Source organism: Xenopus laevis, chromosome 2L, assembly GCF_017654675.1.
Source record: "Xenopus laevis strain J_2021 chromosome 2L, Xenopus_laevis_v10.1, whole genome shotgun sequence".
Lineage (NCBI taxonomy): Eukaryota > Metazoa > Chordata > Amphibia > Anura > Pipidae > Xenopus > Xenopus laevis.
This window is the reverse complement of record NC_054373.1, coordinates 60,439,430-60,567,467: the sequence shown is the minus strand read 5'-3', so window position 1 is coordinate 60,567,467 and position 128,038 is coordinate 60,439,430. Positions and strand designations below refer to the sequence as shown.

Below are 128,038 nucleotides of genomic sequence, written 5' to 3'. Positions count from 1 at the left end.
AATTAGAAAAAAAAGTTGTCTGTCCAAATATTTATGGACCTAACTGTATGTAGAGGAGACCCTTGGTTGCCACAACCCCTCCAACATTGTTTGGCACCAGATATTTTTATATCTCTTTGCAATTTTCAAATGTTGGGAGGTATGGAAGTGTACCATCTTTTCTTCACCTGAGAAATGTCAACAGTGTCACCAGTTCCATGGCTATGGAAAACAATAGGAGGGAGAGAGGGCAACCATGTCTTGTGCCCATGAATAGCCTGAAGGGCAAGTAAGTATTTTGGTTTGTATGTATTATGGCTTCTAGTGCTTGCAGTCATTTCATAAAATATTTTATTTAGAAGAGATGCATAAAAAAATATTATTCACTGAAGTTCAGAACAGACGCACTTCAGAGGACGAGAGAGAGTCACACAAACAGTAACACAGGAACAGGAAACTATTTTTCAAGAAACAACCAGAACCAATCAGTAATCACATACATCTCACACAGGAAATGGTAATCTAACATGTAGCAGAAGAATTCTGGGAACTGTAGCATTCTACATGTAAATTTACATAACTAAGAATTATGTAACAAAGACTCAACAGGCCATTCAAATCAGTAAAAGAAAGGAATTGTGCATAAATGTATTGTTGAGCATTTTTTATGCAATTATGTGTTTTACTAACTTACTTGCAGTGATTCAGAGCCTATTCTATGGAAGGGAATTTTCAATTGCTTTGTCGTATATTTGAAAATACATCATGTTTCATCGTACTAAGGAGAATGCAGGTCCCTGCTTTGACTACAATGAGAGTAAGGCTGCCACCTGGCCATTATTTTACTAGCCTCGTCAGTAAAATATTGTTTGATGGCAATGTCTTTAACAGGTAAAAAAAGGTAAAAATATAGAAAGGCCAGAAAATGTGGAAACACTAAATGAGAAGCATCATTTACATCAAGGTCTGTAAACTCATAGTGACTGGCTACTCAGAACAACTCTATTTATGTGATTTCAGAGACAGCTATTTCACAAACTCTTGAAGATCAATAGATATTTAAAGTAACCACAACATTGTGACCCTCCCTTTGTCCACAGGGGGTAATTCATTACCTTTTGAGATTACTGCCTACTTTGTTTAAGCACAGAAAAGCATCCCAATTTGACTTTATTTAAGGTGAACATCTAATTATTATAATCATACAAAACTAAGGGGCAAGACAGGGCTGTCCGATCCTGTCCTAGGCACCAGATCTCAACCTGCCTCCCGCATAACCGCAAGACTGAGAATTAAATTAGGCCTTGGCATTTCAGGTACACAGAAGCCCACTCAGCCCACATAGAGGCCCAAACAGCCCCACCAGCCCACTAAATACTGACTTTCTATGGGACCTTATAGCAGCCCCTCTGGCATTTGCCAGAACCCACAGATTGCCAGTCCGGGCCTGCGCAATACAGTCTGTTAAATGCACCAATCATGAACAGAACAGTACCCCCCCTCAGGTCAGCTTCCACAGCATTGGACTGGGGCATTGGGGGCCCACCATCAGAATGACTCCCAACCCTATCACCATATTCACCTAAACCTTTTTTCCCTACCTCCTCCCTCTCATTTTTAAAGGAACAGTAACACCAAAAAAAGAAAGTGTTTTAAAAGAATGACAATATAATGTACTGTTGCCCTGCATGGGGAAAACAGGTGTGTTTGCTATAGAAACGCTACTATAGTTTATACAAACAAGCTACTGTGTAGCCATGAGGGCAGCCATTCAAGCAACAGGATACACAGTAGATAACAGATAAGTTCTGGAGAATCCCATTGTATACTACAGATTCTTTTTTATCTGTTGTATATCCTGTGCCTTTTCTCCTTTTTCAGCTTTATATGGATTCCCCCATGGCTACGCAGCAGCTTGTTTATATATACTACAGTAGTGTTTCTGAACCAAAGAAACCAGTTGTACCTGTGCAGCGCAATCTGTACCTTATATTTCCATTACTTTAATGCGCTTTCAATTTTTGGTGTTACAGTCCCTTTAACAAAATATGGCTTGATTGAATTTTTGTGTCTTGTACCTGATTGCTGAATATGTTGTTTATTTTTGCTTTACTGTTCACTAAATCGTACGTTTTTATTTAACACAAAATGAAATATTGAACTGGGGAATTATTAATTTCATTAATACTCTTCTGACTGTCAGGAAGGTGTTTGAAAGTACTGACATCAATGCAGATGCCTGTGTCACTTTGGCAAAACATGTTGACTGCCAGCATTTCAATACCATTTTGCTCTGTGAAGTGAAGCAGCACTGTGTACTAACAACCCTATGAAAAATGAATCCCCGCTGCAAGTTGCAAATGGGGAATTATGGATTCAGACCATTTTTTTTCTGCACTGAAATGAATAGTTTTAATGCAATAATGATAGATATTAGACAGAGTTTTTTGGCTTTACTTCTCAGCTGGGATTAAAATTTGTGCTTGTTACAGATATTCTAAAGGTGGCCATATAGGTGGCAGAGGTGGTACATGATGACCCAGAGGTGCTGGCATAGAGGACAACAAAGAGGCATCCACCAACATAGGAAAGACTTTTCCGTTTGTATCCTCCTGTCAGTGTGCACATGGACAAGTTTTGGTGCAAAAACATAAAAATGAAAATTTTAGTCCCAATATCCACCCATGTGTGCACTGACAAACAAAAGTTATTCCTGTCAGTGTTGCTGCAACACAGGGCTGATGGGGGGGGGGGGTTAGGTGTACCATTACCATTTTTATGCATTTTGTTGTTTTGTAAATTTCCTATGTAAACATATTCAGTTCAATAGATAATGCAATCATGCCTGGTAAACACTTGACCTATGGAGAGTAAATAGGATTTATCCCATCTCATTGCACAGTGGGGGGTGAATAGTTACATCTTTCTTTCTAACCAAAGAGTTAATATTATATGAGGTAATGCCTGGTAGTGGGGGAGGTTAAGGGAATTTTCATATCTGCCAGATATTTTTTTAATTCATTTGCCCCCAAATATGCCCACTTACTGTATATAAAACAGACCATTCCACAGAAGTATTTAAATATTCCAGCGAGAAGAATGCATTTTCAAACGGCTGCTATCAGTACTCTTCCATGATTAAGATAAAAATTGTGTTTAATAAACATAGCACTCTAAGGGCTAGTCCACACGGGGAGATAGCGACGCGTTTGCGGTCGCGGCGACAAAGCGCCGCGACAGTCGCCGCGACCGGCGCAGGCGACAGTTTTGTATGGGCGCCTATGTAAAAACGCCTGTGCTAACCACACGAGGCGATGCGCTTTTCAACAGTCGCCTGAAAAAGCCTGGCGAGGCATTTTCAGGCGACTGTTGAAAAGCGCATCGCCTCGTGTGGTTAGCACAGGCGTTTTTACATAGGCGCCCATACAAAACTGTCGCCTGCGCCGGTCGCGGCGACTGTCGCGGCGCTTTGTCGCCGCGACCGCAAACGCGTCGCTATCTCCCCGTGTGGAATAGCCCTAATACTCATGCCCGTTTGATATATAACTGGTAATACAAGATCTTCTTTAAGAACATGTTAAAAGTCAATGTTTTTCATACTTCTGGGTGGAAATTTTCTTTTCTCTTCTTTAGAGTTCAAAATATGGTTAGGATCCCCTTTATTTTAAATCTATTTTAACATTTTATTTTTCAAAATGGTACGCAATTACAAAACATTCAATATTTTCAGCATGTTAGCGTTTATGAGGAGAGGTATGTTAGTATGGGGGAACAAGAATCCCCTTTATTTGTCACATTACATGACAAATATAGCCAGGATATATTAAAATGGTGTCATAAATAGGGTTGCCAACCATTCTGGAAAAATATACCAGCCTTCCTATATATTTATCTTTTTTCCCTATTAATAACATTGGGATCAACCATATTTTTTACCGGCCAGGCCTACCTGTAAAAAGGCTGTGGAGCCCTTGAGGGCTGAGACACAAGTGGAGATGTGGGGAGATTAGTCACCTAGCGACAAATTGCCTCTTCTTTGGGCGACTAATCTCCCCCCAATGCCTTCCTGAATCTAAATCGTCGACGGGATTGCACTCGGAGCGCTTTGTTTTTGAAGTCGTCCGAAGTTGCCTCACGAGGAAACTTTGGAAAACGAATTGCCATCACGCTGGTGATTTAGATTCTAGCCGGCGGGAAGGCAGTTTGGGGAGATTAATCGCCCGAAGAAGAGGCAATTTGTCGCCGGGTGACTGAATCTCCTTGAATCTGCACGTGTGTCTCTGCCCTAAGCTGCCCGGGGCCATCAAATCTATAGGCGGTCCAGTTGGATAACCATTTTCTAAATGGCTGATTTTTCCTACCTGGAATGAATTTTAAAAACTTGTAAAAAATAATATATAGTTGTTTTCCAACTTTAGCAAGTAAAAAACAGATAACAGAGATAAACAGGCTGAGGATTTAAAGCTGTTTTGTCTTAACAGTATGCTAACAAAACCGGGAATCTACTGACTAGTGTATTTGCTGAACAAGTCTTACAAACAAGACCCGATAAAACCAGGTGTACTATCTGGAACAACAATAGCCTAGCCACAATTCATTTCAGCTTGTTTTTCTCACTTGCAAAAGTCTGTAGTCCTTTATATCAAGGCAAAAACTACAATTCCCGTGAGTGTTTTCGGGGAGGGCGAGGCCTTCTTACGATAAGCTGAAAAGTAATGGTGACGTCACTGCTGCGAATCTATATTAGGAAGGTAACAAGAGGCGTGTCGTGTCCAGGGGTTATTCATAGCGTCACCGGCATGATCGGCTGAGGAGAGGGCAGCCGTGATCTCTGACCTCCTCGTACATTACAGACAAACAGTTTAACTTTTATTTGACCAGACCACAGTTTCATCCTGGAAGCAGTCTGCTCTGTGCCCCCTATCAGGGTGGCCGATAATGTTGCTTCTAGAATCCTGGAGGAGGGTTACAGCGGTTGCCAGTCGTGTTCTACCAGCAGGAGGTTGAAGGTAAGCGGCTCATACATAATGTTGGAAGAGTTGCTGCTGCTGCTGTCCATTCAGTGGGGGCTGGGGCTGTGGGTTTAATTTTCGGTGAATCGCAATTATTGTTGCTATTGCATCATTGTACCTTTCCGTATAGGTTCGTCAAATGCAGTATTTTGCCTTTAAGTTTCCTTAGTTGTGTTCCATAGAGCCTATCATAAGATCCGTGTCTGTCGGGGATGCTGGGAGTCACATGATCAGGCTTAGGGGTCCCACACGTATATCGAGACATGTCTGGGCATCTTTAGCCCATCGTTGTTAGTTGTCACCGCACAATTGATTGCATATTCACTTCTTATTACCCTGTCCTTCACACGGACTGTTTAGCTGCACCCGACTTTCCTATGCACACGGCGTTTTCTTTAGGGACACCGCTTTTATTACAAGTGTCTGTTTTTCACTCTCCTGCCCCTTGTTTACTTTTGCCTGTGGTGGGACATGTCTGAACAGTCCGATTTCGTCGTCATGATCTCGCCCTCCCCTTCCAGCTTCCATTGATGGCTAAAGAAGTGACAAAAAAAAACAAAAACGATGCAAATTAAATTTAAGTGAATACACAATTCCCCAGACAAACCCATTCATTCGTTAGAGTTCAGGCATGGGATTCATTATCTGGAATGCTTGGTTGCCGGGGTTTTGTGGATAAGAGATCTTTCTATAAATTGGAGCACTAAAACGTTTGCACTTTGTCTTTCAAGGGACTGTAACTTTTAGTATGTTATAAAATGGCTAATCTTTTATTTTAATTAACTGTTATGACCATACAGTATATTTGATGTTTTCCAAGTCAGTAAATGGGTTTTATAATGTAGTTGGTAAGTATAATGTATTTAAATAGATTTCCAGGAGAAAATTTGTCTGTTAAGCTGGCCATAGGCGCAAAGATCCGATCGTACGAATCAACGTACGATCGGACTTTCCCATCTCCCGACCCTCCACTAACCATTCAGATCAAAGTCTTACGTCCGATCAAATAAAGTAGTAAAATAACAGATCAGCCAATGTTCTGCACCTGAAAGCAATTGTACGATAGTGATGTCTGACAAAGCTAGTGACAGTTTCCCGCTGAAAATCGTACGATCGGCAATACATGCAGAGATATTATCGGCAGGCGACAGAAATTTTGTAACCTGTCCGATCGACCAGACGACTGATCTCCACCGGACGAAAGATGTCGGGACTCTCCACACACGGTCCGAAAATCATACGAATCCACGATTCGTACGATCGGATCATTGCGTCTATGGTCAGCTTTAGGGCAGGGGCTCACAAAGCTACTGGCAGCGTCGTAACTAGACCTTTAAGGGCCCTGGTACGTAAATTTACAACTGGTCCCCTCTACGTGACACTGCCCCCCCCATGCATTGGACTGGAACACAGTCTCCCATAGACTTCATTATAATCAAATAATTCAACTTTTTAAAAATGATTTCCTTTTTCTGTGTAATAATAAAACAGTACTTTGTACTTGGTCCAAGCTATGATATAATTAATTCTTATTGGAAGCAAAACCAGCCTATTGGGTTTATTTAATGTTTATGTGATTTCCTAGTAGACTTAAGGTATGAAGATCCAATTTACAGAAAGATCCATTATCTGGAAACCCCCAGGCACTGAGCATTCTGGATAATAGGTCCCATACCTGTACTCAAATGATGTAAGCACAGGCGTCTGAAATAAATTTTTCACTGTGTTAATGACAAGGGTTAATCAGTGCAGCATTAAAGGGGTCTTACACAATTACATTAACTTTAATATGATGTAGAGAGGGGTTTTCTGAGAAACTTTGCAGTTGTTTTTTTTAATATTTTTTATTTGTTGTTTGAGTTATTTAGCTTTTTATTCAGCAACTCTCCAGTTTGCAATTTCAGAAGTCTGGTTGTTAGTGACCAATTTACCATAGCAACTTATGAATTGATTTGAATGAAAGATTGGAAAATTAATTGCCTGCTTGTTCCTGCTGAATTGTGCTTAGTACAGGGAATACCTATGCTGCCATAGTTTTATGGTAAATCTCTGTACAGACTATGAGCAATTTAGGGGACTGTTCCTGCTGAATTGTGCATAGTACAGGGGAATACCTATGCTGCCATAGTTTTATGGTAAATCTCTGTACAGACTATGAGCAAGTTAGGGGACTGTTCCTGCTGAATTGTGCTTAGTACAGGGGAATACCTATGCTGCCATAGTTTTATGGTAAATCTCTGTACAGACTATGAGCAACTTAGGGGACTGTTCCTGCTGAATTGTGCTTAGTACAGGGGAATACCTATGCTGCCATAGTTTTATGGTATATCTCTGTACAGACTATGAGCAAACTTAGGGGGCTGTTCACATTTGACATTAGCCTGAAAATGGCCGTTTTGGTCAGACAGTTTATCCAAATTTCACCAAACCATCTTGGCATGACATATTTTTGATATTAATTTTTGATCCTGGTGGATTGAGGGTTGGCAATCATGATGGAAAATTTCTATTTGTTGCCACAGCTCCTTTTTCCTTACTGCTACTCAAATTCTGGAGATTGGCTTGAGTGAACAGAACAGTTGATAAGTGTGCATGAACCTGATTCCAAAAAAAACTCTTCTAATTCAAGGAACCCTCTCCCTCCTGTCACCTAATATCAACCATTTGCAACAGTGGTCCAAGGTTACATCAGCCAAACAACTTTTGTTATGCCACATTACTTAGTTTCATATAACCCATAACCTCCCAACCTACATTTTTAAAAACACAAATTCCCTGATGGGTGCAAATATTTTACATATGTTGCATCTACTTTGTGTTGGCAGTTTGCTTCTTTAGGGCTAGTCCACACGGGGAGATAGCCACGCGTTTGCGGTCGCGGCGACAAAGCGCCGCGCCAGTCGCCGCGACCGGCGCAGGCGACAGTTTTGTATGGGCGCCTATGTAAAAACGCCTGTGCTAACCACACGAGGCGATGCGCTTTTCAACAGTCGCCTGAAAAAGCCTGGCGAGGCATTTTCAGGCGACTGTTGAAAAGCGCATCGCCTCGTGTGGTTAGCACAGGCGTTTTTACATAGGCGCCCATACAAAACTGTCGCCTGCGCCGGTCGCGGCGACTGGCGCGGCGCTTTGTCGCCGCGACCGCAAACGCGTGGCTATCTCCCCGTGTGGAATAGCCCTTAGACAAGTTATCACTCTTGATAATGTGACACTGTATGGAAATGTATTTTAGTGAACGCCCCTCAGTATAGTCTTATTTTGGTTTGGATAGATGCTGTGATTTGTGCTGTGCATCTGTCTCTGGTACTCTTGCATTCCAATTATTGGGTGTTCCTTTTGCCTGGAGCGTTAAAGGGATCCTGTCATCGGAAAACATGTTTTTTTCAAAACGCATCAGTTAATAGTGCTAATCCAGTAGAATTCTGGACTGAAATCCATTTCTCAAAAGAGCAAGCAGATTTTTCTATATTCAATTTTGAAATCTGACATGGAACTAGACATTTTGTCAATTTCCCAGCTGCCCCAGGTCATGTGACTTGTGCCTGCACTTTAGGAGAGAAATGCTTTCTGGCAGGCTGCTGTTTTTCCTTCTCAATGAAACTGAATGTGTCTCAGTGGAACATGGGTTTTACTATTGAGTGCTGTTCTTAGATCTACCAGGCAGCTGTTATCTTGTGTTAGGGAGCGGTTATCTGGTTACCTTCCCATTGTTCTTTTGTTTGGCTGCTGGGGTGGAGGGAGGGGGGTGATATCACTCCAACTTGCAGTACAGCAGTAAAGAGTGATTGAAGTTTATCAGAGCACAAGTCACATGACTTGAGGCAGCTGGGAAATTGACAATATGTCTAGCCCCATGTCAGATTTCAAAATTGAATATAAAAAAATCTGTTTGCTGTTTTGAGAAATGGATTTCAGTGCAGAATTCTGCTGGAGCAGCACTATTAACTGATTCATTTTGAAAAAAATGTTTTTTTCCCATGACAGTATCCCTTTAATGTGAACACTGTTGACTGATGTAACTCTGTGTAAAATTTCAACTGCACAGCACCCACGGAGGGTTGTGAACTCTGTCTTCATTTTGTTTGTGTTCATATCAGTGATTGCTGTTTCCTCCTTGTTTTAATTGTGTCAGGAACAAGGAGAGGAGATGCGGCATCGAAGTTCCAGAGGACCCAGTGCTTATATCCCTGTATCACAGGTAGGATTTCTGCTGTTACACTTACTACAGAGAAATTTACTTAAACTCAGAAGAAGTGAACAAATACAACAAATTGGGAGCTCTTTGAAGAATTCTTACTATAAAATATACAATTCTAAAATGAAAGAACCTGCAACATCAAAAAGCAAAACAATCACACACACACAGTGCATCCGACCCCTTATATTTTCTTCTCTATGACTTCAACTACTACTCTACAACAAACTGAGTTTCACTCCTTCCTCATTTCTATGCTCTCCCGGGTATCTGTGACATTACACCTGTCTGCCAATTCTACATGAAACACCTATACTCCGTTTCTCTGCAAGTTAATTGTCTATAACCTGAATAACTGATACCACCACTTATGTGATGTTTACGGGGTTGTTCACCTTCCAACCACTTTTTTCAGTTCAATTGTTTTCAGATTGTTCACCAGAAACAGACATTTTCTAATTACTTTCCATTTTTTATTTTTTACTGGTTTTTCAAAGTCCAAGTTTAAAGTTTAATTTTCCTGTCTCTGGCGTTAGTCTGGCAGCTCAATAATTTAGGTGCAGAATCTAAACTGTTACAATTTTGCAACATTAAACATTTTTCAGCAGCATACTGGAGTATTAACAACTATTGTATCAATTCTAACAGCTCCATGTAATAAAGCCCAGAGATTCTGCTTAGCAGGAATAAAGATAAGAAATGTATCAATGTAAATATGTATAAACAGTTTAGAGTCAGCGACCCCCAGAACTGCTTAAGAAGGTGAAAACTTAGACTTTACAGAACAGTCACACATAGAAAATATAAAATAACTGGAAAAAGTCTTTATTTCTGATAAACTATCTGAAACCAATTGAACTAATAAAGTGGTGTAAGATGAACAACCGCTAGTTACAAAAAAAATTGTATTTGTTGATCTAGAACCAACAAATTCTTTCTTGGAAACAATTTGCCCTATCTATATGAGAAATATTTTCACTCTATAGGGCTGTGGAGAGCCATCTTAAAGGAATACTGTCATGGGCAAACATGTTTTTTTTCAAAACACATCAGTTAATAGTGCTGCTCCAGAAGAATTCTGCACTGTAATCCATTTTTCAAAAGAGCAAACCGATTTTTCATATTTTAATTTTGAAATATGACATGGGGCTATACATATTGTCAGTTTCCCAGCTGCCCCCAGTCATGTGACTTGTGCTCTGATAAACTTTACTCACTCTTTACTGCTGTACTGCAAGCTGGAGTGATATCATCCCCCTCCCTTCCCCCCCAGCAGCCTACGGGTTAGGTCACTGGGCGTTTTGGGGAGATTTAGTCGCCTGGCGACTAATTGCCTCGTCTTTGGCTGGCTAAAATGAAAAGCACACGCGTGATTCGTTTTCCGAAGTGGAAACTTCGGAAAACGAATCGCTGCGTGTGCTTAGTGCTGGCGTTTTTTCATTTTAGCCAGTGCAAGAGTGAGGGAAGGCGTTCGGGGAGATTAGTCGTCAGACGACTAAATCTCCCAGAAACGCCCAGTGTGACCTTATCCTAACAAAAGAACAATGGGAAGGTAACCAGATAGCAGCTCCCTAACACAAGATAACAACTTCCTGGTAGATCTAAAAACCACACTAAATAGTAAAAGCCAAGTCCCACTGAGGCTGATTCAGTTACATTAAGTAGGAGAAATAACAGCCTGCCAGAAAGTAGTTCCATCCAGGCTTAATTCACATGACTGGGGCAGCTGGGAAACCGACAATATGTCTAGCCCCACGTCAGATTTCAAAATTGAATATAAAAAAAAAATCTGTTTGCTCTTTTGAGAATTGGATTTCAGTGCAGAAGTCTGCTGGAGTAGCACTATTAACTGAGGTGTTTTGACAGTATCCCTTTAACTTTTTTTATCTTTTTGTGTACGTATTAAATAAATTGTATTCTACAGAGCTAACTTGTGCCTCCCCCACCTTTTCAGGTTGAATAGCTGCCCCCATGGCTACACAGCAGCTTATTTATATAAACTAGTAGGGTTTTTGGGATTGAGATTTTCCGGACTTTCCGTAACTTGGATCTCTATACCTTGTCTACTAAAAAATAATTTTTACATTAATTAACCCCAGTAGGATTGTTTTACCTTCATTAAGGATTAATTATATATTAGTTGGCATCACATACAAGTTACTGTTTTATTATTACTGAGAAAAAAGAAAATCGTGTTTAAAAATGTCGGCTATGTGATTAAAATGGAATCTACAGGAGACAGCCTTTCCGTAATAGCTTTGTAGCTTTCTGGATAACTAGTTTCTGGACAGATTCCATACCTGTATTAAGAATTGTTAAACTGAAAATGTACTGCTTGGTTGGCATTACAAAAAGAAACTTGGTATATGCAGTTGCAAATCCAGTGCTTCCGTGTCATAGGTAACATTTTTAATTTTTTTACAGCTAACTGGTCCTTATGTTGGTGACAATATTGCAGCAGTTATGGGCCTACATCCTGATTATCTGCATGTTTTTTGGAAGACACAGCATCAGCTGCTGCGTATGGACGGAGCTCTTTCCCTTCCGGAGAGACACTATGTGGCAATAATGGTAGATGATCTTTCTGAACTATTGATTATATAATGCAAGATCACCCTTACTTTTTTTCCAGTCATAGTTTCCCACCATATTTTGTGGTATTGTACCTTTTGACCCTGAGGAAGTGCCGAGGCTATAGGCACGAAACACGTAGGTTTTAGAGTTTGCACACCCACTGTAACTAAGTTGCCACACTGTGTGATTGAATAAAGCCGAATTTGCTACTTAATACAACGTCTCTTGTGTGGATCGGTCAGCACTGACAGTGAGTACTGATTTTTGCTTACCTTTCGTCTATATTTGTCTCCAATTTATATTCCAGGCCTCTGCTCGACATCAGTGCACCTATCTTGTGTCTCTTCACTCGTCCTGCTTTCTGCAGGTTGGAGGGGATCTCCGTTGGCTGGAAGGATTTGATGCTGCCCCTCTGAAACTGCGCAAGCTTAATGACCTCAACAAGATCCTTGCTCACAGGCCGTGGTTGATAACCAAAGAACACATTGAGGTGAAAAGTGAACTAGAACTAGGGAGGGAAGTAAGACAATTAATGGGCATAAACATCTGGAGGGTAAAGTTCTTTAAAACATGAAGACAGGGTCGAACATAAAATCCAGCTAAATACAATGTATATATTTATTTGATAATGTTGTAAATTATGTAGTAGAATAATGTGCTTACAGAATTTTGGTTCAGTGGTATTGAGAAATGATCCCTTTTATTTTGTGAACAAGCACAGCAGGACTGGTGAATACTACCCTTAGCATTTGCACAGGGTAGGACGTTTCTGTTAAGACAGCCATAACCATTAGAGATATACATCATCTTGTAGCCAGTGTAAGACGGTGGAAATTTGTAAAATATATAGTCTTCAAGTGGGAGCCAGTGACAGGTCTGTTGGTAGTCCCTAAATTATGTTTCTATGTAGATTTACATGCAGAAATACAATGATTTAATGAAAGCAGTTGTGTTAATCTCCTGTGCCAAAATACTTACAATATGCTCTTCTGCGTTTACCTTTGCAGATTCTTCTGAGCTCACAGGGGGGCCACTCTTGGTCTCTTGCAGAACTAATCCATGCTCTGCTGCTGCTTACTCATTTTCATGCACTTTCTTCTTTTATCTTGGGCTGTGGAATTTACCTTCCAGAGGATAATAATGCTGTTCCGCGCCCTCCCTCTCCAGACATCCCTCTTAGCGAGGTGAGTCAAAAAAAAAGTAACAGAAGTTCTCAAATCTGAATTTCCTAAGCAGGCAGAAGTGGGCATGCAGCAATGATAATGTGCTAGCCGTGATATTCTTAGAAGCCATGGCAGGAGGTAATTTTTAGTCTGTGAGCCCCCTTAACATGACATTATCCCATTAATGGAAAACTATAATTTTTTTTAAAAGGACCCCCTTCCTAATCATATCATGTGCTCAACTATCAGCAGCTCCATATCTGCCACTTACCTGGCCTAATAAAACATTGCAGCACTGTGTGGTTAGTGAACGCCATGTCTTTAGCACATCTGTATCTCTTTCCCATATATCCCTATCCTTAATATGACACATGGCAGTTTCAAAATGTTTTGCACTGCTCTCAGTCCAGCTATATGAGAGGTTCAGCTGTTGGAGGGGCTTGATGCAGTTGGGGAAACGTATAGTGTTCTTTTGTTGAGGGCCACTTTATAAAAAGAGAGTTTTGCTTGTTCTTTAAAATGTGGGACCCCTATATTTGCATTGATTGGCCAATGAATTTCATCAAAATTAATACAGTCGACATGGGACTGATTAGAGTGCTACACTATTGTGTGACAATACAATATAAGCACATGGGAGGTCTAAGCACATTTATTTATTGACTGCTTTCAGATCTGTCTCACACATGCAGTTAAACTATAGAATATTGTCTTGTCACACAGTACACTAATGCTCCTGTGATTACTTGGGTTAGTATAATTACAATATTTTCGAATAAATAACATTTTTTGGGTTAGATTTCATTTAAGAATCTGCGGTCTCTGCTGTCACTTAAAATGTATACTATGGTATGTATAAGCATAGACATATGGTCTTTCCCATTATATTTCTTTATATAATGTATTTGGAGCCATATATTGGTATAGACTTGTACAATAATTCAGCCATATTTAGCAAGGTGGTGATGTTCTGAAAAAAAAGAAACAATAAATCCTAGGCAAATGTTCCCCCAAATAAATGCATCTAAATTAAAGAGCTTTGTATAGTACCAAGAACGTTTGGCATCAATCCCTAGCCCAGGTATGTTGTACTGAGAGCTGTTGTCTCTTTCAGCCTCTGTAGTCCTCTGGTTTGGGGGTTCTGTGAACCATATCAGAATTCTAGTTTTTTGCTGCATTGCTATTTGTAGGCTAAAGCCCACAACCTTTATCTAGTTACAAGCACAGGGTCTAGTCACCCTTTTCATTGTTTGCAAGTTGTTTTTTTCCAATCAAGAATCAGTTAAGCATTTATGTACTACATTTAATTACTATAATCAATTTTAGAATATTCTTTCTCTGTTTTAGGGGGGATCATGGAGACCCATTCTGGGTCCCAACACCTTTTATATTAAAGGGATAATGTCATGGGAAATATGTTTTTCTTTTCAAAATGCATCAGTTAATAGTACTATTCCAGCAGAATTCTGCACTGAAATCCATTTCTCAAAAGAACAAACAGAATTTTTTTTTTTATATTTAATTTTGAAATCTGACACGGGGCTAGACATATTGTCAGTTTTCCAGCTGCCCCAAGTCATGTGACTTGTGCTCTGATAAACTTCAGTCACTCTTTACTGCTGTACTGCAAGTTGTAGCGATATCACCCCCCAGCAGCTCAACAACGGAACAATGGGAAGGTAACCAGATAGCAGCACCCTAACATAAGATAGCAGCTGCCTGGTAGATATTAGAACAGCACTCAATAGGTCCCACTGCAACACATTCGGTTACATTGAGTAGGAGAAACAGCCTGCCAGAAAGCAGTTCCATCCTAAAGTGCTGACTCTTTCTGAAAGCACATGGCCAGGCAAAATGAGATGGCTGCCTACACACCAATATTGCATCTTTAAAATACACTTGCTGGTTAAGGAATTAAATTATATATGGTAGAGTGAATTATTTGCAGTTTTAACAGTGTAATTTAAAAATACAAACTACATCATAAAAATCTTGACAGAATCCCTTTAAGTATCCTTGTATTAACAGAAAACTGCCACTACTTACTATTTAGGAACAAAGGAGATCATTCTTTTGTTAGAAAACAGTGACCAGATTAAATTTGTGTAGTTTCCTTATTGTCAATATTCATTACACGTATAAAGTTGTCACCTGCCCGGTATTTTACCGTCCTGGCCGGTAAAAATGATGGTTGATCCCAATGTTATTAATAGGGAAAAAATATAAATATATAGGAAGCCCCTATTTTTTTCCAGAAAAGGTGGCAACTCTAGTATAAAGGGAAGGTTAGTTAAATGTGAAAATCTTGTTTTACTGGGTCATTCTTGTATGTAACCTTAGATATGCAAATATATGTGTGACCTTGTGTATGTATATTTCTGAATAAAGGGCAGCAGCACATTGCAAGAGGCAGAGCGAGTCCTTGCTGAGATAAAGAAACTGGATGAGGAAGGAGAAGAGACCAGCCAAGAAGAAATGGAAACCAGGTTCGAGAGGGAGAAGAGAGAATGTGCAATGGTTCCAACCAATGGTTAGCGTTAAGCTGTACTTTTGAATATGCAGTTTACAACGGTTACTGTGATTACATGTTTTAACTTTAGTATGTTTCCATTTTCTGTATGGCAGGTGATAACAGTAAGCCAGTGTGCTTTCCTGGCATCCTGCGCTTTTTGGAAGACCCAGATTTTGGCTACATAGATTTTACTCGTCGGGGTGAACAGGCTCCGCCTACATTTCGTGCCCATGTAAGCATTATTGTAATAATAGGCTTCACTTGTTATGCTCAAAAACAGATCTTAAGCCTTCTGATCATCACCAGCAGATTCACAGCCTAACAGTAATATGTGTTCATGTGGCTGCACACTAGCTTATTTTCTTCTTCAGTTTGTCAGTCTAAGGGCCATGGCACATCAGGAGATTAGTCTCCCGTGATAAATCTTTTCTGCGGGCAACTAATCTCTTTGCAAAATCTATCCCACCGGTGATAAAGTTAATCGCTAGTAGTAAAACTTATGGTTTTTTTTTTACAAAGTGCCTTGTGAGGATACTTTGGAAAACAAAGCTCTGCATATTCTTTACCACCAGCTGTCTCCCCCAAGAGGAGCGTTATAGTAAGCAGATGACAAAATTGACTTTTGATGTACTAATTCCTGTGATTTTCAGTCTTGATCAGAAATAATGTGACAATCTTTGCCCCCGCAATATGATGCATGTAAGAAGTTTAGAGTTTAACAAATTGCCTACCCACATATGTATGGCCATTCGGCCATGTGTTTAGGCTTTTTTTTAGCCGTGAGCAACATTCAGATGTAAAGACAGTTGCTGTGTGGTACAACATAAGTGCTGTAATTAACCATCTGGTTGCCTGTATATGAACAGGCAGCTTCCCCATGACTCTGCTTGGCAGAGCTTTTGGAACCGCTGCGTCAGCCAAGATGTATGCTCACGGGGCAGATTTCTGCACCGAAATGTATTCCAGCACATGATACTGCACTCATGCTAACGCAGTAGTTGGTGGCTCCAGATGCAGACAACGAAGAAGGCTAATGTGATTGTAGGAGCTGATTCTCTGCCAAAGCTTTTTTCGATGGGCTGGAATCAGCCCCATGTGACATTACCTTTTCTAAAAGGCATTACACCTATATTAAAGCCACTCAAGCTTGAAGCTGCTAACCAATTGTATCACTTAATCACTTAACAATTATTATTACTTTTCTTTATTCCTTTAAAAATATGGTTTTCCCCTGTCTTCCCTGCCTTCTTTTATTAGGATTACACATGGGAAGATCATGGTTACTCGCTTCTACAGAGATTAAATCCAGAAGTTGGACAGCTGCTGGATGACAAGTTCCAAGTGGCCTTCAATCTAACTTACCACACTTGTGCGACTCATTGTGGTGTGGACACGTTCAAATTAAGACGTGCAATATGGAACTATATACAGTGCATTTATGGAATAAGGTAAATTGTGGTTTCAAAATAAGCTTTATATATCCTTGAAAGGCTGGCACATTATGGAATTAATCATGTCTACTGACTTCTTTCTTTCTAGGTACGATGACTATGATTATGGAGAGGTGAACCAGTTGCTTGAGAGGAGTCTGAAAGTTTATATGAAGACTGTCACATGTCACCCAGAGAGGGTGACCCGACAGCTGTATAATGACTTTTGGAGACAGTTTAAACACTCAGAAAAGGTAACATTGAAAACATTGACTTTAAGTCTTATATGCTCATTACTGTGTGGTTAATCCATTATGAATATTTCCACATATTTGCTCCTTTCTAGTGAAGGAACCTGTAAAGTAATAGTGAAACTGGTTACAATAATAACATAAGCCCTTATTATTTGGTTGGCAGAATGTTTTGCCTTTTCTCAGACATTAGGGTGGGGATCTCAGGAATGCTCTTTTATAGTTACTACCATTGGGAGGAAAGAGATTAGCAAACCAGGTTCCTTCACCACACCTGCCACAGTCCTGCTTAAGTTTTAGTAGTGACCTCAGAAGACAAGATCAGAACTATGGTAGGCCTGCTCCTGGATTTTAAATAATCCTAATTCTGATTGGTTCAATTTTGGGTGGTTCAACCAGACTCCTAGAGATTAAGGATACACTTAATTTGTTTAACACACCAAAGGCCGTAGATCGCGCCCTGCCAGACCACCGATCCAAGTTAAAAGACAAAATCTTTATTGGCACATTTCAAAATATATAAATGCATGATGCATTCATTTGTTTTGTACATTGTTTCAGGAATTACGCCACTACACAAGATAAATAAGTGGTGCTCGATTTATTGTTGTCATCTGGTTTTTTTGTTAATTTTTCGACTCGCACTTGCTCCTTTAGTGTAGAACTAAACTAAATAAGAGACCATACTTTGGATCTGCTTTTAGAATCCACCAGTATTTCCGTAAAACTAAGCCCAATAAATCAGGTAACCTTTACTACTCTAGTGCTCTTATCCATGTTGTCACTGTGGCTATTTCAATATAATCGTTCTTGGCCATAGTGTTGCTTAATAGCAATTTTGTACTTATTTATTCCTTTTAGGGTATGTATTTCATTGCAAACATTTTAGTCTTGACACTTTTGTAAGGATTGAGTATACATTCTTTTAGTGTGTATAGGAGGGCGATGGTCTCTCCAGCATTAAACTTTCATTTATTGTGAAGGTCAGGGTGTGCTGACAAGTTTTGTTTGGGTTCATGAATAACTTTACCTCACAAAAACAACAGTGACAGCTTCCACTCTGTAAATAAAATTTAGTTCTTACTTTGCAGAAAAACACATTCCTATCAATAAAAGGAATCATGTCAGCATTACCAATGACTAGGGCAGTCTTTTTAATTTACCCTACAACAGTTTTAGCCAATTCTTTATGATAGCCGACCACTGCCCATAAGCTTGAATACCATTGGGGTATTTTCTATTTATGAAAATTTGGATTTGGGAGAAAATAAATTTTATATTTTTGTCCTTGATTACAGTTGCAAAACATAGGGGCAGATTTATTAAAGGGGTGGTTCACCTTTCAGATAACTTTTAGTATGATGTAGAGAGTGATATTCTGAGACAATTTGCATTTGGGTTTCATTTTTTATTATTTAAGGTTTTTGAGTTATGTCTTTTTATTCAGCAGCTCTTCAATTTGCATTTTAAGCAATTTGTTATCTTAGCAAGTACCCTAGTAATGATGCACTGATTTGAATAAGCAACTGGAATATGTATAGGAGAGGCCTGAATAGAAAGATGAGTAATAAAAAGTAACAATAATGATTAATGTGTAGTTTTACAGAGCATTTGCTTTTTGGAAGGTGTCGGCGACGCCCATTTGAAAGCTGCAAAGAGTTAGAAGAAAAAGACAAATAACTATAAAGAACTATAAAGAATAAATAATGAAAACTAATTGAAAAGTTGCTTAAAATTGGCTATTCTATATCATAGTAAAAGTTGCCTTAAAGATGAACCACCCCTTTAAATGTTGAAGTGAAAATTCAAATTTTTCAATTTTATTTTTTTGGTAAAAAAAAAACTTAATTCAAATTGTGAATTATCCAAACTCGATTCGAGTTTTAATTCAAATTCAAGATTTATCATACTCTGGCCCTTTAAGAACTCATATTCGACTATTCACCACTTTAAACCTGCCGAATTGCTGCATACGTCAATGGGAGAGGTCCAGGGATCATTTTGGTGATGTTTGCAGCCTTTCTGACATTTGAGTTTTTTTACTTCAATTCGAGTTTTTCTAATTTTAGTTTTCAGGTAGATTCAATTCGTCCGAGCTGAGAATTAGATTTTATTAATAAATTTCGATTGGTTGAATTTCGAGTTTATGGGATTATTGTATATAATGTAATTTTTCCTACCGCACACCTGTAGTTCACCAGTACTGCAATGGTGGTGCGTTCTTCCGTTGACCCGGCTGGGTCCCCTAGCAACGTACACATATAGAAACGGATCCGCATACACTTGAATTTATGCAGTCGGGGAGTATCCCCTTTTATTTAACCACCAGACATTCAACGTTTCGGGGGGGGGGAGACACCGTCCCTTCATCTTAGACTGAGAATGTAGAGATTGGAAACTTGAAGAGAGTCTCCTGTGCATCGCTGACAGTTAAGACATTTTTGCCATGATGAAACAATATGGATAACAGTTAAACTTTTTTTTTTTTTAAATACCTAGTGGTAATTGTTTCTTCCTTAAAGGAGAAGGAAAGTCATCCTGCACTTGCGGGTGCCAAATGTTAGGTACCCCCAAGTGATTGTATTGACTTACCTGACACCCCGAGCTGGTGCTCCTATCAGCAGAAAAGTGCACCGGCCTGGGGCTATACCAGGGAGTGATCCTCTTCCGGCTTCTTCTTGCTTCAAATTTCCCAGGGCAAACGCATGCGCAGTTGAACAAAATAGCCGACTTTTTAGTTAAAGTTTGGCTTTTCATTCTGCTGCACATGCGCAGCCGCATGAAGAAAGAGGACTGAAGCACTCTGTGGTGTCACTGGTATAACCCCAGGCCGGTGCAGTTTTCTGCTGATAGGAGCACTGGCCCGGGGTGTCAAATAAGTCAATACAATCACTTGGGGTTGCCTAAAATTTGGCACCCCCAAGTGCAGGATGACTTTCCTTCTCCTTTAAATAATAAATCACAAATCACATTGACATACAAATGTGAAGCACCCTGTACATAATAATCTATAGCAATTAGTGATGTGCGGGCTAGGATTTCCCCGACCCTCCCTCCACCTGCGCCCGTTCGAGTCTTATTTCTGGGTTCCTTTTATAGACCTGCGCTGTCCCGCTGATAATGTCACAAAAGGGGCGGCGCGCGCAGACGCAGCCTCCACCCGCGAAGAAGAGTGCGAGGTCGGCCGGAACCTGCCCGACCTGGGGGTATCGGCCCAGCCCGCACATCACTAATAGCAATGTTGATTTTATAGGAGAATAAGGAGAATGTAAACTTTTCTTGCAAATTTTGTGTATCACCCTTTCTAAAAACTGACGTAGCTGCAAAATGTGATTTAACAATATTTATTTTCCTGTATTCTCCCTCAGGTTCACTTGAACTTTCTTCTGCTAGAAGCTCGACTGCAGGCTGCTTTGTTGTACAGTCTCAGAGCCATCACACGCTACATGACGTGAGCTTCTAAGTGTGATATTGCCGGATTTATTAAGCAAAGCAATTGGTAAATGGCCTTAAGGACCAGAACTATCCAATAATTGCTGTCTCCAAGCATATTTGCACTAACTTGGCTAAGCAGTCTTCACTTATGAGAAGAGAGCTTCTAAATCTGCTTTAAGTGGAAGGGTTTCCTCCTTGTTCCTGAAGAATGGAGGTCCCTAATTTTCTCCAGGTCTAAATGTAGCAAGCTTTGTCATTTTGCAGGAAACTCCTTACACTCCCTTGTGTTCACTAAGGAACTGTGGCTACGATTGCACTGCTACACCTTTTGGAATGTTGTGCACTGTTTACATTTGGTATGATATGTTAGACATACATGTTTGTATGTATCTGCTGTACATATACGTGACACTCACCAGTGCATACTTCTACACTACTTTATGCAGCATTGAAGATGCAATAATTACTTTAAACTGCTACACTGATGCATAATCTGCACTAACTCCCCCAGCATGGTCCAGTCCTTTTCATTTAGTCTCTTAATAAGAAATGGTGTTTACACGGTGCTGCCTTAAATAATGGCACCATTTTATTCTAGAATCTTAATCCCTTTCACTTATAAAGTGGTATGTACACACACACACACACACACACACATATTTATATATTACAGGAATTATTTCCACCTTGAGGCTTTTCAGCTACTAGAAGATTTGGGAATGCTAGAGGGCCACAAGTTGGACTCTGCAATATTTAAACAGCAAAACTTTGTACACCCCCTCCCCAGTAGTCTACCTCTTTCAAGGCACCTTTTTAACAGTGAGTTTTAGACTGTGAAGTACATTTTCTCAGGTTACTGATCTTGTTGAATGTTTATCTTGCAGGATTAGCAAAAGGGGGCTGTGCAACCCTTTTAACTTATTTTTTGATTGTTTTCTTTCACAAATTTTGATGAAACATTTTTTTTGGTAGTTTGTTAAACCGTGTGAAATAAAGATTTTGGTTATACATTTGGTGAACTGGTTTGATATTAAAACATTTCAACTTATTGACATTGAACAGGTATGGGTTCTGTTGCTATCTAGAATACTTTAAAGGAGTGCCCCTAACTTGATAGTCACCCCTGCATGCAGGTCCTCTCTTGCCGAGTTCACAGGCACCATCTTCGTCCGATCGCTCTTCTTCCTGTATTTGGTGGCGCATGCGCAGTAGGAGGCATTTGCCGGTTGGATCTACTACCGAAAGTCACAAAGTTTCCGAAAAAAGAAATCAGAAACTTTGTGAAATTCGGGCGCATGCACAGTAGATCCAACCGGCAAATGCCTCCTACGGCGCATGCTCCGCCAAACGCCGATCAGTACAGGAAGAAGAGCGCTCGGACGAAGATGGCACCCGTGAACTCTGCAAGAGAGGACCTGCACAGAGGGGTGACTAACAAGTTAGGGGCATTTGCCGAGGGCTTTGCGCCGAAAGGGTTTCCTTCTCCTTTAAAGGAGTAAGCTTTATCAGAAAGGTCTATATAAATACACCAGTAAACCCTCAAAGTAATGCTACGTTGCATCCCTAAAAGAAACACACAATTTATTTCCTTCTATTGTGTACACATGGGCTTCTGTATCAGACTTCCTGTTTTCAACTTAAACCTCCAGGGCTAAGGCTTAAGCATGCTCAGTTTGCTCCTTCCTCACTCCTCCCCTCCCCGCTGTAAACTGAGCCCAGAGCTATGAGTAAGCAGAGAGACTCAGACAGGCAAGTGATGTCACACCAAGCTAATATGGCAGCTGCTATCCTAAACAAACAGAGAGCGCTTCTAGAGCTGTTTACTCAAGCATTCTACAGAATAAATATAGTGATATATTTTGCACAATTGTGACTAATCAATTGGCAATAAACTGCTTTGGTAGCTTTCCTTCTCCTTTAAAACTAGCAGGCATTTGTTTGGCCTTCAGTGTCTTCAGTATCTAGTCTGGTCAGAGGTTCCATAAATGTCTTTATATGACATAATTTCAACACTATACGGCCCATAAATAAGCAGTATGACAAATAATCAGTCCACTTTATTTATAAAGGTTTAACAGCACAGTTAAAAGAAAAATTCATTCAGCTGCTATTATAAGCTTACAGGACATTATAGCAACTAAATAATGACTTAATAAAAATGCTGTACAAGATATTTTAATATCAAAGATAAGTGTCAATTGGGTATATTATCCTTCTAATTATATATACATATATATATATATATATATATATATATATATATATATATATATATATATATATATATATATATATATATATATATATATATATATATATATACATATAGACATATAGACCAGCAACACCAGGATTTTTGTGTATCAAATCAAAATGTATTTATTTATTGCATGAATAGCCAATTCATGCAATAAATGAGTACATTTTGATTTGATAGACAAAAATCCTGGTGTTGCTGGTCTTCTTGAAGTATATATTAGATCTATACCTATATATATATATATAGATAGATAGATAGATAGATATAGATATATTTATTATCCTTTTAATCTACCATGCTGGCTATCTAGAATAAAGAATATTGTAACCAGTGGTGTATCTACAAGGGGAGAAAACCACGAAGAAGCCGGCATGTTGACTTACAACATTGAATACATACATACATTTTTCTACCTCCAATAAACTCACAACTCGAATGATTGCTTATTTATAAAAAAAAAACCCTCCCTCCTCTTCTATTAATGCGCACTTGTATGCATGTGGACAACGGACGGGGAGGCGAGGGTAGCCGACCGGGGTACTTATGGCACCTTGTAAGCTTGGCCCGGCCCTGATACATATTTGGGAAATATGTTTTGTGTTCACTTTCCTCTTTGAACAATATCCATGTCAGCCATTGAGCAGAATAGTCTCTAACCTGCTTTTCTGTTTGAGCGGAACTTTCTTCAAAGCACTGCAGCTCTTCTACTTTTAGCAACCAGTCTTTCAGCACTTGTTGCTATTTGCAGCACTCTTCTTCTTTTAGCAACCTGTCTCTCTTCATGAGGTAGACGGGTCTAATACAACCTTTGGTGGTTGCAACTTTTGCCTAGTGGATGTGTTAGAGCTCACTCTCAAAATTACCGGCACTTGTGGAAGGAGTCGGTCTGTTATTTTGTTGGCTTTTGTTTGTGCTAGTGTTGGTTATATGAGTTAGCCCTAGGATAAGGGAGTCCCTCTAACATACCTCCCAACATTTTAGAAGTAAAAAGGACAAAAAAAATTTTTCCGCATGTAGCGCAGCAATTTTTTGACCACATCCCTTTCTGTGGCCACACCCCCTAATTACCATGTTTGTTTTACAAAATTTGGCAGGTTATTAAAGTTTGAAAATATTTCTCCTTATCTAAACTGTGTTTTTGTCTCAAAATTGTTACAAAGTATCTTATTTGCACCTGTTAGCTATTCTGGGCTCTCTGCTAAAAGCCAATTAAGTGAGAAACTTTGTTTCTTTTTCTGGCTGTTCAGTGCAGAGAAAAGAAGAACTTTCCACTACAAATGAGGGACTGCGGGTTGAGCTGTCAAAAGAGGGACTGCCCCCCGAAAAAGGGACAGTTGGGAGGTATGCTCTAACGACATATTAGCCCTCGTTGTCAATCAAAATCTGACCCAGACCTCTGCATGAAGAGTGAAAGGTTGCTGCGAATGAGATACTTACATAAAGATTACATACTTTTTAATTGAGTATATTTAGGCAGTTTCTTATTTCTGTGAGATGAGCTTATATTAATTTATCATTTTTGTGATCACCTTAAGGTTTGGGAACACTGAGTTATGAAAATTCTGTCTGTCCTATGGGGTCATGTGGAAGAAGAGAACATAGGATGGTCAGAAAGGTCTCTTTCTCTAGCAATATAAGAACATAATTGAATTGTAGATTCCCAATAAGCTTGAATAAGAGGACATATCCAGAAGACGTAGCTGGGTACCTTTGCCTCCATTGTATCTCCAATGCTGAGAGCTATAATTAGGAAGCATTCTATGTAATCTATCTGGGGTACAGTACCTTGTAATTTATTCTTGTATTCTACAACGGTGTTAGATTCCCATCGAAGGGACATTTAGTTCCCTTGTCCAAATGAAGGGTAACTCTTTGGTCTCATAGCGGCCTATAGATAAGTGACATGGTGTGTCTGGCAGTGGAATCAGAGCATAATTCACCAAAGTCACCAAACATGGAAGTGTAAAAGTAATTAAGCTGTGTATACTGTGTTAGGGCTGTCTGAAACTGTGGTTATTGTTCTTGCTTTCTGTTGGAGACCATAGTAAATCATTGTTCATATTGTTCTTGCTTTCTGTTGGAGACCATAGTAAATCATTGCTGTCCAACTGGTGGCCCATGGCCCTCCATTAAAGTCTGGCTGCAGTGACTGCTTACCTTTGTGTAAGCTTTACTCTTCCTGTAAGACCTTGAAGTGCTCACACCTCATATGCAGACTGTAAGTGCCTACATTGTTCACCTGCTCACACCGTTGAAAGACTGTAAGAACAGCACTGCCACTGTGTCATTGTATGTAGTACAGTACATACTGTTCATCTTAGAGTGGCCATAGATGCAAAGATTGGGACCGTTTGGGTTGTCTTGACATTTTTCGCACTATGGTGATCAGTCGTTTAGTCAATTGGACAAATAAGATTTCTGACCGCTAACGATAATATCTCTGCATGTACTGCCTATCAGATTAGATCAGTGGGTGATTGTCTTTACCTATTGTTGGACATAACTGTCAATAAATGTCCAGAACATTGTCTGATTTGTTCTTTTTACTTCTTTATTTAATTTGAATGGTTAGTTGTAGGTTGGTCTATACTCTGCCTGCCCTATGCTCCATGTGTGCCAGACTCTGCCTGCCCTATGCTCCTTGTGTGTGCCATACTCTGCCGGCTCTATGCTCCCTGGATGTGCCCTACTCTGCCTGCCATACTCTGCTTGTGTGTGACATACTCTGCCGGCCCTATGCTCCCTGTGTGTGCCAGACTCTGCCGGCCCTATGCTCCCTGTGTGTGCCAGACTCTGCCTGCCCTATGCTCCCTGTGTGTGCGCCATACTCTGCCTGCCCTATGCTCCATGTGTGCCAGACTCTGCCTGCCCTATACTCCCTGTGTGTGCCATACTCTGTCTGACCTATGCTCCTTGTGTGTGCCATACTCTGCCGGCTCTATGCTCCCTGGGTGTGCCCTACTCTGCCTGCCATACTGTGCTTGTGTGTGCCATACTCTGCTTTCCCTGTGCTCCCTGTGTGTGCCATACTCTGCCTGCCCTATGCTCCTTGTGTGTGCCATACTCTGCTTGCCCTATGTTCCATTTGTGTGCCATGCTGTACCTGTGGAACATAAGCCTGGTAGGGGTTTGTTAGCATTTGGAAATTGTTGTTAAGGACCCCTAAGGTGTTTAATTATGCCCTGGGGCGCTGTGCTATCCAAAGGGGAGGAGAAGGCATATGGATTTAAGGGTATATTTTAATATAATGTACATTTTTCACATGAGTGATGGGTGATATTCCTGCAGTGAGCACCAACCATTTGGTTTTTTGGTGTGCTACCACCATTAAAGATGGATGGATGCGGTCTTAAAAATTCTTGTGGTAACATGATTGTGGTTTTAAGTGGGTGTGGTTTAAAAAGGGCCATGGTCAACACTGGCTTCCATTAACGGCCCTCCACCACAGAGACCAGAAACCACTGATCTAAATGGTGATACCAGTCTAGTATTTAGTTAGTAAAGCTTCATTATAATATTTATGACAATCTGGCCATTGACCATTGCTAATTTTCCCAAAATGTAAAAAGGTATTATTCAGATTGGGTAGGGAAATGATGGGGTTTGTTATGAAGAATGGGTTCATCTGTATAATCCACCACTTTCTAATCCGTAAAAACTCCTTTCTCTGGTTTATTACACATGGGCAGCAGAAGGGGCTACAGCACCAATATAAACAAGTTAGGGGAGAGAGGGAATCCATGGCGGGTGCCGTTGTGAATTTCAGTGGGCTTGGAGAGAATATTGTTTACCTTGACTTTGGCCATCGGAGAATTGTATAAGGCCTTAACCCATTTAACTATTTTTGGGCCTAATCTTTAGGTTGTGTCAATCAAATAGCCTTTAGTGATAAAGGACTCAAATTATCCTGCTATGGTATCATTACGGATTCCCGTGTCCCAGACTTAGTCTTAATTAAGAAATTTGCAACTCAAAAGTTGAAACATTTATGGTAATGCTCATTTACACGTACAATTAAATTCTCCAGTCTGTGAGGAGAGAAACACGGGTGGTAAAAGCACCTCCCATTTAAATGAAATGATAGACCCCAACCATATGTAAGCTCTCTTGAGCAAGCCCCCGAGGGGGGAAATGCACAGTGTATCTGCCTCAGTAAGATGTCATTGTATGTTTAAAGGAGAACTAAAACGTAACTAAAGAAGTAGGCTAGAAATGTTCTACATTATGTTTTAGGCTTCTATACCAGCCCAAGGCAACCACACCCCTTAAGCAGTAAAGATCTGTGTCTCTAAAGATGCCCCAGTAGCTCCCCATCTTCTTTACTGCTGATTCACTGCTCATGCTCTGTGCTGCTGTCACTTACAGGCAGATTAGTAATTAATACAGATAATTACTACATAGCAACACAGACACCAGTGCAACTAGCATCGGAATTTAATAATCAACTTTGTAGCATCAGTGTAAATTACAGGCCAACCTCATTTTCTGCTTGATAATTTATGACGACCCCTAAGCTTAGCTTCTCAACAGCTGCTCAGAGCCCACTGAGCATGTGAGTGTCGCAGACACTTTCCAAGATGGTGATCCCCTGTGACAAGGTTGAAGCCCTGGATCATTGCTGCTATTGAGAAACTGAAATTTTAGGCTGCAATAAGGTCATTATATAAAATATGTCATTTTTAGCCATATTGATTTTTAGGGTTTAGTTCTCCTTTAAACTGTTTTGTCTTGCGTTTGACCCCCTCTGTAAAGCCCTGTGGCAGCCAATTGCAGTATATAAATTAGGGATGCACCAAATCCACTATTTGGGATTAGGCCGAATACCAAATCCTCATTTGCATATGCAAATTAGGGACGAGAAAGGGAAAAATTGAAAAAAACATTTTTTACTTCCTTGTTTTGTGACAAAAAGTTATGTGATTTCCCTTCCAGCACCTAATTTGCATATGCAAATTCAAATTTGGTTCGGCCAGGCATGAGGATTCGGCCAAATCCGAATCCTGCTGAAAAAGACTAAATGCTGGCAGAATCCCGAACCAAATCCTGGATTCGGTGCATCCCTAATAAAAATATAGCATGGTGTAGAATACAACAAAAGGTGCAAAGTTTGCTATGGGTTAATCACCACTAATAACAACCAATCCTTAAATTAATTCACTGGTCACCTTTTAAAAACTAAATATCTTGGTTGCTATGGGTCTTGCATCTTGGCAAACTTTGTGGCTTTTATTACAGCACCAGTGCGGCCAGGAAAGATGAATCTCAGTAACACGCTGCATAAACACTTGACACTAAGGGTGCTGGAAATAGAGGAATTACCCACATTAGGGTAGGACTACACGGACGTTTTCGGCGTGATCTGACTTGCTGCGACAAAACGCCCCCGACAAATCACATGCGATAGAAATAGGGTAAGAGATAGAAATGTCGGGTGAAGTCACAGCATTGATCCGATGCGACACGACTGTCAGATGCAGACGCAGCGTCTGCATCCGACAGTCGTGTCGCATCGGATCAATGTTGCTTACCTCTTCCCTTATTTCCGTCGAATGCAATTTGTCGCAGTGCGTCGAATCGCGCCGAAAATGTCCGTGTAGTCCTACACTAAAGGTAAACCCCTGCAAATGCTTCTGATTAGCAACTACTTGTCCGTTTTTAGAGGGACAGTCCCTCTTTTGACAACTCAACGAGTCCCTCGTTTGTACTGGAAAGTCACGATTTTCTCTGCACTGAACAGCCAGAAAAACAGGGGTGCTTCGCCAATGAGGCGACTTGAGACTGTCGCCTCAGGCGGCATCACCCCACTAGGTACCAGTGACGGCAAAAATTACGCTCCTGGTACTTTAAGAGCCGAATTTCCGGTTTTCAAACTGGAAATTCGGCTCTTCTAGCTCAGAGAGCGCAGATAGGCTCTCTGCGCTAGCGTACTGGCCCTCTCTGCTGCCCTGGTGGACCCCCCGGACCCCCTCAGGCTAGGGTTGCCACCTTTTATAAAAAAATGTACTGGCTGCTGGGGGACGGGGCCTCAAAGGGGCGGGGCGAGACGTCAAAAGGGGCAGGGCCACGCCACGGACATCATGGACGCTAGAAGAGGCAAAAGAAAAGGTAAATTGCAGGGGATTGGGGGCAGGCCGAGGACTCCTTTTGATCGTATTACAAATTTACCGGCAGTTACATTGCCGGTAAATTTATAATACCGGCCCCGGCCTTGGCAGGTATTTTAACGGCTAGGCCGGTAAAATACCGGCCGGTTGGCAACCCTACCACAGGCGCAAAAAGATAAGCGCATGGGGAGGGGGGGCGGCAGCAACTGCTGCTGCCTTGGGCGGTGGAGGGGCCAGGATCACCCCTGCAGAAAAAGAAACAAATTTTGAGATAAGCCAATTAGAACTTGTAAATATAAGATAACAGGTCCCTTGGGAAAAGTTAGACTCACAGCTTAACGAGCAATTCACCTTCATTAGTAAAACTGTAATAACTGGAAAAAAACTACAGAAATATGTTCATAACCTGCCAAATTTTGTAAAATGAACATGGTAATTAAGGAGTGTGGCCACGAAAATGGGCGTGGTCAAAATGGTTGTCCCTCTATTTATTTCCAAATGTTTGGAGGTATGAGATAGGTAACTCTAAAACATTTTTCTTGACCTTTCATTTAGCATTGTCTGTACCCCTGAATTTATTTATGTGCCTTTTATTTAGAAACTCATTTCTTGACCCTCCCCGTGCGAACGAGAATGATGCGTCACTGTCCCGTCTTGACTGCGTCAGGAGCCCCGCCTCCATACAAATCTTCGTCAGACGCACGCAGCTACGTAAATGGTCCTGGTGGACTTGATGCATCAAGGCAGCATGATTGGGAAGCTATTGAGTGTGGAATATCGACCGGGTCTTGTCTTATTAGCTGCACTGCGAGTCATGCTCTAAATGAAGTGATTGAGCTTAACGCATCCCTGTTCATTTGTTTTGCTAAATTTTGTCAGGCACTTCATCTTTGTAAGTGTGTATAGATGTCTTATGTGTTGTAGTGTGTGTTACCCTCGTACTGCAAACGAATTGTAAGAACATAACCATACCTAGGATTGCCAACATTTCTATAGAAAAAATCCGGTCTTACAGTCTATTTTACTACCTTATCAATAACACTGGAACAGAGTAATATTTTACTGACCTGGTGGCAACCCTGAGTAGATCTGAAAGTGGAGTGACACTCTCAGGCTGCAAGTGCTCTCTGGCTGTAAACCATACCTGGGAAAGTGACCTTAAAGGGATACTGTCTTGGGAATTTTTTTTTCAAAACAAATCAGTTAACCTGCACTGAAATTTATTTCTCAAAAGAATACAGATTTTTTATATTTAATTTTGAGACATATTGTCAGATTCCCAGCTGCCCCCAGTCATATGACTTGTGCTCTGATAAACTTGTCACTCTTTACTGCAAATTGGAGTGATAACACCCCTCCCCCCCCCTCAGCAGCCTAACAACAGGACAATTGAAAGGTAACCAGATTACCAGGCCACAAAGGCCCGGGCCTAGGACTGGCAAATTTCTAGGGGCAGCATGCCACCCAGCCACATTGGGAACGCAGCGTTCCACATCGCTGAGATACACGTGCTTACATTGGGGGGGCATGCAATTGGTGGCCATTAGGACCGTGAGGTCTCGAGGCGCCCAAATGCAAATCCGGCCCTGCAGATTACAGCTCCCTAACACAAAATAACAGCTGCCTAATAGATCTAAGTACAGCACTCAATATTAAAACTCAGGTCCCACTACGACACATTCAGTTAAACTGAGTAGGAGAAACAACAGCCTGCCAGAAAGCAGTTCCATCCTAAAGTGCTGGCTCTTTTTGAAAGCAAATGACTGGGCAAAATTACCAGAGATGGCTGCCTACTCACCAATTTTGAATGAAATTTTATATTGTGAAGTAAATTATTTGCAGTGTAATTTAGAAATAAAAACGACATCATAAAAATCATGATAGAATCCCTTTAAGCATTGCAGTGAACGGGTAATTTAAGTTTTTATTCAAGCCAATGCTGAATCTTTTTGTATTGCCATGCTCATGTTCTACTCTACACATCTCTCTCTTTCTCTCTCTCTCTATATATATACAGTGTGTGTAAAAGTTGGCACACTCAGGTTTTGTATAATATGCAAAAATTTGATTTTATTAAACATATTGGCAGAGCTGCGGAGTCAGGAACAATTTTGGTTATCTGGAGTCTGAGTCGCCAAAAATATATATATTATACAATATATATATTATAATACAAACACTGAAAATAATCAAATCAGATTTAAGAGCTTCTATGAAGGAGGATATGGCAGACTCAAATCTATTTCTAAGAACAATACTTTAGTTAATTTTGTATTTAGCGGCTATTCTACAGCTATATGCCAGGTTCAATTAATATATAAGTTATTATAGGTTTTCCAATATGTAGTTTAACGTTTTGGTTTAGAATTATCAAAGGATGCGGTTTGTATTTTGAAGCTTTGGCAGTGATAAAATGCCTTGTATGTTGTGTACTTAACTTCTTTCAATCAACATGGAAATTACATTCGGAACAGTAACCCCAAAAAGTGAAAGTGTTTAAAAGTAATTAACATACAATATACCAGCATGCACTGGTAAAAGCTGTGTGTCGGCCTCAGAAAGACGACTATAGTTTATATAAACAAGCTGCTGTGTAACCATGGGCACAGGTTAAAGTGGCCATACACTATAAGATCCGCTCGTTTGGCGATTTTGCCAAACAAGCAGATCTTAACTCAATATGTCCACCAAAGGCAGGGCGATATCCGGTAGATTACAACAAAGGAAATGGGTGTGGACAGGTCGTGGACCGCATCAACTAGCCGATGTGCTCCTCAAGCTCAGAAAAAATTAAACCTGCCCAATCAATATTTGGATTGTTTTTAGCCTGATATTGATTGGGGGGATCTGTTGGAAGCCCCCACACACGGGCAGATAAAGTGCCAAAATCTTTAAGCTTTATCTTCCTGTGTATGGCCACCTTAACATAGCACATAAGAAATAAGCCCTGTCCAATAAAAAGGTCTTTTATCTGTTATGTGCTTTGTAACCTGTGTGCTTTCTTATTTGATACTTACAGTTTTTGGTGTTACTGTTCCTTTAAAAACAGAGAAGTCAAAGGATCTATGTACCGACTCCACAGCCCTGCATTTCTGTACTAAACCAGGACCTTTGTATTATTCCTGACAAAGGTTTAGGATTGAAACGTCGCATAAAATCTCATTTTGCATATTATACAAACCTTGAGTGTGCCAGTTTTTACATTTTGCCTTACATATTTATCACTTGGCCCCCAGGTTACAAACTCGGTTTGTGGATTGCACCTATATAACTGTCTAAATGTCAGGAAGTGTATCTGGGTAAATATATTACTTTGAATGTGACCTTTATAAGAACTTGAATATACAGAGGGTAGAAAATTAAGTACATGTTAAACTTGTAACCCTTCCAAAGTCAAGTCAGAGTCCAGAAAGCTCAGAATTATCTCCCACAGTACAATTTAGATTGTAAGCTCTATGGGACAGGAACCTCCTTCTCTCATTAACACATGACACTTAAGCTTTGTATACTTATGCATATTTATTGTATTTATTATGTTACTTGTCCTCCCGGTTTGGGATTCGGCCATATTCGTGTGTTCTATATTTTGGTTCATTTGTGTCTATTTCTGTTTTATAACCAGCATTTTGCAATGGAGGCTCCTCCAGTCACCACAATGCCTGTATCTGGAGGAACTATTAACATGATGGAGTACTTGCTGCAAGGTAACAAGGGTGTAATAAACTGTATGGGTCTTCCGTCTTGGTTTATCATTCTATTCCTTTGAGCCCCCTCGTAAAGCCAGTCCTGCAGTTCTCAATCACTGTTTTAAGCTGTGTACATGTGTTCTCTCTATTATGTGAAGCACTTGGCACAGGTTATTCATCATTTGCATCATTCTCCACCCCATTGTATCTTGCTAATATAAGGTCTCAATTAGTGATGCCTTTTCTTTGACCCGTGTCTGAAGGGGAACTATCATGAAAATGTAATATAAGCTTCATCATACTCAAGAAAGTTTCTGAATATAATCAATTAAAAATTCTGATTTATTTCTGAAATAATTAAGTTATTCTTCTTACTCCCTCTCATTATTTTTCTCTCTTCATGCAGGAGTTGGAGACTGATTTGTAAAGGTCGTTAGATCCAATATATCGTATAGGGGGGCTCCTTTTTCCTAGAAGATCATTAGAAATCCTGTCTCTCTAAATACAGGATTTGTGCCAAAGTCCGTTATTTTGTTCGATTTGATTGTACTGGGATTACTTGAGTGAGCTTGAATACATCTGCTAGAAAAGGGAGCCCCCCCAAATGATATATTGGATCTAACTGCCGATGAAAATCTGACACCCAAAACTCCTGCATGAAGACAGAATGAAGAGAAACTGATGCTGAGAGCGGGATAGTGAAGATAAACTTGATTATTTCAGAAACGGTAGAGAATTTTTAATTGCTTATCTTTAAAAAGTTTCTTATTTCAGTGTGATTAAGCTTGTATTTGAATGTTTGTGATAGTTCCCCTTTAACCACCCTCTTCCAGCTCAACATGCCATCATTGTTTATATACCCCTTCCTTACTGCCTAGTGCATAGATTAGAATCAGACTCGGGGCATCTGTACTGCAAGGCACCAGTAGTAAACACTAAAGCTGGCGATACACACACTAGACTAGGGCTAAACCATACACAGTCCAAGAATCTGCTCCCCCACTGCTCCTCTGTTGCTGCTCTGCCTGCAGCTGAAAACATTACCTCTGCTTGGGTGCAGGCAGAGGTGGTGGATTTTAACACCGAAATGCGATATTTTGCATTTTACGCTGAAATTCTCCACGTTTGCCTGCAATTGAGAGGAGGTAATGTTTCATTCGGATTGATCCATGTATATGATGTACACACCCAGCAATTTTAACAACACCAGAAAAGGCTCTCTATTCCTACTGTTGAATAATTTCTAGCTACCTGAAATTTCAAAAGTATACACTCAATGTAAATAGAACGGGTGGCAAAATGTTTTGTGGAAGGGTTTTATTCATCCACTTACAAATAAGTTTAATAGCAGAGAAACCAGTTTGCTTGAGGTAGAGGTGTATGCATTTCTTTTTATAGTTCCTGTGCCCCAGGGTAAAAATAGCTTTACAAGAAAAAGGCACATAATAAATCAAGTACATAGGTACAGTGAATACATGGACGTATTACCTTACAAATGATTTCTAGCATTTTATAGAGAGGCAACAAAACTTTGCTATCTGCAGAAAGCTAGTAGATTGATGCATAAAAATGTGTTTTTTAGGGCAAAGCAGATTTTTATATGCAGTCAAGCAGCACCTGTTCTGTTTCACCAATTAAAGGGGCAAGTTAGTAAAAGTATGTAAAAAAAAAAAACAAACAAGGAAATAATAATGAACACAATGTGGGAACCAATTATTTATTTATTTTAACTTACTCTCTGTGCCACGCTGCCATCTTGGTGGAATTTCCCGTGGCTTTATAGCGTCTTACATGCGCACTATAGAAAAATATTTTATTTTTACTAAACTGCACACGTTTTAAGCTCAAACCTAAAAAAAAACAAAACACAGGATCACGTTGGCAGATACTACTTGTGCGAGCTGCTTACTGAGTAAGATCCCCGTACCAGTAAAAGTTTTACTGGTATGTAGGCCGGGTGGTCACCAACTTTTTCCCAGTCATCCTTTGTGGCAGGTCAGGCTTGGCATATGCACAGTACTGTATTCTGTGAAATTTTAGGAATTTAATGGCAAATATGAAACATTAATATTCTCCAACATTTTGTCAATATTTCTTTCTGAAAACAAGGGTGCTAATATAGTAGTAACAGTAGGATCAAATTTATAATACCATCTGCTCTTTTGGGAGGGTTTTCCACTAGATTTTGGAACATTGTTGGTTGGATTTGCTGGGCACAGGTTTAGGGCCAATTTATCCCAGAGGTGTTTTGTTCAGGCCAATTAATGTCTTAACCTTCTGGCAACATAAAGTTTAGCTGTTAAAAAAATGTCTAATGTTTAAAAACTAAAATAAAGGTTTTTTTTACCTAAATAAAATGTTTTTAAAAATGAGCAGAGATCCATTCTTAGTTTGTAGTCTGAAATGAGTGATGGGCTTGTTTTAACTTTTCACCTCAGGAAGCTGTCATCATTATTGATGAGCTAATAAGCAGTGACTAGGCCAGCCCAGTCCCACTCGCATACCTCTGCTTTATTCACATAGCTGTAACTTATTTTAATGAGTTTTACCTCTTCACTACATCACCACCCCGTAGATTTTGCCTCCTCCAAAAGAATTTGCACTTGAAATTCCAGCAGCAACTCCTAACACTGAGCACTTGTTTATACTCTGACATCAAAAGCTCTGAAGGTTAGCAGACAATTACATTAGGTATAAACAAGCAATGTCATCTCGTGAGAGGGTGTTGCTGGAATTAAATGTGTAAATAAGTTCAGTGATGAAGAAAGCTGTATTTGTATTGTGTCCAGATGCTCATCTGACACTGCCCATTTAAATAAAAAGTGGTAGTTGATCCTTCCTGCTCACAAGTTTTAATTAGCAACGTTTCGGGCCCTTCTGACCCGGGAACAAAGGGAATGAAACGTTGCCTTCGGGCACTTTAAGTAAAGACTCACTTTTTTCAAATAACCAGAGTGCTGCTGTCTTTGTTGAAATTGTGTCTAATTGCCCTTGCAGGGGGTACAGCACGCACCTGGGGCTGCAGAAAGCCATTTCCTACTCTTGAAGCAGACATGAATTGAATCGATTATACATTCAGCAGGTACCATTCACCTGGTATCCACCAAACCCAGACTTCTCTGTCAGACTGTGAAATGCAACTTGTCATTCCAGAGAAGCTTCCACTTCTCTAGTAGAATTGAATCCTACACAATATAGCCAACGATTGGTATTGCACAGCATGATGTTAAGCTTGCATCCAGCTGCTTTTCCCTGGAAATCTACTGTTTAAGAGCTTCTCAAAAACCGTTTTGTGCTGATCTGGAGACCAGTTTGGAAATCCTAAAAGTGTGTTCAAAATGAGGACGTTAGATTTGGGTTTTATTATGGGGGAGTTACTTTTGTTTACTTTTTACAATTGTTCATTTGTTTTTCTTTTTTTTTTTTTATATATATCTGTCTAGCATTTGGCCAGATCCCCAAATCTCATATAAAATGTCACCCTGCTGTAGTCGCAGCAAAAAAGCATTAAACAACATGTTTTAATTACTTGATTAATTTATCTCCAAGATTTACCACACTTATCAGTAACTGTCTAGTTATCAAATATTAAAGTCTTTAATTTTGTTTTTTTTTTCAGGTAGTATTCTAGACCAGGGTCTAGAGAGCCTCCTCCATCGTTTGCGTGGTTTATGTGACAATATGGAGCCTGAGAATTTTTCAGATCATGAGAGTGTTTACCTTCTCAAGGGTCAGCAGGCCAGCCCCTTTGTGCTTCGAGCACGTCGCCCTTTGGATCGGCCAGGTGCACCATGGCACCTTAGGTACCTGGGTCAGCCTGAGGCTGGAGACCGAAGCCGCCACACGTTGGTGCGTAATTGTGTTGACATTGCCACCTCGGATGTTCTTCCTGAATTTCTGCAGGAGATGGGCTTCCGCGTGGACCATGAGTTTGTAGCACGGGGCCACTTGTTCAGGAAAGGAGTTATAAAGGTGGCCGTGTACAAGGTGTGTCGGGTACTGGTGGCAGGCTCTGCAGAGGGTGCTGAACCCTTGTCACTTTCATATCTTGTAGAGCTAAGTGCAGTGGCACCAGCTGGTCAAGACAATATAGCTGATGAAGTCAGGTTGTTTGCAGAACAGCTCAGGCCACTTGTGCAGCTGGAGAAAATAGACCCAAAACGGCTGATGTGAAGGGGACATTTCAAATGCATTTACAATCCTATATTGTTTCTGGTAAAAAAAATTTACACTGCCATACTTCCTTGTTTTTCTCTGATCTTAAAGGGATACTGAATTCGGGATTTGGCCAGGATTCAGCCTTTTTCAGCAGGATTCGGCCGAATCCTTCTGCCTGGTGAAACCGAATCCTAATTTGTATATGCAAATTAGGGGCGGGGAGGGAAATTATGTGTTTGTTTTTTTCACAAAACAAGGAAGTAAAATGTTTTTTCCCCTTCCCACCACTAATTTGCTTATGCAAATTAGGATTCGGTATTCTGCCAAATCTTTCGCAAAGGATTCGGGAGTTCGGCAGAATCCAAAATAGTGTATTCGGTGCATCCCTGTCCCTTTCACCCCCAGCAGCCTATTAACTGAACAATGGGAAGGTAACCAGTTTGCAGCTCCCTAACACAAGATAACAGCTGCCTGGTAGATATTAAGGTGGCCATAGACATCACCAAACGAGCGGATCTCTCCCTGATATGCCCACATTGAAGTTGGCGATACCGGGTTTATCCGATCGTGGGTCCTAGGGCCCAACAATTGGATCACAATGCATCCGAAACGGCCAGTCGGATCGCGGGCCGCTTCAACGTATTTTCTACCCTGCCCGATCGGCATCTGGCCGACTTTCACCCAGATATCGATTGGGAAATCCCGTCAGGGGGCTCTACACAGGCCGATAAGCTGCCGAAGAATACAGAGTCCAAATCCTAATTTGCATATGCAAATTAGGGGTGGGAAGGGAAAATCATTTTTTACTTCCTTGTTTTATAACAAAAAGTCACGCAATCTCCCTCCCCGGCTGAATCCTGCTGAAAAAGGCAGAATCCCAAACCAAATCCTACTTTTATGGGCCCGTGTAGGGGGCTTTAAGAACAACACTCAATAGTACAATCCAGGTCCCACTGCGACACATTAGGTTACAGTAGGAGAAAAAACAGCCTGCCTGAAAGCAGTTCCATCCTAAAGTGCTTGGCTCTTTCTGAAAGCACATGACCAGGCAAAATTACCTGAGATGGCTGCCTACACACCAATATTACAACTAAAAAGAATACACTTGCTGGTTCAGGTATGAAATTTTATATTGTAGAGTTGTTTGCAGTGTAAACAGTGTAATTATGAAAAATAAAAACATCATAAAAATCTCGACAGAATCCCTTTAAAGAGACAAATGTCAAGTTCTGCTGGTTTCATTGTGACATGGTTATTTATCAAGTTGTGTTTTTCCTGAAGAAATAGTTTTTCAAGGGTAGCTTCAGTAAAAACTTGAGTTTTTCGCAACAAAAAAAAATTTAGAATTTTTCGAAATTGATTATTCCCCGAAGCTGCAAAAAGCTCAAATCCAAAAATACTCCAGCTAAAACCTGTCAAGGTCATGTAGAAGTCCGTGGCAGTGTTTTTAGCTGTTTTGATTTTCAAGTTTTTTTTCCGTGCTTTGCACTCGAAATTTAGATAATTTCAAACTATTTCACTTTTTTTTACTGATAACTCGATCAATTAGAATATTTTAGGTCCCCCCCCCGATTGCATCAATTCTAGTTTTTTTTACATTCTGTTTTTTTCATAAATAAGCAAACATTCAAGTTGTGAGTATATTCGAGGTAGAAAAAAACCTCACAACTCGACTTGTTTTTAGCTGAAAAAATCCTTTCTTGGAATTGTGTTCTGTGATATTTTATTTTAAATTCATCCACCTCTGGAGTGCAGTAACGTAACTAGAGGGGGGCGGGCCCTGGCGCGGGACGTGCAGCCGGGCCCCCTTCCATACGCCCGAAGTCAGTGGCGCGCAAGCTGCCGGGGGGCCCTGAGGGGGTGCGGGCCCTGGCCCAATCGCACCCCCTGCTCCCCCGGTAGTTACGCCACTGGGACATCACTTCTGGTCCATGGTAACGTCACTTAAGGTTTTGTGGGTCTCTGGATCGGGAGTTAACTAAACCCATTGCGGGTTGATTTGGGCATTGGGTCTGAGCAGGGGACTGAGCAGGGGACGGTTTGGGTTGCAGGCCAGCGGGCACGGGTCTGTCCGACCAGCAATTTTCCATTCTGTATAACTGGATTGGTGCATGTACAGCCACTCCAGTATTACTTTGGCCTTAGTTTGGCATCATTGTCCCACTGAAAAGAAAGAATCTCTTAAAATCATGTGACTCTTCTTCACAAAACAAAAAAAATAAAAATAAAGCCACTCTTTTGCCCTCCCTGATTTGCATATGCCATGGTGCAGAAAGTAACAAGAAACCAAACAACCATCCTAACTGCTTTGGGTTACTGCACTGGTTAATATTTCTATTTTGTATTGGTATCTGGAGGGCCAAATGCACATCCTGTTTATGGGTCAAGTGTATCTTTCACATTTGCTGATTTACTACATTTAAACAACTTTATAATAAACTGTGATTTTAACTAATGTACAAAAAGGATTTTATTATATAGTGTAGCACTTGCCCCAGACCTAAAGCATGAGGAGGTGATTTGTACAAAAACTCCACAGTAGACACACTTGGATCCTATGAAACAGGTGAGTGTATATATGTAAAAGGTTACATGTGGGATCTGTGCGTCTGCTCTGTTTTCTGGTACAAATTTTCACTAACACCCGTATAAATTATCATCTTCAACAAGATCGCATTTTTCAACAGCTTCCAATGTACCTCTGTGGAAATGTATACATTTTATCCCACCTGAACACTATTCTTATCTACCCCATTTTATAATATTATTTGTTGTACATTACTGCTTGTTTCTATATTTTACCTATATAATAACTTGCCTAAACAATCAGCTGACAGGTGATAAATGTCCTTATTCTCCACCTCAACTGATATTTGTCACACACATTAATGGGGTTATTTATCAAAGGTTGAATTTTAGAGTTTTATGTACCTCAAATAAACGCACAACTTGAATGGTTTCTAATTTAAAAAAAAAAACTTGAATGGGAAAAACTCGAATTAGCAAGTTTGGGGTTAACAACCCAAAAATTCAAACTGATCGAGTTTTTCGGTGGGCTAAAACATGAATTGTTCAAGTTGATCGAGTTTTTCGGTGGGAAAAACACGAATCACTTGGATTGATTGCGTTTTCAGGGGAAAACCCTCCAAAAACACTCAGACATCATGATGGCTATTAACATCTTCAAATGGTTTAAGGGAACACTGACGCCAACAAGACCTCGACGGTTTTACATGTGTATTTTTGAATTCGAGCTATTTACAGGCTTGGGATGTAATAGATCTCTTAACCTGAAACTGTGAGTTTTTATCACAAAAATCAACTCAAAAACTCAAATTGTCCTGGAAAACACAGCTCGATCCTTAAATCTGCCCTAAGACTGCTGTAGGGGCATTTACCCTATTTATTACCACTAGTACACCATCAACATTTTGTCTGTAGATTTTTTTTGCCATGATTATGTTAAAGGCTTAACAAATTCTAGAAACATAGAATCCTATCCTTTTATGGATAGGTATACATTACAATAATGTAGTCGAGAAGACTGCAAAACAACTCCTTTCAGCCCTGGCCCATAATGGAAATCTTGTAAGTCAGTACAAGATGGAGACCTACACAACTACCTTTAACTCTGTAGCACCTGTATTTTTGAGAATTTTGTTTTTTCTAAGTTACCATTGCCTTCAGATTTTGCATATTTCACAGGGCATTTTCAAAAGTAATAATTTAAATAACTGTCAGTTTAAGACATTTTTGCAGTTCTATTTTTACCTAGATGAGTATTTTTATAGTCCTCAGATACCAAAGGTCAAATGTGCATTCTGCAGTGAGATACTGCTGGCTAATCAACAACTTGAAGAGTCTTATGATGTGGATTCCTCCCATGGTGCTTATAGATCCAGATGTTATTTGAGTAACACTATTGATGCTCCATATAAAGCATAAACAAGCTTTAAAATCCGAGTGGAGAACAACGTTTAGAAGAACTACTCAAAACAGGTCACTGTTACACATCTTCTGTTATAACCAGTTATGATAGAACCAGTAACATTATTGTATTACGAACTGGAATACAAATTAGATTTGAAATGGCATGTGGGGTCCTTGCAGGTACATAATTAGATTCCCAGTATACAACCCCCACCCTTCCCCCTTTCTTTCATAGGCAAAGAGTGTTTTAGCACAAGCTCTATTCATTGCACCCATGTTGTCTAAGGGGTCAAACTGCCCCTTTAATTTAGATTTGAAGCAATAAACTACTATACAACATATTCATGTACAATAAAATTTACCTATAGGGGATGCTGATCATTTTTTACTGATAGGCCTGCTTTTGAGCTATTTGAATTTCCTGTCTGATAGAATTTCTAACACCAACATACTACCACAGAATAAATATGGGGCGGAAGACCAAGGAGCTATCAAAACAAGGTTAGGATAAAGTTTTCGATAAGCACTAATCAGGGATACATTATATAAGAAAGAAAATATTTTTTTGTAATAAGGCAGTACTGTGTGTTGGCTCATGGGCAGGCACACAGCTGATTTCAGTGAAGAAATGCCAGAGTTTGCATTCTTGTGAAGGAAATGTAAATTACAAATAAAGTTGTATACATTGCCCACAAAATGGAGAGATACTTACAGGAAGCGTTGCTCTATACGTTTCCCCCTGTTTCTGTAATCCAAGATCGTAGTAAATTTTTTTGCAAGGTGCATATAATAGAAAATCCGACCCTCTCGCTATCCAAATAGGCTCTAATAGGGCTCACACATGCGCAGTTGAAATTTTGTAAGCCCTGCGCATGCGTACCATATCCTTTACTTTCCCCATGCAAGAGGAGGACTAAATTTAGCGCATGCGCACTTCACACAGGGAGACACAGGACATGACGCGCACTCGGCCAACATGGCGGCCGCAAAGTTTGTAAAGGGCTAAAACTTCAACGGCACGCGTCAGTGCGGGAGACCGAATTGGGCAGCGAAAGTAATGCGGTTCAGGAGAGGCTCACCCAAGCAACAATTAAAGATAGGTATAAAAAATTACCTTTCCTTCTCCTATAAATCAGTCGCGTGTGCCTGCACCCAAGCCAACACAATTAAGTTTAATTGTTTTTATTGTTTTCATATAAATTTAAGAATTTTAAACAAAGATCAAAGAACAAAGCTATACAATAATGCACACCTATACAACTTGTTGTGGCTAAATGCACAGAAAGAAAAATAAAATATAGTTTTTAATTGGTGATGCCACCTAAACAATTTACTAGATTACAAACAAGTAAATTAAACCAAAACTAACAACCTACGCTCAGTGAATTTATGTAAGGTTCTTTTTTTTTAACAGATTTTCTTTATTGCATTTTAAACATCCAGTTACAAAGAAAAAGAAAGAGAAAGAGTCAAGAGAGATAGAGCCTCGGGGCAAACCGAGGAAAAGGAAGAGTAAAGAGGGGAAGGGTCACCCGCGTTCGGCTCAGAGTGTTACTAAAGTGGGCATGTCGAACTAGGCATCCCACCACGAGTAAAAGTGCAGAAGTCAGTTTCAGTCCGTATATATCGATAGGCCTCGGTCACATTTCACATGTTGCCTTTAGTAGAGAAAAGTTAGACGACCTTCAAACATTCTGGCCCACCCCCAACCAGGCATGCCATATCTTCCCAAATTTTCCTGGGCAGCCTCTTGCCATATATGTCAACTTTTGACTGGGAAGAACACCGTCGATTAGTTTTTTCCAGAAATTCAAAGTCGGAGGTGCCGTTGCCTTCCAAGTCATCAGGATGGCTTTTTTGGCGAAGTGCAGTAGCTGCAAAAGGCAGATCCGTTCGCTGGTGCTCAGAGCGAGACCTTCAGTTACACCCAGTAAGCAAAGTTCAGGTGAACATACATTGGGGAGTCCAAGCTTACTCTCCGCAAACTGCATTATTTCCGCCCAGAATCTCTGTATTTCAGGACAGTCCCAAAAAACATGACTATAAGTACCTTGAGCACCATTACATTTAGGGCATACATCAGGACAGCCAGGATAAATCTGGGCCAGTCTGTGAGGCGTCAGGTAGACACGATTAAGAAACTTTGTGTGTATGTACCTATCTCTACTAGAAATGTTAGTCTCAGGAATTTGACATAAAATTTCCTTCCAGTCACCTACATTTAATTGGGGAAACTCAGGCTGCCATTTCCGGTAGAAATGTTGGAGCGGATCAAAGTCATCCCGCAGGAGAAGGGCATAGAACCAACTAAGTGACCTTACCAGTTCAGGGCGTCTCAAATATTTTTCTAAAGTAGTCTCCACTACCTCTGGGGCTCTCTCTGGAAACTGCGCTGATAAGGCATGACGTAATTGCAAATATCCAAAGAGCATGTGATTTTGTAAGTCAAAGTCTTCCTTCAACTTTGCAAATTGTTTTATCTCCCCAGAACCAACCACATCCCCCAAAAACTTAATTCCTGCCGCTGCCCAGGTGGCAGCATCGGGCAAATGCCTTAATTGCATCAAAGCGTCATTCCCCCACAAAGGGGACCACTTGGACCACTGAAGTCTCTTACGGCAAGGAGACACCACCACTCTCTGGAAAATTGTACATACCGTTTTCATACCTGGTGTAAGAACATATATCGAGGCTATACCCCTATGTAACTGATTGGCTAAAGCCTCGAATGAGGAGAGTATTCCTGCCTCAAGAACCACCGCCTGGTTGTTCGGATTGGGGTTCAGCCACCACCAGGCATATACCAGCTGGCTTGCATAAAAGTACAGCAGGAAATTAGGAAGGGCCAATCCCCCTCTGTTAGCTGGAGCCTGGAGAGTCTGCCACCCAATCCTCGGACGTTCTCCCGCCCAAACAAAGCCACGTACTATGGCGTCTAAGTGCCTAAACCAGTTCCTGGGGGGTATAATTGGAGAGTTATGAAAGGCATAAAGAAATTTTGGTAGAAAAACCATTTTCAATATATTGATGCGTCCGGGTAAGGATAAAGGTAGATTTGCCCAATTATGCACCTTAAGTTTGAGAGATCCAATGAGAGGGGCCAAGTTAAGATCCCACATATTTTTTCGTATCTTTGTGTATTAATATCCCAAGGTATCTGAAACTATCCACCCATTGTAATAGGGGGCCATGTAGAACATCCCGCTGGGCTCCAGCATCAATGGGGAAAACAAGAGATTTCCCCCAATTAACCCGGAGACCAGAAAAATCTCCAAAGCCAGCTATCTCACTCAGGAGCTTGGACAATGAGTCCCTCGGGTCCGCCAGATAGATCAGCATGTCATCCGCGTAAAGTGAAAGTTTTTCTTCCCACCTCTGCATCTGTAGCCCTTTAATTTGAGGGTTTGTTCTAATGTTAATGGCTAGGGGTTCGATCGCGAGGGCAAAGAGAAGGGGGGACAATGGGCACCCCTGTCTCGTCCCTCTAGCCAAGGGGATCTCACCAGATAGACCCGAGTTCACCCGTATCCTAGCCCTGGGGGAATCATATAAGGCCTTAACCCACGCTATAAAGTTATTACCTATAGCAAACCGAGAAAGGATCTGCCATAGGTATGGCCACTCTATAGTGTCGAAGGCTTTCTCGGCGTCTAAGGATACCACGATTCTCTCTCCCGCATTCCGATGATGGGCCGAAATATTAGTGTACAGGCGTCTAATATTGATATCCGTACCCTTATTTGGCATAAAGCCTGTTTGATCTGGGTGGACCAGATTGTCTATCACCAGTTTCAGGCGGTTTGCAAGTATTTTGGCCAGGATTTTAACATCAGAATTTAGGAGAGAAATCGGTCGATAGGACCCGCAGTGTTCAGGGGGTTTGCCTTCTTTTAAAATCAACACAATAGTTGCTAGTTTAGAGGTGGCTGGAAGGGGGGCACCCTGAATAATATCATTGAATAGAGAGGCCAATCGTGGGGCAATAACCTCACCATGTACCTTGTACCATTCTATAGGCAGGCCATCCGGGCCGGGTGACTTGCCATTCGGAAAGGCGGCTATAGCCTCCAGAACTTCCTCTGTGGTTATGACTCGGTTTAGTAACTCTGTATCATCTCTGGAAAGTTTAGGGAAGGAAATGCCATCCAGATACCGGTTCAGGGCATCCTGAGAAAAGTTAACTTTGGAGCTATATAAGTCAGAGTAGTAGGAAAAAAATTCCTTCAATATCTGGTCAGGGCTTTGGTGCACTGTACCGTCAGCTGTAATGATCCTAGGGATTGCCGTTATCTGTGTCGGTTCTCTGGATAGCATTGCCAACAGCTTGCCACACTTATCCCCCTTGTCATACCAACTAGCTACTCGATACACCTCCCTCTGTGAATATTTTTCCATATATGCTAGATTGACATTTCTTTGGGCAGATAACAGCGCTTCACCCGAAGCATTAGTCGGATCAACCGCGTGTGTTTCCTCTACCTCCTCCAAGACCTTGCGGACTTCTAACAACCCTGAATCCGCCTTACGTCTAGCCTCTTTGATTAGTGAAATGTATGTGCCCCGAGTATAGGCCTTGGCTGCATCCCATACAGTTGGGGCTGGCGCTGTGCCTGAATTAATCTCCCAGTACATTTTGAATTGCTGAGTAAACTCCTGCTTGACAAACTCATGTTGAATCCACTTGGGGGGTAGTTTCCACTGCCTCTCTCCCGGTTGGGGTGTAAGACCCAGTTCCATTTGCAAAGGAGCATGGTCCGAGCAAATGCGTGTGGTATAACTAATTGAATCTACAAACGGTAGAAGTGTGGGGGAGGCAAACGCTAAGTCAATACGCGAGAGGGAAGCAGTGGAGACTGTAAAACATGAAAATTGTTGCTTGTCAGGGTGGGACCACCTCCAAACATCCGTTAAATTGGAAGCCCGGAGCCAGTCCCCCAGAGCAGAAGAGTCACCCCTGCTAGGTTTAAGGCGGTCAATTCCCGGAACAGGTACCGCATTAAAGTCCCCCATCCAAATTGTGGGGTAATCCCCTAAGGTAGCCACCTTTCCCAGAATAGTCTGCAGGAGGGCAATGTCCCCCGGGGGTGGGGAGTAGACGTTCACTAATATAAATGGGGTCGATGCTAAGCTTAATTTAAGAATTACATATCTGCCATACCTGTCGGAGACACAAGACTCAATTGTAGGTAGAAGTGTTTTCCTAAAAAGGATTGCCACCCCCCTCGAATATGTAGAGTATTCAGCATGAAAGGTGGGATTCAACCAGTGTCTCCTGAGAGCCCTTACCCTTTGCCCTATTAAATGAGTCTCCTGCAGGAGTACAATGTCCGCTCCAAGTTTTTTAAGGTGATCCAGTACCAAGGATCTTTTTATTCTATCATTGAGACCTCTTACGTTCCAAGAGATTAACCTAATCTTAGTACCTGCCATGATGCATGTAGTGGTTGGACAGCGTTAGGTATCATTGGACCGCTCACAGACTGACCCCAGATCCACTGAGTAGCCGCGTGGAGAACCCATCCGGAAGAGATAGTCAGAAGCAGAAAGTAGAAGAAAAGAACAGTTAAGTACAGCATTTTAAATCCCCACAAAACTCCCCCACCCGGTATCACCACCCAAACCTGGAGATACATTAATCCCTTAACTATGAACTTCCCTTGTCTTTGGGGTATACGGTATTCCGGTATTCACCAAACCAAAGAATCCTCCGTTAGACCAAAATATCAGAAACAGAAAAAAAAAAAAAAAACATATATATGTCCTCCAAAACTTAGTAGTTCTTGAAAACGAAAGAATAACAGCAATGAAAGACAAACTACGGGCATGCCCGCTGCTAAGGTCTCAGAGCTCCTTCCCTTCCCAGTGACTGATGCATTTCACACGATAGCCAGGTAAATATATATGCAAAGTGAGATGGACATGAACCGAAAAATGCCCCAGTTACTGGTAGCCCTGTAGCGATGACACCACAACAACCCCAGTCCCCAGGGTTGTCACAAACTTTCCATTATAAAGACTTGTTGCCGAGCTGGATGCTCCCGGTCCCTCATCCGTGAAGAAGCAAAAGGGGATCATGCTGGGGAGGAAGGTGGACTGGCCTGCTCCGGGCGTGGGTTCCGTCTTTGCCTCGAGGGACGTGTTTCCAACCAGTGGAGGGCCCCTTCCGGACGCTCGAAGAACTGTGGCCTATCACCATCAATTATGCGTAGTTTGGCGGGGTAAATCATGTTGTATTTGATTCCCAAATCTCGTAGCTGCCTCTTGACTCCTAAAAAGGAGCTGCGTTGTCTCTGCAGCGCGGCCGAGTAGTCAGGGTATAATGAAACACGTGCGCCCTTGTACAGCAGATCACCTTTTAGTCTTGCTGCCCTTAATGCTGCGTCCCTGTCCCGGTAATTTAACAGCTTTATCAGGAATGGACGCGGAGGGGCCCCAGGAGGCAGGGGCCTAGTGGGGACACGATGTGCCCGTTCAGCAACAAATTGCGATGAGAAAGTCTCTGGCCCCAATAGCTCTTTCAGCCATTGCTCTGCAAAGGTTTCAGGGTTGGCTCCCTCACTTCTCTCTGGCAGCCCCACTACTCTTACATTTGATCTCCTCTGTCTGTTCTCCATATCCTCCAATTTATCAGCAGCCATCTTCAGCTGCTTTTGTAACTGCGTAATGTCCCCATTAACAGGAGCTGTGCGGTCCTCCAGTGCACTGACTCTCTCCTCAAGCGCACCAGTGCGCTCCCTGATGGCCTGCATATCCTGTTTAAGGAGCAAGATCTCCACCTTAACCTCATCTATCTTGGATGTAAGGGTGGCGGTGATGGAGGATTGGCAAGCCGCAATTGCAGCCATGATATCTTGAGCGGAAGGCGCAGCCTCCTCTGGAGGGCCTGCAAAAACCTTGGGAGAGGAGGCCTGCTTAGGCGGAGTATTGGGGCTGCGGGCGCCATTTTGATCCATGCTGCGAGCAAACTGCCCCAGCTTTACAGCCGTGTCAGCACGTACCTTTTGCGCTCCTCTGCGCATATTCTGCTGCGGAAGGTAAGAGCAGTTAGTAGACACCGCTTGAGGGCAATTTCCTGCACGAGAAGGAGCAATTATATGGGCTGAACAGGATTTTTTGCGCGGAGCTCCCGTGTTGCGCTTCCTACCGGCTCAGCATTCGGCTTCGCCCTTATGTAAGGTTCTTAACCGTATAATCATACAAGGGATGAAAACTACTTTTTATGAACACATCAGATTAACCACTATAAGAAAATTATAACTGTAACAAGTCCAGAATACGTGGTTTAAAGCTAGAATCAATTTGGTAACACAATTGTTCCAGGTGCAAGCAGGAGAGGAGACTTATGCCTGCCTAGGGGCTGATTTTTGGCCTGCATTTTTCAGTAGGTCAATTTCAGCCCCTGTCTGGCACTAGTAACATGGTAACAACTGTATATATTACAGCCAAGGACAAGTGGCAATTTTATATATCGGGGGAATGATTTTCTCACAAAAAGGCAAAGTTTCTAGTGTAAACCTAGAACCTACCATAAGCTCAATTTTGGGACACAATATTCTTGCCAAAATCTTTTAAAGAGAGATCCCGCATAGTGTTACTTGTAGAGAAAACATAGATCCGACTATAGATATGGAGGGTTGCAAGGAATAGCACCCTCTGGGGCCCTACAGGATAGCAGATTAATCCTGATGGAGAGTAAAGAAATTCAGTCCTAACCAAAAGTATTTAATTCATTATGCATGGGACTGCATGTAAGGGATAGTTAAGCAAGATGAGTCAGGATACTGTCTAGAAGATAATCCAGTATGCAGACCCCAGCTGTTGTCACTTGCTGCATCCCATTACTGATCATATAGCCTAAAAAAATTAATTAGCACATTTCTCATCTAATCCCTTTTTCCAACATCGAATATGAAACATTTTCAATATTGATAGAATCAAGCTATCTGTCCTAGATTCCTGCAACCTTTTAATAATCAGTCACTAGTCCCTCATGTTTGATAAGATTGGTCTATGTTAAACACTTCTCTTGCCTAAGGGTAGGACTACATGGACGCTTTTGGCGCGCTGTGACAAAACGCATGCAACAGAAATAAAGTAAGAGATAGAAATGTCGGATGAAGTCACATCGTTGATCCAACGCGACACGTCGGATGCAGACACAGCGTTCTTGCAATTATTCAATTAATTTGCCACATATTTATTCCTAAATGCTGCCTCTACCCTATGAAGTAATCGTTTCTACTATTAGATGCTGTCAATGTTTCATGTACTGGTTTCATTTTGAAGGGCATTCATGGGATATAGTTTTCCTTACCAGGACATAGTCTCAACCTGAATAATTTTTTGAATCTCTAGACTCAAACTTCTTGGGAGCCAAATTTGACTAGAGCTAAGGGTAGATCATCTCCATATACTCACCCAACCGCTTACTACGCTCCTCTACTGACCTGCTACTCAACTCTTCTCTCATTCCCTCCTCACATGCTCACTAGGGATGTAGCGAACGTCGGAAAAAAAGTTTGCGAACATATTCGCGAACTTGCGCAAAAACGCGAGCGGTTCGCGAACGGTTCGCGAACCCCATAGACTTCAATGGGAAGGCGAACTTTAACATCTAGAAAAGACATTTCTGGCCAGAAAAATGATTTTAAAGTTGTTTAAAGGGTGCAACGACCTGGACAGTGGCATGCCAGAGGGGGATCAAGGGCAAAAATGTATCTGAAAAATCTGCCTGTGTGTGCTTGGAAGAGATAGTGTAGGGGGAGAGCTGTTAGTGATTTCAGGGACACTGCTAGACTAATAGCACTGGGCTCTTATAGTAGTAGTAGTAGTAGTAGTAAAACAACAAAAAAATAAATAAAAGCAGTCCTTACAAGGACTACTGTTATTGCAGCAGTCAGCAGATGAGATCAGAAGCAGGACAGCTGCCCACTGCAGCTACATACAGAGCACTGCAGTAGAAGGTAGATTACTAGCCAGCAAAGCTACCTAAGCTTAAATGTCCCTCAAACCCCTGCAGACTTCTGTCCCTCCAATAACAGAGCAGTATCAAAACGATTACTAGCCAGCAAACTTTCAACTGTCCCTGAAATCACTAACAGGCAGCAGCTCTCTCCCTACACTATCTCTTCAGCACACACAGGCAGAGTGAAAAAACGCTGCAGGGCTTCGGTTTTTATAGGGAAGGGGAGTGGTCCAGGGGAGAGCTTCCTGATTGGCTGCCATGTACCTGCTGGTCTGGGGTGAGAGGGCAAAAAAAAGCGCCAACAATGGCGAACCCAAAATGGCGAACGTCGCGCGACGTTCGCGAACTTCCGGCGAGCGCGAACACCCGATGTTCGCGCGAACAAGTTCGCCGGCGAACAGTTCGCGACATCTCTAATGCTCACATTCAAGACTTTGCAAGGGCTGCACCCCTCCTCTGGAACGCTCTCCCACGGTCTGTCCGACTTTCTCCCAACCTTTCTGCTTTCAAGAAATCTCTGAAAACGCACTTCTTTCGAGAAGCATACCCTCACTCTGCTTAACTACCAAATGCAACACCGCATACAATACCACATTTCTCACCCACTTAATTCGATCTTGCCCACTCCCACACCTTGTGTATTACTCCCTTCCCTTTAGACTGTATGCCTATGCATAGGGCCTTCCTCACCTTTTTGTACCTGTATTGATTGTGATGTTTGTTACTCCATATGTTCTATGTATGTAATTCATGTGATGTAGTTGTATAATCACATTTACTTTACAGTGCTACGCAATATGTTGGCGCTATATAAATACATGTTAATAATAATAATAATAATAATAAATAGACGAGCATTTTCCACACGATTCTGCCGCATCCGACACGCTGCGCCACAACGTAGACATCAAGTTGATCCGACACAACTGTTGGATGCAGAGGCTGCACGCTGCAACTGCATCCGACAGTCGTGTCGCGTCAGATCAACACTGTAACACTATGCGACATTTCTATTTCTTACCTTATTTCCGTCACATCTGATGCCTGCGTTTTGGCGCAGTAATTCTACCCTTAGCTAAGGCATTTTAGACACAGGTGCCTTTTTAGCCAGAAGGATATTAGGTAGTATCAGTTACTATTCGGCATGGGACAATTAAACCTGTTTCGCTTTACAAAAAAATGGCGAAACAGCAAAAAAAACATTGAAGTCAATGGGGCGTTTGTCGCACACCATTTTTCAAACCACGGAACAGTTTTTCAAACCGTATAACATTTTTTAAACTATACATTAGAGTCTATGGGTTACTTAATTTACTCATTTATTTCTTTAGTCTGGGTATTTAGCACAGCCCTACATAACAGGTCCAGACTGGCAATCTGTAGATCCTGGCAAATGGTAGAGGGGCTGCTATAGGATGGCACAGAGAGACACTATTTATTGGGCCTGTGGTGGAAAACTATACCCTTCAAACAATGTAGGTCTATAAAATTATATTGCATAAAACAGCTCATATGTAAAATCCTGCTTCATGTAAATAAACCATTTTCATAATAATATATTTTTTTAGTAGTATGTGCCATTGGGTAATCACGAATAGAAAATTTAAAAAAATAAGGGCCGCCCCCTGGGATTGTATGATTCACAGTGCACACAAACATACCAAACAAGCTATACTTGTTAGGTCACATGAGCCAATTAACAGAGTTATGTATTTTGCTTCCTCAATTCTTCCTGTTACAGTTAGAGTTGTAGTATTTCTGGTCAGGTGATCTCTGAGGCAGCACACAGACCATCACAAAATGGTGGTTCAAGGCAAGAGATGTAAAAGGGCAATATTTACTTAAATAAATATATATACACTAGTTTGATAAGATTCTTTAATATGCCACTTAATTTGATATAAACAATCTGTTGCTCAAGTATTAATTTTGGGGGTATAGATTTCCTTTAAGCCTCTGTTTATTTGAAATGCCAGGGCCTAGTAGAAATGCCTTAATTTCCTTTAAATGACATGTAAAGTCTACATTTTCAACAAGTTGGGCATATCTTTCCCACACAAGCCACATCATTTGTACTGCATATACCCCCTCCATTTGCCAGCACCATCACCTTTTCTTAAAACAAATAGCAGCTTTCACCCGGTGGCCATTTTCCCTTTGACACATCATCAGCAACAGTGACCTCTACAAAGAAGTGGAATATTCTTGAATGGCCAAGTCAGTCACCTGATCTGAACCCAATTGAGCATGCATTTTACTTGTTCAAGACTAAACTTTGGACAGAAAGACCCACAAACAAACAGCAACTAAAAGCCGTAGTAAAGGCCTTGCAGAGCATTAAAAAGGAGGAAACCCAGAATCTGGTGATGTCCATGAGTTCAAGACTTCAGGTTGTCATTGCCAGCAAAAGGTTTTCAACCAAGTATTAGAAATTAACATTTTATTTTCTGGTTTTTTAATTTGTCAAATTACTTTTGAGCCCCTGAAATGAAGTGATTGTGTTAAAAAAAGGCTTTAGTTCCTCACATCTTTATGTGCTACCTAAGGGATGTGAGCCTGGTAGGGTTTGTTCTGGGGGTTTGTTAGCATTTGGAAATTGTTGTTAGGGGCCCCTACAGTGTTTAATCATGGGCTGGGGGGGCTGTATTATCTACAAGGGAAGAAGGGGGCATATGGATTGAAGGGTATGTTTTAATACGACTTACATTTTTCACATATGGGTGATATGCCTGCAGTGAGCACAAACTTATTTGGTTGGCTGGGGGGGGCTGTATTATCTACAAGTGAAGAAGGGGGCATATGGATTGAAGGGTATGCCTGCAGTGAGCACAAACCATTTGGTTTCTTGGTGTGCGACCACCATTAATGTGGCTATGGTCAAGCTAATTTCAGTGCCTTGAGGGCTGCCCTACAGAGTATCGATAGGGGCATTACGTTTTCAGCTAAAAACACAGAACAGAAATGGTTGTCATTTAAAATGATATTAAATCATTTCTGTTCTCAATTTGTTCCCTTAAGGAGTAAATGCAGAAGCTTTAAGAATCATCCTATGTGGTTTAATATAGAAGTAAAGAAGTTAAAAGGAAAGAAGAGAAAGGCATTTAAAAACTACAAATCTGTTGGGACAGAAGCTGCATTTAATGAATATAAACACTGTAATAAATGTTGTAAATCAGCAATCCGGGAGGCAAAGAAAGGAAATGAAGAGTTAATTGTGATGGAGGTGAAAACTAACCCTAAAAAGTTTTTTAAATATATTAATAGTAAAAAGATGCAGATTGAGAGTTTTGCTCCATTAAATAATGGTACCAGTATGGTTGTAACAGATACAGAAAAGACAAATGTGCTAAATCAGTTATTTTCTTCAGTGTATACAATAGAGGAGTCTGAGTTCCCAGGCTCACTTTATAGCTGCACTAATGGCTCAGCTCAATCTAGTCAGTGGCTGACTCAGGATATGATTCATAAAGCTTTAATAAAAATTAATGTAAACAAGGCTCCAGGGCCTAATGACCAGCCCCTATTTCTGATGTTCTCAGATTCGCTTTCATCTGGTATGGTGCCTATGGATTGGAGAAAAGCTGATGTTATTCCAATATTTAAAAAGGGATTACGATCTCAGCCTGGCAATTATAGGTCAGTAAATTTGTGATCTGTGGTGGGCAAATTATTTGAAGGTTTGTTAAAGGATCACATTCAAAATTTTGTCCTAGTGAATGGCATTATGAGACAAATTTGATTGCTTTTTAAGTAAGATGCTGCACAGTGGGGGGCAGTAGATGTGATCTATTTGGATTTGCCAAAGCTTTTGATACAGTGCCCCACAAACGACTGCTTTCTAAACTAAGGTATGTTGGGCTTAATTAAGTTGTTTGCACATGGATAGGAAACTGGCTACAGGATCGGGTACAGAGAGTGGTTGTTAATGGTACATTCTCTACTTGGTTAAGGTTCTTAGTGGGGTCCCTCAGGACTCGGTATTGGGTCCACTTTTTTTTAACGTGTTCATTAATGACTTAGGGGAGGGTGTTGTAAGTAATGTATCAGTGTTTGCAGATGACACAAAACTATCCAGCCCAATTAATTCCATCCAGGATGTGGCATCCTTGCAACATGATCTTGACAAAATGGCAATCTGGGCAGTTAAGTGGCAAATGAGATTCAATGTTGATAAATGTAAAGTCATGCACCTGGGATGTAAAAATATCCAAGCCACTTATACCCTTAATGGGACTGTACTAGGCAAACCAATGTGTTCCTCTTTCCCCCTCCTCTCCTTGTGCGACTGCCTGGTGCTGGTTAGAGAGGTCGGCACCTCTCCCACAGTATAATCAGGAATGATGCCAACACTCCATGGCTATTGTAGCGGGGTTAACCCCTGTGTGTTTATTGCGTCAGTGATGTAATGTTTCCTGGGCATGCCCCTTCAACAGACATGCAGAACATCCCTCACAACATATATATATACCTATATTGAGAGATCTTACACAATTGGACTTAGGGAACTGTTGATTGTATTACGAGTAAGCTCTACCTATCCACAAATCAGATAGACCCTCGGAAGGACCTGCTGGATATGGATTACTTTAAACACCTATACAGATATATGGACATATGCTCTTGTTTCATTTGATATGTTAATTAACTTGGGTATAAAACACGTTGTGAGGGATGTTCTGCATGTCTGACGAAGGGGCACGCCCCTGAAACATTACATCACTGACGCAATAAACACGCAGGGGTTAACCCTGCTACACTAGCCATCGAGTGTTTGTATCATTCCTGATTATACTTCACTAGGCAAATCCATTATGGAAAAGGACCTTGGAGTCCTTGTAGATGATAAACTTGGCTGTAGCAAGCAATGTCAGCAGCATCAAGGGCAAATAAGGTCTTGAGCTGTATTAAAAGGGGCATAGAGTCAAGGGAGGACGGGGTCATCCTTCCACTGTATAGAGCACTTGTAAGGCCCCATCTAGAATGTGCCGTACAGTTTTGGTCTCCATCCCTCAAACAGGACATTATTGTATTAGAGAGGGTACAGAGAAGTGCAACTACGCTTGTAAAACGTATGGAAAATCTTAGCTATGAGGAAAGACTGGCCAAATTGGGGATGTTCATGCTGGAGAAGAGGCTATTAAGGGGTGATATGATAACTATGTATAAATATATAAGGGGATCATATAATAATCTCTATAATGCTTTATTTACCAGCTGACACAAGGTCACCTATTCCGATTAGAAGAAAAGAGGTTCCGCCTAAATATTCAGAAGGGGTTTTTTACAGTGAGAGCTGTGAAGATGTGGAATTCTCTCCTTGAATCAGTTGTACAGGCTGATACATTAGATAGCTTTAAGAAGGGGTTGGATGGCTTTTTAGCAAGTGAGGGAATACAGGGTTATGGAAGATAGCTCATAGTACAAGTCGATCCAGTGACTAGTCCGATTGCCATTTTGGAGTCAGGAAGGAATTTTTCCCCCTCTGAGGCAAATTAGAGAGGCTTTATATGCTTTATATTGTATGACATGCCTAAACATTGTATACAATTGTTTGCTCATTATATTTTTTTTCTATTTTTTTTGTTTTCTTTGTTGTTAAAACTGAATAAATAAACGTTATAAAATCAATAATGGACAATTATCATAATAATCTGAAATGTTTCTTCTATCCACTACTACCCCTATAGCCAGGAAGCCATCTCTAACAGACTAGGAGGAAACTCCAGTCACTTTTACTAGTTCTGGAAGGCAAAGTATCCCACAGAGGCAGCAAGAATGCAAGAAACAACAGGAGCAATCAATATGTTGGCCAGATTTGTCTGACACTAAAATGTTTAGCTATAGGGTCACTGTGCTGCAGTTGTGTGAAGTCAATAGGTTCTTAAGAAAAAGAAATTGGTTAATCATGGGGAATGTATGTGTGATTCTGCTATGAGGCAAAGTTAAAAGCTTGCTTTTGGTGTAAAGATATAGATGGTAATTGGTTACAAACATTTTTTCACTGATGCCAATTATGTCATTAGACTTATCAGCCCAACATTTTGCTATGGATTATAGTGCATTCACTAAACTTCTCCCTTTCTTAAGTGTAACTGTAACATATACATAGGTTTAATTAAACCAGTGTATGGTTAATAAATATATATTTCACAAATGAGTTAAGTTTTTTTTTATTGTTTGTTTTATCAGTGTGTGGTGACTTCAGCCATTGCAGCTAGGCAATACAAATCGTTGAGCTATTTTGTAATCATTTACATTTAATCATTGTTCACCTTTAAATGGGTTGTTCACCTTTAAATTAACTTTTGTTTGATGTAGGACATGTAAAGCCTACATTTTCCTACCATGTACTGTATATAAATTGGGCATATCTTCCCCACACAAGCCACATGAGAGAGATGAATATTCTGAGACAATTTGCAATTTGTTTTCATTTTTTATTATTTGTGGGGGTTTTTGAGCTATTAAGCACCTCTGCAGTTTTAGATTTCAGCCATCTGGTTGATAGGGTCCAAATTACCCTGGCAACCATGCATTAATTTGAATAAGAGACTGAAATATGCATAGGAGACAGAGCCGGGCCAACCTGGCCAGGCGCCCTAGGCAGCCTGGCCGGCCACGGCGCCGGCTGAGTGTGCGCTCGATAGCGCATGCGCAAAACTGCGCTCCAGCAGCCATCACCCGGCAGTGCATTCCACAACCTCTCTGTCCTCACTGTGAAGAACCATCTACGTTGCTTCAAATGAAAGTTCTTTTCTTCTAGTCTAAAGGGGTGGCCTCTGGTACGGTGATCCTCTTTATTGGTATAAAGGTCCCCTGCTTTTTGTCTATAATGTCCTATAATGTACTTGTAAAGTGTAATCATGTCCCCTTGCAAGTGCCTTTTTTCCAGAGTAATCAACCTCAACCTTGACAGTCTCCCCATATAATTTAAGTCTTCCATCCCTCTAACCAATTTAGTTGCACGTCTCTGCACTCTCTCCAGCTCATTTATATCCCTCTTAAGGACTGGAGTCCAAAACTGCACTGCATACACCAGATGAGGCCTCACCAGGGACCTATAAAGAGGCATAATTATGTTTTCATCCCTTGAGTTAATGCCCTTTTTTATGCAAGACAGAACTTTATTTGCTTTAGTAGACACAGGATGACACTGCACAGAATTAGACAACATGTTATCTACAAAAACCCCAAGATCCTTCTCATTTAAGGAAACTCCCAACACACTGCTATTTAGTGTATAACTTGCATTTATATTATTTTTGCCAAAGTGCATAACCTTGCATTTATCAACATTCAACCTCATTTTCCAGTTTGCTGCCCAGTTTCTCAACTTAGACAAATCACTCTGCAAAATGGCAGCATCCTGCATGGAACCTATAGTTCTGCACAATTTAGTATTATCTGCAGAAATAGAAACAGTACTTTCAATGCCCACCTCCAGGTCAGTAATAAACAAGTTGAAAAGCAAGGGACCTAGTACAGAGCCCTGTGGTACTCCACTAACAACACTGGTCCAATTAGAAAATGTTCCATTTACCACCACTCTTTGTAGTCTATCTTTTAGCCAGTTCTCTATCCAGGTACAAATACTATGTTCCAGGCCAACATTCCTTTCCTTAATTTAACCAGTCTGTGTGGCACTATATAAAATGCTTTAGCAAAGTCTAAATCCACTGCCATCCCAGAATTGAGGTCCCTACTTACCTTCTCATAAAAATAAATTAAGTTGGTCTGGCAAGATATATTATGAATAAAACCATGCTGGCACAAACTCATAATATTATGATTTGCTATATAGTCCAGTATCTTATCCTTTATTTACCCTTGAAAAAGCTTTCCTACCACGGACGTCAGACTAACTGGCCTATAGTTTTGAGGCTGAGAACGGGATCCCTTTTTGAATAGCGGCACCACGTTAGCAATTCACCAGTCTCCTAGCACTATGCCAGACCTCAAAGAATCCTGAAAAATTAAGTTAACATTTCACAAAGAGGATATACTTGCAAAGGAAATGTACTACAGAATTTGTCTTTGTGACACAGCACTCCGTTTGTCCATTACGAGATCTGCTCTTGGCTCCTGTGCAGTTAGTTGCAGGCTCACATCTATATTAGTAACTGTATTTATGACTCATAGCAGTCGATACTTGTTTTGCAACAAATTGTTTTATTTACTCAGCTGGTTTCACGGTTTTCACATAAGAACGTCACTTTGTGGGAAGGCTGTTATCTGCCTATACTGATAGAGTTGAGCAAGGAATTAATATCTAGTGGCAGAATAAGGGGTGAGTCACTTTAGGGAATAAGCTAACACAGTGACTGGGTCTCAGATCTTTCCTATGATCAACATGCACTTGTCACAATCCGTCCTCAGGCTGTGTACAAAGGGCAATAGAGCAGGGGCTTGCTCACAAATAGGGGTGCACATTTCCCATGACAAACCCCCACTTTCTGAAGCATGATCAACCATTCGATGTCGTGTAACTGGCCTGCACAACTACAACTATTAGAAACAGCCTAAAAGCAAATATTTATACGCGTTTTGCCCTAAACAGAAGAGGCAAGGTCACTGTTATCAAAAGGTGCTATTTGGAAAAAAGTCTACGCCCTTTCCCTAGAGGCTACTTTTTTTGTCTTCCCCGCCTTGCCACACCCCTAAGGAAACCTGAAACAATTCCGCCAGCGGTAGTGGTACTGTTTACAACAGTCCCTGGGGTGCCATCTACACGCTCCATCAGGGGCGGTGCCCACCGCTAATTGTATTAGTTCACGTTGTTTGAGTGTGCGAGCACTACATTTCCCACAAGGCTTTGCGTGCGTTGCTAGTTGGGGTTCGGATTCAAGCCACGCCACTCCAGGTAGGACTTCCGGTGATGTCAGAAGAGGACTGAGAGAGAGAGAGAGCGAGTGCCCTGGGACAGAGAGCGCAACACGGGAGTGAATACGAGCAAGGGCAGTAGCAGGACGGACAGGAGAAGCGAAAAGTCCCGGGAAACTTCAGGTGAGTTAGTTGCAGGAACACTTGTAATAACTACCTCCCATCCATTCCCACCTTACCTCTTATCTCTTCACCCGTTCTTCCCTCCATTTCCATTCCTTTCACCCACTGCTCCGTATTGTATAACCTCACTACCCACTTTATTGTCACTCATTTCTCCTTCCTGTCCCAGAACGTTCACTTGTTTTGAATGTTCAACAGGTTCCTGACCTATTAATGTTCCAGCAACTGACTGAACTGTACCGACTCGAATAGTGTAGCTTTATCCAGTTTATCGCTGTGGCACATTCCCACTCGTGAGCTGCAAATCTTCAGCCACCCCCCAGGGCTACAGGTGGAACATTCCATACTTTTATGTATCCAGTCCACCAGCCTAGAGAGGAAACGTCTCAGCTGTCATCCGTGTATGTATGCAGATTGCAAGAGGGACATTTTTATCTTTTCAGACTGATTTTGTCTGGTCAGTGGCTAAGCAGCCATGGTTTTCACAGAGCATGATAAAACAACATACATCTGCTATCCTATTTAACCAGAAGGCCAACTTTTCTGTTTGGATTCACACTTACATTGGGAGAGAATACCAGTATGTCTATAATAGACACAATTTCCTGCTCTGCTACAAAACCATTGCTGCAAGTGTATAGACAGGCTTTGTAGTTACTTCATTACTTAGTAGGTATATTGTTCCTATAGATACTTAAGCTGGCCATAGACGCAAAGATTTGATTGTACGAATCGAGGATTCGTACGATTTTCGGACCGTGTGTAGAGAGTCCAAACATGTTTCGTCCGGCGGAGATTGGTCGATCGTTCAGGATAAAAGATTTCTGTCGGCTGCGGGTAATATCTCTGTGTGTATTGCCGATCGTACGATTTTCAGAGGGAGACTGTCACTAGCTTTGGTCGGACATAACTTTCGTATGATTGCTGTCAGGGGCAGAACATAAGCTGATCTGTTTTTTTCTACTTTATTTGATTGGAATGGTTAGTGGCAGTTCGGGAGATGGGGAAGTCCGATCGTACGATGATTTGTCTGTTCGGATCTTTGCGTCTATGGACAGCTTGGTCCCATACATGATTCTTTTCTGTATTAACTGCAAAGCTGGAAAATCCTTTGAGAAGCCACAAAATCAGACTAATTAAATTAAAGTGTCAGAAATTTTGTCTTTTTCTGTATTCAGGGATGCACTGAATCTCAGATTTGTTTGGGAATTAAGCCAAACCTGATCCTTTTTTTTGCTGGATTCAGTCAAATCCTTAGTGCCTAGCAGCATAGAATCACAGCCCTTTGTATCACGTGTCTTTGGACAACTGAAGGTCACAATTTTAGGATGCAAATTAGGACGCAGTTGAATTTAGTTTGTGGATCCTGTATTTGTCCAAATTTTAACTGCGGCTTGGGTGGATCTCTATTTTGAAGGACTGTATTGTTCTTTAATGCGGAATGCAAGGTATATCCTTTCATTTTACTGAATCTAGATATTTTTTAATCCTATATTTTGTGTCATGCTAAACAAATTCATGAGAATACTGATTGGTATAGATACTTTTTTTTTTTCCAGTGTGTCCAGTCGAAAAGGTGGATCACTTTTACTATGTTATAGAATGCCTTATTGTAAGCAACTTTTCAATTGGCCCTCATATTTTCTTTTTAATAACTTTTGACTTTTTATTCTGACTGTTTCCAGCTTCCCACTTACCCCATCTAAAAAAAACAAATGCTCTGTAATGCTACAAATGTATTGTTATTGCTACCTTTTATTACTCATCTTTCTATTCAGGCCCTCTCCTAATCATATTATAGTCTATTATTCAATCAGTGCATGGTTGCTAGTGTGATTTGGACCCAGCAACCAGATTGCTGAAATTGCAAACTGGAGAGCTGCTAAGTAACACAGAAACCACAAATAATAATAAACCGATTGCAAATTGTCTCAGAATATCACTGTCTACATCATACTAAAAGTTAACTCAAAGGTGGACAACCCTTTTAAGTTGCAAAATCAGCTTCATGACAAGTGGTTTAAAACCAGTTATGTACTTCCTTTCAATTACTTTTTTGTATGAAGCAATTTCAGAATTTTAAGGAGTAGAGACCTACCCTAAACATGGTCAGGCCTAACCCATAGGTTAAGACTGCTTAGTTTCAGTATTAAATGCAGCTGTTAGGTGAGTAGTTTAAATGTGAGTACAAGTATGGGATCCGTTATCCGGAAACCTGTTATCCAGAAAGCTCTGAATTATGTAAAGGTTGTATCCCATAGACTCAAGTAATCCAAAGTTTTAAAAAGTATTTCCTTTTTTTTCCTTTAATAATAAAACCGTACCTTGTACATGATCTAAACTAAGATATAATTAATCCCTATTGGAAGCAAAACCAGTTTATTGGGCTTATTTCATGATTTTCAAGTAGACTTAAGGCTCTACTTATCTTCCATCCTTGCACCATATGCCCATGCTCATAACTTAGTTTTAGAAGACATCACTTAGTGAGGTTGGCACATTTTAGGGTATATCTGTATGTTGTTTATGGTGCTGCCTGTTGGTTTCCAAAAGATAGCTAAAACAAACTTTGGTCAGTTTAGGTTTTTGGTGTACAGATATGGCATCTGCTGTCTAGAATGCTCTGAAATACTGTATTTCCTTTTCCCACAGAGTCCTATTTAAGGACATTTTTTTTTATAGATTTCTGTCTGTAATAATTAGACTAGTTTGTACTTGGTATCATCATCCTCCACATTATGATCACCAACACAGAGCATGTGCATTTGAAGCCAGATCTGGATTGACTTCAACAGGACATGCTCCTGTGACAAAGATCGCTGTAAAGAGTGGTTGAAGTGAAGTAAGATGGTGCTTGTCAACCCCTCTGTGCTGCTACTCTACATTTTACAGCCAGGAAATGTTATAGTTGCTGTTTGGTGAGTTGAATGTTCGTGTCTCTTGTGTTTCAGCTCAGCAATTCAGGTGCAGACTCTGAACTGTTAAAATTTTGCAACATTTAGTTGATGCATTTCTCAGCAGCATATCTGGAGTATTATCAACTATTGTATCAATTCTAACAGCTTCCTGTAATGAAACCGAGATTCTGGTCAGCAGGGACAAATATAAGAAATGTATCAACTAAATGTATCAATGTAGAACAGAGCTGCTTCAGAATGTGAAAAATGACACTTTACACTTCAATATTAGAAAAACATTCATACATAGAAAATAGAAAGTCATTGGAAAAAGTTATTTCCGGTGATCTATCGGAAAACAACTAGTTGTTTGAAGTTGAACCACCCCTTTAATCTCTTGCATGTCCACTTTATGTGTGATCTTTCACTTCAGTATTTAGTTATGATTGTTCTGTTATGATGTGTATGGTTTACAGAACATTTACATCAAGAAAATTGGAATAGTGGAGCTTAATTTAAAGTGGATTTCTTTTATATTTAGGCAGTGCCAATTACATATTTGGCCTTTATGTGCCATTCCTCAGTTTTTACTTGCCATTTTGTCACTCTTTTTTTCAAACTGAAAATTCTTTTTTTGTTCTTGTGTTTAAGGGTAAAACTACACAGGAGCTTTTAAACAAAGTCTGCCTGTGTGTCTCTGCCCTAAAAGGTATCTCCAAACTTTACATTTTCTGGCTAACCTGGTACAACATCTTAAAACTATGTATTCCCATCTCACAGTTGTGTCTTGGCGGATGGCATGTAGTTTACACATCAGAATTTTGTATTTGTTCCATTATATTTTGATCCATGCAACTATTTCCAACTTGTGGGATGTGTTTTCCACCATCCTAAAAAAATCTCCCATGGAGGTTAGCCCTAAACTATTGCGTTGATTTTCTGTTTGACTTGTCAGTCTTTGGAATACTTCTTTATGTATATTTTAATATACTTTTGAAACTGCACATTTTCTACACTGCAAATGTGCAGTTTCATAGCTCTGCATGCTTTGTCCATTTTTTGCACTGCTGATTCTGACTTTGACTGAAAAATTTACTACTTTCAAATGAAATTACAAATAATGATAAACCCATTTAAAGGCAATTACTTAATTTGGTTTTCTTTTATTAGGCTAGGTTTTATATGTAATTTATTTCTAAGCAACATTATATTATACAATTTTTTTTTTTTTTATACGGAAACGTGTTTTAGGTTTACATTCTCCTATAAGACAATTTTTGGAGACGTAAAATGTTAGAGGGGAAAATATTTTATCTGATTGATTGTGACTGATGCCGGTCAGTGGACCAAACAAGCACTTTTAACTGTAGGGTAAATGTGAATTATGCCTGCCTTGAGTTTTTTTTATCAATGTTGTATTAGTGTAAATTGCTTATGTGACATTTATGAGCATGGTGGCTTCTCCTACTTCATTTTAATAAGTGGCATGTTATAAGATAGGAGGAAGTTGCTCCTAAATACTTATTGCTCTAGTTTTGTCTCTCAGACTGCCCTAGAGTTCACCTGATGATTTATTTAGATCTCTTATATCGTAGGGAGTTTTGAATGTAGCACATCATTTATGTGACCTGTAGAGATGTGTATAGAGGTTTGTATAAGGCAGGCATTCATTTTTTGTGCATGTGGAGCACTCAGATGTGGGTCAGTGAGTGCTAGGTAAATATTAACAGTACAAGTATATGCCAGGCATATGTGTCTTAAAGCTTTTTTCCACTGAGTGTAATATGGCTTTGCTTTATGTAGCCGGAACACATAAGAAAAAACATATATTTCTGGTATTTTGACTTTTCCCTCATTTCTTCTAGTGTTTTATACATAACTGTCAGTGTAGTACTGTCTTCTGCAGATGTTACGATATTGGCACTGTGGTGCAGTTTCTCAAATTGCTGCTTGCTCTTTGTTTTTTTGGTATGCAGTTTATTGATGACTTTATTGCAGACCCTTTATTCTTCACATCTCTGGGTTTTGTCTGGGTTTGTTCTATTTGTCTTATAAAACAAAAGTCATTGGCGTATATTTATCAAAGTGTGAAGTTACAGATAACACAGTTATCTTTCCATTCATTTCTATGGGATTTTAAAGGCGTGAAAGTTCACCCTTTGATAGATATGCCTTTAAAAATCCCATAGAAATGAATGCAGACTGTTGTGATCTCTAATTTCACTTTTTGATAAATATACCCCATTATATTGATTTAATTGACCCTAGTGTATGGGCATGTAGCAGAGAATTTAGACTGTGTACTTTACTTGTGCATAGGGGCTGATGCGAATGTTAAACAAACTGTATTTAGTGCTGTGTGTTGGTGCTCTATGAGTAAAGTACCAGAATAATGGCTTATGTTTTCTTTGTAGTCGAAACTAATTTAAACTCCGGGTGCAACCTTCAGTCTAGGGGACTTGACTAGGTTTCATTGTTTACTACGGGCACATTTAGTATCCCACATGAGAAGCTAGTTGTCCGTTCAAGCCCCCTTTGCAAGTCTAAACATTGGTCAGGGCCTCACTTAGCTTACAACAAGGCTACAGATATAGAAAATAACACTAGTAATTTAGCTCTTAAGACAGCAAGGGCTAAGCCCAAATTCCACTCTATTTGACAATCATGCAAGGTTTCAGGTGTAACTAAGACAATGACCTCCCCGAATGTGATCCTAACTGGTCTTCAGGCTCAGCACCCCATGGCATTTCTGCCGGCCCACAGTTTGGAACCAGTGCTCAAAAAAGAGCCTTTAATGTACAGTAGAATCCTGCATTGAATTGGGAATCCACAGAATACCCACAAAGCAGTCGGGTTTGGGACGTAAAATCCCTGATTCTCTGACCAAGTGGATGGTCAACCGGTACCTTGCCTGGGTACGCAGATAAACTACAAGCACTAATTTGGGACTTTCCCTACCATACTCCCTGGCCCTGCCAAGAATTTTTTTAACCTGATTGATTCACTTCTGACAACACTTGTGATTTATGCTGGGTTGGGTTGAAGTTAACTCCCTTGCCGTTATGGACAGGTAGTGGTTCTGGGGAAGTGGCAGTGCAGGTAGGCTGGATTGGATAAGGTTGCGGGTCAGTGTCTGTTTTGGGCAAAGTTCTGCCCAGCTGAACCTGTGTATGATTCTAATGCAGGAGTGCTCATACTGTACTAATGTGGGGTCTACTTTTAGTGATGTTGTCCCATTATGATCTACATCCCTAATATCACTGTTACCATTATGTTCAATAAAAAATCTTATATTGATTAATAAGAGAATTTATATTACTATATTTAAAAAAACAACTATTTCTTATGTAACCATTACAGAATAAATATCTGAATAAAAAGAATAAACAGAAGGGTAATTTAGTCAAACTGTTTAACAGTGTCTTGAGATCTACTGATCACCAACTAGATCTACTGGTAGATCCCGATCTACCTTTGGGCACCCCTGCTCTAATGTATAGCTCATTGACCTAGCTACATTGAAACCAATAGGACTACCTGGAAAAGCTCAATGCCCTTGTCACATTCCAGCTATGGGTTAATTAAATGTATGGTTTCTACAGACATTGTGATAAGTATTTCCAAGAGGCAAGCCACATCTTCATTTTTCCTATTGTGTGTATGTGTGTATGTATGTACATGTGTACCCACACACACACACACATACTGTGCATATGTACAGACACACACATGTACAAAATACACTTTGCACTTAACACTTCCTTGAAAACTGCTAACATTTTATCTAATTTCCGAGTGTTTTTGCTAAGCTGCCTGCTGCACATACCTGTCCAGACATGATTTTCAGTTCCTACATTCTTGGCCTTCCTTTCAATTTTAAATACTGAAGTCACCTGTGCTGCCTTCCCCCCCTTGCTCATTTGCCAATTCTTATAGCAAGCCTTTGATTTGGTCTCACATTAAACAGGGCCATTTACCTATTCAAAGAACTGACCTACCCACCTTAGCAGGGACGGAGACTTATGTGTGGCTGTCTTCTACCATGGTTTGTGTGCTGTAGTGATGATTAGATTGGTACGAACTAGAGGTCTCCCTAGTGATAATAGTCAGGGCAAGGCAATCTAGGTGGTTTTGTTGTAATACAGGTCTGGATGTGGCAATGAGGTTGTCAGATTGCTATTTTAAATCATTCCTAGTTTCTTTGGTTGGATTCTGGCTGCAGTTTTCTGCTTCCTGTCTCTGACCTGTGTTCTTATCTCAACAGGTCCATCAAAGAATTGTCCTTCAAAGATTCCCCCTCCCCCCAGAGCCTCTGCCATGGAGGACAGGAGCGGTGAGTTCTTGAGTGGTTCATGCAGCCTAGATATTTATGTTGGGCATTTTCACCTCACATCTCCGCGCGTGAGATTGTAAGCTCTCAGAAACCGCAAACTGCTTTGTCTTTGAAGTAGGTTTTCGGGGTTTATTTCGATTACAATATTATGCATTCTTTTTATGAAGAGTCCTAAAGATTTTGGCTTGGCTAGCTGGAATTGTTGCTGCTGGAATTTCTTTTTTTGGGAGCTCAGATCCTTTTATATTTATGTATTTATCTGTATTTCTTTCTATATCTATCCTTATTTATATACAGGTATGGGATTTCTTATGCAGAAATCCGTTATCCTGAAAGCTCTGGAGTATGGGAAGGTCATCTTTCATAGACTCCATTTTAATCAAACAATTCAATTTTTTTTAAAAATGTCCCTTTTCTCTGTAATAATAAAACTGTGCCTTGTACTTGATACAAAATATGTAACCGTTGATCCACATTGACGACAAAGCAATCCCATTGGATTGTTTTAATTATCTTTTTAGTAGATTTAATTCTGGTCATCCAAATCATAGAAAGATCTGTATAATACCAGGTACCACGCTTTCTGGATAACCAGCCCTGTACCTATGTATATTTCAATCACTGCTTTTCAGAAGTCTCACTTTCTATGTAGCCACCTCTCTTACCTGTCCCACACTGTTATTTGTTTGATACCAGCAAACCCCCCCCCCCCCCATTGTACATTCTTGGTCAATCTTGGCCACCTTAACCAAGGTGGAAATAAAGCAGGCACATAGTACAAATGTGCAGGATTTGCTAGGATAATCGTTGTGTAGTGAGAGCAGGTACCTTAGTTACCATATACAATTCCTGCTGATGTCTGGAAACTGTGATCAATGAAGTTATACTTTTCGTATTCAACTTTGTTTTGCTGTCCAGGTGCAAATTTGAATTTTGTATAGGACCATGATTTGTTACATGGACAAAGCATTGGTAATGCTTTAACAATTTGTTGTAACCAAGGCTACTGCCACATGGGGCTGAAATCAACCTGCAGAAATACACCTGCCGTAACCACCTTCTTCATTTTTCAACCTGAAGCGCGGTATCCACTCCAGCATGAACACACTTTGCTGATTTTGGCAAGACTTTGCATTTCGAACCAAAATCAATTTAGTGTGTTTCAACCGGATGCAAAAAGAAGAGAGAGGCTACTGCCCGCTAAAATCGGCCTGCGTATTTCAGCACACTTGTTTTGAGACCCCATGTGGCACTTGCCTAAGGATTATTTGAGGCTTTAGTTCTGAGCACAAAACTGCGACAGTATGTATAGTAGCTAAGTATTATCTATTGCAGGGGTCCCCAACCTATTTTACCTGTGAGCCACATTAAAATGTAAAAAGAGTTGGGGAGCAACGCAAGCGTGAAAAAGTCCTTTGGGGTGCCAAATGAGGGCTCTGATTGGGTACTTGGTAGCCCCTAAATGAACTGGCAGTCTACAGGAGGCTCTAATTTGCACGATACTTAGTTTTAATGCAACCAAAACTTGCTTCCAAGCCTGGCATTCAAAAATTGGCACCCGCTTTGAGGATACGGAGAGCAACATCTAAGGGGTTGGAGAGCAACATGTTGCTCACGAGCTACTGGTTGGGGATCACTGATCTATTGCTTCTGGAGTCTTGCTTGTAGATCTGTTTCAATAGCTTAACTTAAACTTAAATGGATTCTGCCCTGATTTTTATGGTGTCGTTTTTATTACTAAATTACACTGTGCAAATATTTCATTCTACCATTTAAAATGTTATTCTTGAACCAATAAGTGTATTTTTTTTTAAGTTGTAAAATTGGTTTGTGTGCTTTCAGAAAGAGCACAAACGTCACAATGCAGCTACTTTCAGATATGCTGTTTCTCCTACTCAATGTAACAGTTGAAGGAGTCTTGGGTGAGCTGGACTTTGGTGCAATATGTAGAGGACATTCCATCTCCACAAACACACGCACACACACGTGATAACAGGTCAGTTCTGTGTATTTTACAGGGCTAATCAGTTATCTGCTGTGTAACCTCTGCCGTTTCCTCCTTTCTAAGCTTTAATGCCTGCCCCCACTGCTACATGGCAGCATTTTTATAACATAAACTATAGTGGTTTTTCTGAAACAGAAACCTCAGTTTTGCCAGTGCAGGGCAACAGTACATGTACAGCTTGGTGAAATGTTTTGACCATGCCTGTTTTATAGCCACACCCCCTAATGAGCATGTCTGTTTTACAAAATTTGGCAAGTTATGAAAGTTTGAACACATTTCTGAGCGTTTTAGGGCCATATTTTGTTTTATAACAGTTTTGCTAAAGAACGTTCATCGTCCTTTAAGCTACAAGTCACAATTTTCTTAAGGGTAGTGACGCAGGGAGATTTGTCGCCTTGCGTTTTTTCAAAAGCAAGTTTCGACGACAATCGTTAGTTTTGTCTTACCATAGAGAAAAATCGAAATTGACCGCTACTACAAACACAGTAGTATTTCAAATTACCTGTAGACCCAAAACGCACAAAGACTCCTTCAGATGTAGCGAAAATCTTCACTAACAAAACACACCGGGAGATCAGTAGCCGCCATAGTATTTAAATTCTTGTGTGCGCGGCATGTCGTTGAATGTATGGACATAATTTCTAGGATGGCAATTTTGCATTCTTTGTTCCATCGAGCACACGCTCACTCATCATTCGCATACAAAGATACTCCGAATACTCGTGCGACAATAGGCTGCAGAAAATGCCTTTTTTTAAAACACAGATATGCTCATTGATCTTGTTCAGCCATTGCGGAGAAAGCACCGTGGTGCTCTATGGGATGCAAATCGCTTAGGAGCCAAAGTTGTCTGAAATCTATGCTTGCAAAAAGATGACTTTCCTTTTTGCAGGAACTCTCTTTTTAAAAAATCGCTGGCGAAATCTTCCCATGTCACTACCCTAAGAGACCTGCTTATTTTAAATAGTTACAATTGTATCTTTGCAGGTGCTGAGTATTCTGGGCTCTCTTCCAAAAAGCCTCTTATTTAATCAAGTTTTAGAAACTTTGTATCTTTTTCTGGCGCAAGTGCAGGAGAGAAACTTGAGACATTTCAGAAAGTAACCCAGGACTGCTGGCTGAGCTGTCAAAATCCAGCAGAAAAAGGGACAGTTGGGAGGTATGCTATAGATATGCTACTGTCCCTGGCTGTGTTTCAAATGAGTGGTGGGCATGTTCTAATGGTCCCTGCCAGAAGCACAGTAGGAGGGGATAGCCAATAACAGCCCTGCAGTCACACATGCAAAGAAAGGCTTCAGTTACCTATCAGGTCAACCTACCTACTGATTGGTTGCTCTTCTACAGTGTAGTGTGCACTGGCCCCCTGCACGTCTGGATAATGAGGTAGCAGAAAGTTTCAATAAATCAGCCTGAAACAACTTTTTTAAGCACATTCCTTATATATTTAGAGAAGTATACTGCAGTGGCACATTCTTGCTGGTTACAAAATATGTCTTCTTTAAAGGGCAAATTCAGCTCCTGCAAGCAAAGCAGATAATTCTGGTTGTAATTAGAGTTTTGCTGCTTTTTTTTTTTTTTCTTGCCTAGGTAAAAATGACACTATTGATATAATATCTTAAAGAGGTTTAAACCATTATATCAAATCTGCCTAAAAATGTTGATCTCTAAGCAACTATCCAATATACCAACATTACAATTTAGTTTATTTTTACTTTTGAACGGAGGTTCTGTCTGCTTTCCATTCCCTACTCTGCTGACCACAAGTTGCAGTATTCAGCCCCTCTTTAGGTAGGAATCCATTTCCCACAATGGTTTGTACAATTCTGTGGTTCTCCTTCTTTACAGTTTGGTTAATGACAGACCATACAAGGCATTGGGGAGATTAGATGACTTTATTTGACCTTTTGTCACAAAACAAGGAAGTAAAAAATGTTTTCCCCTTCCCACGGTTAGGTATTCAGCTGAATCTTTTGTGGGGTTTTGGATTTGGGGGTTCAGCTGTATCCAAAATAGTGGATTCACTGCATCCATAATAATAATAAAAAAAAAAAAAATATATATATATATATATATATCTCCAAATAGCAAAGAAACCGCACTCCAGGTTTTTTAAGGTGAAAAAATCAAATCATATTTATTCAGACGTTTTGGCTCCTAACTCAAGCCGTCCTCAGGACGACTTGAGTTAGGAGCCGTAACGTCGAAATAAATATGATTTGATTTTTTCACCTTAAAAGACCTGGAGTGCGGTTTCTTTGATATTTGGACGTATATTACATAACCTGCACCCAGGTATTTGACATACCTTGGAGTGCTCCAGGTGGATATAAAAAAAAAAAGAAAAAAAAAACATTTATATATATATATATATATATATATATATATATGTATATATGTGTATATATGTGTATATATATATATATATATATATATATATATAGACAATCCAAAAGCCGGCACTCTCGATAGCAGGTTAAAGTTGCCTGGGTGCAGTATCAAAAACGAAATTTCCAACGTACAAGCAAGATCCGCACTCACAGGTCTTAAAAATGAATAAAAAGTTTTTATTGAAAAGGGCTGACGTTTCGGCCTCCTCCGAGGCCTTTTTCAAAGTACATAATACATAATACACACGCATTAAATACCCAGGTTGGCGGGAAAACAGGCCAACTTGAAAGTGACGTATACACCTCATCATCAGAAATCGACTGCTACTAAGTTGTCACATGTTATACAATTTACACATGCTAATCTATCACTCGCAACAAATAACATAAATTACAACAAACGGTTAAAAACAGTTAAAAACAAGATACTATGCAACAACGTTCTTAACTTCCTTTATCAAATGCTATGACATTCCAATTGCTATCTGTGTTGCACAATGTATCGACCTATTGAAAAGAGGTGGAAGGTCTGCGCTGGGGCTCTCTCAGTTCTAAACATATTCGTATCCTTATATAATGTAACTTCCCTCTAAACTAAAATTAAAAAATATATATTTTTAAAAAATATATATTTTTAACCATTGTAGCCCGCCTGCTACGTCAGCCCTTTTCAATAAAAACTTTTTATTCATTTTTAAGACCTGTGAGTGCGGATCTTGCTTGTACGTTATATATATATATATATATATATATATATATATATATATATATATATATATATATATAATTTTTTTTTTTATGTCCTGACATTGCGCAGAAAATATGCCCAGGACTACAGGAAAATGGACCATGTAACAAAGCTCAGCACCTTTGGAAACCATGTATATTCCTTCTCCTTTCAGTGCTCTGATGAATAACTTGTTATGGTGCAGTGTCTGGTTGGAAGGGCAGGGCTAAGACTTTTGAGGTAAACATGGCAGATTGAAGTTTAGAACCCTTTAAAACCCCTAGTTACATGTATAGTTTTTTGACACAAAGCGATGCTGAGTAGCTCACCAATAATCTGAAATCGCACAGTCTCATTGGTCAGATGGACAGGTGATTTTGGGGTACACAGATGTTGATCAACGCTTTTGCATTTCATCTCATTTCAAAACATACCCAGCTGTAAACCTTTTATTTTTCATTTTGTTTTTTTTCCACTGATAAAGACCTTAATTGGTCGAAAAGCGTAGGGTCAATGTTTGATTTATTTTTTGTAAACTTTGTATTCAATTTTTTTTTTCCTTTGAGAGTGCAATCTTCCTCATCTTTTTTATTAATACTATGTTGTGGTAACTCTGCTGGGGAGTTCCTGTAGGATTCCACCTCGCTTTATAGTGAATCGGTGTGCTCCCTTTGAACTTTTTGTACTTCATAAAACTTTGAGAGGCTGAAGTACATTTGTAACAAGCATCACTAACTTATCAGATCCTCACAACCTCCTCAAGCCAAAATAATGCTGGGCTGCAGCGTAGTAAAATAGGCTGTTTTATGCAGTATTCCATTGTACAAATAAAGTTTATAGCTCTGTAACATGACAGTGTATATAAGAATCACTGTGAATGCCATAGTGCATTAGTGGTAGATTGTAAGTATAATTAACCTATTGTATGACTGACCATCCTAAGATATCCATTAATCTAATTCCACACATCCCCAATAAAAGCGTAGTGTTTTTACACTTTTGTTTATATGAAGTCCAGATTTAATACAAATTTAGAGGGGACATGAATATGTTGGAAACTAGTTGCCATGGTTCTGTAGCAAGCAGGAAGGAATGCAGAAGGGTTCTTCAATGAGTAAGCAACCTACTTGCGCCACTATTAAACTTGCTATTATGAGACATCAGGAGACTGGTCCTTTTATTTTTCGCTTGCCAATATCCTCCTCTATCAAGTATCAGAATAAAGATGAATTTATGGTTGCCGGTGGAAAAACATTGCAAGGAAAAATGCAGCGCCACATATGTTTTCCCACTGGCGATTGACTTCTTTACGGTGGGGAAGCATTTGGAGGATATTAGTCGCCTGCAGAAGAGGAGATTTATCACGAGTGACTAATCTCGTTGTCTGCCATCAGCCTAAGAATTATACCAGCTTTTGACAGTTGCTAGGAATTTTAGACGAGCAGCACATGGATGAAACAAAATAGAAGTAAAGGTTTATATTCAGAAATATATACAGTGCACAGTATTTGTGTGCTTGTGTTCCCTATCCAACAGAGGGCAGTATAACAACACATATATCCTGCTTCCTAGCAGATATATAGTGAATAAAGTACCCCCTCTTGTAAAATATAAGGTTATTATAAATTACCGAGGAGTTTCATGACCATATAAAAACACGAGGCCGAAGGCCGAGTGTTTTTATACAGGTCATGGAACTATAATACACAAATTTCAGTGAGTCATGTGACAGAAATGACATCAGAACTCACCATTTATAAGGATATAATTTACAAGATATTCATAGCTTTTGTGTATTATATACTGGTATGGGACCTGTTATCCAGAATGCTCGGGACCTGGGGTTTTCCGGATAACTGATCTTTCCATAATTTGGGTCTTCATACTTTAAGTATACTAGAAATTCATTTAAACATTAAATAAACCCAATAGGCTGGTTTTGCTTCCAATAAGGATTAATTATATCTTAGTTGGGATCAAGTTTTACAGAGAAAAAGGAATTTTTTTTTATAACAATTTGGATTATTTGGATAAAATGGAGTCTGTGGGAGACAGCCATTCCGTAATTCGGAGCTTTCTGGATATCTGGTTTCCGGATAAGGAATCCAATACCTATATATATCATTTCATTTTGCAGTTGATATGTATGTTTGCTGGTGTAAATTTGGCTAGTCCACCTGAAGTCACAGGGAGCATGTTTATCACTCCAGGCACTTTTCTTATGGCTGACTAGCGCTACTATTATCCAACCCTCAAATGTGGTATCTCCCATAATGTGTAGAAAAAGATGGACATGCCCGGTCTAACCGTATATTGGTCTTTTCCTGATGTTGTGTTGTAAGTAGCCCAGAAATTGTAGTCCCTTGGTAAGTGCTTGTACCAGTGTGTACAAGAGGGTTTGTTCAAGGTTTAATGGTCTTTATTATTAACTGCCTAAAAACTTAGCACCTAAAGTGCTCCTTTTGCTATTACTCTTAAAGGGGATATAAATCCCAAAATATGAGATGGTATAAATATTTTGAGGTCTTCTGAGCACTATACAATTTACATTTATTTTCTGTCTTAATTTTTTTTTTTTTTTTTTTAGAAATGTGCAGTTTAAAAGGTTTTTATTCTGCTAAGCAGGCTTGGCTCAACAAGACAAGAAGTGTTCAGAAACAGACCCTAATTAAGTTTATGTGGATTTATTTTTGGGGGTCTTGATCCATTCATTTTTGGTATTCTTAAATGCTGACTATGTTCCTTCTACTGTGTATAGCAGCGTATAGTAGATGGCAGACTATTTTAAAGATAGCTTTATAGATACAACAAACTTTAAACCAGGATCATTGTTGGAACAGGGAGGTTATAAAAACAAAACAATGGCTCATTCCATTAGAACATAGGCTTATGTGAAAGAAAGGGAGGGACTGGGGCTGAATCACTGGGACTGAGTCACATGTAACTGACTGTCTGCCAGAGGGACTTTTGTTGGGAGAGGTTTAATGAAGAGACAGACATTCTACATAGTGATTTGTATAAAGAGGCAACTGCTGTTCTTACAAGTGGCTACATAGGTAGACCGAGTGTGGGGGCGAAATAAAAAGAGTTCGGCTAAGAAACATAAGATTAGTCTAAGCAATTGCTTGGAAATAATGGAGTTATTTGTATAGTTTTAAAAAGCAATCACCAACCTGTTGCTGTAGAAAGCATGGACATGTTGTAATTGCCATTGTACCCTCAGTACAGCATTTAGCAGATATGGAAAACATTGGTCTGGAATTTGTTTTTCAAGCTATGTTAAAAATGCTCTTACTTCTGCTTATGACTTACAGTCCTACGTTTGGGCTGTGTACCTCCCTCTTATTGGGGAACCTCTGTTCTTTCTCTCTACATTTCTCTGTTGACAGTAGAAGTAATAATTATGTCAAGGATCCTGTTAATCCTGTTTGAGGCAGGCAGGGTGTATAGAATGGGTTAAGAGGGTGGCAGTAGTATTAAATTCCCAGTGTATGTGTGGTGTGTGTCGCTTGACTTCTTTGTTCAGTATAAATACACCTCCATCCTTTTGCCTCTCTAAAGTGTATACATCCACACAAGTCAGTAGTCCTTACCAACAGGGAATACTCGGGGTTCACATCTGGAGGTGTCAATGGGGCGTGCGTTTTTTTCCCGGCCTGCGATCCCAGCTTCACGGGGTAAGTATACCTACGGGAGAGGGGGAGGTTGGCCGGTGAAGGCCTGCAAAAAAGAACGTCCCTTTATTTGAGGCTGGGTTACATGAGGTGTTCATGGGTTTGTTTACTATCAGTACTGCCGTATATTAACTATGAATAATGAGGAGTCTGTTGTATTCAATACTGTGCGTTAGCTTATTAAGTTATTAGTAAAGCGCAGACTTACAAGTTCATAATACATCCTTTGCCCTAGAGCAAACAATTTGTAATTCATTGTCGCTCATCTGATTGTATTGTTTTATAAAAACTTCTCTGCTGTGTGAACATCCGTGGTGTATGTCCATTTTGAGCCCTTAAGGATAATGGGAGTTGTAGTTACACAACTGGAATGTTGAGGCTGGATATCCTTTGTATAGCTGAGCTGACATACACATTGTGGCTGTTAATATCATTAGCAAGTTACAAGTCACATAAAACTGTATAACTATAGTACTAATAATATCCATTTCTACTGAGCATTTTCTATTACTTATCTAAAGTAGGGGGGGGGGTCGTGACTCTTTAAAAGAGTGATCCACCTTTAAGGTAACTTTTATTATGTTATAGAATGGCCAATTCTAAGCAACTTTTCAATTAGTTTTCATTATTTATTTTTTATATTTATTTGCCTTTTTCTTCTGACTCTGCAGCTTTTAAATGGGCTTTGCTGACTCCCTTCTAAAAAACAAATGCTCTGTAATGTATTGATATTGTTCCTTTTTATTATTGATCCTTCTATTCAAGCACTCTCCTATTCATATTCCAGTCTCGCATGGTTGCTAAGGTAATTTGGAACCTAGTTACCAGATTGGTTAAGATGCAAATTGAAGCGCTGCTGAATAAAAAGCTAAATAACTCAAAAAACACATAATAAATGAAAACCAATTGCAAATTGTCTCAGAATATCACTCTACATAATACTAAAAGTTTTCTCAAAGGTGAACAACACCTATAACTGTCCTGAATTGATACATTTAGTTGATACATTTCTTATCTTTGTCCCTGCTGAGCAGAATCCCTGCGTTTCAGGCAACTGTTAGAATTGATACAATAGTTGCTAATATTACAAAGACACTGCTGAGAAATGTATCAATTTGGGTAGCCACTAAATGTATCCAATTGTAACTGTTCAGAATCTGCTCCTGGATCACTGAATTGCCAGACTGAGGCCCTACAGACACAAACTTTAAACTTCAAATTTGTAAAAACAATAACAAATAAAAAATGGAAAGCAATTAAAAAAAGTCTTTATTTCGGTGAACAATCTAAAAAAAAGTTTTTGGAAGGTGAACAACCCCTTTACCGTTGCTCCTTCTGTTTTGTGGATCTAAATTTCTGAGTGGTCCACAATGTATGACTGACGCCATGGGGCCTGGATCAGTAACTTTGGGAGCCTGTCAAGCTTTTACAGAGGTAAAATTATTTATCCTCCTAGTAGAGCACCACTGAACAGCTATACAATAGATTTGAGTGAATTTGTTACTCAGTACTGCCTTATACTGCTGTGTCCACTCATACTGTACATGCACACAGGTTTTAACACACGTACATAAAACCAACTAAGAAGAGCACAACAGTTTTGTATACATACACAAACAAAACACATTTCAGTATTTCTGAGTAATTGTACAGCAGAATATAAAATAGGATTTATGTTTTGGTACAAGACACCGCTTTTACTAGTATGAAAAACAGATTACGTGTGAAATAACTTCACTAGTAGGACATTATATGGTTCATCGCATAAGAACATTTTGTAACTGAAGTCAGAAAAGCATAAAAATTCAGTGCACACCAACACAATTGTCATGTTAATGTATAATTAGTTTAGGTGCATACTTCATGGCTCCCGCATTAACCAGAGCAGGCTGCAGCATTTATCTGAATCAATTGCTGAGCATGCGCAATGTTTGTCATGATGCTTTTTAAATAGTGTCTAGTGGAAGCATTCCTCCCTTTGTAAAGCTTACTTACAGATAATTGAATGTGTCTATTGAAATACATAAGCACTTTTGTTTATATGTGTTTTTTAGTGCAGCATACTTGCTTACATTTGAATAGATGTTGGACAAGCATCAAATGCACAAAAATACAGCATGCTGCTTTTTAAAACCTCAGTGTAATGCTTCTGTACTAAAATGCAAGTCTAAAGGCTTTTTTGGGTAAATTTGTAGTCCAAGGTTGTCTGCTCTCATCCATGCTGAAATGTGTGTTGTTTTCTATGCTGCACTGCCCTTAATACCTAATTACATACAGTGCCTATAGAAATATTCACCCTTTAAGAGGTTTTCATGATCACAGTAGGTTTCATTTTTTACACACCATAAATACTCTCATTATTTCAAAATGAGTTTAAATGAATTACAAAAAAAAACAAAATAACCCTTTAATAAACCATAATTTACAATTATATCATCAGTGGTACAGCCAATGCTTTTCCAAAGTCACATATTTAGTTAAATGAAAATCACCCATGTGTAGTCAATGGGTTTCATTGATTGTAGTACAGATGCACTTGTATCCAGTGGTCCCGTTTCTGGTGAGTCCGTATCATGGCATAACCTACACCTTGAAGACTAAAGAACAACTCTGTGAAAACACAAATCAGGGAATGGCTACAGGAAAATTTCAAAGTCACTGTTTATCCCCTGGAGTACAGTAAAATCGGTCACTGTGAATTGGAAAGAGCATGGCACAGTTGTAAATCGGCCAAGAACAAGTTGTCCACAAAAAATGAGTGGCCATGCAAAAAGAACACAACTGCAGGATGCTTACACTGGTGATATTCGCAGGTTTACAGTTCTATCATATACAGTGGTGCTTGAAAGTTTCTTAACTTTTCAGTGTTTCTGCATAAATATGACTTGCGACATGATCTCTTTTTTCAAATAACTGCTAAATGAGTAAAAAAACATATTGTTCATTTATTTGAGAGCTGTAGCTATCCAGAGTACTTGTGTGGCAAAAGAATGTGAAATCTGGGTGGCTTAATGAGGTGGTACAGTCATTTGTGGAAAAAGGAATGTGGTTAATTTCTTACTATTAGGATCTTCTGATTAGGGTGAGGGTACCCAATCACAGTTCAAAGGTTTCGGGTGGTGGGGGAGAGTGCAGGACGTCTATGCATCCTGGCCTTCTCCCAACCATCTGCTCCATATTTTCCCAAAATTTTCAGGACAGTCTCTAGCCATGTATGTTTGCTTTTGGCTGGGTAGAACATCCAGAAGCTTAGAAAAAGCTCTTTGATGTGTACGTTAGAGTTGGGGGTACTTTTGCCTTCCAGGTCATCAGGATGGCTTTTTTTGGCAAAGTGTAGGAGTTGCAGAAGGCATGAACGTTCATAGGAGTTCAGAGATAGGGAAAATCGCGGGATTTTAGGGTAGTCCCAAAAAATGTGCATGTCATTGCCTTGGTCTAGGCTAGAGCAGTTCAAAGTCCCCATAACCAAGATGTAAATAATGTACAAACAAATCTCCATATGTAACATTACCTTAAAGTGAAGAAGGTTCTATAAGCAGGTAAACCATATTTCAAGCCCCATTTGATCCTTTGTGCTGATGATGTATAGTTTTGAATGTTTTAAAAACTATGAACTCTACAGTACACCTTAGTTCCAGCAGTATTATACTGAAATTAGGGCAGTTTATTCTAGCTGAGGTCAAGCAAATCATTGATATCTAGGAGGCAGGGCTGCACTTGAAAATGCAACATCTCAATCTCTGGTTGGGCCAAGATATGCAGATGGCAGTTATTTGAGAGGAGTGAATCTTGCCGTAGGGTTGGATTAAATGATCGTATAAAGTCTTGGACTGAAGCAGAAGAGCAAAGTTCATAATCTAAAACAGCTTGTTTCCTTGTGTTTAGCTGCACACCAGAATCTACACTTTAGTGTGTAGCTGTGCACGTGGAAACAAGCTGTTCTTAAATTAGATCATACCAAATTTTAATTTTGATCTGTCTGGTACATATGGTGTAACTATGTTAGTAATCAGCCTCTAGGCCAGTGCACAGTGTTGAATTGACATTTGTAAGTTGGCACTTTCTTATTTTTCCATTGAATTACTAGGTACACAGCAATACAAAACCAAATCTAAAATGTAGTAGGGTAGAGTGATGTGTATTCTGCAATGCTTTTGATTTGGGTGTTCTTTGCTAAATAGTATGTAATGTAGATCAGCATGCCTTAAAGCTACTAAAAACAATATAACTTAAAAAAAAAAAAAAAAAATACCCTGTAGGATTGTTTTGCCACCAACATGTATTTATGCAGCTAAGGTACAATAAAGTGCCTTTGTAAATACAGTGGCAGTGACCGCTTTCTTTGATTAGTTGTTTCTAGATTTGGTACATAATCTTTATTTTTTTTCACAACAGAGGAGGGGGTGGACCATTCAGCAATGCCTTCTGCTCCTTCAACACCTCCCAGCAAGAGGAAGAGCAAGTTTTCTGGCTTTGGGAAATTTTTTAAGCCCTGGAAGTGGAGAAAGCGAAAAAGCAGTGATTCCTTCCGAGAGACACAAGAGGGTAAGTGTAAACCTAAAAGCAAAAAAATTAACAAACATGTACATACTTGTAGAAAGAGAGAGCACAATCCCCATATTCCCTTCTTTGCTTCCATCAGCAAAGCTTTACCTTACCTCTAACTTCATCTTTCTTCCGTTTTTTTTAAAAAAAATTTAATTTTTTTTTTTTTTTTTTAAGTCCTAGAACGGAAAATCTCCATGAGGAAGCCTCGCGAAGAGCTGGTGAAAAGAGGGTTAATTGTGGATGTCCCAGAGGAAGGTGAATAATAGTCTTCTACATCTCTGTTAAAACATCAATGTGCTGCTTATTGCAGCCTGTAACTAACTCCTATATACATTGTTCCAGATGTTAGTATACCATCTGAGTCACCCCCCCTGAGAAATGGTCACATGAATGTAAAACATGCTAACCTACCGGAGGACAGTGGAGGGTTAAAAAGGAAGACCAGACCAGGTTAGATACTTAGTATTCAATCTGCTTAATACACCACTGGCTGTAACATACAATAGTTAGTTCAAGAACTTTCCTTTTACCAAATCCGTCCACTCTACAAAACCATGTGTAGTGCATTGCTTTGTTAGTAGTTATAGATTTAAAAGCACGCCGTCACTTTTCCTCTTTCTTTTTCTGAATATTATTATACTGATTAGAGCTACTTTATCCATTTATATATTTATAATACAGCATTTTAACTTTATAAATGGAGGACATAGTAAAAAGTTAAAAAAACCTTTGCTAACATTGTTGTAACATGATCTTGCTGCAGATATACAGTAATTGAAACCAGTCCTCTTAGCATTCTTGTTAGTAACCTCTAGATAAACTACAATAATGTCACATTCTGTGAATTGCATGACCAGCACATTCCATTATTTCAAGTCCAATTATTAAACTTGTGGTAAGAGTGAAAACTGTTATCAAGGTCAACTGTTCCAAGCCCTGTATATATTAATCTAGAAAAAGGTGAATAGATTTAATCATTTAAAGGCAGTTCACCTTAAAGTTAACTTTTAGTATGTTCTAGAATGGCCAATTTCTAAGCAACTTTTCCATTGGCTTTCATTATTTATGTTTTCATACTTTTTTAATTATTTGCCTTTTTCTTCTAACTTTTTCCAGCTTTCAATTGGGGGGTCACTGACCATATCTAAAAAAACAAATGCTTTGTAAGGCTATAACTGTATTCTTATTGCTACTTTTTATTACCCGTCTTTCTATTCAGGCCCTCGCCTATTCATATTCCAGTCTTTTTATTTAAATCAATGCATAGTTGCTAGGGTAATTTGGACTCTAGCAAACTGGTTGCTGAAATTGCAAACTGGAGAGCTGCTGAATAAAAAGTTAAATAAATCAAAAGCCATAAAAAATGAAGACCAATTGTAAATTGTCTCTGAATATCACTCTCTGTATCATACTAAAAGTTAACTCAAAGGTGAGCAACCCCTTTAAGACTATTGATAATCTAAATGGCCTCTTAACTTTTTCCTCTCCTTTATCTTATTCCAAGACTCAACAGGACACCGTCCGAAATCTGGAGAGACCACTGCGCAGCCCCGTTCTACTGCGGAAGTGGCCCCTATGGAACTCCATGCAACTGCAGACGTGTCCCCCATGCAGCCACAAGCTAGTGCAGAAGTGGCCCCTGCGCAGCCCCGCCCTGCCTCTGAAGTGGGCCAGGTGCAGCCCCGCCCAATCTCTGAAGTAGCCCCAATGCAGCCCCGCCCAATCTCTGAAGTGGCTCCTGTGCATCCCCGCCATGTACCTGAAAAGACTTCTGAAAAGTATCGCCCTAAATCTGAAGTGGCCCCTGTGACTTCCCGTCCAACCTCTGAGGTTGCCCCAGTGCAGAAAGTGTCCAGAGATTTCTCAAAGCAACCCCTTCTACCCCCAAAAAGACCACTTTCCAGCTCCACTTCAGTTACTCAGGAATCTGCAGTGGGAGGACAAAAATTTGATCCTAGCACCCGACCGCAAAGCTCTACCCCTGTGCCCACACCACGGACCATTCACCCCCCTGTGTCTTCTAAACAACCACCTGTTCCTCCTCCTAAACCTCAGAATCGTAACAGCAATCCATTAATGGGTAAGTTAAGTAATGGAAAATGTAATTTAATTCAACTTTGTATCAAAGATATGACTGTAAATTCTCTAGTTCACCCATGCTGCTGTGTACTCTACTAAGTGAGGCCTGGAGTTAAAGTAAAAAAATGAATTACACTCTACTGTAATGTTTTTTAGAAATGACTTTTGGTTTTAATGCATTGCAGCACTTATTTCTATTAAACGGTCTGTTTCTTTCAGCTGAGTTGAGCTTGGCACTTGCTGGAAATACATTATCACCTGCTGGCTCTCGTCCTTCCCCACCTCTTCCTCCAAAGCGTGCGATGCCCCCTTCCACAGATGCTGTAACTAACAAAGAAAAGGCCCTTCGCCCTGCCTCTCTTCCTCCTATACCAGCAAATGAAATTGCTGCACCATCTCCTCCATCGCCACCTGTCTCCTCTCGCATTCCTGCACCTAATCCCCCAGTTCCTCCTCTTACCCTTGCACCTCCCATCTCCGAGGTGGAGAAAGAGCGATCTGCATCCCCTATACCTCTTCACATCCGCATTCAACAGGCACTGAACAGCCCCCAACCTCTGCCTTTGCTGGATAGTAGTCAGCGAGCGCAGTCCCTGCTTTTTATGCAGCATGAGGTGGGGCCTTCTGAAGAAGGAACACGTGTGAGGTCGCTTCCTGTCACTATTGAGCTACTCAAAGTGTGAGTATATCTGTGCTATCCCTAAAATCATTTTTCATTCGTACCATGCCATAGAATATTTCACCTATTTTTTTCTCTCTCATTTACTGTTCTATTTTTTTTTTCTTTCACTTTTACATGGTTATTTCCTGGATGCAATTTTTGTAGCTGCCATGTGTTATTTTTTCTTTTTCAGGCCTGATGATGATGATGATGAAGATGAACTTAGCCTGGAAGATGAAAGCTTGTCTCCAGATTCTTCTGAAAGTCACCCATCAAGGGTTTACATTGGGGATGTGCCTTCAGTGACTGTAATACCAAGCTATTTACCAACATGTGTGCAGGAAGAGGACGAGGAAGAAGGAGTCAGTGACACTGATTCAGAGGGACCAGTCCTCTACAGAGAGGAGGATGAGGATGAGGAGGAAGAGGAAACAAGTGAGTGAAAAGGAATATTATATTTTGGATGTTGTATGTTATGATAAAAATACATTATATGAAAATAATTTCTTCTGCCAACTACTCATCCTTGAGCCAATGGTTTCTCAGTTTACCATAGTAACTTATACAGATGTTTATATTGGTATGTTAGAATTTGTTACTAGTAAAGTTGCACTATTTAACAAAATGCCAAATACCTGGGTGCTAAAGTCCAAAATCATACATTTATTTGTTGAAAATGTAATGGATAAATTACACAGAAGTAACAGAATATGTAGTTACAAGAAAAAAGTTGTCAAAACAAAGGAGACTATAACAAGCTCATGACGGTACAGCAGATAACAGGGTGATGAGAATTAGAATACCAGTAATATTAGCTGTTCTGGTCTCCTACTGATCTGTCATAAGCTTGTTATATTCAACATTCTTTGCTGTGAATCATACTTTTATATGTTACCTTTTTACTAACTAGTAATGATACATGTGTAATATACACCTTGACGTGTTATTGTACTTTCATTTTGTTCAACCCAAAAGATGGAGAGCCATATCTGCACATGAACTTGTGGTTGCTGTGGCACCCTGTAGTTGTGTTTAGTTCCAATTTTGTGGTGGTGGGTATTTTGACTTTCTCACAGTTACAGACAGAAAACAGTGACAAACAAAGTTTTTCTTAGAGGTTGTTCACCTTTAAAATAACTTTTAGTATGGTGTAGAAATGGATATTCTGACACAATTTGCAATTGGTCTTTATTTTTTATTTGTGGTTTTTAAATTATTTAGCTGTTTATTCAGCAGCACTCCAATTTGTAGTTTCAGCAGTAATTTGGTTGCCAGGCTCCAAATTACCCTAGCAACAATGCATTGATTTGAACAAGTAACTGCAATATGAATAGGAGAGTGCTTGATAAGAAAGATGACAAATAAAAAGTAGCAATAACAATAGATGTGTAGCCTTACAGAGCATTTGTTTTTAGATGGGGTCAGTGACCCCCATTTGAAAGCTTGAAAAGAGAAGGTAAATAATTCAAAAACGATACAAAATAAATAATGAAGACCAATTGAAAAGTTGTTAAAAATTAGCCATTCTATAACGTACTAAAAAGTAACATAAAGGTGAACCATCCCTTTAAACAGACCTGTGCGTGCAGTGCAATCTATCTTCTTTATATGTGTTTTCAGGAGAGGAAAGTTATTGGACACAATACCCATTTAATTATTGTTTCTGTTTCTTTAAACACTTCTTCATATTTGTGTATTTTTCTCTTACTAGTTGTTGTTTCCCTTTTTGTTTTTATCTTTGTGCTTCACGTTTATTTTTTTCTGACCCTTTCATTTTTTTCCACCTACACTCCACTTCTGCTTACTTTTTCCTGTTTTCCATTTTCCCCCAACCCCATTTTGTCTCCTACCTTACCCCATTTTTTTTTACTTGTGTTTTTCTAATCACTCCTTTTCTCCCCAGCACCATTTTACTCTTTTATAGTTTTTCTTTTCCAGTGTGTGCACACATTTTAGACCATATTCAGTTTCTTCTCTCTCCCTTGCTTCTCCTTTTACTCCTTCTTCTAATTTCATGACCACAGCCTCTCTCTGATCTTTTTTTTTTTTATCTCTGCCCCTGTTCATCTTTCATTTTCCCTTCAATGTAAAAAACAGTGTCCTTTTTTGTCTTGTGCAGTTCTTGACTAAATCAACAATTGCAATCACTTGCATGTTGTTATAAGACATGAAAGCTTGGAAGCATTGTGTGGTTTTGCTGGACATCTATTAAAATCACCTGCCATTTGCCCAATTCTTGTGTTGCCAGCTTGTTTTAGCCCTATGCAAGTGATCTCTATTGGTGGGTCATCCCAGCACAGCCTGCCAGTTGTACAGCACTATAGACGTATAAGTTATGCGCAGAGTAGTGATGTGCAGGTCTACAAAAAGTGCTCTGTCTTCCTATTGTTTCTGGCTAAAGAAAATTAGTTTATTGACTAGATTAACTAAAAAGTTCTCCTCTTTTGCATGTTGGTGTGTTCTTGCATTGTATCAAAGTCTGTCGTTTTCCAGAAAGATCAAAATTATAGGAAGGCTGTCTCCCATAAACTCGAATTTTAATTTAATATTTCAGATTTTTAAAATTGATTTCCTTTTTCTCTGTAATAAAGAAACCGTACCTTGAACTTGATCCAAACTTGGATACAATTAAATATAATTAATTATTAGAGACCGAGCAATCCTATTGGGCTTAATGTTTAAATTAATTTTAAGCAGACTTACGGGGTTATTTATCAAAGGTCGAGTTTGTGAATTTTTTTTTCTCCCTGGAATGAATTCACAACTCGAATGTTTGCTTATTTATGAAAAAACCTGAATGAAAAAAACAAACCTCTTATTTAATGCAAAAATGCGAGTTTATCAAGTTTTCGAGTGAAAACCACAGTAACAAACCCAAAAATCATGAAGGCAAAAAACATCTTCAAGGGACCTCTGCCATTTACTTCTACATGACCTTGACAGGTTTTAGCTCAAAACAAGGGTGACAACCTTTGAACTTTTATTAACTTTAATATAATTTTCGGCTTCTTCCTTGTATTATACCTCCACCACAGGTACAGGTTCAGCTGGAAGCAGTAGTAGTAGCAGTAGTAGTAGTAGCAAGGAATAGCCTATGAGGCAGATAAACTGCTCAAAGTGAATTTTATTGTTTGCAGAACATGTTGACAAAGAGCAGGGAGGCTCGAAACATTTTGTGCAAACAAAATTCACTTTGAGCAGTTTATCTGCCTCATAGGCTATTCCTTGCTGCTACTATTGCTTCCAGGTTTTAGCTGGAGTATTTTCAGATTCTGGCTTTTAGCAGCTTCAGGGAATAATAAATCTCTAAAATATTTATCCTGAAAATTTTTTAGGGTTTAGTTCTCCTCTAAAGCCTTTACAATACATGTTACATAGTGCTGGCAACATACATTGTTTAGGAGATGCACAATAGGGACCACTGGGCATTGTATATGTTAGCCAGTCACCTGTATGATAAAAAAACAGGACTTTCTGCTATCAAACTTTCTAGGTATACAAAACGGTACATCAATATGTTTCAAGATTCTACTAGCCGCAGATGAGAGAACACATTTTTGTGCAGAATAATATATTTTAAATGCAAGGGCAAGAGCTTGCAAATGACAGGTTGCCTACAAATAAGTTTGTTTCCACTTGCTCTATCCTTTTTTGATTCGAGGATGTGTCCTCTTCTTCCTAGGTTCCTTAGCCAATAAGGTGAAGAGGAAAGACACACTGGCCATGAAGCTAAGTGGACGGATGGCTCCCCAGGATTCTAACACTGAGCTTCCTCATCGAAGCAAGGACGAGTGGAACCAGATCCGGCAGCAGATTGGCACCCAGCTGAATCGACGGTTGAGTCAGAGACCTACTGCTGAGGAACTGGAGCAGAGGAACATCCTACGTAAGAAAACATCTTGGCACAGGCCTGGCCATTTCAATTCAAATATGGCTGCTTTGTTGTTGTTTTTTTTCATTTATAAGGGATGAATTCTTAAATCAGATTTCTACAGGTCATGCATAGGTCATGAGCAAGCATAGTTGGTTGTTATATCTATAGTTATGCCGTTACGATTCCATTTTGGCTACTTTCCAGCTAGCCGCACCCAAGTAATTTATATAATTTTTAAATAGATTTTTTGTTTTGTTTTAGAATGGATGTATTTTATATTACCATCCATTTTTAGGATTTGAGCTGTCTGTACAGGCATGATGAATTGTCCTCATATAAACCACTAATACTGTTTAAAAGTCTGGGGAGAAAATAAAGGCTAAGTTTTATAGCATATTCCAGTGACCATGCAGCATTTTGTCTAGTTGAGTGGAATCCAGCTGGCATTCACGTTGAATTCAGTGAGGTAATATACATTTCAGCTTTTTCAATCTCAAATCCAACTGTCACCGCTAGTGACTGGTGGGTTCCATTCAAGTAAATGACAGGCTACTTGGCTATAGTCGGACACCTCTTCTGACTCAGAGTATGTCCATTATCCAGTAAGCCGTGGACCTATGCTTTTGTTTGCTTTCTTATCTTTATCCACTTCTCTTGTATAAGCAAATAAAGAGAACACAAGACGTTCTTCCACTGGCATTATTTCTCATTCACTTGCATTCACCTATTACTCTGCACTTCACAAAATCTACCCTTTGTGTGAAGTGTCCGGCAGGATTGAAGTAAAGTGAATGGCTGGAGGCAAAGGCAGTATCAGGTAGACACTGGTGTTTTTTCACCATCTGCCCTTATCTTTAAACATCAGGTTTGCAATATTAGAGAACAAAGGGAATTCAGAACACTGACTTTTTCTGATGTCACTCGCTCAGTTTCCATTGTAACCTTGCCTAACCCTCCGCTGTCTAGCTAGCTGTCCAGATGCATTTATATAGGGCTACTGTAAAATTCATTTAAATAAGTGAGAATATATAGTTCTATAGTATAGCCAGGTATACAGCAAAATCATATGGTTACCCTTCAACATCAGGGTGCTGCAGACTCATAGACCATGATTCTTGCCAGATATATAGGTGGTTTTAATTCTGTTTACATCACCATGAAAATCAAAGCATATGTTGTTTTTACAGAAAAAAATGAAGCGGACCGTCTGGCAGAGAAAAAGGAGATTAAGAGACGTCTAACACGCAAGGTATATTAATTATAAATCTGTATGTTTTTAATTGCAATTTTGCTGCTGTATCTAAGGGAAATACACACTGAAAATAGTATGATTTGAACTGTCGCTATTCTAAACTAGGTTGCAGGTAGCCCTTGTGGATTTTTTATGCATTGCCTACTACTGATTATGTCAGATTTCAGCAATAGCACTTTCAGATTTGTTTTCTGGACCTCCAGGGAATGCTGAATGCATGTTTCCTAAAAGCTTTTCCGTGGCTTTGGGTACACGTTGTCCTTATTATTGAAATAAATAGAAGTTACTGGGCCCCGCACAAAATCATTTTTCTCCCATTGTTAATAATAGTTTTCTCCTAAATATATATTTGGAAACTGCTTATTTGCCCTAGGGCCACCTATACATCCTGTGCCTATAGTTACACCCCTGATATTGGAATTTAGGCAAGTGCTAAGCAACAACCAGGCAGGTAATGACTGCACCAAAGTTAAGTTGTGAGCATACGCAGGATGCGTATACACTGATGCTATACTAATTCCCATTTCTCTCCCTTCACCTTCGCGTCCAATCATGTCAAACCTTTCACTGTTTTAGTCATTGGATAGGTTATAGGTGATAGGGCATGGCAAGGTATCTTAGTTGCAAGTGTGATTTGGTTGAGGTTATGATTGCTAAATTCTTATAAGAATATCAGCCTTAAAGTATATACAGACTGCTGTTGTGTGACAGCTGGCCAGTAACAGGAAGTACAAACTAATCCATATTCTTCAGATAGAGATTCTCTAACTGTTTTGTGACTTAGGTCCTGTTTTAAAATAAACTCCAACCTTGTATATGTGTGTTTGCGACATTAAGGGATAGTTACATAACTGTCCTTGTTTTGTGATAGTAGCCTTTAATGTATTTATTTTAACTAAGATAGATCTTTCTTTCTTGTCACCTGATCTTAATGCATACTAAGGTGTTAACAAGATCCTACATTATGGATCAGCACGTGTGAGCCTGATGGTGCATTGTATACTGAGTAAACTGAGCTTGAATTACACATCAGGTGGATTTTAAAAATCTTGTGTTCAAACAGGCTGTTTGCAAACCTTTTGCCCACTGTCAGTCTGTTCCAAGTAGAACTGCTGTCTTCGTTCATTAGTGCCAGACTGTCACAAATAGCATAAGCAAGAGAGCACCAAGCAAGTATAGATAAAAGTATAGCCTTTGGGATTCTTTCATTCTTTTTTGTTCTATTGAACTAAGGCAATGTTACGTTGCTGTGATAGTCTTGTTTGTAGACTCGACAGAGGGACACAGAGAAAAGTTATACTGCTTTGGTAAAGGACATTCTCCTGTACTCGTTTGAAACCCCCACATGAATAAATTCTTTAGATCGCAATTTTTACAAACCTTTTTGTGTGCTAACACACCTCGTAAGAAAACCCATCAGCAAGATTTGTGTCATTAATGAATTAATGATGTTATATCAGCCGAAATTCTTGAACTAACTTTAGGAGGAGAATCTGCCCCATGTGGCACTAGCCTAGCACTAAAGGTTGCAATCATCTACTGTAAGGGCAGGGGCACACGGGCAGATTCGGGGAGATTTAGTCGCCTGGCGACTAATCGTCTCTTTTTCAGGCGACAATCTCCTCGAACTGCCTTCCTTCCGCCTGTTAAATGAAAAATTGCCTGCAGCAATACACTCGAGGTGCTTCGGTTTCCAAAGTCGCCCGAAGTTTCCTTGTGAGGCAACTTTGGGCGACTTTGAAAATTGAAGCGCTGTGAGTGCCATTGCGCTGGCGTTTTCTCATTATAGCAGGGGCAAGGCAGTTCGTGGAGATTGTCGCCCCAAAGAACAGGCGATTAGTCGCCAGGCACCTAAATCTCCCCGAATCTGCCCCTGCCCTTAAGCATACTGTACTTAGAGGACTTCAGTGCAATATAGATGGACAATATAGATGGCCTAGACATATTCAGTTTCCCAGCTGCCCCCAGTCATGTGACTTGTGCTCTGATAAACTTCAGTCACTCTTTACTGCTGTACTGCAAGTTGGAGTGATATCACCCTCCACCAGCAGCCTAACAACAGAACAATGGGAAGGTAACCAGATAGCAGCTCACTAACACAAGATAACAACTGCCTTGTAGATCTAAGAACAACACTCAATCGTAAAATCCAGGTCCCACTGCGACACATTCCGTTACATTGAGTAGGAGAAAAAAAACAGCCTGCCAGAAAGCAGTTCCATCCTAAAGTGCTGGCTCTTTCTGAAAGCACATGACCAGGCAACATGACCTGAGATGGCGCCTACACACCAATATTACAACTAAAAAATACACTTGCTGGTTCAGGAATTCAATTTTATATGGTATTGAATTATTTGCAGTGTAAACAGTGTAATTTAGAAATAAAAACTACACCATAACAATCATGACAGAATTCCTTTAAAGTACAATGCTTCACCAAGTCTGTTGCGTTGAGGTTGTGCATTATTGGGTCCATGCACGGAGGTAGAGATTAGATGTTTGTTGTTTCTTCTTTTGTAAAAGTAGGTTTGTTAGTGTTTCCATCAAACCCACGTATTTGGTCTGGAGTACAGTATTTGGATTGTTAAGGTCATGTGAAGTGCTGCTTTATGTAAGCAATCTCTGCTGCCAATGAGTAATGCTGGGTAATGCGCCACTGCTGTCTTATGGGAACATTAGCATGCTGGTGTTTGAAAACATGGGTGCACTTTCATTTTTCGTAAGAATGTTCTTAATAATGCATGAATAGCCACCCCTTTTTTTTTTATTTTTTATTAAGTTTATATATATTAAGTTTGTTGTATTATGGAATATGTTGAGATTGCATTTGTTGCTCGGTTAAACAGCGTAGAATACAGCCTAAAGGTCAGACTGTATAGATAACCCCTATTCCAGTCCATCAATTTTTATATTTTTGTGTTCTTGTTTTTCAGCTCAGTCAAAGACCAACAGTTGCAGAGCTGTTGGAAAGAAAGATACTTCGGTTTAACGAGTATGTGGAGGTGACTGATGCTCACGATTATGATAGAAGAGCAGACAAACCATGGACCAGGCTAACCCCTGCTGATAAGGTGACTTATCTTATTTCTCCATATAAAGGAAAAAAATACTTTTGTTTGTAAAAAGCTCTCTCATACCCTCTCTGTAGTTTTAATAAAAGTTCTGTATCTCATTTTCTAGATCACCCCTAACTTACTTTACAAGTGTGAGGGTATATCAATCTTAAAGGGGTACTTAAAGGGGAACTTCGGCTTCCAAACCAAAATTTGATAGAGGCCCACATAACACAGAAACCCATCATATTTACCCATTTCTTCAAAAGTATGAATACATTTCTATGCTGAAATCCTGCTGTTTAACAGTTCATCTCTTTCTGCATCATTTGAAATCCTGGCAGGGAAGGAAGGACTAAAACACTGATGTTACAAATTGTAACAGCTTACAGACAGCATGCAGGAACTACATAACCCACAATGCATTGCATTGTGATGTTCCATTCCTTATTGAAATCACATGTGTAGGGAATTGTGGGGTTTGGAGGATGCAGGCTAAGGACAGATGGCTCCTGATACAAATTAACGGTAGTCAGAGAGATCAGCAGGTGGCTAGGCTTAGGGAATTGTTCCCAAACCATTAAAAAATCATGAAAAGTCTGCATATTTTTTAATTGATGTATATTGCAATTATGTTTACTTTTCAAAAAACTTATGTTTGTGTGGAGTTCCCCTTTAAGCCAACTGGCACACAAGATTTACTCATGAAGCCTGTGATTTTTCTTCCAAAATCCTCCAATTTATGTAGTGATAGTAGGTTGTCGTTCAAGTTAATTGCAGGCTGCATGGACAATTTGCTGTCTAAGCGAGGATTCATCTTTGCAGTATGTCGGATCTACTTTTAGTGACGCTATGCCTTACAAGGCAGCATCGGAAAAACTAAGCACCGCATATATTTTTTACCACCAGTGATTCACTTTATCACTAAAAAGAAAAGCATTTACTGTAGATTAGTCGCCTGCAAAAAAGGAATTTTATTGTGGACAACTAATCTCCTGCTGTGCCATGGCCCCCCTTACAGTGCCATCGAAAATGTAAATGTAAAGGGAACTACACCCCATCCAGGCTCCCTTCCTACCTGTTTTTAACAGGAATAGGAATTTTGGAATAGGTGCAGTATCCCTGCCCCCACTCCCAAACTCCGCTCCCTAAGTAGGCTCTTTTTGCATAGCCAAATGCAGAGCAGCACAGTAGAGTAGGGGTCTTGTTTTGCAGTACCATTCCCTGTCTGTACTGTTTTTTTACTACTGACCAGGAGCATGTGTGCTGGCCAGGAACACAAAGCAGCCTTTAGTATTCATGCTCCACCTCGCTGATCATGGTACTTGAAGTTGGGAACAGACATGATGTGGCCAAACATGTCTGCCTCCAATCCAGCTGTGTTGTTCTGCATTTGGCTGAATTAAACCAACAAAACCATTACATTTGGCAAGGTGCAGAGGGGACTTGTGGTCTCTGCACTAATCCAGTAAATTAAAAATCAAGAAATGGCTGATGTGTGTCTCCCTTTTACATTTATTGTAACTACGTGTTGCTTAAACCACTCATTCTATAGCAGGGGTGCCCAAAAGGTAACTTAGGATCTACCAGTAGACCTTTAGCTGGTGATCAGTAAATCTCAAGACTCTGTCCACAAACAGCTTGTCTAAATCACCCTCCTATTTCATGCTTTTCATTCAGATAGTTATTATGTTAAGGTAACACAAGAAATAGTTGTTTGTGAAATATAGAAATATACATTTTCTCATCAATCCATATTTAAATAATATTTTCCATGGAACAGAATGATAACAATACTTTAATGGATGTAGATCCTAATGGGACAACATCACTAGAGGTAGGCCTTGCATTAGTAAAGTATGGGCACTCCTGTTCTATAGAATTGTCTGTGACCAGTGCTCTGCCTTTGAGGTCTGCTTATCTCTAGCTAAAGGTCTGCTAATATATCACTGGCTTTCTTTTGGCCACCGTGGCTGTATGCCGATAGCATTTAAAGTTCAGCTCCATGATTACCAAGCTTAAAGCACCAAATGTAAATATACAGTTAGTTTCATAAATCTTTGGACAGAGACAACTTTTTTCTAATTTTGGTTCTGCACATTACCACAATGAATTTTAAATCAAACAACTCCGATGCAGTTGAACTGCAGACTTTAAGCTTTAATTCAGTGGGTTGAACAAAAAGATTGCATAAAAATGTGAAAGCCTTTTTTTTAACACAATCACTTCATTTCAGAGGCTCAAAGTAATTGGGCAGGTGTGGGCAATTTCTTGGTTATATCATTATCCATGAAGCAGATAAAAGCCCTGGAGTTGATTTGACGGGAGGTGCTTGTATGTGGAAGATTTTGCTGTGAACAGACAACATGCGGTCAAAGGAGCTCTCCATGCAGGTGAAACAAGCCATCTTTTAGCTGCAAAAACAGAACGCATCCGAGAAATTGCTACAATATTAGGAGTGGCAAAATCTACAGTTTGGTACATCCTGAGAGAGAAAAAGCACTGGTGAACTCAGCAACGCAAAATACCTGGACGTCCACAGAAGATGAAACCAAGATCAACCTCTACCAGAATGATGGCAAGAAAAAAGTATGGAGAAGGCGTGGAACAGCTCATGATCCAAAGCATACCACATCATCTCTATAAAACATTTGGGAGGCAGTGTGATGGCTTGGGCTTGCATGGCTGCCAGTGGCACTGGGACACTACTGTTTATCCATAATGTGACACAGGACAGAAGCAGCCAAATGAATTCTGAGTTGTTCAGAGACATACTGTCTGATCAAATCCAGCTAAATGCAGTCAAATTGATTGGGAGGCATTTCATAATACAGATGGATAATGGCCCAAAACATGCAGCCAAAGCAACCCAGGAGTTTATTAAAGCAAAGAAGTGGAATATTCTTGAATGGCCAAGTCATTCACCTGATCTGAACCCAATTGAGCATGCATTTCACTTGTTGAAGACTAAACTTCGGACAGAAAGTCCCACAAACAAACAGCAACTGAAAGCCGCTGCAGTAAAGGCCTGGCAGAGCATTAAGAAGGAGGGAACCCAGAATCTGGTGATGTCCATGAGTTCAAGACTTCAGGCTGTCATTGCCAGCAAAGGGTTTTCAACCAAGTATTAGAAATGAGCATTTTATTTTCAGTTTTTTAATTTGTCCAATTGCTTTTGAGCCCCTTAAATGAAGTGATGGTGTTAAAAAAGGCTTTAGTTCCTCTCATTTTTATGCGATCTTTTTGTTCAACTCACTGAATTAAAGCTGAAAGTCTGCAGTTCAACTCCATCTGAGTTGTTTCATTTTAAATTCATTGTGGTACAGAACCCAGAGACTAAACAATCACAATAGCAGGAAGTGAGGAGGGGCTTAGTCTTCTATACACGTACCATACATGTGGTGTGTCAGCATCAGATTTTCAAACCTGACTGACTGTCAGACCAAATGGATCATTGGGCCACCATACAGATGTACCCAGTTTTCTGTGGCTACCTTTAGGCAGGTCCTGGTGGCCATAGTATATTAATGTTAAGAGAGGTATAATATGTATCATTCAGCAACAAGGTTAAAATTTGGTTTTACAGTATATGGGTTAAGGGGTCGGCTGATCTTACCTAACATGTATGTGTGCCATTGGTTTGTGTGTGAGCACAGTGGTATATACAATATGTGTCAGAGTGACAGAACTGGGTTTTGGTTTGTGAAAATCCAATGGTATAAATATTGGGAAAAGTATATGTATTGATTTCTGGATTTGTTTTCTGGAAGACAAAGGGTTTGTTTAGCTTTCTGGTTCTGTATCTGATATTTTGCTCCTAAAATTATCCTTGGCTGCATCCAGTATGATGTGTCCTTTCCCCTCTGTGCTTAGTCAGTTGTATCTTGTTACCCAGCCTTTACTATAAGCCACACTATTTTGTATTCCAGGCTGCAATCCGCAAGGAGCTGAATGAGTTCAAGAGCACAGAGATGGCTGTTCATGACGAGAGCAAGCATTTCACACGGTGAGCCTTCATGCAATGTCTCCCACCGTGCCGATTGTTTGCCTCATTTTGTCTAAAAGCAAATCTAATCTCTGCATTATTTCCATTTCTAGGTTCCATCGACCTTAGTCTGCTGCATTGGGAGGGGAGCAAAGCAGTGTTAGAGCAAAAAGCACTTATGTACCCCTCAAGCTGTGCCAACACCAAGCCTGCCCTCCCACTGGCATACCTCATTTCTGCATTCTGAACCGTGCATGCCTGGGGGACTATCTGATTAGAACTACTGGAGACTGGACTGTAGCTAAGTTGTAAAACTGGAAGAAACATTCCCTTTTACTTGTGGGCATCAGTTAACCATTTTTTTTCCATGCAAAATGGATATTACATTCCTCCTCTTGTTGTCTATGGTTTCCCAAGGTGCCTTATTGCTGAAATACTGAGGGTTAGGGCTGGTCCTCCCTCCTTTCTTTTTAAATCTCAATAAATGTCACAGGGACCCAGAAGATGCCTCATTGATGTGACATGGTTTCCATTGCCTCTTTTTCTAGGGCTTCCCATTTTTCAGGATTGTCTCAGGGAATAAGGCTTGTAAACATGTATTTTAAATCATGCTGAATTGGTTAATTCTACAGTTGGCTGCTTACAGAATATGTACCCAAGCCCATGAAATTGTCCTGTAAATATCCAGCAACCCGACTGATTACAAAATTAACTGATAATGGTTTAATCTAGGAACAGGGCTTCCCCTATTGACACATGGCACTACAGATTTGTCTGTGTTGTACTGTATCTCCATATATATCAGAACAGGCCACCAATGGTGGGAGGCATTTCTGCAGTTGGTTCCTAATAAGCCTTTATATGTTTCTTGCATGTAATGGAGGCAATGAAGGTATAACACTAAGCCTTAATCATAACTTTAATGTACATTATTAACCTGTTCACTGAGATGGAATGAATGAGATATTATTTATCTAAATAAATACAGGTCTCCTCCTAACATCACCAAGTGACACACGCAACTGGAAAAATTCTGCCCAAATTTGTACATATACTTGGATTTGAAATGAGTCTGTATATGTTTGACTAGATCTGAATTTTAATCCATAAAATAAAAATATTATTTTAGTGATAATGTTGATAATATTGCTTTCTTGTAAATAATATATTGCTTATAGTGATAGAGTTCTTGCTATCTCACATCTGTTTAGACCCTCATGCAGATGTGTCTGGTCACCTGACCGATGAATTTGAAGGCATTGGCCATGTTAACAGGAAGTCTGATACACATAAGGAAACCTTTAATTTTTCATTTTTTTTTTTTTTATCAAAGCCTAATCAAAATATCCGCTATTACCACAGATTGTTTCCTATTGTAGTTGGTGATAATGCACAATTATGGCACATGGATATAATTTCACCTGAAACACTGTTGCAGGCTCTCGCCAAATTCTATTGGCTCTACAGAGAAACAAATGATGACAACTCCCATGTGTGACATCTATATTTATAAACACACCAGTGTTTGCATTTTTAATGCAAAGGTTTTGTGTTCCTTTAAGGAATTTCTCCTTGCATGCACAGAATTAGCCAGCGACTCTTGCTGCTTCCTCTTGGCAGCTTTTCAGTCCCTGAGCTTCATTTCATGTTGAATCAAAAGGGCAGAGGCATTGTTAGGGTGTGGCGTAAATGAAACTGCTCAAGGGAAAACAACTGAATGGCGCCATGATATTGTTGCTGTGGTTGAAATTTAGGCAGTGCACCCTGGAAGAACCAGTACCAAACAGAAGAGAATCAAATATAAAAGAAAATTGTAATTTTAGCAATTACAGAAATGTTGAACGTGATGAACTAATCCCTCTCAGAGCTAGAATCTACGCCAATACAAGGATATGCGGCTGTCGATGGACTTTATACCACAGCTCTGGTAACAGTGATTCTGCAACTGAGGCCTTGCCCCCCAAAGTAGTTCCAGACCAGTGGAGGTGGACCCCACCCAAAGGCTCAAATAGGGTCAAATCTAAGGGCCATTATGGGTGTTCATGGAACCATAAGAAAGTAACTTTTAAAAGACCAAGTTTTCAAATATTTTAGCCTTGCTGTTACAAGCAAAAAGGACACATAACACAAGGCTAATTAAATATATTCATAATAACTGTTACTGGTGGACTGGCAGTAGAGAAATAATGGAAATATGGAATCTAAGCTGTTCCCTGCACCGTGGCTTTCACTTCTCTGCAAGCTGCTGCCTGTCTGTATCTGCTCATGTTGCCAATTAAACATTGCTATTCAGCATATAAATACAATCCTACTAGCATTTCTATGTGAGATACAAATTCCAAAAGTGCTCACTAGGGCAACTGGAGGAAATGTCACTTTTGTGGATGTTTACACCAAACCCCCCCCCCTCCGCCAACTCTTTGATATCGGTGGACCAGCATGACAGCATTTACCATGGTACAGCTCATAACAATTAGACAGAAATCTACCACATTGACACTATGGGCCATTTGGGTAAAGACACAGCACACATTTACCTTTTGTGAGGAGGTCAAAAACACCCCAAAATACTTTTTTCTTGCCAGTACAATCACATTATTGCTTTCTTTAAGGAGAACTAAACCCTAAAAATGAATGGCTAAAACTACAATGTTTTATATACTGAACTTATTACACCAGCCTAAAGTTTCAGCTTCTCAATAGCAGCAATGATCCTGGACTTCAAACTTGTCACAGGTAGTCACCATCTTGGAAAGTGTCTGCGACACTCACATGCTCAGTGGGCTCTGAGCAGCTGTTGAGAAGCTAAGCTTAGGGGTTGTTGCAAATTATCAAGCAGAAAATTAGGTTGACCTGTACTAAAAGCTGATACCACAGGGCTGATTATTACATACTGATGTAGTACTAATCCATATTGATTACGTATCAGCCTTATACTGTGACACTTGTATTCTATGTGTACTGTATATTTTGAGTCGGTCCCTAAGCTCAGTAAGTGACAGCAGCACAGATTATGTGCAGTGAATCAGCGGAAATGAAGATGGGGAGCTACTGGGGCATCTTTAGAGGCACAGATCTTCCCTGCTAAATGGCTGTGGTTGCCGTGGGCTGGTACAGAAGCCCAAAACATAATGTACAACATTTCTAGCCATGTCCTTTAAGTATTTTCAAATAATAGGTTGGGTTCTACAGGAAAGAATATGGTGGTTCCAATCTTCTTTAATACAAAGGTATTGGTCGTTTTGTCACATGAACAAAGGGTATGTGGGCACAACACCCATGCGCCATTACCGCTAGGAAGACGGGCAGTGTGTAGCGATAAGGATATTGTAGGATACTGATGTTCCACTGTAAGATGGGGAGTTTTGGCTAGGGGGTTACTTCCTCATACCCTAAACCAGCTCTCAGCCTAAACTTGTGCAGCATGCCATCTGCTGGATTGTTACAGTTGGTACTCTACTTACTTCATGCAAAGCACAATACTGCAACCTACCCTGCACTTTTGAGATATTTCAAGATATCCTACTGAACTATGTAGAGAAAGGGTGTAATCAGCAGACTGTTGCAAAGACATGGGTGACCTCTCTCTATACCAATTTTTCTGGGAAAGTACAGGTATGGGATCTATTATCCAGCATCTGGGTTTTCCAGATAAAGGATTTGCATCACCATACCTTAATTGTTAAACAATAGGATTGTTTTGCCACCAATAGGGATTTATGCAGCAGTACAAGGTACTGTTTGATTATTACAGAGAAGAAAAATAATTTTTCAATAATTTGAATTATTTGATTAAAATTTAGTCAATGTCAGATGGCCTTCCTGTAATCCAGATAACCGGATTCCGGATAAGAAATATGGAAATAAAATCTAGGGATCTTTAAAATAGGTTGGTCTGGCATACCTCTTTCAATAGTTTCTTCTGTATATAAAGAAGACAACTTAATTTGGCAATATGCCCTATTGTGTGTCATGTTACACTGAATGACAGAACATGATCTTGCTGTCTCCATGACATAATATGACAAGCTACGCGGTGTCTTGTGTAGGGATGTGGTAAGATGACTTCCCTATCAACCAGCATTCTGTGCTCCTAAAAAAGTTAAGAGGGTTGTAGTTCTGTCCTATTTAGGTGATGTTTGCCCAAATTAGATGATGATAAATGAGCTTAAAAGCGTTGCTCACCTTAAGGGTTGGGGCAGACGAGCAGATTTGGGGAGATTTAGTCGCCTGGCGACTAATCGCCTCTTCTGCGGGACGACAATCTCCCCGAACTGCCTTCCGTCTGTCCAACCCTTAAATTTACTTTAAGTATGACTTGATATGCTGACAATTTGAAATTGGTTTTAATTTTTTTATATTTTTGTGTATTTTTTTAGTTATTTAGCTTTTTGTTCAGCAGCTCTCCAGTTTCAGCAGCTACTGTATCTGGTTGCTAGAGTCTTGTTTAACTTGGCAAACAGGCAGTGGTTTGAATGAGAGAATGGAGAATAAAGACTGACTAAAAAGAGAAGGAATAAAAAGTAACAATAACGAAAAAATTTTAAAATGCATGGCAATTTGTTGTGGCCGCTGGGGTCAATGATCCCCAATTTAAAAACTGAAAAGATATAGAAGAGCAAGGCATATAATACAAAAACTATAATAATAAAAAAATAATAATAATAATTAAGACATATTGCAAAGTTGCTAGAAATAGAACATTCTAAAAGAAATCCCCTTAAGGAACCTGTACTGTAGTAATATAAAATCCTGCGAGTTAAACGAAAACGATATCCCCAAAATGAATACTTGAGCAACAGTTTATATCAAATTAAGCGGCTTATGAAAGAATCTTACCAAACTGGTATATATATTTTTAAGTAAATATTGACCTTTTACATCTCTTGTCTTGTACCACCATTTTGTGATGTTCTGTATGCTGCCTCAGAGATCACCTTACCAGAAACACTACAACTCTAACTGTAACAGGAAGAAGTGAGGAAGCAAAAGACACAACTCTGTCTGTTGATCGGCTCATGTGACGTAACATGTATGGTTTGTTTGTGTGAATCATACAATCCCAGGGGGTGGCCCTTATTTTTTCAAAATGGCAGTTTTCTATTTAGGATTACCCAATACTTCTGAAAAGTATAATATTATGAAAATGGTTTATTTACATGAAGCAGAATTTATTTACATGAAGCAGGGTTTTACATATGAGCTGTTTTATGCAATATCTTTTTATAGAGACCTACATTGTTTGAAGGGTATAGTTTTCCTTTAAAATGCCATCTGGTTTGGCCTTGCATAATGATTCTTATGGGGGTCAGGGAGTGATTTAATTCAGTCTTTTGGATCCCCTTCACAGAGGATGTAAGTCCAGAACCAAGAGTGGTGTAGATCCAGAAAAAGGATCCAGTCAGGGATAGGGTCTCACACTACAAATGACTTTATATCCAGAACTTAGAGAGAAAAGATCCACAATGGATGTTTGTTATTGGAGTTATTACCCTGATAATTGTGCAGTGACTCAAAGGAGTTGTTCACCTTTCAACACTGTTTTCTGCTCAATTGTTTTCAGATTGTTCTCCAGAAATAATGACTTTTCCAGTCACTTTCCATTTTTACCATTTTCTAAAATTGAAGTTTAAAGTTGAATGTTCCTGTCTCTGCTGTTTCTATCAGACAGTTTAGTAATTCAGGTGCAGATTCTGAACTGTTACAATTTGCTACATTAGTTTCTCTGTATTTTTAAGCAGCATCTTTGGCGTATTAGCAACTATTGTATCAATTGTAACAGCTGCCTTTAATGAAACTCAGTGATTCAACTCAGCAGGGCTAAAGATAAGACATGTAACAACTGAATGTATCAATTTAGAACAGTTGACAGAGTTGCTAGAATTGATACAGTAGTTGCTAATATCCCACGGATGCTACTGAGACATGTACAACTAATAGTAGCAAATTGTAACAGTTGGATCACGGAACTGCCAGAACAGAGAAAATAAACATTGATCTTCAATTTTGGAAAAAAAGCAGCTGTTTGGAAGCTGAACAACCCCTTTAAGTCTAGAATTCAATTAGAAGTTGTTTATCTTGCAGAGAAGAATGAAAGGTTCTACCTTGGAGTCTGTGTATATTGTTTCTATGGATTGACTTGTGTTATTTCATATTATTAAGATATTCATTAACCTTGCTGCTAGACTAAGACTCAGTTAAAGAACCATTGACCTAACATTTGTGCTGTGAGTTATACACCTCGTCTATTTATATTGTGATGGCCCAGGCTAATTGTAAGGGGCAATTATAACCCTTATTCTTTTGCAATAATAGGGGGACTTTTATACACATAAAAAGAATTCAAGATTTGGCACAGTGGGTAGAACTACTGTCCTGCAATCCTAGGGCACTCTCTGCAAGGAGTTTGTATCTCCTCGTGTGTACATTGGGTTCCTCTAGGTTCACTGGTTTCTGTCCATACTCCAAAAACATAAACACTGGCAAGTTAACTGGCTCCTGATAAAACTGACCATAGTGTGTTGTGTGATAGAAACCTTAGATTGTAAGCTCTTCTGAGGAACTAAATGAAGCGAAGGATCTATAATCAGGTGCTACAGAATCATGTTGGCACTATAAAATAAAGGATAAAATAATAAATCTGTTGGCACAGTGGGTCGAACTATTGTCCTGCAATCCTGGGGCACTCTCTGCAAGGAGTTTGTATCTCCTTGTGTGTACGTTGGTTTCCTCTAGGTTCTCTGGTTTCTGTCTATTTTCCAAAAACATAAACACTGGCAAGTTAACTGGCTCCTGATAAAACTGACCATAGTGTGTTGTGTGATAGGAACCTTAGATTGTAAGCTCTTCTGAGGCATGAAATGAAGCGAGGGATCTATAATCACGTGCTACAGCATCATGTTGGCGCTATAAAATAAAGGATAAAATAAAATCTGTTTTTCTCTAACCACTGCACCAGTAAGATTTCTGTGTAGTGTATTGCCAGAACAGCAACACTAGATGGCGTTATACCACAGTGACTGAATAAGACCACAAGATGGTGATATAGCACATTCGCTGATCAGTCATTTCAGATCAGTGCTGTGCAACATTTGTACATTTAGTGGGCCAAACCTGCTTTACTACTTATTCACAGGCCAGATTCCACTAAAATTATGAAGTCATGCATGAGGTCTAATGAGCTGCACTTGGCTGTAGGGCTTACAAGAGATGCAGCCTTGGTGTGCTACATTCCCAAAGTATTTAACTGCAAGGGAACTAGATACTGGTTAGACTGTTAGACTTGCTAGAAGGGCCCTCTCCAGCATTTCTACCAAGATTTAAATACCAGATTGTCAGCTCTTTGGGGCAGGGAGGTATTATGAGTGATACTTTTTGCTGTGAATTACACATTTCTGTTGTTGTGTCATTCAAGTGTTGTAGAAATACAAATAGAGACCATATGCCGATTTCCTATATATATGGAAAATACTCCCTGGCTTGTCCTCACTCTTGTTAGTCCATTAGAACAATCAAGTTGTATCTAAATAATAATTCAACTTAGTTATCTATTGTGAGCACTATGCTGCTTCTTGATGAATATACCCCCGATATTCCTTTTAGTGGTGGTCAAGGGCATTAGTTACCTTCTATTTAAAAATCTTATTCTAAATAAATATATATATATATATATATATATATATATATATATATATATATATATATATATATATAATATTATTATTATAGTCTTTTGCTGGTAAAAAAAAATAGTGTATTTTGTTTGCACAACACATGTTGAGTGCTGTACTTTGTGGAATTATATATATAATTAGAACTTTTTATGTATTATATAAATATATATAAATTACTTTGTTCACAAACTTCATATGTATCAGTGCCATGAAATGAGTGTCAGGTTACTCACCCCTTTGCTGACTCACACCTTTAACCCTAACAGTCAGATACGCAATGGATTGAACCATTGGATAATAATCCCCCATGTTTCCCTTCTGGGGCTCCTCCTCATTGGCAGGAAATGGCAAATGTCTTTTTATTGCAGTTACTTGGTGTGTACAGGGCATATAACCTACTAGCTGCCCATGACAGGTGGATATCAAAATGCAGATGGGCAAGGGCCACACTGAAGTGTTGAAAGACTGGAGTGAATGGACTGTCCAACGTAATAGCCAGAACACTACTTGCTGCTTTGCAGCTTTCTGATTGGTTAACAGTCCCATGTGGTCCCACTTCAAGCTACTGATGAACTAAGCAAGAGAGCTGCAAAGCAGGTAATTGGATGACTCTGGTCACTCCAGCATTTTTGGCTAACTAACTATATTAGAAACATTTTTTTTATTTTGCACAGCCTATCTATTTACACAGTTTTTATTTTTACATTACAGTTCACTTAAGACATATCCTAGACACACCAGATTATGCCAATAGGAAAGTCCATCAATTTGGAAGGTAACGCATAGTGTGGTATTAAACATTTGTCCTCAACCACAGACTTCCCCTAGAACCCAGCATGGCAGAAAAACAACGTAGCATGGAGATACTGGTAGACATACAGATGGAGCTTTTGGCACTCTGTTCATGAACATGCACCTGTGCCTCAGGAACAAAGCTTACATTGCAAACTCCATGGGAAAGGCACTTATTGAGCCTGAATAATTGTGTTTGCAGTGCAGACTATAATAGGCTGTGTTATATAAAGGATAATGTACTTTTGTAGAATATAAAGTGGCAGACTGAGTGATTTTATACAGGTCACAGAACCCCACAGTGATCAGGCAGCATCCGCAATAAACGAGCAATACGAGTTATACCTGCTAGTAGTACCCATGTTGTGCCGGTGTGTTCTGTGTCCAGGCAGCAAGTCTACCATTGGAGGGGACAGGTAGGGACACAGTCATTGCTAGGGGGCTGGATAGATAGATAATTAGATGATAGATAGATAGATAGATAGATAGATAGATAGATAGATAGATAGATAGATAGATAGATAAATAAATGATATATATAGAGAGAGATAGAGATACATGATAGATAGATAGATATATGGTGATAGATAGATAGATATATGGTGATAGATAGATAGATAAATGACATAGAAAGAGAGAGAGAGAGAGAGAGAGAGAGATAATTAGATCAGAGAGAGATAGATAAATAAATGATAGATAGATGATGATAGATAGATGAAGATAGATAGATAGATGAAGATAGATAGATGAAGATAGATAGATAAATGATATATATATAGAGAGAGATACATGATAGATAGATAGATGATTGATAGATAGATAGATAGATAGATAGATGATAGATAGATAGATAGATAAATGACATAGAGAAAGATAGATAGATAGATAGATAGATAGATAGATTAGATAGATAGATAAATAAATGATATATATATAGAGAGAGAGAGAGAGAGAGAGAGATAGAGATACATGATAGATAGATAGATAGATAGATAGATAGATAGATAGATAGATAGATAGATAGATAGATAGATAGATAGATAGATAGATATATGGTGATAGATAGATAGATAAATGACATAGAAAGAGAGAGAGAGAGAGAGAGAGAGAGAGAGAGAGAGAGAGAGAGAGAGAGATAATTAGATCAGAGAGAGATAGATAAATAAATGATAGATAGATGATGATAGATAGATAGATGAAGATAGATAGATGAAGATAGATAGATAGATGAAGATAGATAGATAAATGATATATATATAGAGAGAGATACATGATAGATAGATAGATGATTGATAGATAGATAGATAGATAGATAGATAGATAGATAGATGACATAGAGAAAGATAGATAGATAGATAGATAGATAGATAGATAGATAGATAGATAGATAAATGAGAGAGAGAGAGAGAGAGAGAGAGAGAGAGAGAGAGATAATTAGATGAGAGAGAGATAGATAAATAAATGATAGATAGATAGATAGATAGATAGATAGATAGATAGATAAATGATATATATATAGAGAGAGAGATACATGATAGATAGATAGATAGATAGATAGATAGATAGATAGATAGATAGATAGATAGATAGATACTATATAAATGATAGATAGATAGAGAGATAGATACTATATAAATGATAGATAGATAGAGAGATAGATACTAGATAAATGATATATAGATAGAGCGATAGATACTAGATAAATTATATATAGATAGAGAGATAGATACTAGATAAATGATATAGATAGAGAGAGAGATAGATAGATGATAAATGATAGATAGATAGATAGATAGATAGATAGATAGATAGATAGATAGATAGATAGATAGATAGATGATAGGGAGAGAGAGCAGAGCTATGGGCCGAGTGCAAGAGATCAGATAAGACAGATTCCCAGTACAAGGGAAACATCTGTGCTTTATACAGTCCAGGGTCTGCGGGAAGCCGAGCTTCTTTATGTAAGAGAGTAAGAGCGGGGTTTGTATGGAAAGGACACGACATAGGGTGAAATTGTTCAGTAAATCACATGCGTCCAGATGGGGTCCTGATGTTAGTCTTGGGGGGGGCCTCATTGTCGGATGGGTGCAGCGCTGTACCCTGTAGAGCTCAGCACGCGGGTGGGGGTTGTATTTAGGAAATGAGGGAGTGGAGGAGCCAGTGAATAGATGCAAATGGAGACAGATGAGGGGGAGAGAGGGGAGGGCAGTCAGACTGCCTGGCGCCAGGAGACACCTGCGGATTGGGAAACAATGACAGGACCAGGTGAGGAATTCCTAACATCCCCCCCGGCCTCCCCTTACTAATCACAGCTGATTCCAGCTGCACCGACCCCCCCCCCCCCCCCTTCTACTGCTTTCTCCTCTCCACAAAAGCCCAGGGAATCCTATTATCTCTAACAACCCCTGCAACTGTTATATGCCAACTAATAGGATCACGGGCCCTGGGAATACAGTGCCAGGAATGGTGTTTAACCCTTCAGACACACACACACACAATCACTCAATTAGCAGTTTGCATAGAATGAGATGAGCTGCTGGGCAATACGCTGCAGAATTGCCAATAATTAATTGTCTAATACACATACACAAGATTTGTACGATTTTACACTCCATTCGTGTAGTGAGAACCCCTAAATAAAAGTATAAAAACATATTCTATGTATTTTCTGAAATTAATAATCTTGGGGGGTAAGGTTAAGAGTTAGCATTTCACCTAAAATAAACCTTTAGTGTGGGAAGGCAAGGGACTAGCAGTCTGGTGTGAGTTATATTAACAGTAGATTACAGTAAGTACAGTGCAGCATTGATGGGAATCTCTGGGTTATTCCCAACTCCCAGCACATTCCAACCGTGTCTCGAGGATTAATCCAGAGATTCTGTATGGATTTCACATGTCCACACTCAGTGCGATTGTTTAGGATAAAATATTCTCAAGGCAAGACAAAAAAAGGATGATATGTGGGATTTAAACTTTAGATCCATCTTCCCACAGAATGTGCTTAATCCCCTCCCAGCAGAAATAGTGGAGGGTCAGACACAGCCCGATTCTCCCAGGAGTCTTATTCATCAACCCACAGCCAAGAGACACTTAAAGAAAATAATACATGGGCCTCTAAAATGTCATTGCCCTGTGTCCTAATCCACCCATTTCATTCCAAAACACAGAACCCAAAAATGGCACACCTGACAATGGCCCATTAGCACATTTTTAAATTTATCGTTGCTACAATCGTGCTCGTGCTATACAATAGGCGCCAACATAGTCCTCTGATGAAGCACCCAATAGCCAAAATGTGCCAGGAGGGAGTAGCTGACATGAGCTAGGCAGACTGGACACTACTTTGTGGTGTGATAAGAAAAATAAATTCAAGTGAGTTGCTGTGCATATTTCAAATGTTTATTTAATATGTGGTTGTGGATCTATGCACAGCTCTCACTATGGGATAGCATAACCCCAAAACTAAATTGTCTCAAACATAGTCCGGGGCGCTGAACAAACATCTATGCGCTGAGCTGCTCACCTTATCATTTGCACGGGGGCACAGCACGCAGAGTGCGAGACTCGCCGCCAAAAATAATATTTGCTGTTAATAACAATCAAAGTTGCTTTGTATCTGAAAATGGGGCTTGCCACATTTGGGCTAAATGGGCACAAATTACTGGTAGTGCAATAAAATTTTGCCTCTCTCTGAAAATGTGTTTGTGATACAGCACAAAGCATTTAGTGCGTTTAGAGGCTTTTGAGCAGTACCACCTTATGTAATGGGGAAACTAAGGACACTTGGGGGTGCAACTTTATCATGGAGATGGGCCCAGTGTCTATGTGCACTAACAGTGGGTTTGTAACCGAACACAGATCCAAATAGATAACTCCCATAAGGATGGATAGTGTTATGCTTCTGCAACAGATACGTTTGCACTGGTTGGCAGTCTCAAGGCATACTTGATGATTTAACCCAGTAGCACTATATATAATCTTTCCAATTAATGCCACTTAATAGTGCCCATTAAGTGCTAAAATGTGGTGGGCACAGGATTACTATTAGTCTTAGTTGAATGCTTAGGGCTAACCAGCTTTGTGTACAGTAATGTCTTTTACACTATATGATAATTTTTCCACTTCAACTGTCATCTTTAACGCAATAAGTGCCATTTAGTTGTATTCTCATGTTGTAGTATGGTCTCTTTTAAGTCTTCACAGGTGATATACATAGTATATGTATACACCAATGTATTGTATAGTTGTTGGCCATCCAATAAGAAGTAGATTACAATGGGAGGTAGACATGTTTACCATTGGCTAGAACAAACAAAGAGTGTAACCTCACAAGATCAAATGCTGGAAAAAGTACCACCTGGCCTTGAAGGTTGCTCTCTATCTCACAACAAGCCAAAAATAAACAACTATAAATATAGGATTATATACCCCCTTTTGTAAACTATAAAAATATTGGAAATCACCATGACCATATAAAGACACCAGGCCAATAGCTTTTGTGTTGGTCATTGAACTGTGAGATGAATAAATCCTCATACTGTACAACAGGAGGTATATTTTTTTTATGATGCCAAGTTGTAGTGAGGCAAGTGATACAAATTACATCACTTAAAAAACAATTACAATTAATGACATCACCAAGCTCCATTTATAAGGATGTATTTTACAGCATAAATAGTTAGTGTATGTGCAGTCTAAAAATACAAAACACAATATTATTTCTTTTAAAAATAATGTAATTTTATTTATACATAAACAAAAATAACAACTTTTATAAAAAGTTTTCCATTTTTTTTTCTTCAATCAGAAACTGTGCAGTTCCAACTCAGTCTTCTCTACTTTAGAGAGTGGGATATTCTGGGGTCAGTACCACAGATTAATGCTTTCACGTTCGAACATAGCTAGATACATGAAAGACTTTTTTTTTTTTTACAAAAATATATATATATACAACTCTTAATTAACAAAGAGTAAATTAATGGGTTAAAGCAACATAAATTCAGTCATGGAAATACAGAAAATGGTTAAAATGGAATTGGTTCGGTAGAAGTTATTTTTGGTCCCTAGAGGGAATGTTACTGTTACAGTAAGTTACAATACATAAGAGTTGCCTTGATACAATAAGGCACTGGCTTAGAAATAATCAAGCCTTTAAAAATATCATGAAAATAGAAGGAAGTCTTTTAGATATTTAATAGCAAACACTGGAATCAAAGTAGGAAGTCTCATCATGGAATTTCATAAAAAATAGGATTTGCAGTGGAATAAAATGAATTCGTAAATGAAAGAACGTCCATATAAAGTGTTGTGTAAAAAAAAGTTTGGAGGGAAAATGTTGATCAGAAATTGTGAGATGCTGTAGCGCAGTCCGGGTTGCAAAGGGTTAAAGAGTCTTGCAATCTGAATTCTTCTGCTTCATGGAAATGGGAGGGTTTAGTCCTCTCTCTCTCTCTCAAAGTTTCCCACACCTGCAGAGAAAGAAATGTGCATGTATATTAATGGCAGTCACAAGAGGGAGGGGGAGCAGACTGCCTGGCGCCTGGGAGGAAATCCACCCTGCCTGTGGGCCTGATAACATCTTTCAACTGCTAATTGAGAGTGTGAGAGAAACCAAAGAGTTACTAGCCAAGCCCCACACGTGACAACAGGCTTGCTGCCTACCAACTGCAACTCCCAACATTCTACAACAGCCTGGAGCTACATTGAAACTGTGCTTTTAAAGCAGATGGGGTGGCAAATAACTTTCTGCATCATTTCCAAATATGGCCTCATGTTAAAATGCTTTTTTAAGTATTTGATTTTAAACTAAGCTCATGTTTGAATGCCTAATACTTGCATATTACACCACTCTATTAACTCAACACTATATTGATCTTTCATACATAGGTTATATCAGATCACAGTTGGAGGGAGGGCAATGGCACTCAATACTGATATATCAAACAGCAGAGACTGATACTCACCAGAGAGGTTAGAAGGCTCAGTGGCAGACGCTGGTGTCCCCTTGTGTTGCCAATTCTGAGAAATCGGATTTCTGTAAATGGAAAACAAAAAGTGATTTAGAAACTTGCCCAGGCTACAAGTCATGCAGAGAGACATGTTATAATTAACCCTGGATGGGACACCCTTCATGGATGTGTAAGCTCTACTATGGTTGGGATCTGCATGGAACTGAGTTATTGGGAGTTAGAGAACAAGGAGAACTAGGGGACAGCAGGTTAGTCAAACTCTTAACACCACTGATACCAATGAAAGGGAGAAGGTACAATCAGAACAGGGGCATGGGGTGGATATGGGGAGAAGGTACATACCTGAAGGCTAAGAATGCTGCTTTGTTGTTGATCTTCCCCCAGGACTATCTGCAGGTCGAAGATGTAGTCGATGACATGCTGCAGGATCTCCACTTGGCTGAGCTTGCTTCCCTGGGGGATCCCTGGCACCAACTCTTTCAGCTTGGAGTAGCAGCCGTTCATATCGTACAGGAGCCCCATTGGCTCATCCATACCTGGTCCCTTGTGGCTACTGCCCCTGGCAATGCTCAGACTCTGCTCGGACAAGCAGCAGACAGCCTGGTAGCAGCTTGACATGGACCGCACTGGGCTGATGGCTTTCATGGCGGGGGTGTCAGAGATGATTGCTGGAGCTTGAGAGGGTGGATCGGGTTAAAATCTCTAGCCGGATCCCCGATAGCTTCACAATGCAATTAAGCGATCAACGAAACTCTTCTGTATGGCGAGAATTCGGAGATCAGGTTCGTTGATAGAGTCTTGGGCTTTGTCGTCCTCTTAAATCCACAGCTGTGTGTGTAACTGTCAAACACTCATTCCTGCAGCTCTTTTATAGTCACACTCACCCCCCTCGTCCCCCATGCAAATGAGACCTCCCTCTGTTTCCCACCCTCCGCCTCATAATATTGTCATAACAGCTGGTTGGACACTTTCAAACAGCTTCTCCTAAGGACTGCGGACTGTGTCATTAATGCGGGGGGGGCTCATTTACCAAACTTTCTAGGGGCGGCTTATCACTTTTTTAAGTAGAAAATAAGTATATATATATATATATATATATATATATATATATATATATATATATAATATATATATGAGATCTGTATTTGATAAGCGAGCGAATAATTGATCTCACCTAAAAGCTACAGTCGAACTGATTGTAATTACATTGTATCATTGTATTACATTGTATTATGTAGAAAAAAAAACATTTTCAAACGTTTTAATGAATGAAGGAAAATGAGGCGACGATGTTGGCGAATATATAATTTCTCTACCTCAGAGAAGCAGATCCCAAATGGAACCAGAGAGCCCTTTGCGCTTTATCTGTTTATCCTATGTACACTCTGTGCAGAGGCTTTTCTTCTTTGCCTTCTTTGTACGGGCTGTTTTCTTAAGTGTAAAAGCCATTATTCTGTATCTTTTCTCTCTGCCCTCTCCCCCCTCCCCTGCTGTATGACCTCCAGACTTTCTGGCGTCAGGATTATTATCCTGTGACCAGAAAAGGAACAGGCTGGGAACTGAATGAGCAAAACAGACAGAATGGACTGGCTATTGATTTCTATTCAAGGCTTTTATATAGGGAGAAAACGTTTATAGATAATTGCACATACCGACACATTTACATTCCCACACACACAACTGCACATACATGTTAAACCACACACAATGTGCATATTCACACATAAACTCTTGCACACATACAGGTCATGTTTGAAATAGAATATTAGTATCATCTTTAGCTATTTCTTTTGTCAGGGAGTAATATTATTTGTATTGTAATTGTACACAGGTATAAACACAAACAATGGTATATTTTTATCAATTGTATAGAAAAAAAATGACATAAAAAGAGTTTAACACACAGAATAGGGTATCTGCCCTGACGAACTAACAATCTATTATATAGTAATATTTAGCAGTCTTACATTAAACTATCAAAAAGGTTACTTCATGAAACAGTAGGGTCTGAGAAGCCTGCCTTCAAGCAGGTCCGGACTGAGAATTAAAATAGGCCCTGGCATTTCAGGTTCACAGAGGCCCAATCAGCCCACACAGAGGCCCAAACAGCCCCCACCAGCCCACTAAATAGTGACTTTCTATGGGACCTTATAGCAGCCCCTCTGGCATTTGCCAGAAGCCACAGATTCCCAGTCCGGGCCTGCCTTCAAGAGTTTACAATCCAAAGGAATAATTAAAGGAGCGAGCAGATAACCATACTATACCCCTTGCCCATTCCTGTTCTCTCCAACATTTGCACTCTGCCCAAGTAACTTACTCCAAAAAAGAGCAATTGGGGCATGGAGTACATCACATTACTAAGCTGCCAGTGTGGCCCTGGCCTAATGGTAACTGTAATTGAAGGAGCCATATGTCTGAACAAGAACATTGAATGACTGTTAATGCAACAAATGAAACAAAATATAACTAAAGGCCCCCAACACGGGCTGATAAAAGCTGCCGACAGACGGCAGAGTCGGCAGCTTATTGGCCAGTGTGTTGGGCCATCTGACGGGCTTCCCCGATCGATATCTGGTCGAAAATCAGCCAGATCTCGATCGGGCAGGTTAAAAAAACCCGTTAGATCACAGCCACATCTGTGTGTGTATGCGGTTCCGCAATCCGACCTCCCATATCGGATCAGCCTATCGCCCACCTCAATGTGGGCATATCGGGACATCGCCATACGCGCGGATCTCTACGTCTATGACCACCTTAAGATCCACTGACTAATGAGATGGGAATAACATAGTTGGCTCTTTATATACACTGAATGTTCAGAAGATTAGTATCTCATTCTAGACCCAAGATTTAGGTTACAATCAATGAAGCATCCCCCCTTCAGTTATAATTGCTTAAGCATTCGATCATTGCTACTAATAATATAAACTGTATGAAACAGTATCACAGTGAACCCACAAAAGAGTGTGTGTTCTTGTGTTGGTATGTATACACATGCATACACATCTGTAGCAGCATATCTTTACATGTTTTCTTTTCCTACTGACATACCAACATACCCTGTACATCTGTGTTTGTGTATATCTATGAGCCCATGAATGTAATTGTATCCATGCTGTTCCAAACACTCCCCCCTTTTTCTCGAGTCAGACAGCCTGGCGCCAGTCCGTGACGTCACAAACCCGCTCCCCCTCCCGCTCTGGGACGCGTCTCCACGGGCAACCACTCCTTCGGCCCCTTCGGGCAACCACTCCACAACTGACTAGAGAAGGACTGGGGGCGGGGCTTCTGTCAAACAGCTGCAGCTGTACAAGTAGCTTGAAATAAGTAAAGTTACCAACGGCTCCGAGGTGCCGCAGCACTTAAAGGGGCAGCACTTATGTAGCTGCACACCTCTGTATACCCAGCTGTGTCTGTATGCATAGGAGGAAAGGTGTTTATAGGGAATACATAGGCTGCTACAGTGTCAATACAGCTGGCAATGTATATGTCATAATATAGAAACTAATTCATATTGCAGTTCATGTTTTCATACGGGCATCTATATGAAATTGACTTTTTGTGTTTACATGATACATTCTCTTGCTGTGCAGGTGGCAATTTCATGTGAGCCATTTCATGGGACAATTTTAAACATGGCAAAACAGCAGTGGTTACAATGGTAGGTGTAAATTAGGGTAACAGCAGATGAGGAGATTTTTTCCCCTGTTAGAAATATGCTCTACCCACATGCAACAATTCTCCTAAAAATATCTCAGCACTGGTGTCCATTTAAATTGTCAGTGTAATATTATATCCAATGGTGTAACTAGATGTTACTGGGCCCCGCAGCAAATTTATTGTAGGGCCCCCAAAATATCCAGAGTTTGTCCGGTTTTATCCAAACCAAAATTTGATAAAGAGGCCCACAGAACACAGAAACCCCTAATCTACCCATCATAGTTACCTGTTAATTCAAAAAGTATGAATAAATGCCTTTTTCTATGCTGAAATCCAGCTGTTCAACAGCTCTTCTTTTTCTGAATCATTTATAATCCTGGCAGGGAAGGAGGGATTAAACACTGATTTTACAAATTGTAACAGTAGTGATGTGCGGGCCAACATGAGTCCCGCGGGTTAACCCAGGGGGTCGGGCGTGTTCGGGCCGACCCCTGGACGAAATGCATGGGTCGCGGGCTTGTGCGACCTAGTACTGCCGACTACCAGCTTCCGGCAGGCCCGGGTCGGGTGCGGGTAGGGAGCGGGCGGATTAGGGTCAGGTGCGGGTCGAGGAATTCTCGAAACGTTGGAAATCCCTAGTGAATATAGCTCTTCCCCTATACAAATTAACAGGCCTGAGTAGAGGTTGCCCGGACAGGTTTGGAAAGATCTGGGGCCCATGGTTAGATGAACTTGACACAGCCTCTGTGCAGGACAATGGTTAAGGTGCTACAAGATACGGTATACGATAGACTGGTGTAAATTTGAACTGTTTTTTACTGTTTTTTCGTGGATGTATCAAGCTGGAAAATAAAATCTATAAAAAAAAATGTAGATCTGACCGTTTGTACATATGTGCTTAAATCTGTGTCTCAAACACACAAAACAAAAACACATGAACTCCACAAAAAAACTAAATCTGTGTAAGGGCTAGGGTTGCCACCTTTTCTGGAAAAAAATACCGGACTTTCTCTAAATTTTTCTTTTTTCCCTATTAATAACATTGGGATCAACCATCATTTTTACCAGCCAGGCCGGTAAAATACCAGCCAGGTGGCAACCCTAGTAAGGGCCCCTTAGGCAAATGCTGGCAACCAGGTATTGCTGGGCACCCGTAGGTGCTGAATTGATTTTGATGACTTTCCCACAGAGCTTAAGAGAAAATGGCTCCCATCTGGCTGTTCAGTAAAAGTACAGTAAAGCTTTAAAAGTAAGTTGCTTTTTTATGTGAACGTTTCCAGAACACAGAACAAAAATATATATTCATTTGTCAGTAAAAAAAAATTTTTCAGCTCCTGGGAAAACATATTTTCTCACACCACTTTATGCTTGGGTGCTTTAAACACTTCAGCTACATTGTGTATAATAAATTGCAGTTGTTACAACCTCCTCTTAGAAAAAAGTGTGAGTTTGTATCCTTTGAACAGGCAGCTTATACAACATTTGTCCGAAAACAATACAAGTGGCTTTATTTTGTAAAGCATTTGTAGCATCATTTAAACTTTAACTCTTGTCTTTTCACTGTCAGTTACAAACAGGTTGGAAACTTTTCATATCTTCTAATCCAGTATGGTACAAACCTTTCAAATAGATAAATCCGTAAATGTCATTACATAGAAACAATTGGTATTAAACCTTTAGGTCTTTTTTTACTTGTGGAAATATCTGGTCATTTTTAGGTAAAATGGAAAACAAACAAAGAAAAAAAACCCACATGCAATGGCTAACGGAATACAAACTGCCCAGTTTATTCTGAGGCAATAATTTTTGGAGAATGATTCAGAACAATTCCCCTTTGCCCACTTGTTTGGTTACATATTATAACTAAATGAAGTTCAAAATTAACATTTCACATTATGATTACTCATATTGTTGAGATGTTAAGAGTTAGCAGCCTATTGGTCAGTTTGTGGACTGACAACTTTACCCTTCCCAATCACTGACATTTGGGCAGGTACTGTTTGGACTGGATGAAGAATTCCCACATATAATCTGCAAAAAGTGCTCATAGAACAAGTTATCTCTTTTGGAGTGTAGACAAACTTTAACAGGGTAATGTAATTAAAAGTTCAATGTTCCTAGGCACAGCAGCCCTATGCAGACATATAGTCATATTGTACAGCTTTGCAGTGGCAATTAAATTCCATGGAGAACTGCTCAACATACTGTTATGTGGGCAAGACTCTTGAGCAAGTGGAAATGGACCGTTTAATTTCACTAGACCATATTGGCTTCTTATGTTACAGCCATACATAGGGGTCATACTCAGAATGGCCACCATTTTATTGTTTCAATGACAGGAAAACAGCCTGAACAATCAGAATAGCAGGCAAGTCTTCACTTCTTGCTCTGCTGGTATTATGCACAATATTATTGGTATGTGTATGCCCAGTTTGAGAGATGTCCTTAGAGAAGATTGGGCGTAGAGGACTTAAGGTCCCCACCCCCAAGACCAACAGTTCTATGCAGAAGAAAATTTTTTATTTGTGACCTTTATATTTATCTCCACTTACATCAGTAAGTAAGGGGAACAACCTCTACAAAGCAATTTATCTGATGTGGTGTATTATTATGTGAGATGGCAATGGTAGCTATACTCCCACTATTGTTTCAAGTGTCAGTTAATAAGGTTTTAAAAAAAAAAAAAGAAGAAGAAAAAGAAAAGAAACCTTGTTTGTGGCCGTATAAAATTCACCAAATCTCCTATGCTTTGGACACACTTTCCCAGGTATATGTTTGTTACAGTTGAAATTGCCACTTAGTTCCCGTTTATTTAGCAATTAATTGATTGCCTAACAAGTAACCTTTTCGGCTTCAGGTACCCAATTGATACTTTGTTGCAGATCCCAAGGGTGAACTGATAGCACTAAGTTTCATGAATTGTATAATATAAACTAGAACCAGTTGTATTAAAGATAAATAAATATAAAGAGCCACGTGCAGTAATCACCGCATTGCTTTCAAATAAAACGTTTTAAAGTTTCACAATTAATTCTTAATACTGATTTAATCACCTTATTTAATTAATTCCAAGTACTGGTACTGTAAAAACACTGCAATTAATTAGCAGTCGTATATATTTGCTCTGAACGTCTCAATTAAATCAATTGGCTGATAATTCATGAATTATAAGTGACTTATGCAATTAATTAATTCCAAGCTTGGATAAATTTAATAGTGCATAATATATAAAGCGACTTGTGAAATTAATTGTTCAAATGATTTCATAAATTAATTTACTGCATTTGTTCTTAAATTATAAAGTGACTTATGCAATTAATCAATTCAGCAACTTAGATATATATAACAAGAGTGCACAATAAATAAAGTGACTTGTGCAATTAGTTGATTCTAGTAGTTTTAAAGGAATTGTTCAGTGTAAAAATAAAAACTGGGTAAATAGATAGGCTGCGCAAAATAAATAATGTTTCTAATATAGTTAGTTAGCCAAAAATGTAATGTATAAAGGCTGGAGTGATTTGATGTATAATAAGTCAGTCAGGACACTACTTCCTGCTTTTCAGCTGTCTTGGTTTACACTGACTGGTTACCCTGGCTACCAGGCAGTAACCAATCAGAGACTTGAGGGGGGGGGCACATGGGTCATATCTGTTGCTTTTGAATCTGAGCTGAATGCTGAGGATCAATTACAAACTCACTGAACAGAAATGTACCATGTGGCCCCCCTTCAAGTCGCTGACTAACTCAAGAGTTATAGAGCTGAAAAGCAGGAAGTTGGATTCTGGCTGTTTTATTAGACATATGTTCACTCCAGCCTTTATACATTACATTTTTGGCTAACTAACTATATTAGAAACATTTTTTATTTTGCACAGCCTATCTATTTACACAGTTTTTATTTTCACACTGAACTATTCCTTTAAAGTTAAAAAAATTCGCTGTGATCTTTGGCATACACCTAGGATTTCCTCCTTCTATAAAGAGACAGAAAGGTGAAATTGTATAGAAGGTGGAGTTGCTAACAAGATCTAGCTAATTGTTTTTTCTGGTCCCTATTAACAAACACATACCTGGGAAAGTGTGTCCAAAGCAAAGGAGGTTTGGTGAATTTTATACGGTCACAAACAAGGTTTCTTTTCTTGTAATAATACTCCTTGAGTGTCTGGAGAGTCTGGGTATCTTTACATATTAAGAGTTAACTTTTTACTTCTTTGAATAAAAGTTATTAATGTTTAGCACAAAGATTTGACAACGCTAGTGTGTCTATAATGGTATAACACAAATGCTGGTTATTTTACCAAATACCAATTAGGAAAGCTCTGGCCTACCTACTTTGACTACAAGCCTTTTGCAGTGAGCCTAAAGGCCTTGTCAAAAGGGATGCCCCGAGGCCCTGCTAGCCTGCCCATTTATGCACATGGTATGTCTGCCTCATATTTATTATTATAGATGTTTGTATTGAGCCTGACCATGGATGTATAGTGCACCCAGTTCATAATATACACAGAAGGAGGGTTGTGGAGAATTTGTTTTAAAGGGGTGGTTCATCCTTGGGTAAACTTTTAATATGTAATAGAATGGCCAATTCTAGACAACTTTTTCATTGGTTTTCATTATTTATTTTTTATAGATTTATAATTATTTGCCTATTCCCTCTGACTCTTTCCAGCTGTCAAATGGGCGTCGCTGACCCCATCTAAAAGGCAAATGCTCTGTAAGGCTACAAATGTAGTGTTATTGCTAATTTTTATTTCTCATCTTTCTAGTAAGGTCCTCTCCTATTCATTTTCCAGTCTCTTATTGAAATCAATGTATGATTTGGCTGTAGGGCCAAACAATATCAACCTGATATCATCCACCTTTTAGTGTGCATATTGGGGGGGATGGGCAATAATTTAAATGAACTGTAGTAAAACCTTTGTATCGTGGTCGCATTAAAGTAAGAGTAACCTCAAAAAAAGTGTTTTTAAATATGCTGCAGTGTTGCCCTGCACTGGTAAAACTGATGTGTTTGCTTCAGTAACATTGCTATTGTTTCTATAAATAAGCTGCTGTGTAGCAATAGGGGCAGCCATTCAAAGGAGAAAAGGCTCAGTTTACACTGCAAACAGCAGATAAGTTATATAGAACATAATGGTGTTATCTGTTATCCCAGGGCCGGAACTAGGGGTAGGAAGAGTAGGCATGTGCCTAGGGCCCAAAGCTGGGGGGTCACCAGGCACATACCTGCTCTATCGCATACCCCATGTCCAGTCCTCTCTGTGGCATTTCTGCATCTTCTTGCGATACCGCGCATGCATGCACTCCGATTAGCGCTTCCAAAATCACCAATTTGTTCATGCACGCACTCAGCCGGCACCGTGGCCTGGCAGGTTGTCTAGGACGCCTGCCCAATCTGGCCCGGCTCTGTGTTATCCACTATTTAACCTGTGCCATATAGCCTTTTTTCAATTTCCGCTATTGCTACACAAGTAGCATGTTTATAAAAACTATAGTAGTGTTTCAGAAGCAAACAGATTAGTTTTATCCAGTGCAAGGTACCTGATATTTTTATTTTTTTAAAAACACTTTTTGGTGTTACTGTTCCTTTAACTTTCCTCACAAGGAAACTTTGGGCTGCTTTTGAAAAATGAGGTGTCACGTAGGTTTTGCCACTGACAATTTAAAAAAAAAAAAGCATTTTCTGGAGATTTGTCCCCCACAGTAGCGCCAATTTAACATGGGAGACAAAATCTTCCTGTTGGCCATCTCCCTAAGGACAACAGCAGAGATTTGTTGCCCTCAGGAACTCTGCACTACTAGGGTGACTAATCCAAGGGTAGTGGCACACAAGGCGATTTAATTGCCTGTGATAAATCTTCGCTACTGCGGGCGACTTATCTCCCCAAAATTCCCACCAGCAAGAATGTGAATCGCCGGCAGGATGGCATAAACGTAACTTTGGTTTTCCGAAGTTGCCCAAAGTTGCCTCACAAGAAAATTTCGAGTGACTTTGGAAAACTGAAGCGATGCATATGCCATGCCACCACCTATTCACATTCTTGCTTGTGGGAAGGCATTTTCGGGAGATTAGTCGCCCGCAGTAGCGAAGACTTATTGCAGGCAACTAAATCTCACTATGTGCCACCACCTAAAGAGTTTTTTCCCTAAAATAATCTGCAAAGAAGCATTTCTTGCTCTGATAAAGAGGAATAGCTATCTACTGTAACCTGTAAACATTGCACTTAGGTTCCTGAAAGGGCCATGGAACTGGAATTCCTCCATTTGACAAGCAATTAACTAATTAAGTTTTATCTTAATCACTAAGCAAATTGTTTCACATGTGTAACGCCTTAGGATACAAGCTGTGAATCCATTCTGTAGGGTCAGACTAATTAGCTCCAAGATAGTTTTATAAGAAAACATGAAACCTTTTTGTATGCATGGATTACTTTCCCTTTATGCTACCTAGAAATATGAAGTAAAAGGTTCTTGCAATTTCCTTAAGTTTATTGTGGACAGGGGAACTTTTTAAGCTACATTTAACAAATCAAATGAACAATTAGGGACACCTAATTAGGGTCACTGAATTTTAAATTGATTTGTGATTCTTAATTTATGTTTACCAGATTATTTTAAAAATTGGGGGCATTTATTTAGTTATTATTATCGGGTATTTATATAGTGCGAATACATTTAAGTGCATTACAGAGAATAAACATAGTTCACATAAATCCTTGCCCTAGTGGAGCATACAGTCTAGGTCCTTATAACATTCACTACATTCACACACCGTCAATCAGGAGCCTATTAAACTACCTGTATTTGAGAGAGAGAGAAAAACCAGAGTACCTGGAAGAAATCAACACAGGCACAGGGAAAACATTCAAATTCCAAACTGAAACCATGCTGCCCACTTGTAATGGTGGCCATATGTTGTCCAACATTCCAGGGAACCCAACAGATCACCCTAGATACAGCACAATGGGCCATACACAGGGGTGAGCTAAAACTACTGATTCAATAGTTGGGGCCAACAGCTTGAACTACTGGATCTGCAGAAAGGAAAGAGGAGTTGCTGCTCTTCTTCATTTCCTCACATGCCAAAACACCAGTCATCAGAGTGGACCAGTTTGTGCCAGTTTGTGCTACTCAGAGATAGATTATTTAAGAGGCTCCTTAAACTGGACATACACAAAATAAAATACACTACATTGGCAGAGCTATGATGATACTTCAAATGCCCTACCTAGCACAACATTTTGTTTTACTTCACTTTTGGCTAACTAGGTATTCACTACAAGTTCCCTCTTTCACATGCCAAGTACTGGGTAACAGACAATATTTTGACTGGCACAAACCTCTCAGGGACAAACCCATAGTGATTAGAATTTTCTGAAATACATTAAAGTGCAATTTAGCAGAAATTAGAAAATATGGACATATACTTCTCATGGGATTTTAATAGTATCTATCCATTTGGAAATTGATTAAAAGTATTTTAATTACACAAGTAGAGAGAAATTATATAGAACAGATTTAAAAATGGTCCCTGTCACTGGTTGCAATGAAAGCCAGTGTAAACAGCTGGGTTACTTTCCTGTTTAATTACCTGGAATAAGCAGTCATGTGTTAGTGGCTTAAGGGAAAGCTGAGAGCTAGATCTTGACCCTTTGCCATTTAAACAGTAGAAGATATAACAAAGCAGATACAGATACAATGCACATGTTTCTTAGTACCAGAAGTTAAGTCTACAAAATGAAAGTTTAGATACCCATGGGCATGCTAATCAGTAGAAGGAAAATTGGAATTTTGGCTCTTAAAGTATTTTTGCCGCCCCTGGTACATAGTAGGGCACTGCCACCTGAGACGAGCGACCACGTATGCAGGTGGAGAACCAGCCTGGTATGTCATTAGTCTAAAAGTTTTTCTAGAGTTTCTGAGCAAAGGGTAAGTTAACATGGTTCTACCACTCAGTTGCACAATATAATACCAAGGCTCTATAAGCAAAATATAAAAATGGTAACCTATGATCCTCTCACCAGACTGTTTATGGAGTAATCATATATCTTGTAACTGCCCTGGCCCACAGTTTTGCAGAGGAGTTCAGTAAGATTGCTGTTATTTGACCACCTACACATGTCACCAATTTAAACTGTATTTGAGTGATCAGTTCATGGGCCAGTGTGTATTCTAGGGTGGCAGTGTTTATTCTAGGGTGGCAAGAATTCAGAGCCGTATATGGTGCGCACAGCTCCCCAATGCAAAGGCGCATGTTCTCGCGGGGGGTGGGGGTGGGCGCTAGGACCATGCAACCAAAGTTGCTGAAGTGGGAAATTCAGGTCTGAGTGATCATAAATAAGATTATACAAAGATAGGTGGATAGATAGATAGATAGATAGATAGATAGATAGATAGATAGATAGATAGATAGATAAATAGATAGATAAAACGCCATACCCCTGCTCCATGCATGACCAAAATATTGCCAGAAAACAAAACAAGTTTAACATGTGTTTTTCAAGTTGTCTTATAGACATGACCTTTACACAAGACTGTAATACATTTTACAATAATAGGAAAGTACAGGAAGAATGCCAGACTGTTTAAAATACAAAGATGAAACTTGCATGAGTTTTCACTACAGGGACACCTGCACTGGCTCTTCTGAACTGTGATTTGTAGGCTCTGCCAAGGCAAGAATGTTTCTAAAATAAATTACAATTTGTTGCTTTCACATGTGCAGCAAATATGAACATTTACAGTGGGTGAAACCCCTACCGGTCGTATCATTTTATATAGTCATCATTTTGCAGCTTAGTTATTTTATTGGTTTGTGAAGCCAATTTTACATTTTGCACAAAGTCCAAGCTTGTCAGGCACAAGAAAACTTTGATGTGCCTGCTGGTGCTGCTGCATTTCTAGTTCCCAACCAAACTGTCAAAGGCCATCCATATAATGTTTGAAACTTAACATGGACACAATATATAAGACCAGACTACCGCAAAAGGGGCAGATTTTGGGTGGACCAGGGGCACATACAAAAGAGTGTATGGGCAGTGGTGAGTGGTGTTTTACCTGTTACAGCCAGGCCTGTATTTAGGTCTTGTGTTGCCTTAGGCACCAGACTTCAGATCTCTCCATACACTGGCTAATCAGTGTGTGTGTGTGTGTGAAGACTGCCCTTCACATGTGATGACCAATGAAGGGTATACCCCCTCATCTCCTGGATTAAGCTGCAAGTGTCTGGTGGCGAGCTATGGGATTTTCCCCCAAGTGTATGTGTATATATATATATATATATATATATATATATATATATATATATATATATATATATATATATATACATATACATATATATATACATACATATATATATATATATATATATATATATATATATATATATATATATATATATATATATATATATATATATATGCACACCAAACACCATTCCCAGTGAATCAGACCTTGATATGATTACTCCTTCCTTCTAGAAAACTCAGGTGTGATAAGGAATGGAAGCCTAACTAAACATCTAAAGTCCATTTCAAAGTCAATACTGTTTTTTGGATTTTTCCTTACACTCAGACCCCCAGTCAATATAGTTTTATAAAAGTCTGTAAAGAAATAGTTGCCACCTGGCTGATATTTTACTGGCACTTAAAAATAATACTTGATACCAATGTTAATAGGGAAGCAAGATAAGAGAGACAGGAAGGCCTAGGTGGAGAGGAGTGTAAGCCCCATATGTAATAAAAGTAGTAAGTTTGCACAGGTGCAGTAACCCATAGCAACCAACAAGGTGTTTGCTGTTGAACAGGTGACCAGTAAGGGATACCAGCTGATAAGTTGCTGTAAACTACTTGATAAGAAAAACATAGTGGGGGGAATTCACACTAAAACTCGAGTTGGAAATATTTTTGAAATATGGTGGATATTGTACTCTTTAGCGTTCAGCTGTCATTCCAGAATGCTTTGAACTTTCTGGATACAATCTGAAGTTAGTGTGTTTTAGCATTATTAATGTAATTTTTTGGTGGTGCTGGTCCTCCGTTGGCCCAGCCCGGCCTGATGAAGGGAGGGTGTTCCCCCCCAAAACGTTGAATTTTTGGTGGCATAATAAAAGGGGTCCACTCCCCGACTGCATAATCTCGAGTGTGTGCCGATCCGTTTCTAAACGTTAGGGTTATTAATGACAAAATTAATGATGTCAGATCCATTTTGGCATAGTGTGTCATACATTTTTAAAAAAATAAGGTTCAGGTGATTTATGTGTTTGTCGTTTGATGGTCGTTTGATAAACAAAAAAAAATTACTCCAATTTAAGAACAATTTCCAAATAACATTGCTTTTGTGCAGCAACGCCCCCTCCGTAACCCCGGAACTGGCCGGAATAAGTGGCGTGCGAGCTGCCGGTAGAGTTGCCACCTGGCCAGTATTTTACCGGCATGGCCGGTAAAAATGATGGTTGATCCCAATGTTATTAATAGGGAAAAATGAAGAATATAAAGGAAGGCCGGTATTTTTTTCAGAAAAGGTGGCAACACTAGCTGCCGGGGGGCCCTGAGGGGGTGCGGGACCTGGCCAAATCGCACCCCCTGCTCCCCTGGTAGTTACACCACTGCTTTTGTGAATCTTTTGTAACATAATTCCTTCTAATAAATATGCTAAACTACGCGTATTGCTTTCATGGGTATGGATGCCATTTTAGTCAGAAGTTTCTCTCAAAAAGTGGTTGTAGCTAAAAGGCCTGATGCCATGGTGAGCCCTCCTGCACTAGTGGGGCATTGGGCAAATATCCATTTTCCCCATGTATTAGAAAGTCACACTCCCTCGAAATATATGTTTTCAATGATAGCAAGTATATTAATCGCCTTTATTTGTATTCCTATACATGTATCTCTCTGACTGATAACATGGGGCAACAAAAAGTTGTAGTATATTGATGGGTTCTTATAGGGAATTACCTTGTGAGGATTCATTATGTCATAATATATACTTTTTATTACAGTGACACTCAGCAACAGGCTTTCTAAAGTAAAGGACTCCGGGAAAGTTTAGAACTTCAAAGTCCCGCGGATACACACTCTATGGCAACACACAAAGGGTTAATGAACGTGGGGTTTTTCGCTCCCAGCACTCCCCTCCCTGCTGAGCCCAGGTGCTGGGAGGGACACAGAACAATGCAGAGGCCGGCGTCAGTCTGTCTGCTGCCCGGCCACCCCCCTCTCCCGCCTGAGCTGCAGCTGCACCCTGGCCACGCCCCCTCCCAGCCGGCTCCAGACCCCACAAAGAGATATTTATATGGGACAGCGTGTGCTGTGTATAGGGGCACAGAGTATCCCAAGGGCTCCATGCAGCAGAGTAATGATGATAATGATGAGCACTTGAAAATGGACAAAAGAGAAAATGTGTTTTTCTTCTGATAATGCTCAGATCTATAATCAGCTTTTGTACACCAGGGTTATGTCTTCTGTGTTTCATGCTGATGATGCTGTCCTATATAGTGAGGCAGTGTATGTATAGGCCATAATGTGGCCTTCCAGATGTTCTGGAACCCAGCCACTTCTGGACTATATATGCTCAAAGCATGCCCAGAAATTTCGAATACATTGAGGCCCAAAAATAAGAGAAAGTCCAGGGAACAGAGGAAGCAGACCCTGTGGTTGCAGGGGGCAAATTAAAGGGGTTGTTCACCTTTGAGTTAACTTTGAGTATGATGTAGAGAGTGATGTTCTGACACAATTTGCAAATGGTTTTAATTTTTTTTTTATAATTTGTGGTTTTTAGTTATTTAGCTTTTTATTCAGCAGCTCTCCAGTTTGCAATTTCAGCAATCTGGTTGCTAGGGTCCAAATTACCCTAACAACCATACACCGATATGAATAAGAGACTGGAATATGAGTAGGAGAGGGCCTGAATCAAAAGCTGTGTAATAAAAAGTAGCCGTTTGTTTTCTAGATGAGGTCAGTGACCCCCATTTGAAAGCTGGAAAGAGTCAGAAGAAAAAGTCAAATGACTCAAAAACTATAAAAAAATAAATAATAAAGACCAACAGAAAAGTTGCTCAGCATTGGCCTTTCTATAACATACTAAAAGTTAACTTAAAGGTGAACCACCCCTTTAAGGCCCTAAATGATGAGCAATTTCAATAAATTTGGGTGAAATTGGTCAACTAATAGGGATGCACTGAATCCAGGATTTGACCTTTTTTCAGCAGGATGCGATTTTGGCTGATTCCTTCTGCCTGAGCGAACCAAATCCGAATCCTAATTTACATATGTAAATCGCGTGACTTTTTGTCACAAAACAAGGAAGTAAAAAATGTTCCCCTTCCCATCACTAATTTGCATATGCAAATTAGGAGTCGGTTCGGTATTTGGCCAAATCTCTCGCGAAGAATTCAGGGGTTCGGTTTAGCAATGTTTTTAGACCCTAAAGGTCCCCATAGACGCAAAGATTTTAGCGAAATCCGACCAATCCGTCAAATTATCATGAAGTTAGTGGGAATCGAACGATCATACATCTTACGATTTTTCGTCCAACATCTGTCAGAAAATTGATCGGCCAGGTTAAAAGATTTTTATCGGTCCCAGTTTGCAGGGCCAAGCAGGCAGCTACCCTTCAGTTTCAGTTTTGCTGGCAATATCGCCTGAAATGGTCTTTTTAGTTGATGGACAAATCATACATTTAAACAATCATTTCAAGATAATTGTGGTCTCACAATAACGCAAAGATCTTTTAAAGCTCTTTACATCTTTACAGCTTTAATTGAATGTGCTGTGTGGTCCAGTAACATCTAGTTATACCACTGTGTCTGTCTATGGCAGCTTTTCTGTAATGGCCCTGAAACCCAGTCTGGCTGGAGGTAGGGTTGCCACTTGAACAGTATTTTACTGAAAAAAATATGCTTGGTGCCAATGTTATCAATAGGGAAGAAAGATAAAAATAAAGGAAGGCCAGTATGTTTTTTTCCAGAAAATATGGCAACTCTACCTGGAGATGACGAGAATTATAATTTATACACAAATGAGAGTAATCTGGAATTTTGTTACTAAAGTCAGGATGAGATACTGATAGTAATGTGTATGATGACACAGATTGTCTTGATTGAACACGCTGTACTGAAGTGCACTGATATTTTGTATTTCTGGACTCTGATAGCATTCTGTATACAGGGACACAATAATTCACAATGTTAAAGAATGTGCTGCATTATTCTCTGCAGCTGAGAATGTATATTGATATTTAGCATATCATTCTGGCACTCCATCCCTCTATGCTGACAATGAACTTTTTTTAAATTCTTCTAAGTATTCTGACCCTGCCATCTGTGCATTCTTCACTTTATGATGATGCTGAGTATCTACTCACTGATAATGAACACAGAACAATGTATAGAGATTCGGAGCATCATGGGGGGGGGGGGCTGAGGTTCCCAGGCTGTTGTTGGGTGACAGCTGTTTCCTGCTATCTGATGTCACCTCGAGGGACACAGAACATCAAACTTCCTGCAGAAACTTTGTGGGTTAAGATATGTTTCTCACACCCCAATAAGTTCAGCTGGACGTTGTCTTATAACAGAGAGTGGGCACAGAAGGCAACCTATGTGCCAGTGTCAGGAAATGTCCCATAATCTCACTTCTGTGCCACTATGTCATACTATAGAAGGAATGCTGAATAGTATGGCCTGCTCGCACACCCTGGCATTCAGAAATTAAACCCCTGGTGCACGGTGTTGGGGGATTGGCACCCTCCAAGACAAATAGATACAGAGTAAACACTGGCACTCACGGCTGGTTCAAGCAGGAATGAGCCCTTGCATATTTATTTGCAAACGTGCAATGTTTCGGGGTTGTACCCCTTTGTCAAGAATATGCAACCCCCGAAACGTTGCATGTTTGCAAATAAATATGCAAGGGCTCATCCCTGCTTGAACCAGCCGTGAGTGCCAGTGTTTACTCTATACTATAGAAGGATGCATAAAGATCATACAGATGCCTTAGATCACTTTAACACCAGTAGGAGGGTCATAATTCTGTTTCCTTATTCCTTTACTATACTTTAGAAAAGTAGCAATACTATTACCCATAACTAACTTGTACCTGTACCACCCTGTGATAGAAGGACCGTATTTGATATTCCATATCTACTTTGAATATGTGCCATGATATTTATAGAAAAGCTATATGTGACATTCTCCCTTGTAAACATGCCACAATGTAACAGTAAGGCCGTGCTTGATACCCCATAGCTTTGCATATTGGGAAGGACAAATTCTATATCCTGTCCACTACGAAGCCCTCGGAGTAATACAACCTAACAGGTTGCAGCTGGGTGAAGGGGTGTTTGTTTATACAGCGGGCTTCTCTGTGGACTTCTGATTTGTTATGATTGTGCTGGCTGCCAAACCTAATCATAAAACTAATATTGAAAAAGGTGGAATACTATCCCTTTAATAGGAAAGCCATACTTTATTTCCCCTCTCCATTGTATATGCCACCCAGTACTAGGAGGAGAAGATTTTATCCCACAGGTCCCCTTTATATTACTGAGCTATGTTGTCCCATGCTGTCTCCTGTCTGTGTCAAGATGCAAACCATTGCATTGTGAGAGGGAGGATGATAGGACTAATTGTCCGTAAACGAGGTGATAATAGCTCAATCTCCATGACAATCACACCAGTTCACACTGCATTTCGAGGGTGGGTTAGGGTGATCACAGCTGCTTCTGCTTAGTCTGTCTCCATGCTCTTACAGGTTGTGTATGCTAAACAATCTAAAATAATCTAAAAAGTATTACTAAGGGCAGTGACTGATGGGGAGAATTGTTGCCCGCAATTTTTTTATGAGCGACTGCAGGTGAAGAAGAAATTTGGATTATTTAGCGATATGTTGGTCATACCGGTAACAATTTCAGTTATTGGCAATGGAGAGGCATTTTCAGGAGATTTGGTGACCGCAGCCACTCATAACAAATTGCGGGCAACAAATCTCCCATTCAGTCACTGCCATAATAGTGTGTATCCTTTGTGATTTAAGCTACCTTAGTCCTCCCCAAGGGTTAGTAACTTTGTTGGGCGAATGTCCTTCCTGCTGTGATCAAGGTTGTGAAAATTTAAATAAATCAGGACTGTTGAACTGGAGACCTCCATGGGATTTGTATGGTCCTCTCCATAGACGTCTCTTTATAATTTCACAATTCTAATATAATAATTTTACATGCCGCTTGTATAAAATACATGCGGTATGAAAAATATTTGGCCTACATGTAAAAAGTTGGACAGCACTTACATAAAGGATTGAAGTGGTTCAAAAATGAACCGATAGATTGTGACATTCAAAATCCTGTGAGTGACAGAAATCAAGTATAAATAGCAAGTCAGGTCCAGATGGCGGCTTCCTCCACTATTTTCTCTCTAAAATCAAAAGCAATTCAGAACGCTCCACTTAATCCTCCTTTTCTATGCCATGTAGCTCCCCTCCCATTTAAGCAGATATGTAGAGCCGCTGAGCATGTTATGTGGAAGTGCTATTCTGCTCTCTGTGCCCTTGTGTAAAGCATCCACTTTCCCACCACTCAACAATAGTCAGAGAACAAAACAATGTATGAAAGGATGTAGAAGCGTTGAAGGGTCACTTGCATTAAACCAAAAGCTGTTTATGTGTTAAAATACATACTGTAATAGTTTCCATAACTTAAGCCATATGAAGATTTGTGTGCTTTTTAAGCACCATAGGAAAGTATTTACTTTACTTGCTCCATTGTTTTGGGCAGTGGTCCCTGAACCTGTGGAGCTGGCCTCCATTATGGGAGGACAAAGC

At 39.8% G+C, this 128,038-nt stretch overlaps 4 protein-coding genes across 12 annotated transcripts; 3 read left to right on the top strand and 1 right to left on the bottom strand.

Annotated features, from left to right (window-relative positions):
• The first annotated feature begins 4,716 nt into the window (after positions 1-4,716).
• sesn2.L (sestrin 2 L homeolog) lies at positions 4,717-21,559 on the top strand. 3 transcript variants are annotated; one of them, NM_001091212.1, is made up of 10 exons: positions 4,762-4,988; positions 9,124-9,189; positions 11,611-11,757; positions 12,068-12,250; positions 12,768-12,944; positions 15,312-15,453; positions 15,549-15,667; positions 16,693-16,883; positions 16,975-17,119; positions 20,485-21,559. In NM_001091212.1, exons 2-10 carry the CDS (start codon positions 9,139-9,141, stop codon positions 20,569-20,571), a joined length of 1,242 nt encoding a protein of 413 aa, NP_001084681.1. In that variant the 5' UTR covers positions 4,762-4,988; positions 9,124-9,138; the 3' UTR covers positions 20,572-21,559. The 3 variants fall into 3 exon arrangements, with proteins under 3 accessions (XP_018100459.1, XP_041436864.1, NP_001084681.1); XM_018244970.2 differs by lacking the exon at positions 12,768-12,944 and having other exon boundaries at positions 4,717-4,988; XM_041580930.1 differs by lacking the exon at positions 11,611-11,757 and having other exon boundaries at positions 4,720-4,988.
• Positions 21,560-29,513: 7,954 nt separating this feature from the next.
• Positions 29,514-36,934, top strand: med18.L (mediator complex subunit 18 L homeolog). Its single transcript, XM_018246423.2, has 3 exons — positions 29,514-29,807; positions 32,538-32,619; positions 36,221-36,934. Exons 2-3 carry the CDS (start codon positions 32,547-32,549, stop codon positions 36,772-36,774), a joined length of 627 nt encoding a protein of 208 aa, XP_018101912.1. The 5' UTR covers positions 29,514-29,807; positions 32,538-32,546; the 3' UTR covers positions 36,775-36,934.
• Positions 36,935-58,322: 21,388 nt separating this feature from the next.
• Positions 58,323-95,264, top strand: phactr4.L (phosphatase and actin regulator 4 L homeolog). Of its 6 annotated transcripts, XM_041581054.1 has the most exons (14): positions 58,323-58,657; positions 58,827-59,058; positions 65,819-65,887; positions 79,076-79,225; positions 79,403-79,483; positions 79,571-79,678; positions 80,733-81,308; positions 81,527-81,986; positions 82,162-82,403; positions 85,651-85,854; positions 87,030-87,091; positions 90,028-90,165; positions 94,077-94,153; positions 94,246-95,264. In XM_041581054.1, exons 3-14 carry the CDS (start codon positions 65,872-65,874, stop codon positions 94,259-94,261), a joined length of 2,130 nt encoding a protein of 709 aa, XP_041436988.1. In that variant the 5' UTR covers positions 58,323-58,657; positions 58,827-59,058; positions 65,819-65,871; the 3' UTR covers positions 94,262-95,264.
• Positions 95,265-107,315: 12,051 nt separating this feature from the next.
• id3.L (inhibitor of DNA binding 3, HLH protein L homeolog) lies at positions 107,316-109,419 on the bottom strand. 2 transcript variants are annotated; one of them, XM_018244752.2, is made up of 3 exons: positions 108,909-109,419; positions 108,561-108,631; positions 107,316-108,065 (listed from the first exon to the last, which is right to left on the bottom strand). In XM_018244752.2, exons 1-2 carry the CDS (start codon positions 109,209-109,211, stop codon positions 108,578-108,580), a joined length of 357 nt encoding a protein of 118 aa, XP_018100241.1. In that variant the 5' UTR covers positions 109,212-109,419; the 3' UTR covers positions 107,316-108,065; positions 108,561-108,577.
• Positions 109,420-128,038: the final 18,619 nt, after the last annotated feature.

Excerpts from the sequence above, each read along its gene's own strand:
- phactr4.L (XM_018245228.2), top strand. The coding sequence starts at position 74,638 with ATGGGGCGTGCGTTTTTTTCCCGGCCTGCGATCCCAGCTTCACGGG. Across the intron at positions 85,855-87,029 it reads GGAGCAGAGGAACATCCTAC|AAAAAAATGAAGCGGACCGT; the intron begins GTAAGAAAACAT and ends TTGTTTTTACAG. Across the intron at positions 90,166-94,076 it reads GGCTAACCCCTGCTGATAAG|GCTGCAATCCGCAAGGAGCT; the intron begins GTGACTTATCTT and ends TTTGTATTCCAG.
- sesn2.L (NM_001091212.1), top strand. The coding sequence starts at position 9,139 with ATGCGGCATCGAAGTTCCAGAGGACCCAGTGCTTATATCCCTGTATCA. Across the intron at positions 15,454-15,548 it reads TGCAATGGTTCCAACCAATG|GTGATAACAGTAAGCCAGTG; the intron begins GTTAGCGTTAAG and ends TCTGTATGGCAG. Across the intron at positions 16,884-16,974 it reads CAGTGCATTTATGGAATAAG|GTACGATGACTATGATTATG; the intron begins GTAAATTGTGGT and ends CTTTCTTTCTAG.
- id3.L (XM_018244752.2), bottom strand. The coding sequence starts at position 109,211 with ATGAAAGCCATCAGCCCAGTGCGGTCCATGTCAAGCTGCTACCAGGCT. Across the intron at positions 108,632-108,908 it reads GCAGCATTCTTAGCCTTCAG|AAATCCGATTTCTCAGAATT; the intron begins GTATGTACCTTC and ends TTCCATTTACAG.
- med18.L (XM_018246423.2), top strand. The coding sequence starts at position 32,547 with ATGGAGGCTCCTCCAGTCACCACAATGCCTGTATCTGGAGGAACTATT. Across the intron at positions 32,620-36,220 it reads GATGGAGTACTTGCTGCAAG|GTAGTATTCTAGACCAGGGT; the intron begins GTAACAAGGGTG and ends TTTTTTTTTCAG.